This window comes from Mesoplodon densirostris, chromosome X, assembly GCF_025265405.1.
Source record: "Mesoplodon densirostris isolate mMesDen1 chromosome X, mMesDen1 primary haplotype, whole genome shotgun sequence".
NCBI classification, from domain to species: domain Eukaryota; kingdom Metazoa; phylum Chordata; class Mammalia; order Artiodactyla; family Ziphiidae; genus Mesoplodon; species Mesoplodon densirostris.
The window spans coordinates 119,423,425-119,566,241 of NC_082681.1; the positions used below are offsets into that span (position 1 = coordinate 119,423,425).

A 142,817-nucleotide genomic window follows, 5' to 3' on the forward strand; every position below is an offset into this window, starting at 1 on the left:
GCCCCAGTCCGGGAGGATCCCACATGCCGCGGAGCGGCTGGGCCCGTGAGCCATGGCCACTGAGCCTGCGCATCCGGAGCCTGTGCTCCGCAACGGGAGAGGCCACAACAGTGAGAGGCCCGCGTACCGCAAAAAAAAAAAAAAAAAAAAACCACGGACAAAACAGGAACTTGTCCAAAACCACCAAAGTCACCCCATCGTCCCTGGGTCCTGGCTCCTAGGAGTGACTGCTGCTTCTTCACCAATCCCAACCTCTGTCTGGTCTTCCCCGCTTCTCGGGTGAGAACACTAAGACGCCTGATCAGGACTCACCCGTGCTTCCTGACAGCATTCAATCCAGAGCGACGCCCAGCTTCCTTAAACGCTCCCCAAAGCACCAGACACAGGCCCCACTGCTATGAGTGGTCCTTCCTGACCCCCTCTCGCTGTGATGCCCCGCGGGTCCCCATGGCACAAGGCTGTTCCATTGCAGGTGCTCCTCATGGTGGGGGGGGAGTGGCTGGAGGGCGGTGAAAATAAGCTGAAGTCAATACTTAGAGCGGAAAAGTGACCTCTTAGCAAAATCCTACTTGATGTTAGATATTACTCTTATCTAAAACTCACATTCACATGGACCCATCTGCTTATTGGCAGTCAGGCCAACTTGGCACATCTGCAACAGTTTTTAAAAACTCAGAGAAAGCGCCACACTACCCTGCACAGTTAGCAACAATAACTACCTCCTGGGAAGAAGAGAATGGAAAAGAAAAGATTTCTGTTAAAAAGGAGAAGACAGTGGCCGTGGCAGGGAAGTTGGGGTGCTATCTGGAAACTTCCCCAGCTGGAAGAACGCACAGGCCATTCTATTGGGCTGCAGTGCAAACCTCTCTTATGAAGAGAGGTGGGGGGGAGGCAGGGGTGAGCACTACCCAGTAGCCGTTTGTTCTACTGTTTTGTTTTTTGCTTTTTCACCAGTTCACTTGGGACCCTAGGAGACATTCTGCCTCCCTGCCCCCTGTGTGCAGCTGTGGTGAAATCACTTCCTCTCTTAAAAAAAAAAAAAGAAAAAGAACTGGCCTTAGCTGTTTGTTAGGGTTACAATGTCTGACAGATATCTGGATCACTTCCCCACCATTTCTCAGATGAATGTGGGCCTGGCCTAGCTAGTTAAACACGACTTAAATTTCTGATTAAAAAGAGCGTATAACCGAGAGGGGCCTGGAATCTTTGATACAATGATTCTCAACTTTGGCTGCACACTGGAATCACCTAGGGAGCTTTAAAAGCTATTGCTGCTGCCTGGGCCCGGACTCGGGTGCAGCTCAGGCATTGGATTCTTAAAATAAATATATAAAACCCCAGGAGATTCCAGTGCAAAGTGAAGAGTGCCGCTGCCAAACCCCAAAGCAGTGTGAACCCCAATAGATAAAGCCATGAGGCTGGCTCTGATACAAGTAAATAAATACATTTTAAAAGCGAGAAAATAACAAGTGTTGGCGAGGATGTGGAAGAATTTCTGGTGGGAATGTCAAATAGTGCAGCCACTGTGGAAAACAGTTTGGTAGTTCCTCAAAACGTTAAACAGTTACAATGCAACCCAGCAATTCCCCTCTTGGGTGTATACCCAAGAGAATGGAAAACAGGTGTTCAAACAAAAACTTGTACACAAATGTTTATGGCAGCACTATTTACAATGGCCAAAAGGTGGAAACAACCAAATTTCCATCAACAGATGAATGGATAAACAAAATATTTTCAGCCACAAAAAGGAATGAAGTACTGATACATGGCGTAACATAGATGAACCTCGAAAACATTATGCTAAGTGGAAGAAGCTAGTCACAAGAGGACAAATACTGTATGATTCCACTAGAAATGTCCAGAATAGGTAAATACATAGAGACAGAAATCGGGTTAGTGCTTGCCAGGGGCTGGGAGGAGGGAAGTGAAGTGACTGCTTAATGGGTATAGGGTTTCCTATTGTGGGGGATGAAAATGTCTTGGAATTACATAGTTACCCCAAATTGTAAATGTACTAAATGCCGGTGAACTTTTCACTATAAAATGGCTACTTCCATGTTATGTACATTTTACCTCAATTTAAAAAAAAAAAAGACATGTAGCCAAACCAAGTTTGTAAGGTAAAGCTGTATAGAAATTTTTATTAAGTGAACTTCATCACCTATAGCAAATTCCGAGTAAATGCCTGATGGGCTGGACTTGAAGTGAGATGTTTGCAAAAAGGAGCAGAATTGAAGGAGGCTGTGAAACCAGCCTCATGGTTGAGGTTTTCCCAGAAAGAAGCATTCTTCAGCCTCTCAGCCTCGAATGCTAACTTATTTAATCCTTACAATAGCCCTCAGAGGTAGGTGCAATTATCCCCATTTTACAAATGGATTAACTGAGGCACAAAGAGGTTAGGTAGCTAGAAAGTGCTGGGGCCAGGACTCAAACCCAGGCAGGTGGCTCCAGAGTCTGGCTAGTTGCCCCTTCATGGTGCTGCCTCTGATTGCCCTGCCTGTTGCCTCAAAGTGTCCCCACTTTTCTTGTAACTCCCCAACCCTGAGGTGTGTGAGTCTGCCCACCTCCCACCAGCAGGCGCCCCCTCCCCATCACGGAGTGTGTGATTGGAGAGGGTGTCCTGCCCCCCTCCTCTCTGGAGCCATCGCCTATCTCCACCAATTTCTGGGCTGAACCCCTACCCAATCTCTTACTAGCTGTGTGACAGTGAATAGGTTCACCGACCTCTCTGTGCCTCTTTCCCCTCTCTGTAAAATGGAGCTAATAACAGTAGAGATATTGTGAGGATTAAATGAATAACTATATGACAAGCGTAGAGGGCAGTATCTGACACATGACAAGTATTCAATAAATGGCTATGCTGATGAGGATGTTTGATATTATTACTAAGGCACACCCTACCCTGGGCACTGAGCTCCTTCAGGACTCTTGACTTTTCATCCTTGGTTGCCAGTGCTTAGCACTGTGCCTGGCACACAGCAGGCACTCCATATCTGTGTCCTTTGAAATGAACTGAGGAATAGAGCATCATGCTCAACACCCCAAAGGACCCCAGGCAGAGACCCAGTTCTCAGGAGTCCTATGTCGTGAAAGGGAGATGATGGTGACAGCCAACCCACTCTGTTCCCCACTCTGGACTTCCCCACTCTCCTCCCAGTCATTCAACTCGTACAGTTGGCCCTCCGAATCCGTGGGTTCCGCATCTTAGATTCAACCAACCTCAGATTGAAAATATTAAAAAAACAAATTCCAGGGCTTCCCTGGTGGCGCAGTGGTTGAGAGTCCGCCTGCCGATGCAGGGGACACGGGTTCGTGCCCCGGTCCGGGAGGATCCCGCGTGCCGCGGAGCGGCTGAGCCCGTGAGCCATGGCCGCTGAGCCTGCGCGTCCGGAGCCTGTGCTCCGCAACGGGAGAGGCCACAACAGTGAGAGGCCCGCGTACCGCAAAAAAAAAAAAAAAATTCCAGAAAGTCCCTAAAAACAAAACTTAAATTTGCCTCTGTCTGGCAACTATTTACATAGCATATACATTGTATTTATAACTATTTACATAGTATTTACATTATATTAGTCTGGCAACTATTTACATAGCATATACATTGTATTTATAACTATTTACATAGTATTTACATTATATTAGTCTGGCAACTATTTACATAGCATATACATTGTATTTATAACTATTTACATAGTATTTACATTATATTAGTCTGGCAACTATTTACATAGCATATACATTGTATTTATAACGATTTACATAGTATTTACATTATATTGGGTATTATAAGTAAACGAGGGAATTCCCTGGCGGTTAATACTCCGCGCTTTAGATCCCTAGTTGGGGAACTAAGATCCTACAAGCCTTGGGGCACGCCCCCCCCCAAAGTAACCGAGAGACGGTTTTAAGTATACTAGAGGGTATGCCCAGGTTGGTTAAATGGAAATACTAGGCCATTTTATATAAGGGACTTGAGCATCCTCAGATTTTGCTGAGGCGGGGGGCGGGGGGGTGTGTGTCCTGGAACCAATCCTCTACAGATACCGGGGCAAACTGTATTCCTGACCCCCAGGGTGCCAGGCAGTTCACAGCCCATTCAGAACCTCCTTAAGAGTTAGTTGGTAGAACACTCTGGATGATTATTTAAGAAAAGTAAATGACAAAATAGGTTTTCCGCACGACATTTCAAGCCAGCACCCCGAGTGCCAGTCATAATCCTCATTTGTGTCCCCGCTGACCCTTTTAGAATTAGCATGTAGAACACAAAAGGATGAGAAGTCGATTCCTATTATTACCCTGCAGCCACTTTCCTCACCCTTGCAGAATCGCAGTGCCCTGAGATATGTCTGCACACCGCCTGCCCCACCAAAGGGTTCCTCCAGTTTGAGAAAGCCTGACTTAGAGGGAAGATTGGCAGCCTGAGACTCCATCACTCAGCCCAGAGAAGACACACTGGTCCAGCCTTTCTTAGGAGAATCTCCTCTTGAGACTCTTTACAAAGCCCACATTGCTCCAAGTAAAATGCTGTCCAACCCATTCCACTTCCTTCTTTCCTCTCATTTCCAACAAAGAATGGCGCATTAGGGGGAGGGGAGACTGAAGTGTTGTAAGGCATTACCTAAGCGCCTATGTTCAAATAATGACACAATCAAAATTGTTACCAAAGCAAATAATAGAGCATGTTTTGGTCCCAAAAGTAATGCCCTGGCTTCTCATCCGAAGGCAGCATTTCCTACAGCTATACTCAACGATGTGACTAAATTCTCAACTGTTAGTGCTAGTTAAATATATACTTTTCTGTTGTAAAACAACTATACTTCGATTAAAAAATTATGATATATATATATATAAATATTTTTTAAATTTAATTTTATTTTTTTTTCTGTAACATTGATTCCTTACTTCCTCAGTCTCTAGAGAGGCAGCCTGCAGAATGGTTAGGATCAGGGGGGCCTGGATCCTAATTCTGATTCTCCCATTTCCTTGCAGGTGACCTTTGGCAAATGATCTAATTTTTCTAACTTTCTTTATCTGTGAAGGAAGTAACACAACAGCACCTCTTTCACACAATTGTTCTGAGAATTAAATAAATTAATAGAAGTATAGCACTTCAACAGTGCCTGGCACATAGAACACACCATGGAACGATTCGTTATTATTATTAGTGAGTTAAGACTTATGTTTAACTGGTAGTTTCCTTTGCCCCAGTCCAAATGGTGAGTACCTGGGGTTTACAGGGCAACTCCCATTTCAATTAACATTTCCCTAGAGTAGAGCTAAAAGATTTCCAAAGCCCACAGAGGGTCCACTTGTCTTAAATGTATTTGATACAACTCAACAGTCAGAGGTAGTCCCAAAAGCTGATTGCAGTGGGGTTGGATATGAGCCGCCATTTTACAGCCCTTTCACCTGCCCGACACTTGGGTCTTTGTCCTCACCTGAAACACCTCCTTTCTCCAGTGGAAAAGCCCGCACATGAGCACTGAAGGCCCAGCTCAGGTGCCACTCCTGACCCAGGCAGAGCTGATTGCTCATTTCCTTGCTCACCTGTGTTCCCACAGCACAGCAGTCAGCTCCCCAGTGAAGAACTTTCCACCTTACATTAGTGGCAGCATGCTATAGTGCCCCTCCAACTGGACCTAGTTTCTCTCCAGCCAACACTTCTTCCCTAATGGGACAAAAATCCAGAAAGTTTGAGGGACCAGCTCAAGTTTACATGCTTCTTAGTGAAATGAAGGCTCAGGGACCAGGACTGTAAGCAGATAGGATAGGGAGTCCCCAGAGAAAGAGAACCAGGCATGGCTTTCTTGACATAAGAGAAACCATTTTTGGCCTAAGCCACTTTCTGATCTAAGCCTGGCCACAATGCTTGCCCTTGAACAGGTCTCAGTAATTAATGATTTTAAGGGAAGTGAGGGAATGCAGGAACAAAGGAAAAACAGTCAAGAAACAATAGTTCAGAGATAAAACAGAGTCCTAGTTCCTCCTTAAGGGATATACATAACAATCTGATACATATCTTTGAGTTCTTCTGGAACTAAGACCCCCACCCAGATGGAGGATGGAATGAGGATGTTAATCTTTTCTGACCCTTAAGACTTCGATCAACTACAGCTTGGACCCTGTCAACCTTTACCCCAATTCTATGCTATAGTCTCCTCTGCCCAAACCCCTTCACAAATATGCATGTACCCTTAGCTTAAAACTTCCCCAGTTTTGGTGTTTGGGGAGACACTGCTTTGGGAAAGGTCCTCAGTGTTCTCCTTACTTGATGCAAGTAGTTAATCCTTCTTTCTCCCAACCAATCTGTTGTAGGAAAGGGACCCCTTCCAGGGCCTGAGAGTGGGCTCTTGTCTAACACTCGGAAATGAATTGTCCAAGGAGACACACGTGCTGACGAAGCAAGAGACTTTATTGGGAAGGGGCACCGGGGCAGAGAGCAACAGGGTAAGGGAACCCAGGAGAACTGCTCTGCTACGTGGCTCGCAGCCTCAGGTTTTATGGTAATGGGGTTAGTTTCCTGATTGTCTCTGGCCAATCCCTCTGACTCGGGGTCCTTCCTGGTGGCGTGTGCATCACTCAGCAAGATGGATTCCAGCGAGAAGGATTCTGGGAGGTTGGTAGGACATATGGACTGGTGTCTCCTCTCTCCTTTTGACCTTTCCCAAATTCTTCTGGTTGGTGGTAGCTTGTTACTTCCGCATTCCTTACCAGGACCTCCTGTTGTAAGAGAACTCATGCAAGTGGTTACTATGGTGCCTGGCTAGGGCGGGTGGTTTCAGTCAGTGGTTCCCCTAACAATTCCCCCCAAGAGACTTCATACTCAAGATACTTCTTGGGAATTGGGGCAGAGGTCTCTTTCTTCTGTAACTACTTCCTGATGAGAGTGGGCGTAGTCCTGCCTAGTGGAATAGAAGTCTTTCTCCACCTGATTTTTTTTTTTATGGTTCTTTATTTTTTTTAACATTTTTTTTATTAGTTTCTGCTTTATAACAAAGTGAATCAGTCATACATATACATCTGTTCCCACATCCCTTCCCTCATGCATCTCCCTCCCTCCCACCCTCCCCATCCCACCCCTCCAGGCGGTCACAAAGCACCGAGCTGATCTCTCTGTGCTCTGCAGCTGCTTCCCACTATCTATCTACCTTACGTTTGGTAGTGTATATATGTCCATGCCTCTCTTTCGCTTTGTCACAGCTTACCCTTCCCCCTCCCCATATCCTCAAGTCCATTCTCAAGTAGGTCTGTGTCTTTATTCCCGTTTTACCCCTAGGTTCTTCATGACTCTCCACCTGATGGATTGATTGATCTGCATTGGGTCTTCGTTGCTGCATGCGGGCTTTCTCTAGTTGTGGTAAGTGGGGGCTACTGTTTGTTGTGGTGCACAGGCTTCTCACTGCCATGGCTTTTCTTGTTGTGGAACACGGGCTCTAGATGTATGGGCTTCAGTAGTTTCAGGACACAGGCTCAGTAGTTATGGCATGCGGGCTCTAGGGTGCACAGACTTCAGTAGTTGTGGCTCGTGGGCTCTAGAGCACAGGCTCAGTAGTTGTGGCGCATGGGCTTAGCTACTCCGCGGCATGTGGGATCTTCCTGGATCAGGGATCGAACCCGTGTCTCCTGCTTTGGCAGGCGGATTCTTAAGCACTGCGCCACCAGGGAAGTCCCACTCTCTCCACCTGATTTAAATCGAGGTATTCTGTGCCCCAAATCAGCATTCACCCTCGTAGTAACAACAGTTTAGCCTGAAACTGTTGGACCCTATCAGAGATGAACCTTGTTAGCAGTTGAAATAAACAAGGGCCAAACAGGAGGCCGAACAGGATGGTCATTTCCGGGCCCAGAAAAGGAAGGCAAAATTTGGGGTGACGGCTTCAGGGTGTGTGACTTTTTTCTGATCGGTTGGTGGTGAGGTAACAGGGCGGTGCTCCAGGACTCTTGTGTTCAGCCTGAAGTTACCATCCTTCACCTGGGTGGGGGCCTTAGTTCCTGCAGAAGAACTCAGAGAGATTGTTATGCATACTCCTTGAGGAGGAACCAGGACCCTGCCCCAAGGCCATACCATCACTGGCCTGCTCCTCCCCTGTTTCTATATCCCCACCATTCCCTGATTAGCAACTGTTTGAATCTGCTCTTTGGAATTCAGGGAAGGTCAAGGAGGCTGAATGAAGCCTATTCCTACAAACAAGAAATAGGGGGCACAGAAAGGATTTGTATTCCAGAGCCCAACAGAGTCCTGCTCAGTTTCAATTCAGGGAACTGGGGTACGACAGCTCTGGCCACTCCCTGCTAAAAGGGGGACTAGTCCTGCCTCAATTTGGAAAATAGACACCGAGTTGGAAATATTCCTGAGTTCCAAGTCCTGGATCTGAGTCTTGTATGATTAAAATCTCAATCCCCTCGTGCTCTAGGGCCTGCATGCCACAACTACTGAGCCCAAGTACTGCAACTACTGAAGCCCACGCACCTAGAGCCCGAGCTCCACAAGAGAAACCACCGCACTAAGAAGCCTGCGCACCGCAACAAAGAGTAGCCCCTGCTCGTCACAACTAGAGAAAGCCCATGCGCAGCAATAAAGATCCAAAACAGCCAAAAATAAATTTAAAAAAAATTAAAATCTCAATCCCTTGGTCCGCCATTTTGGTGTAACAGACCCAATTAGAAGTAGTTGGGGACTTCCCTGTTGGTGCAGTGGTTAAGAATCTGCCTGCCAGAACACTCTATGACATAAATCACAGCAAGATCCTTTTTGACCCACCTCCTAGAGAAATGGAAATAAAGACAAAAATAAACACATGGGACCTAATGAAACTTAAAAGCTTTTGCACAGCAAAGGAAACCATAAACAAGACCAAAAGACAACCCTCAGAATGGGAGGAAATATTTGCAAATGAAGCAACTGACAAAGGATTAATCTCCTAAATTTATAAGCAGCTCATGCAGCTCAATAACAAAAAAACAAACAACCCAATCCAAAAATGGGCAGAAGACCTAAACAGACATTTCTCCACAGAAGATATACAGACTGCCAACAAACACATGAAAGGATGCTCAACATCTTTACTCATTAGAGAAATGCAAATCAAAACTACAATGAGATATCATCTCACACCAGTCAGAATGGCCATCATCAAAAAATCTAGAAACAATAAATGCTGGAGAGGGTGTGGAAAAAAGGGAACACTCTTGCACTGCTGGTGGGAATGTGAATTGGTACAGCCGCTATGGAGAACGGTATGGAGGTTCCTTAAAAAACTACAAATAGAACTACCATATGACCCAGCAATCCCACTACTGGGCATATACCCTGAGAAAACCATAATTCAAAAAGAGACATGTACCAAAATGTTCATAGCAGCCCTATTTACAATAGCCCGGAGATGGAAACACCCTAAGTGTCCATCATCGGATGAATGGATAAAGAAGATGTGGCACATATATACAATGGAATATTACTCGGCCATAAAAAGAAATGAAATTGAGCTATTTGTAATGAGGTGGATGGACCTAGTGTCTGTCATACAGAGTGAAGTAAGTCAGAAAGAGAAAGACAAATACTGTATGCTCACACATATATATGGAATTTAAGAAAAAAAAATGTCATGAAGAACATAGGGGTAAGACAGGAATAAAGACACAGACCTACTAGAGAATGGACTTGAGGATATGGGGAGGGGGAAGGGTAAGCTGTGACAAAGTGAAAGAGCGGCATGGACATATATACACTACCAAACGTAAGGTAGATAGCTAGTGGGAAGCAGCCGCATAGCACAGAGAGATCAGCTCGGTGCTTTGTGACCGCCTGGAGGGGTGGGATAGGGAGGGTAGGAGGGAGATGCAAAAGGGAGGGGATATGGGAACATATGTATATGTATAACTGATTAAATTTGTTATACAGCAAAAAAAAAAATAAAAAATAAAAAGTAAATTAAAAAAAAAGAGAAATTACAAAAAAAAAAAAAAAAAAAAAAAGAATCTGCCTGCCAGTGCAGGGGATGTGGGTTCAAGCCCTGGTTCAGGAAGGTCCCACATGCCGCAGAGCAACTAAGCCCGTGCGCCACACTACTGAGCCTGTGAGCCACAACTACTGAGCCCACGTTGCACAACTACTGAAGCCCATGCACCTAGAGCCCGTGCTCCACAACAAGAGAAGCCACCGCAATGAGAAGCCCACACGCCGCAACAAAGAGTAGCCCCCACTCGCTGCAACTAGAGAAAGCCCGCACGCAGCAACGAAGACCCAACGCAGACATAAATAAATAAATTAATTTACTTACTAAAAAAATAATATAGCTAGCAGTATTAGTAAGCTCACAAGTAAGAACTTAAGTCAAGAATTTCCATTAGGTGCGGCCCAGTATATCCCAGGTTTTCTTAGTCTGTTCTGTACCAATCCTTATCTTTAAGGGAAATAATATATTGGCACTGTCCATAAGGCACCCAGCCCAGTTTCCTAGTGTTACTAGGCTGGTTATCTCTAGTATAGTTTAATTGTCCCCAAATAAAGTCGCCTTTAAATTTAAATGACCATAGCCTGGTGTTGACCTCCCTGTTGCAGATCATGGAGCATGTGAGCTTCGTCCAAAGACAGATTACTGAGTTAAGCTTCAGAAACAAACTTAAAGTGTCCTTTTAATAATTCAATTAAAACTTTACAAATTAAGTCTGATTAATTGATAAAAGGCTTCCCCGGACCAGGAAAGCAAAGCCAAGGGCTTGTCACAGATTTAGGTGAATTCCTCCCTTTTTAAGGTCCACAAAAATACCTTCAGATTCCTGCACCTGTTAGGAGGTGGCCTTTCTAATTTATCTGATAAAGCTGCTAGGAACCCAAGAGTTTCCAATCTCTGGAGGGGTCAGGTAGAGAGAAAAGAGAAATGTTTCAATTCTGCTTACAAATGTGTAATTTACCAAATTGCTATAAGTCATAATTAGTTTGAGGGGAAGGGTTTCTTTGTATCTGGAAAACACAAATTAACAGCTAGTAATGTTTCAGATAGAAACATAAACATTACAACTATATTCACCAGTCCATTCAGTAACTAATCCTCTTAAACTTTTGATGAAGCATCAGGTTTCCTTAAGATTCTTTAACTTCTTACCCAGTTCCCCAGGATAATTTGAGATTTATCAGAGTACAACAACTGTCTATAAATGACAGAAAGACTTAAAAAGTCACAGTTAAACATCTGATCACAATGTAATTGACAAAAGAAACTTACTGCTGTGACATGCAACATTTTAAAATAACTAGAATTATGACTGGCAACATTTTACTAGGACATACTAGATTTTTAGGAATTCCATGTAATTTCTAGGATAATAACATCCATACAGTATATATATATACTTTTTTCAAAATAAGAAAGACTTTATTTGAAGACAAAACAAATAGCACACACACACACACACACATTCAAATGCAAGTAAGAGAGTTCACTGGGTTTTATAAAAGAGAAAGCTGCACTCAGGCACCAATTAAAATTGGAACCATTGAAGAGATGCCCCCTGCTTGTGGTGACACAGGTACAACATGTGCTTGTGAAGAAGTTGTTCTGCGGTGGCATAAATGTGGGAATGTGGGACAAAGTGATACAAGGCAGAACAGCAGGTGGGCAAAAGCTTGAAGACCCTTTTCTCCACTCTAACGTGCTCTCGTTCTGCCCTGGGGAATTAAAGCAGTCAGCGGGTCACCTTACAAAGAACCTCAATTTCAAAGAACACTTTCAAAAGGTGAAAATAGATTCAGAGTTATTATTAAAGTCATACAGAGAGGTCAGTGGGGGAAAAATAATTTACGTTCTCAAAAACCAGGCTTGGGCTTCCCTGGTGGCGCAGTGGTTGAGAGTCCGCCTGCCGATGCAGGGGACACGGGTTCGTGCCCCGGTCCGGGAAGATCCCACATGCCATGGAGCGGCTGGGCCCGTGAGCCATGGCCGCTGAGCCTGCGCGTCCGGAGCCTGTGCTCCACAACGAGAGAGGCCACAACAGTGAGAGGCCCGCGTACAGCAAAAAAACAAAACAAAACAAAACAAACAAACAAAAACAAACAAACAAAAAAAACACCAGGCTTCACACAACAGCAGGCATGAAATCGAGTTCCATGTGCTTGTGGTATAAAAGATGACACTGATCTTGGTCTTCCCTGGTGGCTCAGTGGTTAAGAATCCACCTGCCAATGCAAGGGACACGGGTTCGAGCCCTGGTCCGGGAAGATCCTACATGCCGCGGAGCAACTAAGCCCGCGCGCCACAACTACTGAGCCTGAGCTCTAGAGCCCGCAAACCACAACTACTGAGCCCGTGTGCCACAACTACTGAAGACTGCACACCTAGAGCCCATGCTCTGCAACAAGAGAAGCCATGACAGTGAGAAGCCTGCACACCACAACAAATAGTAGCCCCCGCTCACTGCAAATAGAGAAAGCCTGCGCACAGCAACGAAGACCCAACACAACCAAAAATAAAAATTAATTAATTAATTTAAAAAAAGATGACACTGATCTTAATAAAGGCTGGTCTTCTTCATGATACACAGGAACTCTTGCTCATTGACTTCTCCATCTCCATTACTATCAGCCTCATCAATCATTTCCTGCCCCTACTCATCAGTGAGGTTTTCACCCAACTCCTTGGCCACACATTTTAGAGTTTTGAACGATATCTTCCCAGTTTCATCATCATTAAGAGCGTCAAAGTTTTCAGGATTTCTTCTTTGGTATCTTTCTCAGACATTTTCTGACTCATCACAGTCAAAAAGTAGCTACAGTTCATTTTTCCTGTCCCTTCCTTATCAATTTCACTTATCATTTTCTTATCTCTTCTTTCTTGGGTTCAAAGCCCAGTGCCCTCACTGCCACCTTAAGTTCCTTAACATCAATTGTCCCAGTTCCGTCAGCATCAAAGAGATCAAAAGCTTCTCGAATTTCCTGTTTCTGCTCTTCAGTAAGCTCCGGTTTAGGACTCATCCTTTTTCACTGAGCAGTTGATGCCATGTTTGTCTTCTTAAGGTTAGAGGTCATCGCAGATGGACTCCACTTCCCGTTCCATACAGTATATTTTTTAAAAAGTTTATCACTCATGTAATAATGCTCTCCATGTATTGTAATTTAACATACTGATGAAATATTTCTCTGTGAGATGCTTCATGGGTCTTCTAAAGCATCTCGAACTTAGCTGGAGGTCAAAAGAACTGTAATTAAAATTTGATATTTGGAAAGTTTGTCAGAAAAATATCAAAAGGGTTTAGAACACTCAGTCAGATAGGATCACAGGTCACTGTGAAACAATAGTTATTCACTTAGCCAAAGTAACAATAAAAGATTTCAAATGCAAATACAGAACAGATCGCTTAAAAGGTAAAGAAACTTAAAATCTGTTATCAAAGGCAGTTCAACATTTTAAGAAAACTTGTTCTCTTAACAGAGAGAAAAGCCAAATTCAAGTTTTGTACCAGCTTACTTTTAAAATTCATTTAATCAATTAAATTTATTCTAAACTTAGCCAGTCCTGACCATGCACAAAACTCCTTCCTCAGGGTCCACTTCCCACAAATCTTCCATCACTTTCTGTATCCATCACTTTTTCTTCCATCCAGAAACAACCAGCTCTCAATCAGACTTACTTTCTTTTCACTAATAAAATGCAATTCTATTCCTCATACCTTTTTTTTTTTTTTGAAAGCAGAGGGAGTTTTATTTTATTTATTTATTTATTTATTTATTTATTTTTGGCTGCGTTGGGTCTTTGTTGCTGTGTGCAGGCTTTCTTTAGTTGCAGCGAGCAGGGGCTACTCTTCATTGCAATTCATGGGTGTCTCATTGCAGTGGCTTCTCTTGTTGCAGAGCACAGGCTCTAGGCACGCAGGCCTCAGTAGTTGTGGCTCATGGGCTCTAGAGTGCAGGCTCAGTAGTTGTGGCACACAGGCTCAGTTGCTCTGTGGCATGTAGGATCTTCCCGGACCAGGGATCGAACCTGTGTCCCCTGCACTGGCAGGCAGATTCTTAACCACTGCGCCACCATGGAAGTCCCACGTTTGCTTTCTTATAGGGAACATCTCAAGGTGGCGCCAAACCTATTCATTAATAGTCCTAAATATCTTTAGTTTCTCTGTTTAGTAATTGATGTCTCAGTATCTTATTTTATTTGGGATTTATTTGGGAATGACACAGCTATTCAACAAACTTCCATCATTTAACTTAACACAACGGTAAAATTTCACATTATCAAATATCTGGAAAGATCATCCTCAAGTAGACATTTCTAAAACATAATTATTCCTAAAAAGTTCATCTAAAAGCTCTTATCTCACTTGCATTTAATACACTTATAAAAATTTCATCATACCAAGTTATTTTTCTTGCTGAAAAATTTGCAACAGATATAATAATGGCTTATTTGACTTCTATTAAACCCAAGTACAATAAAGGTATTATATTTGATGTTGAGGACTCTAAAGACATGTCTATATTAATTAGATCAACAAACTTAAACATTAATACCAGGTATTAATTAAATACTGAATATTTCCCAGTTCACATGAACCTAAAATTAATTCTGGCCAGTTACCTTCTGTGTTTTTTTGAGAATTTATGTAAGTGCTTAATTTCCTTTAATCCAATTAAGTAGAGCTCACTTACAAATTAATTTTGTTAATACCACCCAAAGGTAAAAACAAAGATAATGCACACATAAACATATAGACAGATACAACCAGAGGTCTCATAGCCTCATTTCTAAACTCAGTCATGAATCAGGTATTACAACATAAAACTCACTAGCTTATAAATAACAGTTGGAATAGGTAAAATTTAAAAGTGTTCTTACCTTTTTTTTCCCCTCAGTCTCAGCAATTAGAGATGGTCTAGATAAGATAAGTGATCCTGAGAGCCCTGGTCTCAAGGCACAGGGAGAGAAAGTCAAGTTCTCCTACTAGGACTTGTTCCCTCAGGGTCAGAATTCTGAAAAGACGTTTTATCAAGCTTGCTTTTACTAACTATATATGCAGAAAGAACCAGTTTTGGAATTTTCAAGAGTTTTACCTAGACCAACTTTCCCTGGAGTCTAAATAATATGGTGGCCACACAATGTTGTAGTAAAATATCTCTTTCTTAGTTATAGGTTCATAGCTAAAATCTTTCCAGTCAGACAGAATTTGCCCAAGAGGGCTTCACAGGGGAACAGAACTAGAATTTCCCATTTCACAAGGCAGAATGGCCATCACAAATCACAACACAGAACACAAAGCATAAAACACACACAGGCTCGGCCATCCTAATCAGTCACTCCCTTAAATACAAGATTGCAGTCTCTCAGAAAACTTCCTGCAGAGACACAGAACTTCAGATCCGAGTACTGACAGAGTAAAAGGAAATATCTCGGGTCTTCGGAGATTTCAAAGGGAGAAAAAGAGGTTGAAAGAAGAGGGGAAGGAGGGGGATAAAAGGGAGATGGCCTTACGGATATCTTCTGCCACCTGCAGATGCCCAGGTGTTACCGGACTTCTCCCTGAGCTTCCAGGAAGGGAGGATGGGAACTTGGCCCTACCAGAAACCAGAAACCAGATACCACATACCACATACCAGACCAGAATTTGAGTTCTCTGCCCACTGGAGGTGATCAGGCTCCGACCCTCAGATTAGGCTGAGGCCCTTCAACTAGACCCCTGCGTACAGGACCAGGACAGAAGAAAAAAAGGTAGGATAGGAGGGGTTGAAAAGAGGAAGGGAAGAGGGAAGGGGAAAGAGATCAATAAGGTCTCTTGTTCCTTACCTGGTCAGGGCACTCTGGCCAGTCATCTGTGTCAGAAGGAGACCAGGGACAAAAGGGTCCCGGTTGCGGCCTCTGGGTCTGGTCTGTCGGCAGGCGAGCTGGTCCCTGAGTACCCCGAGTGGCCAGGATGTCAGCCGTAGCGAAGAAGAGGCCCACCAGAGTCACCATTTGCTGCAGGAAGGGGGACCCCTTCCAGGGCCCGAGAGTGGGCTCTTGTCTAACACTTGAAAATGAATTGTCCGAGGAGACACACGTGCTGACGAAGCAAGAGACTTTATTGGGAAGGGGCACCGGGGCAGAGAGCAACAGGGTAAGGGAACCCAGGAGAACTGCTCTGCTTCGTGGCTTGCAGTCTCGGGTTTTATGGTAATGGGGTTAGTTTCCTGATTGTCTCTGGCCAATCACTCTGACTCAGGGTCCTTCCTGGTGGCGTGTGCATCACTCAGCCAAGATGGATTCCAGCGAGAAGGATTCTGGGAGGTTGGTAGGACATATAGACTGGTTTCTCCTCTCTCCTTTTGACCTTTCCCAAATTCTCCCAGTTGGTAGTAGCTTGTCAGTTCCACGTTCCTTAACAGGACCTCCTGTTGTAAGAGAACTTATGCAAGTGGTTACTATCCGGCCTGGCTAGGGTGGGTGGCTTCAGTCAGTGGTTCCCCTAATAGATCTTTGGCTTGGTTGTGTCTTTTGACTTGACACCCACCAAGAGATGAACCCAGTGTTTGGGTAACAGAACCCTGGTGCCCCAGTTCCCAGGCCAGGGCTCTTTTCTTTAAACTACATCATCCTTATGTGCAGCTTCCATTATTGAATGTCCACTATGGGCCACAGTATTTGTAAAGTACTGTGAGTTCTTTACATATGTCATTTCTAATCCTCCCAATCCAGCAAAGCTTCATTCCTTGTATAAAGACATAGACACTGAGGCCAATTGCGGGCGTCAGTCTGACTCCAAAGTCAGGAGACTTCTAGTCTATCATGTGGTCGCTCAGTACTGGAAATGAGAGCAGAAAAGAGCACTGAATGGTTCATTTAAAACACACTCATTCTACATGCAGACAGTTGTTGCTTTAAGGGAAGGGTAGAAGAAAAGGAGAGAATACATTTTGGCATGCAAAGGCAAAACAGTAAATATTCTTTTTTCCTGTTCCTGGATCCTACTGCAGCTTCTTCAAAGCAAGTGAGTGTATGCATGTTGACACAGCTCTTATTTTAAAATCTTCTTTGGCTCAGTTTTCAGCTTCTTCTTTCAACCAGTCCCATGACTCTCCTCTGTCAGGCTCAGGCTCTGAGAATCTGCCTAAAATCATTATGCAGCAGTTACTGTTAAGATCCACTCTGCAAAAATAATTCAATTCTCTCCACTTCTTCTGGTTTTAGAGTATATTACCTGGCATGGCGCCATGTTAATCATAAAGGTCTTGCACTTTCAGTATACTTTAATATTAATATTTAAAAAATAGGTTCATTCTATCAGAAAGTTTATCCTTTTTTCTTAATTATTTACAAGTATATAGTTTTCTCATTTTGTCTGAAATATACATTTTTTTTGCCCCCGCCCCCACCCCTGCCCATGCCTGCCGCGTCTAAGTACATTTTGCTTTAACCTAAGTATACCGAGACTTGCCTGGTGACGCAGTGGTTAAGAATCTGCCTGCCAATGCAGGGGACACGGGTTTGAGCCCTGGTCCGGGAAGATCCCACATGCTGCGGAGCAACTAAGCCCATGAGCCACAACTACTGAGCCTGCGCTCTAGAGCCCGTGAGCCACAACTACTGAAGCCTGTGCGCCTAGAGCCTGTGCTCTGCAACAAGAGAAGCCACCGCAATGAGAAGCCCACGCACCGCAATGAAGAGTAGCCCCCGCTCACCGCAACTAGAGAAAGCCTGCGCACAGCAACAAAGACCCAACACAGCCATAAATAAATAAATAAATAAATAAATAAATCTAAGTATACCTGTTGACGTTAAAACTCCACAAGTATGAATGAATAGATAGGGAATTCCACGGTGGTCCAGTGGTTAGGACTCTGCACTCTCACTGCCACACCCTGGTCCAGGAATTATAAAAATCCCACAAGCCGCAAGACATGGCCAGAAAAAAAATGGATATTATTTTAAACTTGCTTCCTTAAAAAACACCAGGTTATTGTACTTTGGTTATTTGCAAATAATCAAAACTAATTTAGAAACTTCACATTATCATGGCTGTGCAAAAAAGAAAATTATACTGCAATGCAAGAAGCCTGCCAAATGGGAAAAATAAAGCTCAAAGAACATTCTACTGCTGTTATAAAGCAGTGGTAAGATCTCCAATTGGGTCAAACTGACATCATGTGCCTCCTGCTGGGATGTACTGAGAAGGACCAAACATCCCTTCTGTGGTCTTTTTGCCAAAAATGCACAACCTGAATCTAATCATGAAGAAACATCAGATAGACTCAAACTAAAGGACCTTCCACAAGATGAATGACCTATATTCTTCAAAAAATGTCAAGGTCAAGAAATACAAAGTAAAGTTGAGGAATAGTTCCACATGAAAAGAAACTAAGAAGACAAGACAACTAAATCACAATTTGTGAGTCTGGACTGGATCCTAGACCAGGAAAGAAAAATAGTCATGGGAGACATTACTGGAACAATTGACAAAAGTAGAACAAGGACTGTGGATTGAACAATAGCTTTATCACAATGCTAAATTTCCTGACCTTGATCAGTGTACTGGGGTTGCATAAGAGAATGTCCTTGTTCTTAGGAATTACAGCCTGAAGCATTTTGGGTAAAGGACTATAACATCTCCAACTAACTAGTGGTTTGGGGGAAAAAATGCATGTAAACATAAAGAGAGAGAGACTGATAAATAAACAGAGCAAAATATCAACACTAGTTGTATCTGGATAAAGGGTATAAAAGAATTCCTTGTACTCTTTTTACAGCTTTTCTGTGCATGCATTTAAAATTATATCAAAATGAAAAGTTATCAAAAACAGTGAATGTATAGAAAATGTAAGAATATAAGAAAAAGGAAAAAAAGAAAAACAATGCTCCTGAATTATATATGACACAGCAGCATCTAAGACATGTTTAAAGCTCTCGATAACAGGCAAGCTTGACTTAAGGGAAACAAATGGTCTGCCTTTTAAAGTGCAGAGTTGAAGAAAACAGGAAGGTGGCCTTTTTGATACTTTCAGCCCATTGTTCACAGAGTTAATAAAATAACCCCAGGAGGTACATGCCTCATCCAGCCCAGTCACTCTCTACCAGGCCTCCAGGTCTCAGCTCACTTTCACTGACAACTTTTTTTTTTAAACAAATTTACTTATTTATTTATGGCTGCGTTGGGTCTCTGTTGCTGCACGCGGGCTTTCTTTAGTTGTGTCAAGTGGGGGCTACTCTTCGTTGCGGTGCGCGGGCTTCTCACTGCAGTGGCTTCTCTTGTTGCGGAGCATGGGCTCTAGAGTGCAGGCTCAGTAGTTGTGTCACGGGCTTAGTTGCTCCGCGGCATGTGGGATCTTCCCGGGCCAGGGCTCGAACCCGTGTCCCGTGCATTGGCAGGAGGTTTCTTAACCACTGCGCCACTAGGGAAGCCCCAGTGACAACTTTGACACCTGTGTGACCTCAATTCAATGCCTGCCTCATTCTGGGTGGAGTTTCTGCTTCTCTGTGGAAGATTCAGCCAAGGCCCTGTCTCAGCTCCTTAATCTCCTCAACTCCAGTACTTCTGGATACTTGGGGCAGGGCAGGAGGAGGAAGCAGTTTCATGTAAAGGCCATAGGCCACTCAGAATATGTATGCTGTGCCCGTTCCTTGATCATATCAAGACCTTCAGTCCCAAACCACCTTATCTCCCTTCACATTATCACTCACCTCGTTTCCATTCTCTCCCCAGGGTTAATCATCACATCCTCAACCTCTCAAGCCCCTGTCCTTTGTCCCTGCAAACTCCCAACCCTGGACCAATCCAGCCTTTTGCCTCTTCTGGTACTTCCCACTTGTTGTTCAGGATAATGGGAAAAACCTCATGTTGGTGCTGACTGGTATGTGTGTGTATGTGTGTGTGTGTTTCCCCCAACATGATTGGGCTTTCACCTTATTTGGCACTTCTTTCACCTTTTCTCGGTTCTTTTATTCTTTGAACTTATTTCATATTGTTGAAACCTCCTTTTCCTGTGGCTTCCATGACATCACTATCTTTGGGTTCCCACTGCTTCTTTTTTTTTTTTTTTTTTTTTTTGCAGTACACAGGTCTCTCACTGTTGTGGCCTCTCCCATTGCGGAGCACAGGCTCCAGACGCGCAGGCTCAGCGGCCATGGCTCACGGGCCCAGCTGCTCCGCGGCATGTGGGATCTTCCCGGACCGGGGCACGAACCCGTGTCCCCTGCATTGGCAGGCGGACTCTCAACCACTGCGCCACCAGGGAAGCCCCCCACTGCTTCTTTGCCCTGCTCTCTCTTGTCTCTCTAAATGTTGAGTTTCTGCAGGATTCTATCATTGGCATGTCTTTTTTTCTTACCTTGTACCAGTGGTTCTCAAACCTGGCTGCATATTAGAATTGTTACAGCAGGCAGGTAGCTAGATATGAGCAGAAAAAGGAGGGCATGGCCAGATGGCAGGAAACCACGCATCTTGTAAACAGCGGGTGGCCCATGGGCAGACAAAGAAAAGCAGGACCTCCAGACTGACAGGAAACCACACATTTTGGGGTGATAATTGTTCTGAAGGCAGACAAAAAAAGGTGGGAAAAGGCGGGAATCTCCAGTATCTGGATGTAACCTTTTGCTCATTATGCTCTCATTACAATAAAATTAGCCTTGCAGATAAGAAGTACCCATCATGCACCGAAGCCATGACACTTCCAATGAAAGCTAAATAAGGACAAAATCCTTCCTCCCCTTGGGAAGGTGGTGGTGGTGTGAAAATCAGAGAATACGACCTCCAACCCCTCCCTCCCCAATGAATATTCTGCCCCTTCATTTGTACACCCCACATAACCAGCTTGCCAAAGAAACTCAGGGCAGCTATTCACCTGAAACTGCCCGCTCTCATCTCTGGAGCATACAATCGCTTAAATAAATCCTCACTTTACTTATTTTACTGACCTCCCTGTCTCGTTTCTGAATTCTTTCTGTGATGAGACAAGAACCTTTCACTGGGAACAGAATCACCTGGGAAATTTTAAAAATCATCATGCCTGGGTCCCACCCCTGATTTGATTTGTTGGTAGGATGGCCTGGGCATTGGGGTTTTTCAATCCCTCCAAGTGATCATAAGGTGCAGCCAAGGTAGAGAACTTCTTCATCCAGGTGATCTTATCTACTCCCACAATTCTAGCCACCTATATGCAGAAGATTCCTAAATCTCCATTCCTAGCTCCCACCTTTTCCCCTGAGCCTTGGACCTGTCTATTGGTTATGTTCACCCCCTAGGGAGTAGGGAGTCAAAGTCAAATGACCAAACTGAACACTTGACCTTCCTCCCCAGCTTGATCTTTCTCAAGTAATCTCAATCTTGAGATATTTACATGTTAGTAAATAGTGATGGTCTGTGCCTTCGCCGTTCACTGAGCTGACCACATCAAAAACTTCCGACTCATTCTGGACTCTTTACCTGCATTTCCCACACCCCACCAATCCCCAAATCTTTCTTAAATCCATCTCATCTTTTCCCCCACCCCCCTTATTTCCAATTACCTAAACTTGGGTCTTTATTCTTTCTATTCTGTATAGTAATAACTGGCTTCCTGTGATTCATGTCCCACAGGCTTCAATAGTTACCTTTCCAGAATACAAATCTAATGATGAAAAAAAAAACCCTTGCTAAAACTCTTCAATGGCTGTCAATTGCCTGCAGAATAAACATCAAATGCTTAAAGACTTCTCATAGCTTGGCCTTAGACTTCCTTTTCTGACTCAACTGCTATTATTCTTCCAAAGACACAGGCTCAAAACCTGCTGAGTTACTACAAGTCTCAGACATATCATGGTCTTTCATGAGTCAATAATATTAAGAAAAATTATCCAAAATTTGGGAATAAGATTACTTATCAAATAATAAAAAGACTATTCTGTGTTGTACTGGGGAATGTTAAATAAGTACAACTAAGTTACCTGATGCAAAGCAATGCTGTCCAATGGAGCCACATATGCAGTTTTAAATTTTCTAGTAGCCAAATTAAAAAAAGAAGTTAAAAAGTAACTAGAGAAATTGATGTTAATAATGCATATTATCTTACTCAGTATATCTAAAATATTATCCTTTCAATATGTAAGAAAGAAGAGTACCAAAAATCATTTTCCTTTAATATTTGCATCCACACTGATAAAACTAGTTAATTTTTTCGAAGAATTGGTTTGACCTTAAAGTTAAAGCATGTCAATTTCAAAACCACATATGTCCAAGTTAAGCAAATGCACTTATTTGTGTCAACTTAGTATTTTTAACATTAAATCCAAAGGGGTAGTGTGAGATTTGAGAAGCAATTCTACATTTATCAATGTAAATGAGGCAAAAAAAAAAGTAAATGAGGCATACTTCAAATTTTTCTTCCAGTGTTTACAGTCAATTTACATAATACTATTAAAATTAAAATCTTCTACACATTGATTTATGATAGAAAAATGTATAAAATCACTATTATTGCTTTGGATCATTGAAAAATTTCAATTCTAACATAAATTCTTATACCTGTCTAGCTAAATCACAAGCTTCTCCTTGGACTTTCAAATTTATCTTGTTCACATGCAGTGTGAAATCCGTGAGAAAACATGTAAGACACATTGCCTTTTTTTTTTAATTAGTGAATATTTGGCAAGCACTGCTTTTTTGTTTTGTTTTGTTTTTTGGGGTTTTTTTTCGATACGCGGGCCTCTCACTGTTGTGGCCTCTCCCGTTGTGGAGCACAGGCTCCGGACGCGCAGGCTCAGCTTTTGTTTCAAGAAAATCTTGAATTGGAGTTAACAGCACAGTAAAACTCTTTGTGGCTCAACCAAGGAGCATTGGCAATGAATACAAGATCATTAAATTTATTTTCTACTTCTTTCAACATTTCCATAAACTGGTGATGAGTCATAGCATTTGCATGTATATGCTGAACAGTTTTTTTTTTTTTTTTTTTTTTTTTTTTTTTTTTTGCGGTACGCGGGCCTCTCACTGTTGTGGCCTCTCCCGTTGTGGAGCACAGGCTCCGGACGCGCAGGCTCAGCATCCATGGCTCACGGGCCCAGCCGCTCCACGGCATGTGGGATCTTCCTGGACCAAGGCATGAACCCGTGTCCCCTGCATCGGCAGGCGGACTCTCAACCACTGCGCCACCAGGGAAGCCCTATGCTGAACAGTTTTAACAACTGTATCCATGACGCTTTTCATAGAGTCTGTTTCAGAGAACTGGGAACAAATATTTTCAGTGTGTATCATACAGTGATATGAAGTCACCAGAAAAACATCAGTCTCTTGTTTTTAAAATTCCAACAGATCCAGAATTTTGACCTAACAGCTGGAGCACCATCTGTTATGATATATTTTTTCATATCTAACTGAATTTCTTCTTTGACAGATATAGAAGATTCAAAAATATCTATGCCATAGTTTTCTAGGCTATGAATTGGCTTTTTCTTTTTTTTTTGCAAATATGGCAGTACTTTGAGACAAAACATACCAAAAGTATTAATTAGACAGTGTCTTGTACCACATGAATCATCTAAAACTAAAGAAAAGTACTTGCAATTTTTCCAATTTTTAAATCAATTAATCTTGGTTACTGTTAGAAAGGTCTTGTAATCTACATGCAATTATTTTGCAGTTTAACTGAAGATCTTTTTGTTTTCTAAAATATCATTTTTAGTCTTTCCTTTATATTTTTAAAACAGAATTTCCATAACAGAAATAATTTCTTTTACTATCACCATCTAAAACAGTTTTCTATTATGTGCAAGAATGCAACTCATTATAAAGATGGCCAACATTAAAAAAAAAAAAGAAGTTACAAGTTCAGAGGCTGTTATCATTTTTTTAAGCAATTTTCACTGGACATTCATTTTGAATGCTGGCAACTAATTATATTGACTTCTTTTTTTGGACTGTTAAACTCACTCTGTACTTACTGAAAATGTCCCTTAATATTATCCACTTTACTATCTTTAAACAATTTTTACACAACAGCTTTTAAATTTTGCAAATTACATGAAATTTACAACATGCTTTCTTCCAATCTCTCTGGTTTTTTTCCTCTTCTGATAGAGTGCTAATATCCACATCTCCACTCAATTCTGCCTCAGTAGTATGCCTTTGTTTTGTTTTGTTTTGTTTTGCAGTACGCGGGGACTCTCAACCACTGCGCCACCAGCGAAGCCCTGTGCCTTTGTTTTAAATTTAAAAATTAGTCCATACTTATTTTTTATTAAAAAATAGCTTAATTATATTATCATTTAAAGCATAAGAAGTATTTCAATTTAGTCACCAATTATGATTCACAAAGGTATCACTGTAAATGGTGCTGATTGCATAAAATGTTCAAATAAACACATTTCAGTGTTATGTTAATGCATATAAAAAATAATTTGAATTGATTCTACCCATTGACACTTACTAGAGAGATGATGAGTTTACGTGTAATACTGGAGACAACTCTTGAAATACAGTACAGCAATATCCATGAGATGCAACAGTTAAAGTGAAATGTAGTCCTATGGAAACAATAAAGTTGAATTTAATGGAAAAATATTTTACACTGCTTCAGTTTCACATTTAAATTAAAATTCAGTAAAATTTTAAAAAACTAAAACTTCAGTTCCTTAGTCTATCACACTAGCCTGTCAGGTGCTCAGTAGCCATGTGTGGTTAGTGGCTACATTATTGGATAGTGTAGCTCTAGAGAAATGTAACTTTAACTTATTAATTACTATTGATTAGGGTCCAGACTCTATGAAGTTACATATTTACATGTTAACTTGCAGAAGAGATGGATAAGTTGGGAATGAACTATATATATTTTTGGTCCAGTAGAATTGCAAATGATTTCTGCCCGGTAAAAACGATAACACTAACGGTTGCATTTCTACCTAACTTTGTAGCTTAGTCAGTAATTTTATTTCAACATTCTCTCTTTCCATATAGTGCTACCCTCTAATTTGATAGCCTAGGAGAATATTTGATGATGTAGAAAGATAATCACAAAGTATTGTTAAATGAGAAAAAAGTAGGTCACAAAAGAAAACACAGATCAGACCTATTTTCATATATTTTTAAGTATATATGTTCTAGAAAAATAGAAAGGATATAAACAAAGATGTTTACCTATGGGTGGAATTGTACATGATTTTAAAATATTTTTCTTGGACTTCCCTGGCAGTCCAGTGGTTAAGACTGCGCACTTCCACTGCAGGGGGTGCGGTTGGATCCCTGGTGGGGAACTAAGATCTCACATGCCACGTGGTGTGGCCAAAATAATAATAATAATAATAAAAATAAAATATTTTTCTTTCTTTGACTGTCTTCATTGTTAAAACTACAGTTTATACTAACAAAAATCTCATTAAAGTATTTTATAATTTTAACTCAGGTTAACTGCAGGAGGCCTTTTTTCACCCCAGTTTAGCAACACTGGTAATCCTAGGTACTTGTCAGCTAATTCAAGTACTACTTTTAAAAAATGATGATGATAGTGATGACACTGAGACTGTACAGTTCTCTACCTGTCTTTTCTATAACTATGCTAGGTTCTTTCGGCTGCTGAGATGCTGTGCTTTTTTTGCCCTTCCCTCTGAATACCATTTTGATGTGCCTAAATTGTGAATAATTTGACAATGCCTTATAAATACAACAACAACAACAAACCCAGTACACATTTATATCAGTGCCTGCCTCTCCCCCCAGGATTTATAATTCGTTGTTTATGTTTCTCTCTTTCCATCTAGCCTGTGAGCCCTTGAAGCAGGGGCTGTGGTTTATTAACCTCAGTGGCTCAATGCCTAGGAGAATTCGTGGCACATAACAGGAGAGTGGGTATGATATAAATCTGTGAGGAATGAATGAAAGAATGGGAATCCTCATGTATTCATCTATTCATGTGTGTACACACTCAGGCCCTATTTGCTAACCTAGGCATGAGGAATATAGCCATGAACGTCTGTAAGTTTGGAATATAAGAGGACCATGACTTAATTGCTTGAATATGATTAAATAGTATATTTAAAAGCAGAAACTAAGAGATATGGAACCAAGAAGGCAACATAGACCTGACTAGTTTTATATAGTGGGATGTTCATCCTAACTAGGAAACAATTGCATTGCTGTCAAAGAGAGAAGCAGTGTCCTTAATAGACTTCTTTCTCAGCAGACACCCGATCCTAACTCCATTTGAAAAGCTTAAAATAAAAAGACTGCTCTTTGCTTTTTTTCTTTCTCCAAATCTCATGATTTGGGATCAGAATCACCAGTTGGCAAACCTACACACAGTTTGTAGCATTCTGTTTTAAGCACAGACTCTGTTGAACTACAAATAGAATTGAATGTTTTCATCACAGCTGGATTTCCACCTTTTTATGCCAGCTGTGGAGCCCACTCGCTGGGTAATCAGTCACTGGAGCTCACCTTCTGTCTGTATTCCAATGGCATTAAGGCAGGTATTTCCACAGAGACAAATGTAACTCTGAAGTAGGGTCCCTTGACTGCTATTGTTACGGTGGTCTTAAATCCATGTAGCAACAGTTACTAAAGAAAGATGAGAGCCTCCCTGGTGGCGCAGTGGTTGAGAGTCCGCCTGCCGATGCAGGGGACGCGGGTTCGTGCCCCAGTCCGGGAAGATCCCACATACCGCGGAGCGGCTGGGCCCGTGAGCCATGGCCACTGAGCCTGCGCGTCCGGAGCCTGTGCTCCGCAATGGGAGAGGCCACAACAATGAGAGGCCCGCGTACCAAAAAAAAAAAAAAAAAAAGAAGATGAGACAGACACCCCACAGATTACTTATTAATGAAACAATCTGGTAGGCAAGACTTTAGCCAAATGATACAACTTTTCATCACTGTTAATGGGACAAACTGACATCATGTGCCTTGTGATATAATGCCATGGTGTCTGGGCTATCCATTGCTGTCTGATAAACTACCTCAGAAGTTAGTTGCTTAAAATAACAATTGAAGGGGACCTTAAAATTGAATACAGGGGACCTCCCTGGTTGCACAGTGGTTAAGAATCCGCCTGCCAATGCAGGGGACACGGCTTCAAGCCCTGGTCCGGGAAAATCCCACGTGCCGCTGAGCAACTAAGCCCATGAGCCACAACTACTGAAGCCTGCATGCCTAGAGCCCGTGCTCCGCAACAAGAGAAGCCATCGCAATGAGAAGCTCGCGCACCGCAACGAAGAGTAGCCCCGGCTCGCTGCAACTAGAGAAAGCCGGCACGCAGCAACGAAGACCCAATGCAGCCAAAAATAAATTAAATAAATAAATAAATTTATATAAAAAATTGAATACAAACAGAAACAAATGAACTACAGCTTTTTTCAAATAAATAACATAATAACATTGCGGAGGGAGTATTAATCCAAGTAACTTTGATACACAAAATTTGCACCACATGCCCTCAGGCTAAAGAGAAAAAGAACTCTAAACAAATATTGAACTCTCTAGTAAGAAAGCTTTTTTTTGGATAGGCAAAAGTTCACAATTCTGAAACTACTTTCTATGCATTCTAGGATTAGGCCAATAAGTAAATATATTCTGTATAATGGGATCCAGGTTTTCCTGTTTTGGAGAAGGTAGTCACAATTATGGAAAGAGGAAGGAGTAGATTGAACACGGCTGTGTTGGAATGGAACTAGAGGTATCAGTCAGATAGATAGATAGATAGGTACATAGATAGATACATAGATAGCTTGATATGGAAATGGATATAGATATGTGTGACTATGTATATGTATTCACTACATATATACATCTATTTCCCAGCTCTGTCTGAGAGGGTCTAGAAGTAATGACACCCCAGGAACAATGAACATATCCAGGACACAGATCATAGTTCCCTAATAACATTCTCCACTAAAAGGAACCAGGGATCCTTGGGGAAATGACTGGAGCAAGGAAAATACAAACTGAACCTAGATCATCTTGTGCTAAAAAATAAAGGAGAGCTCAAGAAATGATGGGGGCATGTTAAAAGGTCACAGAAGCCAGCTTGAAGAACTCCTTCTGGCTAACTCTGGAAAAATTTGAGCATAAAAGTAAATAATAACATTAAGGGTTATAATTTATTGAATAAAGTAAGAATCCATGAGTCCACACTTAACTGAATGAACAAACAAACAAGTAAATAAATAAGAAGAGAAAGATTTTTCTTACAGTAGAAAGCCAAATAATAAATGTAGAAGGAATATCAATATAAAAATCACCATTTGGCCACTATCGTAATAATAGTCGATTCAGACAAGAATCATCAAGGTGTGCTAAAACCAGTAGGTGAAATTTGAAGTAGTAACAGGATAGTTACAGTCTCAAAGCATCTCTCCAGAAGAAATTTGTTAACTACAAAGAGGAAAGCAGTAACTTTATAGTTACTGGCAGATGCTAGCTTAACCCAACAATCAAGATTAACATTCTCAGTAACAGGTCTAACTGACAGGAAGTGCCTCTTGGTAGGATGCCCTGAGAAGAACTCAGAATCACTTCTGCGGGATTCTTGCCCCAAATGCATGATCTGAATCTAATCATGAGCAACAGCAGACAAACTGCAAGTGAGGGACAATCTACAAAATAACTGACCTGCACTCTTTAAAAAATGTCAGTGTTACGAAATAAAGAGAAGACTCAGGAAATCTTCCAGATTAAAGGAGACTAAACAGACATGATAACTGAAAACAACATGTTATCTTGGAATTTTCTGGGTTTGTTTTGTTTTTTTGCTATAAAAACAAGTCATTGAGGGCTTCCCTGGTGGCTCAGTGGTTAAGAATCCGCCTGCCAATGCAAGGGACACTGGTTCGAGCCCTGGTTCGGGAAGATCCCACATGCCACGGAGCAACTAAGCCCGTGCGCAACTACTGAGCCTGTGCTCTAGAGCCCGTGAGCCACAACCACTGAGCCCGAGTGCCACAACTACTGAAGCCCGTGTGCCTAGAACCCGTGCTCCGTAAGAAGAGAAGCCACCGCGATGAGAAGCCCGTGCACCACAACGAAGAATAGCCCCCACTCGCGGCAACCAGAGAAAGCCTGCGTGCCGCAACAAAGACCCAAAACAGCCAAAAATAAATAAATAAAATAAATAAATTTATTTTAAAAAATCATTGAGACAATTGGTTAAACCTTAATCAGGTATATAGATCAGGCTATAGTATTGTATCAATGTTAATTAACTTTTCTATAATTCTATATGATTACATAAGATAATTTATTTTTAGGAAATACTGATATATTTAAGGGTAAAGGAGCATCATACAGCTACTTACTCTTATATAGTTCAGAAAACAACTAGGGAGAGAAATACAGATAGTGATAGATGACAGATAGACAGAAATTGAGAGAAGAATAAAGCAAATATAGTAAAGCATTTGGGGGCTCAATAGCTGGGAACTCATTGTACTATTCCTGCAACTTTTCTGTAAATCTGATATTATGTCAGTAAATATTTTTTAAATACATTATTATCTCTTGTTGTAAGTTGACTGGGCTCAGCTGAGCAGTTCTTTCTTAGGGTCTCATATGGAAGAGTCATTGCATGATCTTCGATTGGATCCTGGGAGAAAAATAGCTGTAAAAGTGACAGCTGGGGGATAGTTGGGGAAATGTGAATGTGGACTGTACACTAGATAACATTGTTGCATTAATGTTAACTTTCTTGGATGTGATAATATTGTGACTTTGGAGGAGAATATCCTTATTCTCAAGAGGTATCGGCTAAAGTACTATGTTTCAGGATATGGTATCAGAATGTCTGCAACTTATTTTCAAATGGTTCAGCAAAAGTAAGAAGAATAAACTTAGCGGGGAGGGACAAATTAGGAGGATGGGATTAACAGATACATACTGCTATACATAAAATAGATAAGCAACAAGGATCTACTGTATAGTACAGGGAATTATATCCAATATCTTGTAATAACCTATAATGGGATATAATCTGAAAAAAAAAACAAACCCAAATCACTGTGCTGTGCACCTGAGATTAACACAATATTATAAATCAACTATAATTCAATTTAAAAAAGAGTAAACTTAAATATGTGTGTGTGTGTATGTGTTTGGACAGAGAAACAAATGTGGTAAAATAATTGCCAATCTTGGTGAATGGTATAGAGCATTTATTGTACTATTCTTTCAACTTTTCTGTAGTTTCGAAATTTTCCAAAATAAAGAGTATTTTATAAAAATAAAAGAAGAGCATTTCTTGAAAACATCTGCCCCCTCTAATACTATACTTATTTATATGATCCACATGCACATCATAGAATCTCAGAATTTGAGAGTCCTTGGAGTTCATCCAGTCCAATGTTTATCAAACTATGGGTTTCAACTCAATCCTTAGCCACAAATAGCAGATCACTGGCCAGCATTTCTTTGAATGGAATAGAATGGCATAGAAGAAGAAATACCAGTGGGCCCAATCACTTATTAAGAGAAGTCTGTCTGGGGAAACCTATGTTTGAATTGTGCATATGTGTATGCATGCACGCTTGTGATGAATTCCAATGAAAAAAAAATTTGTTTCTTACCATGGGTTGTGCTCAAAAACGTTCAAAAGATTCAGCTGCTCAGGATCTCTGGATGATATTTGGTCAATTCAAGGCTGGGCATTCTGTTCTTTACCAGGCATTTTGAATACTTCTTTTTTTTGTATTATTATTATTATTTTACTGTTATTGCTATTATTGTTCAAATACCCAAAATTTCAGAGATGTAATTAAAAGAGACAGTATAGCACATGAGTGGACTGGCACAAGAATTAAAAAATTATATGCTCAAGAAGTAGATACTAGGGCTTCCCTGGTGGTGCAGTGGTTAAGGATCTGCCTGCCAGTGCAGGGGACACAGGTTCAATCCCTGGTCCGGGAAGATCCCACATGCCGCAGAGCAACTAAGCCCGTGAGCCACAACTACTGAGCCTGCGCTCTAGAGCCCATGAGCCACAACTACTGAAGCCTGCGCGCCTAAAGCCCGTGCTCCGCAACAAGAGAAGCCACTGCAATGAGAAACCCGTGCACCGCAACAAAGAGTAGCCCCTGCTCACCGCAACTAGAGAAAGCTAGTTGAATGAATTCAGTAAAAATTTTGCCATATTTAGTTAACTATTAGGTTTAAAAATATTTTAGGGGGCTTCCCTGGTGGCGCAGTGGTTGAGAGTCCGCCTGCCGATGCAGGGGACACGGGTTCGTGCCCCGGGCCGGGAAGATCCCACATGCCGCGGAGCAGCTGGGCCCGTGAGCCATGGCCACTGAGCCTGCGTGTCCAGAGCCTGTGCTCCGCAACGGGAGAGGCCACAACAGTGAGAGGCCCGCATGCCACAGACACAAAAAAATAATAAATAAATAAATAAATAAATAAACAGTGAGTGCCTACTATGGGAAAAAAATATTTTAGAGCCTTACTCCAGAATGCATATTATTTTAAAAGTCAAATTAGGGAATTCCCTGGCGGTCCAGTGGTTAGGACTATGCACTTTCACTGCTGAGGGCCCTGATCGGGGAACTAAGATCCCAGGAACACCGAGCAGAAGGCAGAGATGGTTTAAAAGCCCAAGCTCCCTGAGGGATATGTGCTGAGTAGAGAGAGGCCAACTGCATAGACTCCATCAATGTTTTCTGTTTTAATTAATTTTATTTGAACTCATCTTACATATTTCACATAAAAGATTCCTCACCTTTAAAATGAAGAGAGTGTATTAACCTAGGCATTCTCAACCTGGGGTTTAGTAGATCAGTGAACTTCAAAGAAAAAAAATTTCCTCTTCACTTTCAGTGATCTCTAACAAAAGTTAAATGTTTCCTTCAACGGCGAATATAAGTATCAAAGCACATTTGTGTTAGAAGGACCTGTGACTTGTCACCAATGGAAATCACAAATATTTTCCTATCACATGACAGTTGTCACAGATGCCTTGAAATATCATTTACACTCATTGCCACTTCAAAATCATGGGTAGTTATTAGACTGCTGCTAGATCTTGTTATTTAATAGATTAAATAAAGAAGTACATCTATCACACATTTATAATATTTAATACTTTGATAATCACATTTTCAATGTAGTTGGCTTCCTTTGTATTCCTATGTATGAAGTTTTATGCATTCAGAAACATTATTCTGAGAAGGCAGGTTGAAAGGGCCCCTGGGTCAAAAAAACATGTAGAGCCCCTGGACTGAATGCTCTCTGGCTTTCAACGTGCACATTGGTACATACCCAAAATCTCTACCTGTTCCTCTTGGAAAGTGACTCACCACTTAGATAATCATCTCTGTGACAAGGTTACAGTGATATTTTGATCATTCCATATATGACTTGAAGTACAACTTCAGGCCGAAACATCTGCAGGCTGAAACTTTTAAACTTAACCTTCCAGACAAACCCTTATATTAAAATTATTCTCTAGGATTTTCACGGCAAAATGTAGGAAAACAGCACCAGAAACTGAACCAGAAAACACACGTCTTACTCCCACTTCTGCTATCTGATCCTGGGAAAGTCATTTAACTTCTCTGAACCTCATCTATAAACACATTTAGATGAGCTTTAAAATCTATAAGTTCCCAGCAGGGGGCGGGGAGAGGTGGAGGGATGAATTAGGAGATTGGAACTGACATATACACACTACTATATATAAAATAGATAACTAATAAGAACCTACTGTGTAGCACAGGGAGTTCTTCTCAATACACTGTAATGACCCATATGGGAAAAGAATCTAAAAAAAGAGTGGATATATGTATACGTATAACTGATTCACTTTGCTGTACATCAGAAACTAACGCAACATTGTAAATCAAGTATACTCCAATAAAAATTAATTAAAAAAAATAAAATCTATAAGTTCCTTTTACTATATGTATAGAATTAGTAAAATTCTATACTTCTGAAATTTTCTGCCTTTCTGCTGGGTATGTTCTTTGGGATTTAGTTATTAGTATTCTATCTTTAATTAGTTCATTCACTTATCAAGTATTGAGGTGGGAATAACTAAGCAACTAAGCTAGAGAATTCTGGGAAAATTTTCTAATAAGTCATATTTAAGCTGGGCTTCAAAGGCTGAGTAGGAGTCTGTGAAGAGAGGACTAGGACATTCCAGGCAGAGAGGACACTGCTAATGCCCAGTGTGCTCAGGGCACAGAGCACACTGAGGGGCTTGATAGGAGTTCAAAGGAGACCAGATTTGTACTGAGTCTGGGCTCCTTGCCTTATAAGAAATGGGAAGAAAGTATATAAACATTAGGTGAAGTGACATGGCCAGGTATGCGTTTTGGAAAACAGCCCTGAGAAGAATGTGAAGCATGGGAGAAACTGAAATCACAGCGATCAGTTAGAAAGGAGGATACTGCAACATTTGAGGTAAGAGTTCATGGAGACCCGAAACACGGCACTGGCACAGAGAAACGAACGCAAAGAAGGAAGTAGCAGATCTTTATGAGAAACTGGGTGTGGTGACGAAAGAATCAAGGGTAACCCTAGTTTCTAGTGAGGACAACCATGTGAAGGGTGATGTTGAAAGGTGCAGTTCTTTTTTTTTTTTTTAATTTATTTCATTTAAGTACAGTTGATTTACAAGTTTGTGTTAATTTCTGCTGTACGGCAAAGTGATTCAGTTATACATATATGTACATTCTTTTTCATATTCTTTTCCATTATGGTTTATCACAGGAGGTATTTTTAAAAATTTTTATTGGAGTATAGTTGATTTAAAATGTTGTGTTAGTTTCAGGTGTACAGCAAAGTGAATCTGTTATACATATACATATATTCACTCTTTTTTAGATTCTTTTCCCATATAGGCCATTACAGAGTACTGAGTAGAGTTCCCCGTGCTATACAATAGGTCCTTATTAGTTATCTATTTTATATATAGTAGTGTGTATATGTCATTCCCAATCTCCCACTTTGTTCCTCCCCCACAAAAGGTGCAGTTCTTAACTAGAATAGGAAACACAAGAGGAAGAAAAGGCTCTCTGGGGAAGAAAGCTTAGCTTTGAAATGTTGAGTTTGAGGAGGCTGTTTGACCTCCAGAGAGAAATTCTGGCCAGCCCTTGGAAGCATGGGCATGGAATTCTTGGGAAAGGTACACCTGGAGATATAGAATTATAAACATCACATGAGGTAGCTGAAGCCCTTTCTTCAGCTTCCCCATCACCACCAGCAGCACCACTATCTGCCTGGTCTTTCTGCAGGGAGAGAGACCTTTCCAAGCCCCTCCAATCCTGACGCCTGAGCTTGCTATTAAGGCTTAAAACAATTGCTTCCTCCTCACTCCTACCTTTCCAATTCACCTTTCTTACTCTATAACACATCTCTCTATTAGTTAGAGTACAGGCAAAGTTGCTGTAGCAAAGGAACCTCAAAGTGCAATAGCTTATATATGATAGGAGTTTCTTTCTTATATAACAGTCCAGGGCCTGCAGGGCAGCTCTGTTCCATGACATACAGGAACCTAAGCTGGTGGGCAGCTCTGCCACTCTCAGCATCCCTCTTAGCACTGAAGCGATTGTTCCAATCATCGCCATTTCCTAACTGGTGGGGAAAAAAATTCATGGCAAGCAGCTTCATCTTTATGGAGGTAATACACATTGCTTCTGCTCATATTCCATTGGCCCAAACTTGGTCACACGACCACACCTACCTTTGAGGGAGATTGGAAATGTAGCATCTTGCTGGGCAGTTGTGTGGTAAGCTCACACTCAGAGAGGCTCCTTTACTGAAGTGCAGAAAGGGAAAATGGACACCGGGAACAATTAGCAAACTGTGACACTTCTAAACCCCTGGCTGTCTAAATATCCATGAACACCCTTATTTCCAAGACTAAACTACATTCATCCCTCCCCTCGGGAGATAATCTACAGTACGATCCATTTACTGAGTACAAAATAAAGTCTAATATCTCTGGGTAATGGGTAATCCTCTCCATCAAGTCTAGCTCCAGCAATCTGTATAATAACAGAACGTTACTCCCCCACCACTACTCAACTTTCAGTATGTAATGTGAAACAGAAACAGGATATCTACAGTGAAAACTCCCATTTGGAAAAGAGAAGAAAGGAAAGCACTTAGCAGTCACTGGTGCATAGCAAAAATGAACCATGTTGGACAAGAAGTGCAGATTCCCTCCTCCCGAGTGAAGGAAGTTCTCGTGTCAGGACTTGGATCTGCTCTCTGGGAGGAATGCTCTGTACCTGGCCCTCTCTGGACTTTGTCTTTGTCTTTGTCCACTATTCTCCATGATCATACCTGAAATGGGATGTAGAGAGATTAATATAGCTATATCAGCTTTCTTTTAGTTAACAATTGTGGGGTAAATGTCATTTCTTTTCTTTCTATCTTTTAAAATTCTCATGTATTTATTTATTTATTTGGCTGTGTCAGGTCTTAGTTGCAGCACGTGGGATCTTCGTTGCAGCATAGCGGGCTCTTCCTTGTGGTGCGCAGGCTCCAGAGCGTGCAGGCTCAGTAGTTGCAGTGCATGGGCTCTCTAGTAGAGGCTCTCTTAGTTCCCCAACCAGGGATCGAACCTGCATCCCCTGCATTGGAAGGCGGATTCTTAACCACTGGACTACCAGGGAAGTCCCACTCTTATGTTTTAAATGTATCTCTTTAAACAACAGATAGTTGGGCTTTGTTTGTTTGTTTTCCATCTCACAATCTTTGTTTTTTCACTGGAAAATTGAATAAATCAAAGACAAATATCATATGATATCACTTATATGTGGAATCTAAAAAAATGATACAAATGAACTTATTTACAAAACAGAATCAGACTCACAAACTTAGAAAACAAAATTATGACTAACAAGGGGGAAAGGTGGGGGAGGGATAAATTAGGGGGTTGGGATTAACATATACACATTACTATACATAAGATACATAATCAACAAGGACCTGCTGTATAGCACAGGGAACTCTACTCAATACTCTGTAATAACCGATATGGGAAAGGAATCTGAAAATGAATAGATATATGTAAAAAAAAAAAGAAAGTTGAGTTCACTTATATTCAATGTAATTACTGATATATTTTTGTTTAAATCTACTGTCTTATTACACACGTCTTTTTTCCCATCTGCTCTGTGTTCCTCTTTCATTTTTCCCTTGCCTTCTTTTGGATTAATCATTTTTATCATTCATTTAAAAAATCTCTTTTAGTTTAGAAATCATGTACTCTTCTTCTATTCTTTTGGTAGTTATCCTAGAATTGCAGCATGTACCTTTATTTATCTAATGTTAATTGATATCTTTCCTCTCCTCTAAATGTAAGAAATTTAGAACATTTACCTCCACTTAACCCCCTCCCAAACCCTTATGGTATTATTGTCGTGCATTTTAAATATCTATCCATCTATCTATCCCCACAGGACATTATAATAATTGTTCCACATAGTCAATGTTCATTTCGATTTACCCAGTGGAATCCCTTTGTGTCTGTTTTGTTGTTTATTTTTCCTAGCGGTTCTTGCTCATGGTTTTCTGTCTCCTATTAAGGCTTAGTTATCTTTGATTGTGTACAAATTAGTTGTAGAAATAATTTGATACCCAGGTTGATGTATCTTCCTCTAGAGAGGATGTTCATTTGCTTTTTCCAGTTTGCCTTAATTCAAGATTTGAGATTCTTTAAGCAAGCCACTTCCAATTCACCCTTACTTCTAGGGGTGTGTGTGTATGATGGGGAACGTTTTACCAGATCTCCACCTTGGCAGGTCCTGATCCAACTTTTGTCCCCCTAGTCCCATGAGATTGTTACAAAGACAGCTCACCCTCTCAATTGTCTCTTCAAAATCAGTTCATGACCCTGAGGGAAAGAAGTTTAAAATTAGGCAGCCTCATCCCTCTGAATTTCTATTCTCTTCTGGATCTCATCCCAGTAATTTATCAGTATTTTCTTAGCTTTCTGATGTTTAAAAAAATATGTTTAATAAATTATGTTCAGCAAGAAGGTTGATCTGAATTAGCTAGTGTGCCATTACTGAAACTGGATGTGTTGCTTCTCTACAGCTCCTAGAACAATGTTTCTCAAGATGGGGGTCCATGGACTATGTGCATCAGAATTACATTACGTTTGTTAAAAACTGAGATTCCAACGCTGCCATCTCTGACGTCATTCAGAACCTATGACACTAAAACCTAGATATCTGCTCTTTTGATAGGTTCTCAGACTATAATTATGAAGACGTAAGTTTAAGAAATTTTGCCCCAGAGCTTAGCCCAACACTCTTAGTAATAGGCATTCAATGAATTGATTTGATTCTTGTTTAAAGGTCAGTTAGGGAGAACAGTTCTCAGAGCTTTCTGAGATGCTCTTCCTAGGTTATAATCCTCAAACAAATTTGGCTCGAATAAAATTTCCCATTTCTTAAATGAATGAATGAATGAATGTCAGGTAAGGCAGAAGAAAGCTGAATACATGTCTCAGTCAGAATTTGGTCAATGTTCAAATCTCCTTTCTACTCACCTTTTGAAAAAATCCGCCTTAAGACAAGAGGATCCTAAAGAAAAATTCTCAAGAACCCAGCCCCTATCTGGAGCTAAAGTCTAATCCTGTCACATTCACCTGTCTCATTTTGATCATTTTGAGTAGGATTCATTTTGATCATTCATGGATGACAGGTACTTCAGTGTGACTCTTAAGTCACTAATGAAAGGTATGAGAAAGAATTTACCTAAAGATATCTTGACCCCAAATCCACTGGTAAATCCAATTAAGAACTAGCCTCAAAAAAATAGTCTGTGAAAAAAAAAAAGTCTGTGAAGCCCCATCTTTTATGAAATGATGGCAATGATAAATAGTAAGTTTTTTCCCCCAGTATTATTATTTGGCAAAATAAGAAGTTAACACCATGTTAGCTTTCAATATTATTTTGAAAGTTTACTGGTCCAAGAAATCTGTAGATTTTGGAATCACTGACTTAGAATTTCTCAAACCACTCCAGGCTCCAGTATTCAAGAAAGCTCTCAGCCTGAATGCTAAAGTCTCTGCAAATAGCAGGCTAATCTGCATTCCACACTGTCAGGAACATGATTGATTATCTGTTTGGGTTAGCCAGCAGAATCTATGTTCCCATGTTTCTGTGACAGTTACTTAAATTTCTTAGTTTTGGTCATACTTCTGGGTTACAATGCTTTCCCAAATGCTTGTTTTTGCTTTCTTGCAGGAAAACAAACAAACAAAAATAAAAAAACACAGCCAAACAGTCAGTGAGCAACACCTTTAGATTTCTCATTTCTGCACCAACATGCGGTGTCTTAGATTTCTTCAACTTTTAAAGGAAAATGTTTATGTGAGTTCTTGTATTTTCCAAAACTGAATAACCCTACTATGGAAATGTGCTCATGTTACATGCCATAGACTTCAATAGAAAGTTTCAGAGAATTTGAGCTTTTTAATCAGATGATCTTACTCTCAGAAAATGAAATTCCATGGGGAAACTGCTACTCAGAGCAGGCTTTGTTCTTTTATAATATTTGTTTTCTTTTATTTCTCTTTAACCAAGAGGATACCTCAAAAACCATCTGAATAAGGAGGATGGTATTACAAATGAGCTGTTATGAGCTTTTTAAAAATCAGAACTGTTTTGGAAACTACTATCAGTTGGAGAGTGGGTTAAATGTGAACTGGGCTAAATTCCTTAAAGTTAAGCCAACTCTGAATATGCCTTATCCATGAAATAATGTTTGTCACTTCAGTAACCTAATAGACTAGCATACATTTCATGGGCTGTGGTGACCTACATAATGCAAGATGACTGAAAATTATCACATGCCCTTATGGTTTCATTTAACCAGATTAATCTGCTTTTAATGGAATCATTTAGGCCTAATGAAATCTATCTAGATATGAATCTAAAAACAGAAAGGGTAATATGTGAGTAATAAAATATTTGTAAAACTGTAAGTTTGGAGCAACATCACAATTCTATGTTTTTAAAGATACCTATTCATTTGTGTCTCTAAAGCAGAAACCCAGACTTGCTTTAAATGTCTACCTTTTATTTCTGTAGGCTCTTTATAAATTCATTCATGGCTCTTTGTTCCAGCAGCTGTCACCAGACTGGGTTCGTGTCTGTTAAGGTGGACGGGATGTATGTAGTGTTTGACTATGTTAAGAAAAAATTACCTAACATTTGGAAACAAGGCAAAAAGATGACTGCTTGTCCTTTCAATGTGGGACTGAAGCTTTATTTAAGGGCCTTTATCTAACAGGCCCACCCAAGGATTCAGTTATCCATGGGAATGCCCTGTGGCTTGATTAAGGCTCAGACAGTTAACTTGTAGATTTTTGTCCAGTAGAGATGCAAAAGATTTCTGTGCAGAAGTGATAGCCCCAAAGATTATGGTTTTATTGCCCTGTTTTGCTTCTAATTTAGCAAACTTATTTCAGCATTCTTTTCCTTTTTGAACATATAAATCTCTCTCCTGAATTCTCTTTTGTACCAGATTTACCATCCTGCTGGCTCCCCCATTAATGTCTAAAACCTGTGACAAGTATTCACGCCATATTTTCATCAGAGTTTTGTTTATGTTTTTTAAATACCTTAAAATTTTTTTTTAAATTACACTTTGTCTCTATGAAGATAAGAGATGGATTTCACAAGACATCCAAGAAAATGAATCTCATCACTTTAGTTCATCTAATCTCACCTCTCTAGGGAACACATTTTATAAGAATTAAACCAATGCATTTTGATTCCCCCCTTTAAATCCTATTCCTTAGTAGCCTTCTGACAGAGTCATCAAGCTTATTGTCCCAGGAAAGAAAGGACAGACAGGTGCTGCCCAGAACAGAGAGGCCATTCATCAGCTTTGAATTTCAAAGCTGATTTTCTTGACCTCTTTTTAGTAAGACAATGTACATAAAACCCAGGCTTTTTGAAGAAAGGGATTTCTAAATAACAAAGCTTCCTTTTTAATGCATAGGCTGTGTGTGCAGAATAGAAGGAAGGCCCCCCCACCCCAGGCTGTAAAGAAGAGAGGGGAAAAGCATCCCCCCAATCCTTCTGGACTCACTTGTAGGGGAAAAACAAGGGGGGAGAGGAGCCTGGGAGGGAGATCACAGGGAACAATTGTCCTGATCTCCTTGTTCCAGGTTGAAGTACTAGGGCAGGAGGTATGTTAGCTGGGTTGCTGGGCAAGCAGAGGACAGGAAGAGGCGCGGGGTCTGGATCCTACTTTTCTTTGGCAGGATTAACATCTGCCCTTTGCTATTTTGAGGTCAAGGAAACCACATCCCTCCCTCACACACCCGGATGCCTTCTATGAGAGGAGCAGAGGGAGGGGCGGAACTCTTACCGGTTGAGCACTTAACTGGGTCATCCAAGTAGAGACTGTTTACCTACAAAGGCATTATAAATTATGGGATTGAATTGAGGTTAACAAATTGGACTTGATCTTATTCCTCCCTCCCTGCTTCTTCTACCTATAGGAAGGGAGTTTGTCGGGTAAATCAGAGCAGACTTAGAGAAATAAGCTACATTTTTTTTTTTTTCCGGTACGCGAGCCTCTCACTGTTGTGGCCTCTCCCGTGGCGGAGCACAGGCTCCGGACGCGCAGGCTCAGCGGCCATGGCTCACGGGCCCAGCCGCTCTGCGGCATGTGGGATCTTCCCGGACCAGGGCACGAACCCGTGTCCCCTGCATCGGCAGGCGGACTCTCAACCACTGCGCCACCAGGGAAGCCCTAAGCTGCATTTTTAACCTAGTTGAGTAATCTTGAGTAAATTTGAAAGGCTGCCACCTATGTATGTATTGCCTGCTCTTCTATCCCCTGTCATACACAATTAACAAATGCATTGGTGGTGGTGTGATGAATTGGGAGATTGGGATTGACATATATACACTAATATGTATAAAATGGGTAACTAATAAGAACTTGCTGTATAAAAATTTAATAAAATAAATTCAAAAATTAAAAAAACAAAACAAAACAAAAACCAAATGCGTTGCTGCTTTTTGATTTCACGAAGAGCATGTCCTATTCTCTTGTGATTTCTGGTCTCCACCTGACACATCTGTGCACTTTCTTCAATGCCTGTATCTAACAAGATCAAGTCGGCCACAGACTCCAGTAGCAGGTGCCAGAAGTACAACCACTGTGATTACAGATTTACTATAGGAATATGAAAAATACATATAAGCAAAATTTTCAAAAAATCACCCTCTAATCCCACCACTCAAAGATAACCAAGCTTCTTTGGGGAGACGATCCTTACAGACTTATATTCATACACATAAACATTTTTATCTCTTCCTATTCTTTTAAGGGATGTTTTAAGGTATGCACTTTTTTTAACCTGCGTTTTTTTCACTTAATATGTTGTGAACATGTTGTCAAGTCAATAGACATGTTTCTACATCATTTTATTGGCTGCTCATTTTTCTATTGTATATTTATACCATAGTTGACTTCACTAATCCTTTATGTTTGGGTTGTTGGACATTTGAGTTGTTTCCAATTTTTTACTAAAAAAAATTGAAGTTGTTTCTACTTTTTTTGCATGGTGATTAATTTCATTATAGCCAATCATTTCCCTAGGATCATCTCTTATTAGTGGAATTTCTGGGCAAGCAGCTATTTTTTTTTTTTTTTGGCTGCGCCACGCAGATTGCAAAATCTTATTTCCCCGACCAGGGATCGAACCCATGCCCCCTGCAGTGGAAGCACGGAGTCCTAACCATGGGTAAGCAGCTTTGATTATACCATTTTATAGGATTTTGCTTAATTTCTTTTCTTATGCTATTATAGTCATGCAATGAACAAAGTTTCATATCCTGTTCTCTCTCTCTCTTTTTTTTAACAGCTTTGGTTTTTTGTTTGTTTGTTTTTAAATTTTTATTGGAGTATAGTTGATTTACAATGTTGTGTTAGTTTCAGGGGTACAGCAAAAGTGAATCAGTTATACATACACATATATCCACTCTTTTTTAGATTCTTTTCCCATATGGGTCATTACAGTGTATTGAGAAGAGTTCCTTGTGCTATTCAGCAGGTTCTTATTAGTTATATATTTTATATATAGTAGTGTGTATATGTCAATCCCAGCCTTCCAATTTATCACTCCCCCGCTCATCCCCTGGTAACCATAAGTTTGTTTTCTACATCCATGACTCTACTTCTGTTTTGTAAATAAGTTCATTTGTACCCTTTTCTTTTAAGATTCCACATATAAGCAATATTATATGATATTTGTCTTTCTGTGCCTGACTTAATTCACTCAGTATGACAACCTCTAGGTCCATCCATGTTGCTGTACCTGTTCTCTTTTTTAATGAAAATATCTCCCAACGTTATCACATGTGTTCTGTAAAACAATTTTTAATAGCTTTGTGGGAATATAACGCTGAGTCATTAATCAATTTAATCTATCCAGTCCACTATTTTGGTTGTTGGGCAATTAGGTAGTTTCCATTTATTCACTGGGGTAAATCACATTTTTAGGAACATCTCTTTGTAGAAAGCCTAGTGTGTACTTAGGATATATTCCCAGAAAAGGAATTATTGCCTGAAAGGCTATAACCGAGCAGGACCCTATGGGGCCTTCCCACAGGCTTTCCCCCATATCCTCTGCTTTAGCTCCTCTCTGAAGTACCTAGATAATAGTAGTTGATGCAAATTTCCTGAGTTGTTTTGCAGATGTGAAAACCCCCCACCAAATGCAAGACATTAACTACTTGATGACCATGAGCACATAGGCCCAGGCCTCCTGGAGCCTAAGGACTGATAATGTGAATCCCTGTGACACCACCTGTTCCCTCACCATCAGCCAGTCAGAGGACTGTGCACGATCTGATCGCGTAACCTATGACGTGCCCCCCCCACAGCTTTTTTTCTTTATTTGGCTGCGCAGTGCGGCTTGTGGGATCTTAGTTCCCTGACCAGGGATCGAACCCAGGCCCTCAGCAGTGAGAGCTCAGAGTTCTAACCTTTGGACCACCAGGGGATTCCCTCACCTGGCTTTTAAAAATGCTTTGCTGAAACTCTTTGAGGAGCTCAGGGCATTTTAGGGCATGAGCCACCTGTCTCCTTGTATGGCTCTGCAACAAACCTTTCTCTGCTCCAAGCTCTGACGTTTCAGTTTGTTTGGCCTCACTGTGTGTCGGGCACACGAACTTGCACTAACAAGGCCATGAACATTTTTGAGGTTAGTTGATAAATATCGTAAATTGCTTTCCAAACTAGTTATATCAATCTACATTGTAATGTGTCATGTCTTACCATGATAAATTATAGGCTAGATGTTAGAACAGCCTGATAGACTGTAGGACAATCTTCCTTAGAGATATTCAAAAAGAAAACAAATTTCCTTTTCTGTGTTCCAGGTCAGACTTTCAAAGACATAAAAAAGGGTTGCCAACTCTCAATTCAAAAAAAAAGACATTTAGGGACTTCCCTGGTGGCGCAGTGGTTAAGACTCCGTGCTCCTGATCCGGGAACTAGATCCCACATGCATGCCACAACTAAGAGTTCTCATGCCACAAGTAGGGAGCCTGCAAGCCACAACTAGGGAGCCCGCCTGCCACAACTAAGACCCAGTACAACCAAATAAATAAATATTAAAAATAAATAAAGACATTTAAATCATAAACACCAGGAAGTTTAACATGCACTTGGTGTTCTTTACCTTCTCTCTTATTTCGGATCTTAGATTTGGATGGTAACTTTCTTTTCAATTGAAATGTTCTCACATTATCTCTAAGAGTAAAGTAGGTACCTATTCTATGGATAGGGAAATACTGAGGCACAAGAGTTTTTTAAGTGACTTTCTTTTTTTTAAGTGACTTTCTTATAGCTATATAATTTACATGGAATTCATATCTATAGTCCATACCTTGGGGAGGACCCTTTTCCATGCTGGTCAAGTTCAGGTTCACCTCCGGAAAGACTAGATAAAAAACAATATTTTTAGAGAGGGGGTTCCAGGAAGAAAGGCTTCATCTAAGTTCTGTTAAAAAACAAAATTCAACTGAGTAAATTTGAAGATCTAATTGACTGTGCTCAATGATTCATGAATCTGGCAGCATCCCATCTAGTAAACAGAAGGGTATTGTGAAGGGTTGTACAAAATGGAAGGGTTTTATAGGTAGAGGCGGGTGGGGCAAGAAGGCATTGGCAAAAGCAAAGAAAGGATTGTTTCAGGCCAGGCCATCTTCTTTTGGGGGGGGAAGGGAACAGCAGGGGTCTTTATCGTGCAGATTACCTACCTCACTAGTGTTGCTCAAGAAATTTCAGATTGTCTACTTAAAGGTCACATTCCTGGAAGTGGTTGAAACTGCAAGTAAGTCTTGGTTTGCTGTTATCTCTGGGGGCAAATGATTCCATTCTGGGCTTGTTATTTCTTTTTAACAATTCCCTTCTGATCAAACTCACCCTAATGGAGAGATGTGATAAAAATTTAAGGCATTAGCACCACTCTCAGCTACTGCTCTGTAGTTCCCACAGCTTTGTTGATCCTTGGTGTGGTATCCATAGGTCATGACTTTTTGTTTAATCCCCATGACAGTCACAGGTCACGGTTCCAGGTTCATAATCCTTAAATCTGTCATTCTCTTCATTCCCTTTTTGACAGTCCTGTCTTAGGGAGATCATTTGCCTGGTGGTTAGTGGCTGTGAACATGCATTTAAAGCTTTTGAGAGGATACAATGCTAGGGAAAACATTATGATAACTATAAGCAGGATAATTTCCTATATTAGGAGTACACTTTGGAGTCCCTATTGACTGAAAAAAAAATGCACAAGCTAAAAGTTGAGACTTATGTTTTATTTGGTGGACTTTCTGAGGACTTCAAGCCCTAGAGGTAGCCTCTTAGATAGCTCTGACGGACTGCTCCGAAGACGTAAGGGGGAGCCAGGAGATATAGGAGTTTTGTGACAAAACCAGGTAGTCAGGACATTAAAAGATGACTGTTAATTAAAGAAAACCACACATTCCAAGTTAATGAATTTAGAGCTTTTCTACATATGGGAAGATGCAAGAGTCTGGGCTCACTGAAATCCTTCCTTTGCTATGCGCCTCAGCTATCTGGGGCCAGTATCCTGTGCTTTCCCATCCTGAGTCCCCTCAGGGTACACTGTTGGGGGTGGCTGCAGTGGCTGAGGGCTTGGCAGCAGGCATCCTGTTGGTCTCCATCCTGAGTTCCCCCAGGCTCACCTTCAGGGGTGGTGGCAGTGGCTGATGGCTTGATGGCCACAACATCCTTTGTTTGCTGAGATGGCGGACAACATTTTTTACCCACATTCTCAAGAACCAAACCAAAGAAAGACCCCATTGAAGGACCCCATTTTAAGCTACATGGCTTGTTCAGTGATCTTACATAACTGAATTTCAACTTCCCCAGAAATATTGATCCAGGTTGTGGACAAAGAATGTCGCCTGCCTTATCAGTAAACAAAAAACGTTGAGGCCATTCAGCCATCAGCCACTGCAGCCACTTGGACTGTGTGCCCTCAGGTAGCATTCCATCTAGTAAACAGAAGGGTATTGTGAAGCTTTGTACAAAATGCAAGGTTTTTATAGGCAGAAGGAGGGTGGAGCAAGAAGGTATTAGCAAAAGAAAAGAAAGGATTGTTTCAGGCAAGACCATACGTTTTTGGGGGAAGGGAACAGCAGGGGTCTGTGTCATGCAGATGACCTCACTAGTGTTGATCAAGAAATTTCAGATTGTCTGCTTAAAGGTCACATTCCTGGGAGAGGTTGAAACTGCAAGTAAGTCTTGGTTTGCTGTTGTGGAGGCAAATGACTCCATTTTGGGCTTGTTTCTTTTTTATCAGTTTTGTCTTTGCATGAAAGAAAATATAACATCAAAAGGAGTTTCTCATACAAAACACACAATACATACAAGCTGGATGTTAACCTAATGTTTTACAGTTTGTAAGAACCCAGCCTTCCCCTGAGAAAATGTTGAGATGATTTTAAAATGATAATAATCTATTCTTTCCTCTATAGGAATTCTAGTGAACAAAGAACTGTTGTTGAACCCAAGTTCATGTGCCCAATGTACAGTGAGGCCAAAGTAAATGAAAAAGTCCGAGTTTGTTTCTTCCTTTTCCTTTGTTTCTGCATTCCCTCACTTCCCTAGTTAGTTTGAATCTACCCTTCGGAACTCAGAAGGTCTAGGAGGCTGAAGCCTTTTTCGTACAAAGAAGAAAGAGGGGACACAGAAAGGCTTTGTACCTGGCAGGGCCTTGCAGGGTCCTGCTTGGTTTTAATCCCCTGTTCTTCGATACTCCTCAATCTTGAGGTGAACAGGTGTCGGACAAGAAAGGGAATAAAGTTTTGGGTAGAAAAGTTAATCATAAACTCGGCAGAGGAACTCAGTTTTAGGTGGACTAGGTTTCAGAACCAGTTTGTGCTGTATTTTAAACATCAGGGTGCTTGGTGTAGACCAAAGTTTCTCAACCCTGGAACTATTGATACTTTGGAGATCATTCTTTGTTTTGGGGGGCTGTTTTGTACATTGTGGGATATTTAGCTGCATCCCTGGCCTCTACCCACTAGATGCCACTGGCACCCTGCTAATTCCCCAGTTGTGACAATCAAAAGTGTCTCCAGACATTGCCAAATCCCCTGGAGGACACAATCATCCCAGTTGAGAATCACTTGTGTGGTACATATGGTATATTAATTGTATTTGATAAGCTCTGATTATGTCCAGATGAGTAACAGATGGCAAAAATGGAGAGCTTGGACACTAATATCCTTTAACAGATATTTTTATATTAATTTCATTTATTCAACTTGATTTGATGCATTTTGAGAAAAATATATGTCTTATCTTAGCAAAATAAATGGAAGAGGAAAATGGATATCAATTGCTAAATATAAAGTGTCCCAAATCTGCAAATCAAATGTGTGGGTTCCATATAAATTACAGTAAATCTAAATGTTAATGAAGGTAGTTTTCTAGCAAACTCAATAAAAACAATGGATTTGTTCGTTACGTAATTACCTGTGACCGACAATACTTTATCAGTCAATGGCTTTTCCTGTTTTATTAAGAAAAATACAAGGTCAGATATCTAGGTTTTCTAAGATATTACAGAAAAAACTTCTAAGCTGTTTTATTTATTAATTCTACTTTCAATCTGGATGATTTATGTGGCATTTCAAACTGGACAATTTAAAAACCTCATTACAATCAGAATAAATGACAGATTTGAATCCATAAGAAAACACCTGACTAATTAAGATTGGCAGTCTTATCTTTGCCCTTAAAATTTAAACCAGTTAATTTTGGATTGTATTCTAATAATTGTGCCAATAAATGTGGCCAAAAATTTTCCTAATACATGTTTTCACTGTTGTAGTATGTCTTCCCTCATATGTTATGAACAACTCTTTCTGACGCTACAATACCTGAGACATTCTAGGGCAATCTTCAGGGCTCTATCTTGGGAGCGTCCATTTATCTTAATGTTATAAAGATTTTCTTATGTACTTGCGTTTAGTAATATGCCCTCCCAATATCTGAGGGAAAATTAGTAAATATTTGGTGTAAAATAGTTTCCTCCTGGACTGTATTTAAAATCTCCTTGCCAACAAACACATGAAAGAATGCTCAACATCATTAATCATTAGAGAAATGCAAATCAAAACTACAATGAGATATCATCTCACACCAGTCAGAATGGCCATCATCAAGAAATCTAGAAACAATAAATGCTGGAGAGGGTGTGGAGAAAAGGGAACACTCTTGCACTGCTGGTGGGAATGTGAATTGGTACAGCCACTATGGAGAACAGTATGGAGGTTCCTTAAAAAACTAAAAATAGAACTACCATATGATCCAGCAATCCCACTACTAGGCATATACCCTGAGAAAACCATAATTCAAAAAGAGACATGTACCAAAATGTTCATTGCAGCTCTATTCACAATAGCCCGGAGCTGGAAACAACCTAAGTGTCCATCATCGGATGAATGGATAAAGAAGATGTGGCACATATATACAATGGAATATTACTCAGCCATAAAAAGAAACGAAACTGAGCTATTTGTAATGAGGTGGATAGACCTAGAGTCTGTCATACAGAGTGAAGTAAGTCAGAAAGAGAAAGACAAATACCGTATGCTAACACATATATATGGAATATAAGAAAAAAAATGTCATGAAGAACCTAGGGGTAAAACGGGAATAAAGACACAGACCTACTTGAGAATGGACTTGAGGATATGGGGAGGGGGAAGGGTAAGCTGTGACAAAGCGAAAGAGAGGCATGGACATATATACACTACCAAACGTAGGGTAGACAGATAGTGGGAAGCAGCCGCAGAGCACAGGGAGATCAGCTCGGTGCTTTGTGACTGCCTGGAGGGGAGGGATGGGGAGGGTGGGAGGGAGGGAGATGCATGAGGGAGGGGATGTGGGAACAGATGTATATGTATGACTGATTCACTTTGTTATAAAGCAGAAACTAATAAAAAAAATAGAAAAAAAAATAAATAAAATCTCCTTGGATCAGTTAAGATGCTTTCAGCTGGGAATAACAATATCCAACTTAAAGTGGCATATGTAACAGGAAGTTTTGTCTTACCTACAAGAAGTTTAGAGGTAGATGGTTGTCCGAGGCTAAACAGTGTCATCAGTGACCCAGACTCTTTCCATCCTTTTTCGTTGCCATCCTCAGCACGTTCACTTTTGTCTATTGCTTAATGGCTGCAGTATGGCCTCCACAGCCTATGAAATGACAGGAAGGAAGAAGTGGGAAAGAAAGTTCTCCTTGAATAAATATCTTGCTTTCATCAGTATGGAAAATCTTTTTAGAAACCTTTAGAGAGAGCGCTGCTGAAATGCTCATTGACCAGACCTGGGCCATATGGCCAGCCCTACCTGCAGTGAGAGTGGGAGAGAGAGTACCTGGCATTTTTAGCCTCTGTTGTGGGAAGCAGACCCTGACAGAAGAGAAAAGTAAGAGAGGATTGGCTTTTGGGCAGGCAACCAAAAGTGTAGCCAACTCGTATTTTTGGCAACGTTCCTCAATTTAAAAACCTGTGGTGTTACCAAGTTCTATGAGCACTCTGAATAGTTAACATCTTATCTATATTTCTTGTTTTGATGTGAAAATTAACAATGTAACCAACTTCACTCTGAGAAATATTTTATACTATGTAACAATCGCAAGTAGATGAAGGTTACTGGTAGGTTACTAAAATAAAAGCCTGCTGATTTCCCTTTAGTCAGGGAGATCCTTTGAAATCCTGTGTGTTGCCTATTTCCACAGAGCTTGCATGTTCAAAAAATGTGCTAATGTTGTTTTTGCCGACATACAAAGGGAAATCATTTAGTATCTTCAACTGCTTTACTTTTCAGGTTGCATCCAGTTACTTCATACCAACCACTCTCCAAAGTGTGCTAGAGGTCCTGGCTCGAAAACACTTGAGTGAATCCCTCAGGTTGTATCTCTTCTGGATGCCCTTGTTTGAAGTAGACTTAGGCTGGTTGAAGCATAGCTTTTCTTTCTGGAAGTAGGTACCTTCTGCTTTTCAGACACACTCCTTCAACATTCTGCTTCAGGAGTGAGACTGGTGGCATGTGGTCCAGCAGCAGCTCCTGCCAGATGAGGCAATGAAGACCTGTGGGCTTCCTGGGGCTGCCCCTGACCTGGCCACATTCCCCACTGGACTCTGAAGCCAGGTTTGCCCTGGAAGCTCTGCTGCTTCATAGAGGTGGAAGCCTGGCGTACTTGTGAGAAGGGTCTTGAAAGTCTTTACCTTCTGACAGTCACTAGTGGGTGGCTGAGCTAAACCTGGACCCCAAATGTTTCTTGTTCCATTTCTCCTTTTTTATTCTTTAATGTTTATTTGAACTATTTAATAATCAAATAGCATGACAAGGCAAATACATCTCCAGTATACTCAGATGACACCAAAGATTAATGACCAATCATCTGAGAAGTTCATTCTTACCATGTGACTAGTCACTTTCATTTTTCTCAGAGGAGGAAAAAAAAATGACCAGACTCTCCCTCACCTCATATTACTAAAAGACAAGATCTTTTCTTTTCTTTAAAGAATATTGCATGTATGTTTTCTTTTTTTACAGTGAGCAGGGAGCTACATGCCTAAAATTCACATGCCTGCCATACTTCCAACCTGGGGAAACATCTTAAGCTCTGTCTGACTCCCACTGCAATGATAGAGAGAACAATTATGCTCATCCATCTCCTTGTCTCCAATACCTGAGAGTCAGAGTGGAAGTGGAATGTACAAGTATAAGAGGGGATCATTTTCTGCTTTAGAGTGGCCTGTATCTATCCACTCAAGAGAGCTTGTTGAATATTATTATAAACTAGGCACTGTGAGTGTGGCCATACCAAGAGTAAGTGCAGGATCACAGCTCTCAAGGAGTTTATAAACCAGGAAGGGAAATAGGATACATGAGAGCATAGGTGAATGTCATGAGCACAAATGTTTTTAAAATCTGAGAAGGACACATCTTACAACATGGACAAACCTTGAAGACATGCCAAGTTAAATAACCCAGTCACAAAAGGACAAGTACTGTATGATTCCACTTGCATGAGGTACCTAGAGTTGTCAAACTCATAGACAGGAAGTAAAATGGTGGTTGCCAGGGGCTGGGGGATACAGTTTCAGTCTTTTAGTATGAAGAGTCCTGGAGAGGATGGTGGTGATGGTTGCACAGTGTGAATGTACTCAATGACACTGAGCTGTACACTTAAAATGATTAGAATGGTAAATTTCATGTTATGCATATGTTACCATAACTAAAAAAAAATAACGATTTCAGAAGGAGAAATATCAAATTATGGTGTAACATAAAGAACACAAGACTTGGGGCTAAAAAAACTGAGTTCTCATCTTTGCATTTCTACTGACTGTGTGATCTTAGCCAAGTCATTTATTTATTTATTTTTCTTTATTATTCATTCTTTTTTTATTGAGATATAGTTGATTTACATTATATAAGTTTCAGGTGTATAACAGTGATTCACAATTTTTAAAGGCTATACTCCATTTATAGTTATTATAAAATATTGGCTATATTCCCTGTGCTATACAATATATCCTTGTAGCTTATCTGTTTTATACATAGTAGTTGGTACCTCTTAATTCCCTACCCTTAACTTGCCCCTTCCCCTTCCCTCTCCCCACTGGTAACCATTAGTTTGTTCTCTATATATGTGAGTCAGTTTCTGTTTTGTTATATACATTCATGTGTTGTCTGTTTCTTTTTTATTATATTCACTAGTTTATTTTTTAGATTCCACATATAAGTGACTTCATACAGTATTTGTCTTTCTCTGACTTATTTCACTTAGCATAAAACCCTCCAAGTCTATCCCTGTTGTAAATGGCAAAATTTTGTTCTTTTTAATGGCTGAGTAGAATTCCAGTGTGTATTTATATAAATATACATTCTTTACCCATTCACCTGTTTTTTTTGTCAGTTATATTTAGCTTTATTCCCATGATGAGCACCATCCAGAAAATTCATTATTCCCTATTTTAACAGTATGATAATAATGCAAATCCTTTAGTATAGATGGCATTTGCCTTTCAAGGAAGATAACTTTGTTTCTTGTTTTGGATGTTTAGGGAACATCTTATTTTTTAATGCTTAAACCCAAAAGGCACAGAATCTCATTTATTGATTTAGCCTTGGTTTATTATTGTGTAAACCATTCAGTAGCCAAAAGTCTGACTTGAAACATCTAAATACACTCAAACTTATGTTTTCTTCTCCATTAACCGGATGTTCAAAACAGTTGGTTTTAAAACTTCAGACCTAATAAATTAATATGATATTAAGAACATGTAACATACCAACCTCAGAATTTTAAGATTCAGTATTAAAAACTGCCAATTCATAGAAGGCAATAGCTTGTAATAATGAATCATATAACTCTTCTACCCTGTATTGTTCAGTAGATGAAAACATCTGTCTGTAGCGGACTATCTTATCTGGTGGGAAGAATACCCGAGGCTCTTCTTTCAGTACAGAGGAGCTGCTTCACTACCTCTTTTCCACTAGTCCGCGTGTCACCAATCATCAGTTCAAAGTGCTTCCCCACTGCATTTCGGTTCATGCTCAGCACCTGATGATGGCCATCCTGGGTAAAAGTTGTATTCAGCAAGGCATACAGCATGGCTTCCATGATATGAAAATGTAATAGTATAGGAAACAGAGATGAGTTCTGAAATGAAGGTCCTGTTTTCTCCAGGACATAGAAGTCGGCTTCAGGCATCTTTGAAATAACTGAAGAAACCTCTTCTAAATAGACAGATGATAGGTATGTTCCTTTCATCAATCGGAAGTATTCAGTTTGCTGCCAGTCCAGCACTGCCAATTTATGATCAAGGTGAGCCCAGGCAATTCTTCGAGTACCAGAAACAATGGATACAATACTATTAATTGCCTTAAGTCTCTCTCTTCCTATTTCTGGTTTGATGAGCTTTCTCAAGAGCCGATTTTCCTGTAACTTCCTTTTTTTCCCTCCAGTCTCTGGATTAAGAATGGAGTTACAAACTTGAATGGTGGTTTTATACTGGAACAAGGGCACGTTCATTAAACTCTCCAAATTCTGAAATGGCCCAAACTTTTCTCTGTGCTCTACAATACTGAGGGACCTTTTTCCAGAAAGCTTCAAGTTCTTTATTAGACACTGTATTCAACACATGCAAGATGGAAGCCTGCTGTTCTGAAGAGAAGAGCTTGTCAAGTGCCTTTCCAGACTCCTTTGCGTTTTCATCAGAAAAAACAACATGGGGAATAATTTTCTTTGGTGCAGTGGATTTTTTCCGACAGCAGGAATTATGTAGGTCCTGGAATAAGGAGGACCCTAATGGAACTGGAAAACATCTCCACCTCCCTCCCGCCAAGAGGATACTAGGGACGTTCATCTTCCACGTTAAAGCAGTAGGCGCCTGTGCCCATCTTCCTCCACTAACTTCCGGTTCCTGCGTGCTTCCCATTCATCTGTTGGTGGACACTTAGGTTGCTTCCATATCTTGGTTCTTGTAAATAATCCTGCTAAGAACATTGGGGTGCATGTATAATATCTCTCTGAATTAGCGTCTTCATTTTCTTCAGATACATACCCAGGAATGGAATTGCTGGATCATATGGTGTTTCTATTTTTAGCTTTTTTGAGGAAACTTCATATTATTTTCAGCAGTGGCTGCACCAATTTACATTTCCACCAACAGTGTATAAGGGTCCCCTTTTCTCCACATCCTCACCAACATTTGTTATTTGTGGTCTTTTTGATGATAGCCATTCTGACAGGTGTGAGGTGGTATTTCATTGTGGTTTGGATTTGCATTTCTCCAACGATTAGCGATGTTGAGCATTTTCTCATGTGCCTGTCGGCCATCTGTATGTCTTCTTTCAAAAAATGTCTATTCAGGTCTTCTGCCCATTTTTTGATTGGGTTGTTTGTTTTCTGAATGTTGAGTTGTATAAACTGTCTATATATTTTGGATTAGCCCCATATCTAGCCAAGTCATTTAGCTTCATTAAATGTCCCAACCTGTAAGGCAGAGAAAATGATAGTAAAGGAGAAATCAAAGAGGTAATGTATGAAATTTAGCCACTTAGCTAAACGTATGGTATGATACAAAATAAGTTGTTATCATGGGGGTGATGAGGGGAGGTTTCATAAGGGCAATGAGATTTGAACTGGTACTGGAAGGGTAGAGAATAACATTTATTGTGTGCCTACTCTGTACCTATCTCAGTTTACATAGTAACATTTTTGAAGGTATTATCCTCAAAAAGAAGGAATTAAAACACAGAGATATAATTTGCCCAAACCTCAAAGTAGCTCCATATTTCAAATTCCTCATTTTTTCCACTCATAGAAAGTTGTGAAATAAAAAGGTGCTGATATTGGAAATAGATAATAGAACATAAAAAGGCAGAGATGATCAATAAATGCAGAAGCTGGTTCTTTTCTAAAAAAACATTTTATTTTGAAATAATTTCATACAGAAGTCTCAAGAAGAGTACAAAGAACTGCCTCATACCCTTCTTCCAGATTCAATAATTGTTAATATTCTGCCATATTTGCTTTATCATCTCCCTCTCTCTCTCTCTCTCAACCATCTGGGAGGATCATGCCCCTTTACTCTGTCAGAGAGAAAACAGTTTTTCCTCTAACCTCTTAGGTTAATGATTTGGGGCCTACAAATTAAACTGACAAAAGACAGATTAGCAAGAGAAAAAAAACACACCAGATTTAATTACATATATAACACAGGGGTTCACCAAGAAATGTGACTCAAGGAGGCAGCTGGAACTTAGGGCTTATCTAACATCTTAATGGGGGATGGGAAGGGGTGGAGGGGCACTTCTAGAAAAACAAATGACTTCTTAGAAGCAGGGGAGAAAGGGCACTTAGGAAAAACAAATGACTTTTTGGAAAGATAAATGGGCCCTTAGGAGTATAGGTAGGAGATAGGGTAGTTTTGTGACAATGTTTGAGAAGATTAGAGGTGCACCTGGGGAGGCACTTTATGATAATTGAGCTCTTCTGGGAGGCTCTGCTTTTAGGCAGATAGAGGGTTTTAGGAACTCAAATGCCTTCCACTCAAAATCATTTTTATGCCACAATGCCTTATTCTGGACCTCTTCAGACTTTTGTACTTCAGCCCTGTATTTCCTGAGAATTTAGGTAAACACAAAACATTCTTGAAATCACGAAATTCAGTGCTGTTATCCCAGAGCTGAGCACTGTGTGCCTGTTCCTCAAGTGCCTCTGCTGGCAGGTCTTACCTAGAAGTGGGATTGGCTAGGCTGCTTCTTGCAGCTATGTGGGGACTATCTTACTCAACAAAGATTTCTAGAGTGCCTACTCCGTGCCAAGCACTGTTCTAGACACTTAAGACTCAGGTGATATTTGATGGAGAACCTCAACTGAGGTTCTCCATCAAACCCACAGATAACCACACCTGAATCCGTGTTTCCTTTCTCCCCTCTTAGAAAGGCATCCCTCTTGCTGCTTTGCTTGTGATCTGGATCCCATCTCCTCCCTTGATGGTCTTTCTTTCTCTAGGGGTCTTCCCATTAGCACCAAAAACATGCCTCATGAACTTCCCATTGCTAAAACAACGACAGGAACACTAAAAACTTTCTCCTACATCCTTCACCAAGTCCCTCACTCTTTCTCCCCACCCCTTCCAAATGGAACTTGATGAGGGCATTTTCTGCACTTGCAGTCTCTGTCTGCACAACCCCCCTTCCCCTGTCCCCATAATTCCTCCATTCACTACAACCTGGCTCAGCTTCCCCTGCTGTACTGGTGCTGCTCTCTTAAGATCATCTATGAACTCCTGCTAATCCCATGGACATTTTGCAGCCTCTCTCAACCACATCTCATATTATTGACGCCTCCTTCTTGACACATGCTCTTCCTTTTGTTTCTCTAATACCAAACTCTCACTTATGATTTTCTTACTAATTTTTCTGAAGCTCCTTCTGTTTCCTCTTCCTTGTACCCTTCTTACCTAAATGCTGGTGTTCCTGAGAGCTCCATTCTAGGACACCTTCTCTTCCCTTTTCCTTTTTCTACATTCTCCCTGGACTATCTATCCACTCCCATGGGTTCAATTACATATTTGGTTTGCATGGTATCTCCAACTAATTTCTTTTGAGTTCCAGACCTGTATATCCAGTGGCCCACTTGAATTCCTCTCAGGCATTCAGACTCAAGAGTTCCAAATTGAACTGTGCATTTTCTGATGTTCCCTAGCTCTGTTAATAGCACTGCCATCATTTAATTATCCAAGCCAGAAATGTGAAGTCCTCTAGACTCCTTCCTGAACCTAAACTATGTGTAACCATCAAATATAGTGGATTCTACTTTTGAGTTGGTCCTCTTCTCTCTTTTGATCTTTACGGCCACCATTCCATTCTTTCTTTTATTTTATATTATTTTTAAATTTTTTGGCCATGCTGTGCAGCATGTGGGATCCTAGTTCTTCAACCAGGGATCGAACCGTGCCCCCTGCAGTAGAAGCACGGAGTCTTAACCACTGGACCGCCAGGGAAGTCCCGTGCCACCATTCTATTCTATATCATCATCATCTCTTGCTGAGATTACTGAAATAGTCTCCTAACCTTTTTTTTTTTTTTTTTTTTTTTTAGCTGTGTTGGGTCTTCGTTTCTGTGCGAGGGCTTTCTCTAGTTGTGGCAAGCAGGGGCCACTCTTCATTGCAGTGCGCGGGCCTCTCACTATCGCGGCCTCTCTTGTTGCGGAGCACAGTCTCCAGATGCGCAGGCTCAGTAGTTGTGGCTCACGGGCCCAGTTGCTCCGCGGCATGTGGGATCTTCCCAGACTAGGGCTCGAACCTGTGTCCCCTGCATTGGTAGGCAGATTCTCAACCCCTGCGCCACCAGGGAAGCCCCTCCTAACCAGTTTTGTTGCCTACAGACTTGCTTCCCTCCAATCCATGCTTTACCCTCAGCCAAGTTGATCCATACAAAATGTAATTCTGATTATGGCACTCTCTTGCTTGAAACTTTCAATGACTTCCCATTTTTGATGAGGTTAAAGTCCACAGTCTCCTTATCATATTTGTAAGACTTGGCCTCTGCTAACCTTCATTTTTTTTTTTTTTTGGCTGCATTGTGTCTTCGTTGCTGTGCACGGGCTTTCTCTCTAATCGTGGCGAGTGGGGGCTACTCTTCGTTGCAGTGCGCAGGCTTCTTATCGCGGTGGCTTCTCTTGTTGCGGCTCACAGGCTCTAGGGCCTGCGGGCTTCAGTAGTTGTGGCTCGCGGGCTTAGTTGCTCCGTGGCATGTGGGATCTTCCCGGACCAGGGCTTGAACCCGTGTCCCCTGCATTGGCAGGCAGGTTCTTAACCACTGCGCCACCAGGGAAGTCCCTCTGCTAACCTTTAATCTCTTGCCACCCCATGCCTACAACATTTAGTAGTAGTCAGCATATACTTACTGTTTTAAAAATAAATGGCATTTTTTCTTTCAAAATACAAAAGAGAAAAATTGTCTTACTTACTGCAGCATCCCCAGCGCCCAGAACACTGCCCAGAACATAGTAGGTATGCAATAAATATTGCTTAAATGAAGGAAAGAATATATGTATCAGTTCTAGTGACAGCAGAATGAGAATGAGCAAGAAAAAATGGGACATTTTTAATCCAATAAGCATCTATTAGAGTAGCATACTTACAAGAGTCATACTCTAAAATTTGGCAAGTTAAAAAACCAACTACAATGATCTCAGAAGCATTTTAAATGGGGGGGGGAGCACACTTAACCAACTTCTTTTAAACTGATCATTTATTATGAATAGAAAAAAGTTAAATTTTTATAAGAAATAAAATACAAGTTCATAGTATCCTAACTTCTTATTTTCCTGATTTTAAACCATGACTAAAATTAACGCATATATTTGAACAAGTAATCAAGAAATGCAGCGCTCCATACTTAATCATTATATAACTAAAACAGATGAAGATAAGATACTTACTTTAAAATCAGGACATCTATTTCAAAGACAGGTTTTTTTTTAAGCTTTAAAGACTAATATTTAAAATTCCACAGAAAGAGAAATTAATGTTTGAAAATCTCAGCAAAAAAAATTTTAATTAAGAAGTTGATGAAAACAGTACCTTTAGATAATGATGTATATTAAGGATAACCTCCAGATTGCTAATCTATATTGTTTAGGAATGAGAAACACTATTTCAAAACCACAAAAAACCCGAGAAACTTACCTTAAGGAAAATAAATTATTTAAGCACTCTATTCAATTAAAACACACGAGATATACTCTCAGTTCATTGTATTAATGAATTGAAAAAGTAAAATAATAAATAGTTGCTTCCTATATAAATAAGAATGATTTATCAAATGAGAGACGATTTCACTTATTATATCTATTATCTCCAAGGGATATAAATTTAGGCCTCTTCCTGGCTGGTATGAAAAATCTCTTAAGACTAAACCCTCTCCTTTGAGACGACTGGTTAATCATTTGGGGCTAATAAAACACAAGGTTACATCCCTACTTTGCACCAACATCAAAATACATTGCACGTAGATTAATGATTTGAATGTTTGAAAAACAAAATAATAAAAATATTATAAGAAAATGTGAATACTTATAAAATCTTGAGGAGACTTTCAAAACATATCATCAAAGGTGGAAAGCATAAGGCAAAGACTGACAGACCATGATATATGAAAACATAAAAATAAGCATTATACTTAAATGATGTTTTAATATATTTGCAAGTAACAAATGATGGAGCTGAGCTTATGAGGAAAAGCAGTAAGAAGATAATAATCACTCCCTTGCAAAATGGGCTAAGGATAAGGATAAACAAAAAGAATACAATGGCCAATAAATACATTTTAGTATTCAACCTCTTTTCTAATCAAAGAAATGTGAATTAAAATGAGACACCATTTTACCTTACCCAATTAACAGAAAAAAATGTAAATGCAACAAGGCAATATGTATATATAAAACTTTGTTCAATTTCAAGATAGCAATTTTTCCTTTTAGTATTAAGTTTCTAGAATTACCCCAAATCATAGATATGCAAAAAGATGTAGTTATAAGGATATTCCTCACAGTTTTGTTTATAATATTGCAAAATTGGAAGTAATAGGGGCTGATTAACTTATGGCATATTTAACACTGCAATATTATACAGCTATTAAAATAACACCAGAATATTAATAACATTGAGAAATGCTTATAATACATTGCCAAGTTTAGAAGGTAGCTTACCAATTACCTATAATATAATGCTATTTTTTCAAGAGATTACAGTTTACTTTCATCTAACATGTTCTCTATAATGAACTTGCCTTTCTTTTCTAGTAAGAAATATTCTATAAAGGCCCCTAAATTACATTATCTGTCTCTTTCTGTTCCAATTCCATATTCCCAAAGTAAACTCCTGATAACTAACCTCTTTTTCCCAGTTATTTCCGTAACAGAAAAGGGGATGGCCTGAACCGGATGAATGAAAATTCTGTAAATTGCTAAGTGCTACCTCCCACTGTAGATTGCTGGTGATACATAAAGCCTAGGAAGAAAATTAGAAGCCATTAAAGGATGGAAACAAAGTGGCTGAAAGGGAAGATAAGAATGCTAGGAATAAAGCATGAAAGTCAAGGGCAGGTAAAAGAAGTTAAGACATGGTCCAATATATTTGCAAACCCTTTGTGAAAATGTGAATCTTGAATGATGACAAGCAGTAAGACTGTGATAATGGCTGCAGGGAAATATGGGCAAAGGATGTGGATAAAAAAGATCCACAAAGCAACAGACATTAAAAACAAAGTTTAACCTCTTTTCTAACTAAAAAAATACAAATTAAAATGAACTTGTTTTTTTAAAAAAAGAGCTTACTTTGAAATGTAATATCCCAGACTGTGTACAGCTTTCTATTGTCTGATTTAGTCCTCAGAGTTCATCCTACCCCAAATTCTCTCCTACATTGGTTCATCACAGTGCCTCCTTCTGAGTTAAGACAGTTTGGGTTAAATGCCCATGTTACTATCAATGAATACACCCATGAACACAGATTATTTTGAAGAGTTTCAGTGAGCAAAATCCTTAGCCAACACCTTAAATACGATTTTAGGTCCATTTTGATTGCAGGAAAAAATATTTAAAAGGGTCAAGGCCTGGGGAGACACTCTGGAAAACCAGAGCTAGCCCGAAGGCACTGGAAGCCAAAAAGGCATACCAAAAGGAGGCAAGATCTAATGCCAGTGTGGACTGAGATATGAAGGCAAATTTATGTTATAATTCTGCATTCTGAAAATATAAAGTACATAATAGTAACTTGAGCGTGTCAGGCGCCATATTAAGAACTTTAGGTAAACTGTTTTATTTAACAATATTATAAAGGAAAATACTATTATGTCTATTTTAAAGATAGTTCATTCTATACAGAAAAATAAACCTGGATTTCCTACCTCACACCATATATTCTAGAAATTAAAGATCACACTGTGCAAGTACAACTCTAAAGCAAACAGAAGAAAGTATAGGATAATATTGTGACTTTAGGACAGAACTTTTTAAGTAAGACTCACAAAATACAAACAATGAATCAAGAAATTAATAGATTCGACTACATCAAACTAAAAATCTTTGTTCAACAAAGGATCTCATAAATAAAAACTTATAGATGGATGATAGACTGGGAAAAATTATTTGCAACATCTAAAATGGACAAGAGTTGATATCTAGAACTTGGGTTATTCTGTAAATAGATAGTAAATATTTTAGGTTTTATGGGACATATGGTCTCTGTTGCAACTGTTCAACTCTGCTGTTGTAGCATAAAAGCAGCCATAGGCAACACATAAATGAATGAATATAGTTGTGTTTCAATAAAAACTTATTTACCATGATAGCTGGTGAGCAGGATTTGGCCTTCAAGCTGTAGTTTGTTGATCCCTAATCTAGAATATACAAGAAATTCCTATGGATCAATAAGAAAAATTTAGGATGCTTGATGGAAAACTGAACAAAGGATGTCAATAAGCAATTGGCAGAATGAAAAATCCAAATGGCTAAACAAATACACAGATGTGCAATATTATTAATAATATGAGAAATGCAAGTTCAAAGGAAATGCCGTTTTGCACCTAAGGGATTTGTCAGGACATGGAGGTCAGATAATTCAGGTGGAGGTAAGGGTGTGGGTAAACATGAAACCCACACGCCTTGCCAATGAATAAATTTCAGTTACAGAGAGCCATTAAGTGCTAAGTGAAATTACTGCATTTCCATACTCCAAATAAAGGAGGGCTCTTTGATAAAGGGCAGCAGGCAACCTTTTAACAACACACATACATTATCTTTATTTTGTAATTAGAGATAATACACATTATCTTTATTTCACTATGGATCCAAAAACACCAACATAGGCTGTCACTAGTCTATAGACCAGCTGTTATATACTTTTTACCAATGTGTTTTATTTTATTTTATTTATTTATTTTTTGGCCACACCGGGTGGCTTGCGGGATCTTAGTTCCCAGGCCAGGGATTGAATCTGGCTCATGGTAGTGAAAGTGCTGAATCCTAACCACTGGACTGCCAGGGAATTCCCTCTACCAATGTGTTTTAGACATGAAGAAAATCTTAATATTCATAGGGTTTAATTCTTTTACAGTTTAGAGTTTCATATCTTTAAGAGGAGGACTGGCTTTATGATGCCTGATTAATGGAATGTAAAATTCACATGAATTTAAGATAAAGTGAGATTCAACTTTATAGGATGGAGAGCCAATTACAGGGTTCTACTCTTAGATACTTCTGGGTTTTCCCTTCTCTACAGTGTCAAGAGCACTTCAGTACAAAAGTCTGAGAAGCATTCAGATAATAAGGGACATTTATTGAATATCCATCAATCTTTAGCTAAATAAAACTAAGATATAAGGGTGTTTTTTTTTTCTTTCTTTAATGGGAAATCAAATTACACAATATAACCTGCTTGGTAATTAGAACTGCAACTTCCTTTAGCCATTTTTTTCTATCTCCACCCTGAATATAACCTATTGTAGCATTAGGTTCTGAAATAGTGGCTTTCCCCTCATTGAATTCATTTGCCATGGTCTGATAAAATATACAATGGATTATTCAAATTAGTATGGCCTAAACAGCAAGAGTAGCTTGCATATGCACTGATTTAAAAAGGCTTACTGTTTCAATAAAGCATATCCACGTGCTTTACCTTAAAGATAAATTTGTTACTTAACTCTATCATTTATCACATGTTCATGCACTTAAAAGGTTAGATTATACTAAAGCATATGTATACTATTGTTTGATAAGTCATTAAAAGAAAACTGGTTTACATTGAATCGTACATTTTAAACAGGTGAATTTTATGGTATTTAATTATATTTCAGCAAAGCTGATAGATAATCAATCATCTAGTCTGGTGGCTCTTAACTGTAGTATAATGGGATCAGAGGCAAAGAGGAGGTGTGAAATGGGGCTAGCCAGTCAGGAATTGCGCTAAATTCCCAGCCTATTTTATCTGGCCCTTAGTAACCAAGAAAAGAGAGGAAGAGGGGGAGGGGGTGAGAAGGAAAGAGAATGTGAGAGAGAGAGAGAGAGAGAGAGAGAGATAGAGAGAGAGAGAGAGAGAGAGAGAGAGAGAGAGAGAGAGAGAGTGTGTGTGTGTGTGTGTGTGTGTAGGAGGGAGGTTGGCTCTGTGGACAAGGGAGGAAGTGCTAGGGCAAAAGGTGAAACACTTTCACGAATTCCTAAAAACATAGACTTAGAGAAGACTTCTATCAGACACTAATGAAACATGATGGTCTTCTTTCTTTATCCATGAACAGGCCATTTCCAAAACAGTAGTGAGAGTACAGGGATTTCATTTAAAAAAGACTTCGTTCTGTGGCCTACCAACAACTTTCATATATGGATTGCTTGAGTGAAAACTGAGGCTGCTTTTAGAATCAAGAATTTTAAAACATCTAAGATGGTACTGTATGTAAAGGGAAAATTTTTGACAGAAAAGAATACAAATTAAAAAAAAAAGACAACACATAGATGATAAAACATAGAGTGCTGGTACACATTTATTCTTTTATTGCTAAACATTAAATGCCAGCAACTATGATATCTTCAAGTTAAAGCCTAAGAATGAATTACAGCTCAGTTGAAAGATTTATAGAAAAAAATACCTGTGTACCATTAGTATGTGGACATTCAATAAATACCACAGGACAAACTGATGACTAAGAGCCACATATCCATGAAGTGCATGGTTACAATTTACTGTTAGAACAGATAGCGACCTGTAAGAGCAACTATCAGAAGGTCAAGTTTAACTGCATGTCTTTTCAAACTGAAATGCTAAAAAGAATGTATACATCCTTTATGGATTTTAAGTGATTAAAAACAACCCTGAAAAATGTAAACAGTGTAGAATAGGAACACTGAAAATAAAGTTTTACTGCTGAACAAGTGCCAACACAACACTTTCTTCAAATCCTCAAAATAATTCATTTTTCTAATTGCTCTACAGAAACCAAAATGGACTATTTTCATAAAGATGATAATATATCAGGGACACAAAGACCTTCCAAGTTATTATTTTATGTTAACATATATTTACAGTATATTCAATAGTACTTTTTACAGCTTACTTAAATAGAAACATGCTTTTCTAATCCATAAATAACACTAATCATCATCTATTCAATCACATTTATTAAGTATTTTTGATGTCTCATGCACTGTGCCAGGGATGCAAAGATGAGTATGACATGGTCCTCGCTCTAGAAGTGCCCACAATCAAGCTGAAGAAACAACACATAACATTTCCTTTCTTACACAATGAGGCCATTTCTGTAAAAATGGGACTGATGTGCTCAATATGCTAATACAGTGCTTGCCAAATCCTGACCCAATGTAGCAGAAGACCAAGATGTTTAAAAGCCATAAGAAAATGACGTGCTTGGGTTTTTTTTCCACCCAGAAAAAGAAGTTTACAGGTAGGATTTCATCTATTAAATTTTTTTCTCAGTTTTAAAAACTGACCTGCACATATATAGCATTTCCATTAATAAACTGCTTAGTTCATGTCATCGAATTAATTATGTAAGTATTTCATGGTATTCCCCAAATTTTACTACCTGAACAGGTCTGCGTATTACTCTGCTAATATACTTTAATCCTGAAAGACTGTCTGCCTAAAAATAGAACAAATGCCTTTTTCCTAGGATAAACCAATAATTTGTACAGTTTTAAGTAGTGGTAATAACTGATGACTTTGAGTCATTAAAAATATTAAAATTATATTCAATATATAATTTCTGTTTAAGAAGGCAGGCAGATTTATAATACAATCTAAAGTTTCCTTAAAAATGGTTAAAAAGTTTTAGTGCCTAAAAAGCAACTCAGTGATCTGAAAGAGGTGAACCCCACAAATATCTCAATTAGTGAAAAAGTTGGATACATGACTACTCATGTTCTTGAGTATATGAGAGAAGTAAATATTTTTCATCAAAGAAACAGCTTGCTCATATACTTCTAATACCAACAGCTTCACACTGGCCTGTTGACTTCCCAGATCTTCCAGGGCTGCATCTCCAGTCCAAAAGATCTCAAACTAGGCAGGGCTCTTTCGGGCTCAAGAGGCAGTTCCCAGGCACTGGCAAATCCACATTTGTACTCACATGCAGCCATACTCACTCTACTACCAAGTCTTTCGTGGACCCACAGAGGTAGCTTAGGGGAAAGATGGAAAGCAAGGACTACATATTTAATTACCCAACACAGAGAAACATCGGAGCCACTGGTGAGGACAGAGTATGGTTCAGGGCTTAAGGTAATTGCTTCTTGAAGACAGGGACCTAGGAGCTAGGCCCCAGATAGCTCCAGCAGCACAAGAGAAAATATCTACCCTGGAAGGATTCCAAGCTTTGAAGCTCTGTAGAGAACAGTAACCCGGACTGCAGAAGGTCCTGTGATCTGTCTTGTGACCTGCCGCAAGACCCACCTGGCTCATTTCTGAGGTTCACCCCTAACTGTCTCAGCTCACATACTGCAGGTGGGAGATACTTCTGCAGCTCACTCTGAATGTCGAGGGTAGTGTTGCTTTATGAGAGTATAGGGACATATTATCAAAGAGGCAACTCTTGTGGGGCAAAACATGTCTCACCCTATTATAGACCCTACTTCCTCTTTGTTCATTTATTTGGCGTCATTTGACAAAGATTTTCCCTTTCATGTCAGCAGATTCTTTTACAGAATTTTATTAATTTAATTGTAATCAGACCTCAGTTGTCAGAGTACAAAATAATACACAATTTAATTTAAAAATACTTTTCAAACAAGACAAGGGACAAGAGATATAGACCAAGAAAATGCTCACCTTTCCACTTGGCCAAAGTCTGGTCTCCTTCAAATCTGGATTAATGATGCTTTTTCAAGAAGTTTTTCCCAATTAATCCTACCCAATTCTGTTTTCCTTTACATTATTTCAACATGATACGTAGCCACACAGAAATGGTTTAATATGAATTTGCACTTGTTTAGAAATTGTTCCACAAGCATCTGAAGGTTGTAGGTTCAGTCTTCAAAACTAGAATGTAATCAGGGACTATGACTTTCATTTCTTCTGTTTATTCCCCATCCCATAGTTTGGATACTCTGGATAAAGAACTTAAAGTTGTTGGCTAAAATGTAACTTTAAGGAAACACTTTATATTTCACACCAAGTAAGGTTTTCAATATTGTATATTGTAACTCAGAGATTCTATCAAATGAGTGCAAATATTACCGTGCTGTAACCATCCAGAGTCCCAGGGTCACATTGGCAGCCAAAAGTATACTGCCACCAAGCAAGATGAAAAATCCTATCAGATCTTTGACATCATTGTCTCCAATCACTGAGGTAAGAGTAGCATCTAGGAAAGAGTTTAAAATCCATTGTCCGTCCAAAGCAAAGCAGGGCACTGCATTAACAATAGCCAGAGCTCCCGAGAGGGAAATCAGGTACCTGGTTAAAATCCGTTAAGGAGCTTACAGCAAGGTCTGAGGGCAAAGCACATTTCTGGGTGTCAGAAGCAGGCATTTTACCAGGACTGGATTTGAGATTACAGGTGACTTCCTTCCTTTCTTTAAATCTCTGCTTACCAGTATACACCATTGCTTCTTAGATCTCTACTATTTAAAACAAATGGCATATTATTTCGAAGTTCAAAAACCTTGACTAGAAAAATAAAGGCCAACCACTTGTAAACCAAGACAATCTGTAATGAACTCCTTCAGAAGACTAACTCTTTCTAATCCTTTAATGATACATCAAGAGAAAGGAATAAGAAATAAGGGAAAATTACTTTTTGATCCTTACGAAGTATACATTATATTAGATATATAAAGATTTTGGCCCCTTGAACTTTATTTTACTATCATCTGTAAGGTCATAGTGTAAATATCTCTGAGAAAAAGCTGCAGTCTACAAGGTACAATTTTGACTGTACACATTTTTTAGTAACTCATTTATTAACTAATTTGCTCATTTGTTTTGTTTCATTTTTTTGCAAATCATTAAGGAAAGAAATTTAAAAGATTTAAAAGTGACAAAAGAACCTTTCCAAACTGTTCAGTTTATTCAAATTCTATATAATAACCAATTAAAATTTTTCTTTATATGCAACTATGCTAAAGAACACATGAGATTTTGTCCTCTCAATGCTATTTTAGTAGTGGAAACCAGTTTGATCTCCCTTACGCATTCCTCCACTTGATCAGAGCCAATAGGCTCAGAAGCGGTGGAATTCATCACCTCATTAGTAGCTGAAGCGTTCATCCTTTATAAACGTACTAAAAGGTTTTATACCTCTAAATTCAACTCTCAATTTGTATTCTAGGTTCCTTCCCTTCGACATCTTAAGCTTTCTCTCTTCCCAATCAACCTTTCTTCTCTGACTTCTTCCTCCCTAGGTACAATCTGAACTTTTTCAACTTTAAAGTCTCTTTTTTTTGGTATTAGCAGTTAATTGATACTTGTAAGGTCTGTTCATGCTCTCTAATCAAGGTAAAACTGATGAAGTTCCAAGTAGCACATTTTAAAAACATCTTTCACGCCAGAAAGGATACTTGACAAATGTCTCCACAACCACAGGCAGATCTATGCTTAGAAAGTTGAAACGTGGGATAAAACTGGTGATGCTCACTAAAAAAGAAAAATAAGAAATAATGAATAGTATTTATACAGATAAGCAACAGCATTATGAATTTTACCATATGACTAAAAATTGGGCTAGCCTATTAAATTGATTGAGAAAGCCCTTCCCAAACATATGCAGGCAGACTCTATGGCCCACATACAAAAGCAACTGGCAATTCTAGAACATCTAATAAAAATAGTGGAATACAGAAATTCATGTCTCAGTGTACTTATATTTTGAGGTGAGAATACGATAAAACTGATTATATACCAACTATGACTACCAAATACAGAGACTGACTTTAAAAATACACAAGAATTTATATCAAAAGAGTCCTTATTCTTTCAAAGAGGTATAACCTTAAAATCACATTCACTCCAACTATCAATATCATGCCACTTAATCTCCTGGTCTCGGTGTTTTTTTCATTGCTAAAACAAGGATTAAGACTAGGGGATTTTTAAGGTCTCCTCCACTTTGTGGATTCCATGATCCTGTTTTTGTTCAAAACATTTAAAAACTCTCTTATAATTAAATAGAACCCATAGCACACATTTCTGAATTACCCTGAAAAGGGACATTTCTACATTTGTTGAGGAGGTATTATACACTCTAGAGTCACTTAGTGTCAAACTAATAAATAAGAAGAATGACCCGACTTTTATCTTAGGATATGACTATGGAGAAATGAGAGAGCTTTTTCAAGAGTAACATAAAACCCACATGTCCATCAACTGATGAACAGATACAGAAAATGTAATATATCCATACAATGGAATATTACTGGGTTGGCCATAAAAAGGAACGATGTACTGACACATACTACAACATGGATGAACCTGGAAAACATTATGCTAAGTGAAAGAAGCCAGTCACAAAATATTCCATTTATATGAAATGTGCAGAAACAGGCAAATTTGCAGAAACAGAAAGTAGATTAGTGGTTGCCAAGGGCTGGGGGTCGGTGGGTGTAGAGAAGTAGAATGACTGCCTAATGGGTATGGGCTTTCTTTTTGGGGTGATGAAAATATTCTGGAAGAAGACTGTGGTGATGGTTCCACAACTCTGAATATATTAAAAACTACTGAACTGTACACTTTATTTTTTATTTAAAAAAATTTTTTAACATCTTTATTGGAGTATAATTACTTTACAATGGTGTGTTAGTTTCTGCTGTATCACAAAGTGAATCAGCTATACTTATACATATATCCCCGTATCTCCTCCCTCTTGCATCTCCCTCCCTCCCACCCTCCCTATCCCACCCCTCTAGGTGGTCACACAGCACCGAGCTGATCTCCCTGTGCTATGTGGCTGCTTCCCACTAGCTATCTATTTTACATTTGGTAGTGTATATATGTCCATGCCACTCTCTCACTTCATCCCAGCTAACTGTATAATTTACAAGGGTGAATTGTATGATATGTGAATTATATTTCAATAAAACTGTTATAAAAAAAGGAACGTAAAAAAATCTACAAAAAAATAAGTTAGACTGTATGATCTTCAGCCATATGGAAAGGCTATATGTTTAATCCAATCATGTTGCCACTGTTAAAACAATTATGCTGGCCCGGTTTTGAAATTATATTCATATAAAATTCATGTGTCATGCACAAATTACTTTATCATCATTATCACTACAATTCCAATCGCTTCTTGGCCTTTTGGCTAAGATCAAGTGTAGTATCACTATGATTCCAGGCATTCTTTGACATATGCTGCTCTTGCTACTGTTTTGGGAGCTTGGATAAATTTAATAAACACTCAGAGAATATCTGAGAGATCATCTATGTGACAGAAACGGTAGTGAAGGAAAGATGCGTCATGTGTCACTCTCCATAGGCAGACATGGGGTTCAGCTCCATCTTGCTTTCTAAATTCAGATTATTTTCCTAATGGTTAAATTTCATTTCGTGCTTAAGAACAAGTTAACAAGACTTTGAAAAGTGATCAAATATAATAAATAAAATTAATGCAAGATGTGTACTGAGTTGCTACCACTGAGAATATATGCCATTGAAGCGATATTCTGAGGGTCTACCACAATAATACCCACCTGTGTAGTGAAGGTGCAGTGGATGTCCTACATACAACATATCGATTTGAGGTGGGTGTTTCACTTTTATTAAGCGAGTATGAGTTTCCAAAGAAGGTATTATACAGAAACTTGAACTTGAGCTTTTTTTACAATCTTTATTGGTTCTACAAACTTGGGTGGCTTCCACTGCTTTCCGGGCAGGTAGACATGTATGCTAGGGATAGAACATTAATTAGTCAATACCAAAAATGACTTGTTAAGAAGAAAAACACCAAATTACATTACTTCAATATGTTTCATGTCACCTAGCATATTAGGAATGAAGTTCATATAAAGGAAATGCCATTTATGTGTATCTACTATAAATTAGATTCAATTGTTCCACTTTGGCCAAGTAAGATATTACCATTATAAAATTTTTAAAGATTCTCAGATGAAATATGACATATGAAATGTAGAGATTTTAATAAAATGATACAAAGCAAAAGGGCAATGGTTTCATAGATTTCATTTTAGTTCTATATGCTTATTTTGTAATAATTATATCAGGCAAGCAAGACTGCTTCAGGGACAACTTACCAAACGCTTATTAAAATTATTTCTATAGGAAAAGCACACATCTGTAAGGCTGTGATTGTTACAGCATTCAGTCGAACCGTCTAGCCGTTTGTATGCTGAAGAGAAATGGTTTATTAAAATCTGTTATTAAAAAAAAGAATCCATTACATGGAAGTACATTTGTAATAAGAGTTTTGCTTTCAAGACAAAAAGAATTAAGTAAAATGCATATGAATTCAGAAACAACTATAACTGACAGTTCAGCTTGTCAGCTACTCACTGCAGAGTTTGATTTTACATTATAAAAAGAGATACATCCAATTTGAAATCAAGAAGCATCAATTACCCTAGGTTAGTTGTCTTCATATAAACTTACCCACTGGTAAAGCTGGAGTTCCAGGGTCTCAGTAGGTTTTGCAATAACTCCAGGTGGTCAAGCACAAATATTTAATGAGCCACTATTAGATGTCCTAATGCTGCTGATCCACTGATCCAATTTCACTACTGAACTCCTGTGCTGGGCTGTTAGCAGAGTGAGCTAGAGCAGGGGGTCCCCAACCCCGGGGCAGCAGACCGGTAGCGGTCCGTGGCCTGTTAGGAACCGGGTCGCATAGCAGGAGGTGAGTGGCGGGCGAGCGAGCGAGCGAAGCTTCATCTGCCGCTCTCCATCGCTCCCCATCGCTCGCATTACCGCCTGAACCATTACTCACATTACCACCTGAACCACCACCCCTGCCCCCTGCCCCGTGGAAAAATGTCTTCCACAAAACCGGTCCCTGGTACCAAAAAGTTGGGGACCACTGAGCTAGAGGATGCCTAAGAGACTCTCACCCCTAAGGACATCCCTATTATATCAAATATCTATTCCACCTCCAGGCTTATCTTGAGGCCTTCCCCACAGAACCAGGGCAGCCCAATTTGACCCCACAGATACGCACATATTTGCCTGCATACTAGTAATCCAGTTACCATTTTTGGAAGATAACAGAAACAGGGCAAGTATCCCCATTATTCATTTATTTTTTCAAGTTCTTTGGTAGACTGCTTCACTTGTGTCTAGGGTCGAATAAGGAAGCTAAGTCACTGATATAGCTGGGACAAAAATTTCTTTCCATATATTTATTTTGGAAGGTTTCCTGCATTCAGCCCATCAAACTTGTAAAGCAAAATTGATGTGTGGGGACTTCCCTGGCAGTCCAGTGGTTAAGACTCCCAGCTTCCACTGCAGGGGGTGCAGGTTCGATCCTTGGTCGGGGAACTAAGATCCCACATGCCACGGGGTGTGGCAAAAAAAAAAAGTAAAAAAAATTGATGTGTGGCAAGGACCAATTAAACTTAGAATCTTATATATCTACTACCATACTCATATGTGCTGAAGAAGAAAGAGTAAAGTTATCCCCAATTTCCAATACTACGAAAAGCATTATTAACAAGTGTCTTTAGGAGTCTGGCATGAAAATGGTTGTTGATATGCAATCTGACTTTATAAGGATTTTATATTTCAGGCAAAAGTTTTTGTTTGTTTTTAAATCTTTTTTTTTCTTCTAGATCATTTGGTTAGACTGGATGTCCTTAAACACGCACTGCTGCCAACACGAAGAACAGAGGTGAAGTAACCTAACAGATGCATCAATTTCTCCTCTGCAATGGCTGGCTGTGTGGGTAGTTTTGCTTTGTTTTCTTACCATAACTGAATGGGTATTTAAGTTCTGGGTGATGAGTAATATTTAAAATATGAAAGCAAACTGTGAACATCTAATGGCACAAACTTGTGCCTATAATCACTCATCAGCCCTAACGGTAAACTATAAGGTAAAAAGGTGTTTAGGATTAAAAAAAAAAAAAAGATCCAGGCAAAAGCCCTCAGTATTTTTTCTCATCAGTTGCAAAGTCGCACCAATTTTTACCTTCTCATTATTTTTATCTTTATTCCCACTAAAGGGTAGACTCCAATTCTTTCTCACTTGACCCATTTGAAGAGAGTCCTAACGCATCTAGTTTACCACCTAGCTCTCATATGCAAACTTGTCCTACATACTGAATGCTTCAGATTAACCTTCCAGTGTAGAACTCTGAGAATGTAGCTCTTCTAATCCAAATATCCAAAGACTCTGTGCTGCTCCCAAACAGTCTAAATGCCATAGCCTAAAACGTAAAGACTTCTACTTTTTTTTTTTTAGTCACCTTAGCTCATACTCTTCTCTTGCTGAACCAAATTATTAGCAGTTCCCTGACCAACTTCTAGTCTGTGGCGCCGAGGTTCATTTATATCCGTCTCCTGAAATTAAACTCACTGTTGAGGCCCAGCTCAAGAGCTGCTGCTATGAAGCCTGTCCTCATCTTTTCAGTCAAGACTGACTGCCATCAACTCTCACAACTCCCAATACTTTTTGTCATTAATTATATTTAACCTTGTACCGTAATGTGGGCATGGACTAATTCTTCGATTAGACTGTGAGGTCTTTGAGGGAAAAGTTTCTCAGTATCTTATATAAGGTGAATAACTCAATATGCACTGAATACATAAATGGTGTTCTATGCCACTTGCCTTTGTATCAGTAATGATTTTTAAAAATTTACATCTGATGCTTGATCCTTATTTTTTCTTGGAGGAATGTATGCAATACAGAATTGAAAGTCACGAATTTGATATCACTGTTGATATAGCATGTCTGATAATACAACAGCTTAAAGGGGCCAAGCAGGTATCAAATAAATGAAGTGGATAGTGTGTGGAAAAAATAGGAAATGGTGGGGGCTGTGATGAATTAGAGAATATATACCTTGTTCTAAGTAGGGTTAGCAGCCAGGCCACTCAACTTGGGGCCGAGAGTCAAGAGATCATCTATTTTATTCCATAAGAAAGAAGTCTGGACCCTCATGTGAAACCTTTTCTTTTTTCTTTTTGGCCGTGCTGTGCAGCATGCGGGATCTTAGTTCCCCGACCAGGGATTGAACCCGTGCCCCCTGCAGTGGAGTTTTAAACACTGGACCACCAGGGAAGTCCCGAAACCTCTTAAATATTAAATACTGGCAGCCAATTAAGAATTTAAAAAATATTGTGCAAGCCAAACCATACACATCTGTCAAGGCTGGCTGGATTTGGCCTCTAGGTTCCCACCAATTTGTGACCTCTAGGTTATGGCTTCTTCCTATGGTGATTAATCCAATTAAAACATAAACTGATGGCTATGGCTACCATGACAAGATGAAGTGCCTACTGACATACAGAATTTCCCATTATTTTGTTATCATGTGAGAAGTATACTTGATATTTCTCTGTTTATCAATTAAAAAAAAGTTGTACGTTTAAAAATGTATTTTATTTTAGAATCTTTTCTACTGGAGCACATTAAAGGACAAGTCACTTAATTTCTGTGACTCAATTCTTAACCTATAAGACAGGTATGCCACAGGTAATTTTCACATTAGTATACTGCTATCAACATGAGAGACCAACCCAATTCTACTTTGGGAGGCACATTCAAGACTGCAATGGGAGGTCCCAGAGGCATTCATGGGTTCAGTTTAACTCTAGGAAATTAGAATTCTCCCTTAAATCTCCCCAGCCTGGGAAAGAATTAGGGAAATTAAGACCAGAACAGTTTCATAATTCCATTACAAGGAGAACCTGCATATTCTGAGTGTATCCTAAGATGGGCCCTAAGATACTTGTAGAAATAGTCTAGTCTTCAAAGGATGGTCTAGACCAGAGGTAATTTTGGAATAAGGCTGGAAGGAAGAGACTTTTTCAATCTATAGTTCACAGTACTCACTACTTTCTACATCACTAAAATGAATTGAACAATTTTCTTACCCTAGCTTAATAAATATATAAATGTAACTAGAGTTCCAATATAGGCATGCAAACCTATTTATTCTATTTATTTATTTATTTATGGCAGTGTTGGGTCTTTGTTGCTGTGCGCGGGCTTTTGTGGCGAGTGGGGGCTACTCTTCGTTGCGGTGCGCGGGCTTCTCACTGCAGTGGCTTCTCTTGTTGTGGAGCACGAGCTCTAGGCACGCGGGCTTCAGTAGTTATGGCTCGCGGGCTCTAGAGCGCAGGCTCAGTAGTTGTGGCGCACGGGCTTAGTTGCTCCGCGGCATGTGGGATCTTCCCGGACCAGGGCTCGAACCCGTGTCCCCTGCATTGGCAGGCAGATTCTTAACCACTGCGCCACCAGGGAAGTCCCTTTATTCTTAGTTCTATGGTAGAATTTATACCAGCACCACCTAGTACCAAGTAGTTAAAAAATTATAAACTCTCTCTCTCTCTTCAACTGATGAGAGCAAAGAAACCTTGGATGATACCTTGATATTCACAATGGGAGAACAGACACTTTTTTCTAAACATTAGAGAAGATTTGAGCATAAAAACAATCTGGGTACTCAAACTACGTGGAAAAGATTTCCAGAGTTTTCCTTTTACTATCTTAAGCTAAGTCAGCAACGGTCTTTTCTCACTTCAGTTAAAGATGCATAAGACAAGACAATACTCTCTGTGCCAGGCAGTTACAGGTATATACCCTCGTCTCCTTTGAACAGGAATATAGGCTATTCAAAGGGGGTGCCTGTGTCTGGACTCAGAGCTTCATTTTAGGGAGCGGTTGCCTTTAGTATTCAATCTCACTCTTTTAAAAATGCCATTCAAATGCTGGACTTAGTAGTCTTTCTTATTCAGGACAATGCTTCCAAGAAAGAAAAAAGGAATTTAGCTTTAGGCATATATGAAGAGTGTCCCCTCAAACTAAAGAAAGAGGATGCAAGCTACTTGTTAGAAAATAATCCCCAAAAAGAAACAAACTAGTTCTTGTCTGTAACTTTTAGTTTCATTCAAATCACTAAGTGGCATATGGACACACAGCGATCTTAAATTAAGCAGAGAGTTGAATATGAAGAGGGGAAGTTTGTTCTGTTCTGATGCAGAATGAAACCAGAGATTTATTCCGGGTACAAAGGGCTCTAAGCCTCACCCAGTGTCCTTTTTGGGGCTTCCTGGAAAGGCCATTCAATCTGCAAGGAGTGTGTGGGACAAGCTCCTTAGGCTTGCCCCATGTACCAAGGGCAGAAGCGTAATTAAACCAGCCTTGGTTTTGTTGGTGCTGCTCATAGCTCAGCAGGTTAATGTTTAAAAATAAAAAATGAAAGGACTGACAGAAGAAAAAAGTAGTTCCCAACAATTTCATAAAATGAATAGTCATTTCATGTAGATTAACCACATTTTTCTAATTTGCCAGAAATATACCTGTTAATATTTTAAGGAGAACATCTAGTCTGCTTAATTAATACCTTAATTAATTAATATCTTAGGGAATATCTTTAAAAATTTAAAATTACACCTGGGAGAGTCAGGGTATGAAATGAGGCCAGAAATGATTGGCTGGGACAGCTTATGAGAACTTTCAGGGTCAGATCTTTCCAAGGTGGCTTTATTGTTTTCAAGTGGTATAAATTTTTAGAATTTCAATTATGTATATTGAATTCTACTCTAACTTGAATATGAATCACTTTTGGATTATGAGCTACTTTGTATTACCACATTTGGTTGTATCTTTGCCCTCTACTCATAATGTAGGATAAGGAAGGTCCCTAGATACATGTAAAATAATATCAATCTGTAGTTTTCTTAAATGTCCATAGCCACAGTGGTCAAGTCTGCCATTAAAATTAACCTAGTATATATTTTAAGTTACATTTACAGTCATTAAGATTCCTACAATCTGGCTAAGCATATGTACTCCATTTAAAAATGCTTAAATGGAGGTATGGGTTTATCAGATACCGTCATCATGTAAAATCAGCAAGTATCCTAATACAGTTGCTCCTAAGGAAATGAAACATATATTGAAGAATTATTATTTTGGGATTGATTTTTTTATTAGTGTGGGAAGAGTAATATCTGCTTTGGGTTTTTAAACAAATACCTCCAAAATATAGCATATGATCCATAATAGTGAAATACTCAAAAAGTTAATAAGGAAAGAGTTTCAGAGTATTTCAAGAAAAATTTCACTTCCATTCTGTCTGCCGGAAAAAAGACAAAACCTTAAACATCTGAAATGCAGATATTCTAAATAAAACAATCCTACTGGAGAGAGCTTTATTTGATTACGATGTCATTTTGGCTTTTGTAATTCAATACAGATTATACCAAGTTTAGAGAAACTTGAGGAAAATGATAAAGGACTTAAGAAGTATGAAATTATGGATTATTTCTCTTACAGAAGAACACACTGTGGATTACACACCCAATTGAAAAGATGCGATACCTGGAAAAACATGAGATGCAATATGAAGTACTGAGTGCCACCTACGAGGTATTTTTGCCCTTGCCAAAAATGGATCCTGAATCTAATCAAGCCTCTGGACATAACTACCATCTATAGGAAATTTGGGGGATACCGAACATGTTAATGATAAATTTGAAAAAACAAATGACTCAGTTTCTTCAATAAATGATATTAAAAATAAAAAGTCAGGGGGAATTGTTACAACTTAAAAGAGACTTAAAAGGCATACCATCCTGGGCTTCCCTGGTGGCGCAGTGGTTGAGAGTCCGCCTGCCGATGCAGGGGGCGTGGGTTCGTGCCCCGGTCTGGGAAGATCCCACATGCCGCGTGAGCGGCTGGGCCCGTGAGCCATGGCCTCTGAGCCTGCGCGTCCGCAGCCTGTGCTCCACAACGGGAGAGGCCACAGCAGTGAGAGGCCCGCGTACCGCAAAAAAAAAAAAAAAAAAAAAAAAAGGCATACCATCCAACTTAAATCAACTATAAAAACAAAACCAGAGAAGAGTGCAGGTATTAGGAATTATTGTTAATTTTGTTAGGTGTGATAACAGTACTGTGGTCATGTCTAAAAGGTCATCATCTATTAAAGATATGCTGAAGTTTATGGATGAAATGACAGGATACCTGGGATGCGCTTTAAAATACTTCCCTCAAAAGTGGACAGGCTGGATTAAAAAAACGGCAAAATGTTGATAATTGCTGAAGCTAGGAGAAGGATACATGAGGTTTCATTTATACTACTCTCTCTTTTTATTTTTTTTTGGGCCGTGCTGTGTGACTTGTGGGATCTTCGTTCCCTGACCAGATATTGAACCCATGACCTCGGCAGTGAAAGCACGGACTCCTAACCAATGGACCACCAGGGAATTCCCTGTACTACTCTCTTGACATTTAGGTATGTTTGAAAAATGTTTACAATAAAAAAAAATTCTTAAAAATGGGTTATACATGGAAGACTACATTTGAAAAAAATTTTTAAATCAGTTCTTACTACTTTGTCACTGTTGCACACAGTACTTTAATACAGTTATTCTTGATAATTAATCATATTTCTTAACCCCAGTAGATGTAGACAAGTATCCAGGCATTTCTTGACTTAAAGACGTAGTCTGTGAGCATAACTTGTGCTTTCCAGCACTTTCAATAATTTGGGTCCCCATAATTTTGTATGAAGAGTTGGCAGACTGATTTTTCAGAGTTGGAAGAGCTAAAAATAAATTTGGAAGCTTCTGAGAATAAACTTGCTTCACCCTGTCGCCTACTACACAGAACAACAGATGTGACTTCAGTGGGTATTTTCGGACACCAAGATGACTTCCTCTGGATGACTGCCACACAAAAAAACCCTACCCCAACTAGCTTTGGACATGCCACCATCCATACAGCACAAGGGTATTTAATTGCTGGAATTTAATTAATTGGTTATGTTTGAGCTTGAATGCTGACTTAACACAAGTGTTTTTTAAATGCTGAAAGAATTAGATACTAGAGTTCTGAAAATCAAATATGAAATTAGTTAGAAATTCAACAACAATATATAATAAACAAAACATACATATTAGTATCTAACTTACCAAGAAGAATGTTTACTAGTTTAGGCTTATTATTACTTTACTGATTTGTTTTAAAGAAGTTAGGACAAAATAAATCTACAGACATGATCTAAGAATTAGCAAATGGCAAGTACTGCTGCTTGAAGCATTATATTATACTGAGGAAATAAACACACCTCTAACTGGGAAGCTTAACTGCTGTAAAGTTGATGCACTTATACAGTAACCAATTTGGGGCTCATAGGCGATGGTATCTAGACATTCATTCCAATCTTGTACATTTGTAACAGGACAATCCTGTAGATGGGTGACAAGGTCTCCCACAAAAAGGCCTCTAGGTCCAATGGCAGGTGAGTCCTTGGGAAGAAGGCAGAAATAAATCAGATAATGTATGAAGACAAGCTATGATTAATCTGAGCAAATAATAAAGACACTGACTTAATTAAGTAGACTATTTTGAATAATGTAGAAAATAATCCAGCTTTGAATCCAAGATGTATAGTCCTAGAAAATTAACAAAATAACACCCAACAATTATAGTTACTTTTCATATTTCACTAAGATTTTGAATTTTTCACAAATGAAAATCAAACAAACCCCACTTGCCAACAATTAAGATTAAAATGATAAACTTTTTCCCAAACTGCTAATTAAAATTTTTTGTGAAAGCAGTCATCAGAATGCCTTCGTTGTCCTATATCATCAATGGATAAAATTATAAGACTTATCTAAACACAGTCCCAAATATGCAGACAATACCATCAGCACAATGAATACATGAGTACATGAGGCAGTTGCTCACAAGGTAATTTTCCTTGTCCCAAAGTGTGAAGAGAAGACTTGATACCATCATAGTAGTCTAAGGGAGTGAAATACAGAGTTGAAGACATTAAACTCCCACGAAATGTTCTGGCTGGCTAGCCTAGGTTCCATCTTTCTTACTTCTTAGGAGTAAAGACATCTGACTCAAAAGCAGAGTTATAAAAATAAACAGTAAAGGTAAATGATGCATTTAATCAAACTACAGGTAGAAAGTCTTGATACTATCCTTGTAACTCAGAACAGAAACAATTTTCAGTATTTTAAAAGAGTCAATGTAGTTCACAAAACTATTTCTTTGATTTGAAAGGATTACAGTAATTTCTTCAGGAGAAACTGAGCATTCTGTATATGAGAAGAGTTTGAATAAAAGTTCCTGACATAAAATGCTAAGTGTTACATCACAAAATCTGGTGAAAGAATACCCCAAGTAATCTATTATTTACCTCAGCAACTTCAGTGATAAGCACCCCAACTCCAGTGTAGTAAAACGGCAAGAGAATTACAGGAAGGAGAACAAGAGCTAAAATACCCAGGAGTGCAAGGACGAAATTATGCCAGATACCTGAAAAGAGGGAAAAAAAGGAATAAGCTCAACCAGGGGCAGGGATGATATCATTCCAGGTAGTTGTACTTCATAATACTTAGGCATTCTGATAAATTAGTAAAGTACCCAGAAGAAGCTGTGAGGCAGATAGATCTACTTATTAGTACAGAAGACAGATGTTCAGTTAGAGGTTTCTTCCATTTCAGATATTAAAATCTAAAATGAGCATGTTAATACAATACTAGGAAGACCACATGCTAATACGATTTAACATTATTAGAATCTATATTCGATTACATATATACCTCTATTATATATGTAAAGGTGTGTGTGTATATAACGAATAGAATATCTTCTACTTACTACTCTTTTCTCAGAAAATGTATACATATTAATTTAAACATAGTTGTGAAAAAAAAACATACTTGTGATCTTTGAAAGGAACTTCAGAGCTATCAAATAAAAGTTATGATGAAGTAAAAAACGTTCTTGCTGAACTGGGGTATGTATCTTACATCAAGACTATAACTATCTCTGCCATCTCTGCAGAGATGGTTAGGTGAACCCAGTGGTGTGCTGGAGCCTGCTCCTACCACCTTGCCACAGCTGACTGGGCCTCTTTAACCAACTCCTCCTTCAGGAACTTCAAGTTGGCGCTTTGAAATTGGCCATGGTGGGAGTGTTTACACCACAGAAACCAGCAAATGCTACGTATCAGAGCTCTCCACCCTCTCCTCCAGGGCTAGATGTTAAACATTCACTAGCATACCTCTAGATAAACCCCCCTCCCATACCGATCCTTGCCCTCTAGTACAGTTTTTCTCATAAGGCAGGGTGGAAGCACTACCCGCTCTCTGAGCAGTGTGATTCTTTTTTTTTTTTTTTTTTTTTTGCGGTACGCGGGCCTCTCACTGTTGTGGCCTCTCCCGTTGCGGAGCACAGGCTCCGGACGCGCAAGTTCAGCGGCCATGGCTCACGGCCTAGCCGCTTCGTGGCATGTGGGATCTTCCCGGACCAGGGCACGAACCCGTGTCCCCTGCATCGGCAGGTGGACTCTCAACCACTGCGCTACCAGGGAAGCCCAGTGTGATTCTTAGTTGTGCAGGTCTTGTCCGTTACAATACAGGATATATAGCATTCCCAACTCCATCCTCTGAATGTCATTAGTGTTCTCCAGTCACTGAGACAAGCAAACAACTGCCCCCACCCCACACATTCCAAATATCCCCAGGAGGGTGATAGCACCAGTGGTTGAGGACCAGTGTTTTGTAATGATAGAAACATAACTTAAAAGACATCTCCCAGACTCTCAGGAGTCTGAGTATGGCCATATGACTGTTTCAGCAAAAGGATGCAAGTGGAAGTGATGGGGATTGCCTTACTGGCTGGAATGTAGCTATGATGGAGCTAAACGTGAGTCCATGACGCAGAAGCTGCATGTTGGGAATAGTAGAGCTAAGACAGAAAGAGTCTGAGTCCCCCAAATCATAGAATTATCGTATCAGCATTGAACTACTTACATTTGCAATGTTTTATGAGAGTTTAAGTCACTGTTATTTTTAGCTTTTACAGCAGCCAGATACCTAGCTAATATGGACCATATTCACATTGTAAAATGTTCCTCTAGTCCAGGACATATTGGGTAAACAATATTTTCTGTTTTGCACACAGAAAGATCTTTTAAAAACACTAATGGTATCAAGCTATTTATCACAAACTCTATTTTGCTTTTTCATTTATATATTTTCGACTTCTTCCTTACCTGCACATTCATATCTAACCCATTTCTTATATCCACTACAGAGTAATCCATTGTTAAAAAAACATACTGACTTATTTATAAGGTTCCCTACTAATGATCACTTAGGCTGTTTTAACTTTTTCATACAATGCTGCAACAAAGAGCTTTGCTCATATTGTTATGCATCTAATTAAGAATGCATCTCTGAGGGTATGGAAAATTGCACAGAAATGGAATTATTGGGTCAAAAAATACGTGCATTAAAATTGACCTCCAACAAGTTTGCATTATATTCTCCTAAGTGGCATATGTTTCCCCACCCTCTAAACAATACTGGATGGGATGTTATCATAACTTTAGACTGCCATCTGCTAGGTGAAAAGTAAAATCTCATCCTGATTTCTATTTCTTTAATGATGAGTGAGCTTGTACATTTTTCATGCTTATTAAATGGTTATTTGTATTTTTGTCTGAGAATTGCTTACTTCTATCCATTGTCAGTTTACATTTTTTGACTGGGTTGTCTTCTTTTTCTTAAACTAATTTATATATATATTATTATTTGTAATACATACACTGAGGAATTTGTTCTTCTGTACGAGGTATTATTATCATTTCTTCCAGTTTGTTTGGCTTGGTTTATAGTTTTGCCTATGCAGACATTTTAAATTTTGGTGAGGTCAAATGTCTCCTTTTGTATTAAGCCTTTCCCAGTTCAAGACTATAGAAGACACTCACCTGTGTTTTCTTGCATTGTTTTCATAGGTTTTTTTTTTTTTTTAATTTTCACTCGAGGCATGCGGGTTCTTAGGTCCCCCACCAGGGATTGAGCCCATGCCCCCTGCAGTGGAAGCACAGTCTTAACCACTGGATGGTCAGGGAAGTCCCTAGCATCATTTAAAAAACAAAATTAAAACAAACAGAAAAAACCTCTAATTCTTTGACCCACTGGAATTTACTCTAGTGAAACTAATTAGGAATACAGCTATACCACCCCACCACCCTGTTGCTAGTCCCAAAACAACCCAGCCCATTGATTAGATTTGCCACCATTACCATGTGCTAAATTCAACTTTCCCCTTAACCCCTCAGGATGGCCTAAATGCTTGCACCCTACCTCTCCCTTATCAGGATGACACCACCATACGACCCTGGCTTTTCTCATCCAAGCAACAGTCAGAGGGGCACACAGCAGCACTGATTCTTTGATTCTCTGGGCAGGACTCTCCTATCTCTTGTCAGGGATGCAGCTGGTACCAGACCACCCTGCTGGATTCCAGATTTGCCCATGATGGCTAAATTGCAATGCAAGTACCTTTATTTCCTTTATTTAAACAATCTCTTGTTCATTAATGATTTGCTTTTTGAGTATACCAAACAAATTTTTGTTACAATTTTTACTTTCTCTAGAGCAGGGTTTCTCAACAGTGCCACTACTGGCACTCTGGGCCAGATAATTTTTTTGTTGTGGGGGACTATCTTGTGCACTGTAAAATGTTTAGCAGCATCCCTGGCCTCTACCCACCAGATACCAGTCGCACCCTCCCTGTTTTCTCTATTTTCTAGGTACAATATTTATATAGGCTAGTTTTTTTTTCTTTAGAACAGGTATTTTATTTTTTGCTTTTTCTATTACAAGGATGTATGTACCAAGTATTAAAAAGTCAATACATACACAACATATTCCACAACTGAGCACCACTCCTTAACTAAACAGGCAAAGAAATGACACTAAAAGACAGCACATGGTAGTATTTGGGGGAAAATAAAGACTAAAACAGGTTTAAATCGACTACTACATCCCATCCAATATTCAATACTACACAATCCAGTGCATCTAAAAGGTAGTTATGCAAAATGTGTTAATGTCAAAGAATACAACCAAAATTAAGATGGCAAACTAAACCTATATAACTTTTTTTAAACAGGAAAATACTTTATATATGCATGTAACTGTCCTTCTTTTAAAGAAAATCTGCAAGCAACGTTATCTACTTCCAGAAAAACCATATATAGAACTACTAAACATATTCTTAAAAGTATAAACATGAACATTTAGAAAATCCATAACTTTAAAAACTTATCAATAGATGAACTTCATATTTAAAAGAATGTGAAAAGAAGTCCCATTTTTAGTTTTAAAGAAAATCTGCAAGCAACGTTATTTACTTCCAGAAAAACCATATATAGTACTAAGCATATTCTTAAAAGTATAAACACAAACATTTAGAAAATCCATAACTTTAAAAACTTATCAATAGATGAACTTCATATTTAAAAGAATGTGAAAAGAAGTCCCATTTTTAGCACAGTTGTATAAACAAGTCTTTTGATGTGAGCTTCATGAATTGTCCTCCTTTGTGACCAAATATTACAAAAACATAACGTTTTTCAAACGGTATTACAGAACAAGACAGAACATCTTAACAATGTTATCTTATATAAAGAATTACTTTTTTTAACCTTTTAAATTTTACTTTTACTAACCTATCAAAACCTGACCCTTAGATGTGTTAGAGTCATTAAAAGAAGTTCTTTTCTAGAAACAGTACACAAAAAACAGGCATATCTATTTCCCATCACATTCCTGGAAGATGCTTTCTGAGCCTGAGAAATTTCTTCTCTCCTTTTTACTGTTCATTTTTATGCTTAGCATGTACTAAGATATGAGATTTCAGGTTAGCTGACTGAGCAAACTTCTTATTACAGTTCTCGAAGGGGCACAGGAAGGGCTTGTCTCCGGTATGGATTCGCATATGGGTACGCAAATTGAAATTCAGGGAAAAGCGTTTTCCGCAGCCTTTGAAGGTGCACTGAAAGGGCTTCTCTCCCGAATGCACCAGTTGATGACGTTTCAGTTTTGAGCTCTCAATAAAAGCTTTGCCACATTCTTCACATGCGTGGACTCTGGGACCATGGGTGTGCAGATGTTTTCTCAAAGCAGACTTATCCTTCAACACCTTCATGCAGCCTTTGTTAGGGCAAGCTATTGATTTCAGGGGATCTCCTTTGGTTTTCTGGGGCTTCTTCATAATAAATTCTGCCACTTGTTTGGGATCTGAGAGATCAACGCCAGGAATTCCTCCAGGAGGCAGCTTCTTCCCCGTAGCGTACTCTGAATAACCAAGAGCTGGCTTCTCATTAGCCTCTCTAGTCTCGTGGCCTCTCTTATTGCACCTGGACCACATGGTGACGGCGAACTCGCCTTCCAGGGTTTTGACGTACACCTGCTTCAGCTCCCACTTGCTCCTGTCCACCTTGGAGCTGCTTCCCGCCCTGGCCTTGCCGTCAGCGTACCTATTCTTATCGCTGGGCTTTCTGCCTTGGCCACTGCACTTCCTGCTGTGGCTGTAGGCCGATGAGGACGTGGAGGGTGGTGACAAGGGAGCCAGGGTCTCCTGGAAGCAGTCGTCTTCGTCGGCCAGGATGACCATCTTGTTCTCCAGGTTGCTGACCCGCAGGTCTTCAGACTGGTAGTAGCCCACCACCTCCTCCTGCATCTGCACCATGCTCATTTCCTCGCTGTAGTCCCCTTGGTTTGGGGTGCTGATAAAGAGAGGCTGCAGCGCGAACAGAGGCGGAAGGTGGTGGCCATCGTGGACACAGTTGCCACTGATGTCTTCGTACTCCTCGGCTGCCTCAACCGCCACGGTCTCCACAGGGCCGGCCTCCACAGGGCCGGCCTCCACAGGGCCGGTCTCCACAGGGCTCTGGTACAGCTCCACAGCATCTCCATACAGCTCCACAGCATCTGCATACATCTCCAGAGCATCTGCATACATCTCCGAGTTTTCTACGGCGGTGTATAAAGTGTTGTTTGAGGCCACTGCCGAGGGCTCTTCTGAGGCTTTGGCTACTGGGCAGCAAACGGACGACCAGAAGGCCGCGGAGAAGAAAGGCTGTGAGAGAAAAGCCCGAGCTCCAGAGGAAAGAGAAGGCACTTCCGGTGCGGGACGCGGAAAACGCAGAAAACGTGGACGCTTTTGGACACGCCTCGCACATGCGCTTTGGGGCACCCCCCCACACGCGCTTTACGTCACCCTGCACTTGCGCTTTGCGTCACCCCCGCACATGTGCTTTGGGCACCCCGCACATGCGCTTTGGGGCACCCCCACCCCCGCACATGCGCTTTGGGGCACCCCCTGCACGTGCGCTTTGGGACATCCCCCCGCACGTGCGCTTTGGGGTACCCCCGCGCGTGCGCTTCGGGGCATCCCCCCCGCACGTGCACTTTGGGGCACCCCCCCTCCCTGCACATGCGCTTTGGGGCACCCCCCCACACGCGCTTTGCGTCACCCCCGCACATGTGCTTTGGGCACCCCGCACATGCGCTTTGGGGCACCCCCACCCCCGCACATGCGCTTTGGGGCACCCCCTGCACGTGCGCTTTGGGACACCCCCCCGCACGTGCGCTTTGGGGTACCCCCGCACGTGCGCTTTGGGGCACCCCCCTCCCTGCACATGCGCTTTGGGGCACCCCCCCACACGCGCTTTACGTCACCCTGCACTTGCGCTTTGCGTCACCCCCGCACATGCGCTTTGGGCACCCCGCACATGCGCTTTGGGGCACCCCCTGCACGTGCGCTTCGGGGCACCCCCCGCATGCGCTTTGGGGCATCCCCTCCGCACGTGCGCTTTGGGGCACCCCCCCTCCCTGCACATGCGCTTTGGGGCACCCCCGCACGTGCGCTTTGGAGCACCCCCCCCCGCACGTGAGCTTTGCGGCACCTCCCCACGTGCACTTTGGGCACCCCGCACATGCGCTTCTAAGCTAGGGCACACCAGCAGAGTGCGCGACCATGCTCATGCCCAGGCTCACGGGCTCGTGCGTACACCAGCCCTCCTGCCACTGCGTGCCTCTTCGCTCAGCGTGCCAAGCTATTGTTTTTTTTGAATATGGCAACCAGGCTCTACAGAATTTTTCTGTATTTCATTTCCATTGACTTTTTTGTCCCTCCCCCTCCCCCCCGCCAGGTATATAATAGTATGGGGGGCGGGGAGAAGGCCTACTCCTTTCTAATAGTTATGCTTCTTTTTTTTCTTATTTGATTGCACTGACCCACATTTACAGGCCATTTTTAATAGTATCGGTGGAATGCTTGTCCTGGCCGTTAATAGGAATGTTTCTAAGTGTTATACCATTAGGAAGTAACCAGCTATTTCTATTCAATACTTCTACTAAAGATTTTTGGCTTTTAGCCATTAATGGATGTTGAATTTTGTTAAATACCGATTTCAATATCTGCTGAGATGAGGATATTTTTCTCTTAAGAGTAATTAATGTTTACCACATTCAAATAAGATTTCCTAATTTTAAGCCATCCTTGCACTGTTCAGATACACCAACTGTCTGTAGAATTTTTGTGCTTTACAAGTATCAGTGTTACACTGACTTTTAAAAAATTCTTAGTTTCCTTCTCTATGCGACCTGGAAAGTTTATACTAAATTGGAATTGAAAAGAAAAATCTTTTCCTTCAAGATTCCTTCAAGATTTGAAAGAATTCTACCTATGCAACTTTCAGGACCACTCTTAAACTTTCTTAATTTCTCCCATGGTAATTAGCCTATTTATAATTTTTTTCTGTCTCTGCTGGGGTTAATTTCGGCTGTTTAAAAAAAAGATAATTATCCGGGTTTGTGAAAATTTTTTGCAGAGATGAACAAAGAACACTTTTATAATTGTTTAAAATTTCTCTATCAGTTGTCATTCCCCAATCTGACTGCTAATTCTGTCTATAAATGCTTTCTCCCATTTAATCTTTTTTTGTTCTTCAAAGAACTCTTTTAACAGTTCTATTTTTTCTAATTTATTATTTTTTGCCTATATGCATGCTAATTACATCATTTCTTACCTATTTTATAGTTCTTTTCTCACTTCTTCAGTTTAACTGATTTACTTTCATTTCTTATTTCATAATAATTGCCCAAGGCAGTGACTTTTCCTTTTAGCAGAACTTTACACATTATTTCATTATCATTTTTAAACATACTGCAATTATGGTTTTGAATTAAATTGGACAATTTTTATAAGTTTCATGGGCACTTGAAAAGAAATTGTCATGGTACAGGGTTTGACATAACTATTGATTTTGCCCTTGCTAATTAGAGCCTCGATGATTAAGCCTTTTTCATACTTACCTGCTATGTGTTGAGAGATGAGATAAGCCTCCTTTATTACATTTCTGTTTTTTCCTTGTACTTTTTCCATTTTTGTTTTGATGATTTGTTACTTTATTCAGTAAGACTCAGGATTACATTTTCATTGTGGATTACACTCCTTATGATTATCAAGTGACCTCCTATGTCTAATTTAATGCTTTAGTCATATTTTCATGATATGTTCTCATTTTTTCAATCTTTTAAAAATAATTCATGTTAAAAAATGAAAAAACTGGAATGTAAATTATTTTGCTCTACCACTTTTGACTGAGAGTTTTTTTAAAATTTATTTATTTATGTATTTATGTATTTATTTTTGGCTGCGTTGGGTCTTTGTTGCTGTGCACGGCGGTTCTCTAGTTGTGGCGAGCGGGGGCTACTCTTCGTTGCGGTGCGTGGGCTTCTCACTGCGGTGGCTTCTCGTTGTGGAGCATGGGCTCTAGGTGCGTGGGCTCCAGTAGTTGTGGCAGACAGGCTCAGTAGTTGTGGCTCACAGGCTCTAGAGTGCAGGCTTAGTAGTTGTGGTGCACGAGCTTAGTTGCTCCGTGGCATGTGGGATCTTCCCGGACCAGGGCTTGAACCCGTGTCCCCTGCACTGGCAGGCGGATTCTTAAGCACTGCGCCACCAGGGAAGCCCTGACTGAGAGTCTTATAAACTGAATTTATCAACCAAAAGGTGAGTTGTTTTCATTTGTGATGTACTTTCCATAAAACCACTAATAACACACAGATGAATAAAGAAATTTAAGTCTTTTACCTGCACAAAATATCCTTAGCTGCTGGACTGGTGATATAAGTTGCAAATGAGTGGTGAACAGATCAACAAATGCTCCAGGATAAATAATGAAGAGAAAAATCCCAAAGCCATTAAATCGAACTTGTTCCCTAAGAAATCACATAAGAAAAAGGAATTTACTACTAGTATTGCATTTTTCAGATTAATAATGCATGTAATCTTAAAACTTCCCACTGTAATTCAAATTCTTGCTTAAAATACAAGTCTCTCTGGACAGTCAAAAAATTATATATGATGTATATCATCATAATTTAATAATAGCATACAGATTTAGTTACCAGTGAAATTGCATTTTGTAAAACAGGGCATTCTGAAATAGACTTAACAACTTCAATAATTTTTAGAAACCAATATGCTGAGCAAATAACTTAAAATTAGTCACTCGTATAAAGAAATAGTTAATATTTCTATGAGAAACTAAATGAAAAACATTTGTATGGTTTATTCTGAATTATTTTCAGGGAAGGAGACAGTAGAAAATAGAATTCAAGTAAATTATCTAAATATTTATATTTCTCTTAGCCATTATAAAGGTGGAGGCTTATCTAAGTGTATTCCTGTTGAATTAATGTTAAAATAAGTACTACATTTAAAAATGCATAATGCTCAGACTGTCCTCAAGAGAACTATTTTTTATCAATTCATTCTCTAAAAATGGAATTACATTTAAAAGCCTCGTAAGACCACACAGCTACTCTAAAAAAAGCATCATCTAAATATATTGTGCTGTCACCTAGCATTAACTATATAAGATGACTGTAAAATTCACTTTTTCTTGGCAGTGGGATTTTATAAAATATTACCCAAACTATTTCACAAACATATTATCAATGATTAAACTGTAATAACAATGCATTTCTATGTAAAACCCTAAAAGCTGCAAAGTTAAGGTGGAAGTAAAGATTTTCGAAAGAGAGAAAAGAAAAAGGAGCCGACCACTTAAACCACTACATGGCACACCTGTGTAACAGTATATGCTCTGTCAAGATGAGGGTTTATTGCCAGTCAATAGACTCTTGTTCATAAGCAACTGGAAAGTAATAAGAAGTGATTAAATCTTCTCCTCTAAAACCTTTTATCTGGTCCACACACCCAAAGGATGAAACACATTGCCATCAGTATGTGTGTTCATTATGTGGGAGTGAAGGGAAGTTGTGACTCAATCTCTCCCCCCATCAGGATTTTACACATTTATGAGTCTTTAAAATGCTCAGGTATAATTACAATGATACATTTGGATAGTCAAGACAAAACATGGCATGATACTTGAAGCAAGTCCCAGGTCTCATCCTCCCTTATCTTCTTCCACTTGGATTTCTAGATAGGCTATGATATTTGTTAACAAACTCAGAGCTTTCAGTGTTCTTGCTGTAGCCAGCAGAGGCCATGAGTAGAAGCAGGAAAGTATTTCAGATGATGAGCCAAAGAAAGTACTAAGAAGGCAGGTGGATGGGCTTTGAGTGCAGTGGTTATCATTCTGATCCAGTGATGAACAGAAAGATTAGGTTTCAGGATTGGATGAAAATAGTGAAGAACCATGAGGATATAACCATGCTGGCAAAGGACAAAGGATAGAAAGACCCAGATTATAGATGTGCACATAGTTAATTGAGCATATTCATCAATATATTAATCTCTACAAAAGGGAAGTTACCTTAAAATAATAATGGTGGATATGCACTGGGCAGTATCCAAAGAAAGAAAAAGTATCAAATGTAGCAGATTTTAGTAATAAATCCTCCTATATGAAAAGCTTCTTTGCATGGAATAGAGAGAGAGAGGTAAATATCATTACCTAATAGCTGCTATCCCATGTCCAATTTCATGTACAACACCACTAATGAGGACTGCAGCGAAGAAATAGGTCAGTTGGTTGACGGGTAAATTTATGCCAGGAACCTGTTCACAGACACAATGATAAAGACACACTTGGGCACCAAGAGACCACAATGTTCACTCTGTACTAAAACTTAAACTTCCAAACTCAGTGTTCGGTAAGCTAAAAGTAATATGAACACTGATGGTCCACTTCTCCATTTCTATCATAATAAATATAAAAACACCAGTCAGTTTTTTTTGAACTAGGCAGTTTTTGAGCTAAGCACACCACCAATCTAAAGAGAATAGGAAACACCAGGTTAAAAAGTTGAAACGTTAGCTTCCTGAAGTCTTCACCACGGGAAAGAATTAGGGAGCCTGGCATAGTGCCAGGGAAGGCAGAGTGGCAGTGAAGGAGTCAGTAGCTGATCCACCCTCGAGGGCTGGCAGCCTGATTTGGGAATTCTTGTTACAGTTCCCATTCCTTCCGCTAAAGTGTTATTGCAAGGCTCCAAGTACTTATGTGAGTAATACAGGATGTCCCCACCCCCCTTCAATGAGTTTCATTTTAGTATTATCAAGTTATATGAGAGTTGATCATTAAAGGCAGTGTAATAAAGTGCCTTATTGGTGTGGGAGCACCAGGCCCTTCATTTCTTCTATCAGTTTGTCTAGTACATTGGTTAGAAAAAAAGTGATACACAAATATTATACTAAAATTGAAATTTAATGCAGAAAGTAAGGCATTTGGAACATACAGACATGTTAAGGGCCCACGTGCTCCCGACTGTTATGCACTTAAGTTTGCTATTTTAAGGGCTGCAGAGTAAAATTTTTTTTAGATACCCAAGAATCTTCTTGTAAGATAAATAATCGTTCCTAAGTTCTATTTCTCACAATCCAGGCAGTGGAATCTAAAGGTATCCTTCTGGAGGAAAGTTCGTCTTTCTTTCATTAGTTAGTATTTTAAATTAATTACAAAATATGTTTAAAGCAGGAAAACTTGAAAACTCAAAGAATAATAGAAACCGTTCCTGTTCCCCAAACACAAAACAAAAAACCATTCTCAGTGTTTCAATGCATGTCTTTCCAATCTTTTCATGTACACATATTTTAAAAAATTATACTCTTTTATTATAAATATGGTTTTGAAATCTACCCTTTTCACTTAATAGTATCACAAACATTTTCCCATGAGTATTTCTGGTTCAACATGATTTTTAATAGCTGCATTGTATTTCATGGAATAGATTGCTGGGCATTTAACTGTTTTAAAGGTTTCTGCTCTTATAAAATACTGTGATAAATATATTTGGACACATATACACAAATATTTGGGGGGAATAAATTGTTAGACAAGCACGGTTGGTTCAGGCTCTGGGGACGTATCATTTGGGTTTGGTGTTCTGGCTCCATCATAACTAGCTAAGGGACCTTGAGGAAGCTTGGATTATTCCTCCAGTACTTCAATTTCCCCATGATTAAAATGGAAATCACCACAGTTACATAAAAGGGTAATTTTGAGGATTACAGGAGATAATCCTTGTCCACTGTTTAACATTACGCCTAACAGAGAGGGTAATTATACACAAAATTTAAAGGACTTTGATACATATCAAACTGCTCTCCAAAAGCAGACACTTCAATAACCTTGGGTAAGCTCACTTTATTCAAATCTGCAATGTGAGAGGAATAAAAAGCATCCCATTGTTTGATTTCTATTTCTTTGATGATTATTAAGCTGAATATTCCCCTTACTTTTTGACCACTGATAGATCTTTTGTGAGTAGCCTACTCCCGACTTGTCAATTTTTTTCTCCTTAAAGTGTTCATGTTTTTCTTATTGTCTGTAAGATCACTTCAAGTATCAATTATCAATTCTCTGTGATACACATCACAGATGCATTCCCAAGTTTTGCCTTTTAATTTTATTTTGCTTTTGGTTTTCTGATATATAAAAAATTTTATGTAGTCAAATCTATCAATATTCATGGTTTCTGCCATTAGTTTTATGCATATGTCTTTCTCATTGTGTTCCTATAAATAGAAACCTGTTTTTTTTCTTTCAAGGTCTTTTATGATTTCACATTTTAATTTTAATTCAATTGCAATTTATTTTTGTGTATAACAAAGGAATTTCACTTTTAAGCCTTTTTTAGTAGCTGAAGAGGAGATTCAAACCATGCTGCTTTCTAAATTCATTGATTCCAAGAGTCCTTTCTCTAGTTATGAAACTAGCTTTCACAGTCATCATTTTTAATGTATTCATAACATTTCACTGAATGACAGTCCCATAATTTAACCATTCCTCAATTACATATTGTGGTTGTTTCCAATTCTTCATAGTAATAAATGTTAGGATAAAGACCTTGATGAATACTAATTTTTCTGTAATTTGGAAGTGTTTCCTTAACCTAGAGTCCCAGATGTAGAAGTAAATGGTCAGAGGATATTTTTATGATGCTCATTATCTGAAGTTCTCTCTACTCAGACCCTACTAAGCAACTCTTTTCAAAAACATCAGTGTACCTTTTTCTACATATCTGCTCCATTCCCATGTTGTCAGGCATCTGTCTGTTCAGACCTGTAGTTTCCTTTTCTCTGATTCCTTTCTAAATTTATGTACTTAAGATTAATACACATACATTCCCTCTATATCACAAAGTATTCAGGTTATCTTACCTTTATTTCAAATAAATCAGTAGCCTTGATCCAATAGGATATTGATTTATTCTCTTTATTATTTCAGTGATGTAATAATGAAATAAGGTAAGGATTTGAACATGTGACTACAACCAACAGATGGTAGGTCTTATTTGCTGGCAACAATACTCGACTGCCCATCTGTCTCGGCCGTGATCACACAGGGTATTAGATGTACCAAAATACTGATCTCTCAAAAACATAGAGTGCCAGGTTTTGGGGAATTAATACTGAATAAGGCTGTAGGGAATTACAGAGTAAACAGAAAGTATGTCCTCTAAGCTACAAGAGCTCATATCAAAGTCAGGAGATACAACAAACTTAAACAAAAATATGCCAGGTAGATATACAGAGGGCAGCTGACTTCTTAATGGTTCCAAAGCATGGCTCTCCTAACTGAATCAATATTTTGTGAGCTCTATGAGTAAGCTGAAAAGCAAACAGAAGAAATAATTTCTTCTGTAGATAACACTTTACCATTCAGGCAATGATTCTTTGGACATGATGCCAAAAGCACAAACAACAAAAGCAAAAATCAACACATGGGATTACATCAAACTCAAAAGCTTCTGCGTAGCAAAAGAAACAACCAATGGCAGCCTAGAGAATGGGAGAAAAGTTTTGTGAACCATATACTGGATAAGCGGTTAATATCCAAAACATATAAAGAACTAACAAAACAAACAACCCCCGCCCAACAATCTGATTAAAAAATGGACAGAACTACTATTTAGTAGTTCCAAAGAAGACAGCAAAATGGTCAAAAGGCACATGAAAAGATGCTCCACATCGCTAATCATCAGGGACATGCCAATCAAAACCACAATGAGATACCACCTCACACCTGTTAGAATGGCCATCATCAAGAAGAAAAGAGACAACACAGGTGCTGGCAAGGACGTGGTAACCCTTACACACTGTTGGTGGAAATATAAATTAGTCCAACCACTATGGAAAACAATATGGAGGTTCCTCAAAGAGTTAAAAATACATCTAAGGTATGATCCATCAATTCCATTTCTGGGTATATGCCCAAAGGAAATGAAAATATTTCAGTGAGATATATGCATATCTCTGTTTATCACAGCATTATTCACAATAGCCAAGATTATGGAGACAACCCAAATGATCACCAACAGATGAATGGATAAAAACAATGTGGTACATGTACATAAACAATGGACTATTACTCAGCTATGAGAAAGGAAGATATCCTCCCATTTGCAACAACATGGATAGACCTTGAGCACATGATGCTAAGTGAGATAAATCAGAGAAATACAAGTACAGTATGATATCACTTATATATGGAATCTAAAAAAGTCAAATCTATTAAAAAACAGAGAGTAAAATGGTGGTTACTGGGGATGGGAGGGATATGAGTGATGGTATTTAAGGGTACAAACTTGTAACAAGTAGTAAATAAGCCACAGAGATCTAATGCACAGGATAAAGAATACAATCAATAAAATTGTACTATAATGTGATAAATATTGCTCCAATGGCAATCATATTACAATAAATGTATGAAAGCAACTCGCTGTACACCTTAAATTTGCAAACTGTAACATGTCAAATTTATCAAATAAAAAAATTAAAAAAACTTGTTAGCTTTCTTTCTGCCCGTGGATGCTGCCGAGTAAGCATCATTAAAGTCTCCCCAGCCCCACTGCTGTCACGTCTAAATCAGAGTCCCCCAAAGAGCCCGAACAGCTGTGGAAGCTCTTCGTTGGTTTGAGCTTTGAACCAACCAATGAGAGTCTGAGGAGCCACCTGAGCAGTGGGGAACGCGCACAGACTGTGTGGTAACGAGGTTCCAAACACCAGGCGCTCCAGAGGCTTCGGGTTTGTCATGTATGCCACTGTGGAGGAGGTGGATGCAACCATGAAGGCGAGGCCACACGAGGTGGATGGAAGAGTTGTGGAGCCAAAGAGGGCCATCTCAAGAGAAGATTCTCAAAGACCTGGTGCCCACTTAACTGTGAAAAAGATTTTTGTTGGTGGCATTAAAGAAGACACTGAAGAACATCACCTAAGAGATTATTTTGAATAGTATGGGGAAAAAAGTGACTGGCTGAGGCAGTGGCAAAAAGAGAGGCTTTGCTTTTGTACCACTTGATGGCCATGACTCCACAGACAAGACTGTCATTCAGAAATGCCACACTGTGAAGTAAGGAAAGCCCCATCTAAGCAAGAGATGGCTAGTGCCTCATCCAGCCAAAGAGATCAAAGTGGTTCTGGAAACTTTGGTGGTGGTCGTGGAGGGGGTTTTGGTGGGAATGACAGCTTTGGTCGTGGAGGAAACTTCAATGGCCAAGGTGGCTCTGGTGGCAGCGGTGGCGGGGGATATGGTGGCAGTGGGGACGGCTATAATGGGTTTGGTAATGACGGAAGCAATTCTGGAGGTGGCGGAAGCTACAATGATTTTGGCAACTACAACAATCAATGTTCAAATTTTGGACCCATGAAAGGAGGAAACTTTGGAGGCAGAAGTTCTGGCCCCTATGGGGGATGAGGCCAATACTTTGCCAAACCACGAAACCAAGGTGGCTATGGCAGTTCCAGCAGCAGAAGTAGCAATGGCAGTGGCAGGAGGTTTTAATTACTGCCAGGAAACAAAGCTTAGCAGGAGAGGAGAGCCAGAGAAGTGACAGGGAAGCTACAGCTTACAACAGATTTGGGAACTCAACCAAACACAGAGGTGGCGGGGCCTAGTTGCTACAAAGACATGTTTTAGACCAGCGGTCCCCAACCTTTTTGGCACCAGGGACTGGTTTCGTGGAAGACAATTTTTCCATGGATTGTGGGGGGGGGGGATGGTTCAGGTGGTAATGCGAGCGATGGGGAGCGGCAGATGAAGCTTCACTCACTCGCCTGCCACTCACCTCCTGCTGTGTGGCCCGGTTCCTAACAGGCCACAGACCAGTAGTGGTCCGCGGCCCAGGGGTTGGGGACCCCTGTTTTAGACAATACTCCTGTGTATGGGCAAAAAAAACCCCAAGGACTATATTTGTGACTAATTGTATAATAGGTTATTTTAGTTTCTATTCTGTGGAAAGTGTAAAGCATTTCAACAAAGGGTTTTAATATAGATTTTTTTTGTACCCACGATGTTGACTGCTAAATGTAATAGTCTGAATAAATGTGACACTGAATACATGTGTCTTAAAAACAAAAACAAAAACAAAAACCAACTTGTTAAACTGAAATAAAACCAAAAACCCCAAAAAAACCTTTTGCCATTCTAATCCTAGCAGGCAGACAGGCCAGTGATCATATTTCCTCCAAGCCTGCTTCTTTCTCTACTATCCTCTTTCTTGGCAAACACTAACCAGTCATGCAGCCTGAGAGTCATCCTTGACTTTCTCCTCCCTCCAGCCTCACATTCAATTAATGACTGAGGTCTGAGAACTCCACTGCAAAAGATGCCTTGAATCCAGCCCCTTCATTCTCCTTACCACTAATTTAGTTTAGATCTTTATAACTTCTAACATGAATTATTCCAAATGCTCTCTTAAATGGTCTCCCCATCTTTGGTGAAACCCTACTCCAATCCATTTTGCACAGACTTGTTATCTACAGATAAAATAAAAGCTTCTTAGAATGGCCCTTCATAACTCAGACCCTACCTATATCTCCCATCTTATCTCCTACACCATATACCTTCCACCTTATACCTCTTAGATACAGGTCAAAGTTACTTTATAGCTCCTTGAGGAATTATTGGTCTTTTTTAAGGGAGTAGAGCATACTGTGCACAGGCTCTGAGGTCAGTGGTGGGTGAGTGATGGACCCACCATTTACTAGCTGTGATCACAGGCAAGTGACTTAACAGCTCTGTGCCTTGGTTTTCTCATCTGTGAATCAGGGATAACAACAATACTTACCTCTAGATTGCTGCAGGAATAAAATAAAATAAGCACAAAAAACCTCACATGGGAAGCATTGCATATTAACTAGGTTTTTTTAAAAAAATAAATCTATTTATTTTATTTGTATTTATTTTTGGCTGCATTGGGTCTTCGTTGCTGCGTGCGGGCTTTCTCTAGTTGCGGCGAGCAGGGGCTACTCTTCGTGGCGGTGCGCGGTCTTCTCATTGCGGTGGCTTCTCTTGGTGTAGAGCACGGGCTCTAGGCGCACGGGCTTCAGTAGTTGCGGCACGCAGGCTCAGTAGTTGTGGTGCATGAGCTTAGTTGCTCCGTGGCATGTGGGATCTTTCCGGACCAGGGCTCGAACCCGTGTCCCCTGCACTGGCAGGCGGATTCTTAACCACTGTGCCACCAGGGAAGCCCCTAACTAGGTTTTATTATTAGTATTATTACTCCCTCTGCCTTTCCATGTTATATGGTTCCCTCTGTTTCTGGCATGCTCAACTGCCATCTTCCTTTCCCAGGCTATGTGGACTCTCCTTCCCTTCTCCTCTACTCTCTTCCCAGTGCCAGGCACACCTCAGCAGGGCTTGTCTTTGTTCCTGCAGCACCTTGTACTCTGTCCAACTGTAGAAAATCATAGCAGCTCTCCCTCTAGACTAAAAGCTCTGTAAATGCTAGGATTGGATTTTGTTCCCTGTATAAGCAGGACTAAGCACAAGGCCAGTAGGCAGACTACACTCAGTAAATGTTTGCTGAAGAAATAAATCATCTCGTCTGAGGCCTCACCCACCTGAATCCTTTTAACCTCTAAGAAAGAGCTATTACCATAGGAGAGATTCTTTATGTTTTGCTACAAATGACTTGTAATCTTCCCATAGTGACCCAGCTAGTAGAGGCCACAAAGAGATGAGTTAAAAAAAATATCTGTCCATCTTGAATAGACATTTTTCCAAAGAAGACATACAGATACCTAACACATGAAAAGATGCTCAACACTGCTAATTATTAGAGAAATGCAAATCAAAATCACAATGAGGTATTACCTCACACCTGTCAGAATGGCTATCATCAAAAAGTCTACAAATAACAAATGTTGGCGAGGATGTGGAGAAAAGGGAACTCTTGTACACTATTGGTGGGAATGTAAATTAGTGCAGCCGCTATGGAAAACAGTATGGAGGTTCCTTAAAAAGCTAAAAACAGGACTACCATATGATCCAGCAATCCCACCCCTGGGTATACATATGAAAAAAACAAAAACACTAGTTTGAAAAGATACATGCACTCTAATGTTCATAGCAGCACTATTTAATATAGCCAAGACATGGAAACAACCCAAGTGCCCATCAGACGAATGGATTAAGAAGATGTACATATATATATATATATATATATATATACACACACACTGGAATATTACTCAGCCACATAAAAGAATGAAATACTGCCATCTGCAGCAATGTAGTTGGACGTACAGAATATTATGCTTAGTGAAACAAGACAGAGATAGACAAATACTGTATAATATCACTTATATGTGGAACCTAAAAAATAATACAAATGAATGTATATGCAGAACAGAAGCAGACTCACAGATATAGAAAACAAACCTGTGGTTACCGAAGGGGAAAAGGAAGAAGGGAGGGACAAATTAGGGGTATTAACAGATACAAACTACTATATAGTTTGTATATTTGGAATGAAGTGAGAGAGTGGCATGGACATATATACACTACCAAATGTAAAATGGATGGCTACTGGGAAGCAGCCGCATAGCACAGGGAGATCAGCTCGGTGCTTTGTGTCCCCCTAGAGGGGTGGGATAGGGAAGGTGGGAGGGAGACCCAAGAGGGAGGAGATATGGGGATATATGTATAGCTGATTCACTTTGTTATACAGCAGAAACTAACACACCATTGTAAAACAATTATACTCCAATAAAGATATAAAAATAAAATAAAGTAAAATAGGTAAGTAACACGGATATACTGTATAGCACAGGGAATTACACCCATTATCTTGTAATAACCTACAATGGAATTTAATCTGCAAAAATACTGACTCACTATGCTGTACACCTGAAACTAACATAATACTGTAAATCAACTATACTTCAATTTAAAAAAAAGTCACTAACTCATATAGTCTATTTCATTAATAAGAACACGATTAAAAACATAACATCCATGACTCACAGAAATGGAAACTATTAACGTAAAAAATTTAAAATTGAAGTTAGTCAGTGGTAAAGCACCCTTTCAAACTCTGGAAACATGAATTGATAAGGTATTGGTGTACATATGTGCTTTAAAGTGGGAATTATTTTAAGTAGCTTACAGTCAAAGGAGTACAACTCAGCACATTATTCTTCATATCAAGAAATCAGTGATCATTCAAAAGGTCTTTTACCTTTAATTAAGAGGATATTATTGCTTAAGAATCTGAAAGCCATGAAGAAGGGGAACATTTTGCATAGGATTAAGATGCAATTTATTTCTACATTATAGAGATCTTAAATCAGTATGCTTGTTCCTTGACAGTAACAATTATTCAACACCTCAAGAAAACAACATGAATTACCAAGTTAGGTATAAAACAAGCTACAAGTTATATATTTTACAACACAGGGAATAGAGCCGATATTTTATAATAACTATAAACGGAGTATAACTTTTAAAAATTGCGAATCACTATATGGTACACCCACAACTTATGTAATATTGTACAGCAACTATACTTCAATTAAAAGAAAAAGCCTTGCACTGAAAAAAAAACATGAATTAAATTGAATACTTGTGTAATTGTTGACAGTCTTAGTGGTGGTCCATTTGTTCTATTATTACTACTACTACTACACATTGCAACAATTCTTTGCTATACTCTTACTAATGATTTTGTTTAAGCAAGTAATTTTTGAGAAATTGTGAGACTTTTCATTTATTTCATATTTATATTATGGATAGGAATTATGCTATCCAGAAGAAATTTCTTATATCTATGTTTCAACAAAGCTACTTAAAGCAATAAGAAGGCACTTACCACAACTTGTAGCACCTGTTCGTTGTGAAGTGAGGAAGAGGAAGAGGATGAAGAGGAGGAGGAAGAAGAGGAAGAGGAGGAAGAAGAGGAAGAAGAGGAGGAAGAATAAGAAGAGGGAGAGTCAGCCATCATTTGGCCTAAAGTCTGCATCAGCGTTTTCCCCAGAAGAAAAAAAGAGCTGAACATGGCAATTACACCAAACACCATTCCAAAATTGAACCTGTCAAGAGGAAAAAAATTACATAAATGTACAATTCCTCACAATTCACGGACTAAAAAATTCATTAACCAGCCACCTTTTATAGCTTCAAAACAATGTCTAAAAATTTCAATAACTCTGCTTCTTTTTCGTACTTGAAGTTCAGATACTTGACTGAAGCATGGGCACTAGTCTCTTTAAGCAGTTATAATTTACAATTCTCTCATAACTGAAGAGGCTGAATGTTGTTCCCAATAAAAAGTTTGTTTCCTCTCATATTTTTTTGCTCATTTACATAGCATTGTTTTGATCTTGTTCTCATGTAGTTATGAAAGCTCTTTCGACATTATAGACATCTGTTCTTTTTCATCTACCAATTCTTTTGTTTGCATTTTATTTTACTTGAATTTTGTAATAAGCTTAAATATTAACATGGTAAAACTTAACAACAGTTTCTTTCTTCTACTGTTTTAATAATTAGAAATCACTCCTCTATAGTTGGGAATAATCTATTACATTTTCTAACTTTTTGATAAGTTGTGTTTTTCAAGGCACTTGTCCATTTCATCTTAATAGTCAAATTTATAGGTATACAACGGTTCACAATAGTTTCTTTTTTCTTTTTTTTTTTTTTTGCGGTACACGGGCCTCTCACTGTTGTGGCCTCTCCCGTTGCGGAGCACAGGCTCCAGACGCGCAGGCTCAGCAGCCATGGCTCACGGGCCCAGCCGCTCTGCGGCATGTGGGATCTTCCCGGACCGGGGCACGAACCCGTGTACCCTGCAACGACAGGTGGACTCTCAACCACTGCGCCACCAGGGAAGCCCTCACAATAGTTTCATTTTTCAAAATGAGTCTCACTCCATTCTCTCACTGCCAAGGGCTTGGGTTCAATCCCTGGTTGGGGAACTAAAATCCCAGAAGCTGCATGGTGTGGCCAAAAAATATATAAATAAATAAATAAAAATAAAATAAAACAAGTCTCAGAATCTATAGTAATGTTTCTCCTTTCAATTCTGATTTTTAGTTATTTTGTTTGCTTTTTTTCTTGATCAGTCATGGTAGGGTTTTATTAATTTTATTAATCTTTTCAAAGTACCAATTTTTGGCTTATCTGATTTTCTCTACTGTATACTTTCTATTTCACTGATTTCTGTTCTTATCTTTATTGTTTCTATTTTGTTTGCTTTGATTTGCTGTTGCATTTTCTGCTTTTTGATGACCTGATTGTTTATATTTAGCTCTACTCTAGTTGGAGCTAAATTTTTAACAAAAAGGAATTTCGACAAAGGCCCCCTACTGCCATATTAGAAATTCTGTCAAGTACAGAAACTGTCAGTCTCTAGGGTGTCCCAGAGATCACTGTAAACCTCCTAACCATAAACACTATAAACCATGATTTTAAAAATATTTTAAATTAAAGGGATATGCCTGGCATAGCCAGAGGGCTCCAGGACCCTGCTGCTGTAACCTGGCTGGCCATTTTCCTGATTGGTTTGTGTGTATGCCTTACTGGATGATAAGTATTTTAAATATCCTTGCCCTGGATGGGTATCACAGAAGAATTATAGAGGAAAGCCTGCAGACTTTTGGGAGCCCTATGACTCCCAGGACCCTTGTTTCTATGTGTCATGATGGGGGAGAGAAATCTCCAGGATTATTTTCCTGGTGGAAAACGCTCCATATGCTTTTTGCCTTTCTATTGGTGCATAACTTACACAAAGTGCCTAAGTCTGAAACGTACAGCTCATTGAATTTTTACATATGTGTACCGATGTATCCATCACCCAGGTCAAGACATAGAACCTTGATTTTGAATGTATGCAAAAGCACAATGATGCAATCTCATGAATCTTTATAAAGCCAGAAAGTTTTTACATTGTCAACATTTTAAAACTCAATAAATTGAAAATGATGGAAACAGTTCATTTAACAAGTATTTCTCATGATCACAAATGACTAATTTAAACCAAAAAGAGAAAATAAAGAATACCACTGGTAAAGCATCCTTGCTTTCCGCCGTCCCCAACTGTAAAATGCACGATTGAAAACAGCAGTCTGCCATCTTATGTGAAAAGGGGAGATGCTCACTCCGTTGTTTTCCAGCCAGTCTTCATAAGAATGCTTAAAATACACAGATGACTAAGAGAGAAAGAAAAGTTCCACATCACTGAATTTTGAAGAATAATTTATAAGGTTTAAGAAAATAAAAGTGTTTTCTACAGGAAAGCAAGATACTGACTAATCAAATGTTTATGATTTTAAAGCTTTATGTTTATTCTTCAGGATATTAAAGTAAGAGTCTTGGATTAGCTGATCTGCTGAAGTCAGGGTCTGGCAAACTATGGCCCATGGGCAAAAAAGTTTGCTGACCTTTGCTTAGAACATCATTGTCCAATAGACATATAATGTGAGCTACAAGTGCAAGCCACATATGTAATTTTTAATTTTCTAGTAGCCGAATTTTAAAAGGCAAACAGAAACAGAGATTAATTTAAATGTATTTTTAACTCAAAATATCAAGATATCATTCAGAATATAATTAATATACTGAAACACCTCACATTCTATTTATTTACTTACGCATTAAGTCTTTGAAATTCAGTGTCAGCTTTACACTTACAGCACATCTCTATTCGGACTAGCCCCATTTCAAATGCTAGATGGCCACATGTAGTTAGTGGCTACCATACTGGACAGCACAGGTCTAGAAGCCTTGTTACCAGAGAAAGAGGTCTTTTGTTGTAATTAAAAAAGACCCCCAGCCAATCCAACAGAGGGGACAGGTTAGTTGGAATTGGTGCTTTCTATCCTCTTCTGAGCAACAACCCTAAGAAATTAGGCTGAATTTGACCATGAAAAAGTACAAAACTTATCTAAAGCCACCTTGGTCTCAGTAACTTCTTACATTCTTCACTGTTGGGGAGACAGCTGCTTATACGCAGCCTAGCAAAGAGTTTAATCTTTAGGGAAGTTTGAAGTCCTTGAGTAATGTAAGATTTTGGATAACATAAGGCTGTTTTACATACACTGCCTCTTACCTCTTACAGTAAGTATGGTTAAGTATTTTGTCATATAGATGCCCATCCATTTGAGAAACTTATCTAGAAGGATATTTCAGCCCTATCACAGTCATAAAATGACCTGAGTCTGAATATAGGTATCTGTTTGCCTTTGGATCCATAATGCTCTCTGCTCTCAATCTTCAGGTGAAGTTATTAAAACTGCTTGTCTTCTAGGACTTGGAAAAGGAGAGTGACACACCCCTCCAGGTGTCTACTGAGGAAATCCTAGACAAACCAAGAGTGGAACAGCAGACCAAGTTAGAAGCAGAGAAGCTGAAGGTGCAGGCTCCTAAAACCTGAGGTCTCTCCATTCCCCAAGCGGACACTCTGAATGAGAGATCGGTCTTTCGCTCAAGGAATAGTGCTCTCTTAGCGAGTTAGGAGCTGTTACTGAAATTAAAGTGACATCCTGATCACCTCACACACTGGACCAGAGACTATAGAGGTTTGAAAAATTCTTTTTATTTTGGATTTTTGTCACACATGCAACATGAAGAAATCATGCGGCTTTGTTTTTTCCAAACAACAAAATCACTGTTTAAACAAGCAGTGGCCTGTACTGCTCATGACATGCTAAGCACTGTGCCAAGTATGTGCAGAGAAAGCACCTGGGGATCTTATGAGGATGCAGATTCGGATTCTGTGGGTCAGGAATGAGGCCTGAGATTCTACATTTCTGACAGGCTCCCAGATGATGCCAAGCGCTGCTGGTCCTTGAATCTCAGGTTGAGTAACAAGGCTCTATGTAGATGAATTAATGAAATCCTCTCTATAATCTCAGGAGAGCTTTACAATTATTATGCCTATTTTAAAGATGAAGAAATGGAGGAACAGAGAGTAATTTGCCCAAGCTCTCAAGGGATAGGAAGTGGCAGAGCAGAGCTCTAAGGACTGCTCTAAGGATTGAAATGTATAATCTCCTCACTTTGCAAGTTTGAATGCAACAAAAGTATCATTTTGCTGTTAAGCCTAAACCACACAATACTAAACTACAGTATTCTATTTAAAACAGTATTCATAGCATGAAGGTTTTACTAGGCATGATTGGAATTTTCATTAAATATTTGAGAACTTACATGATTTTATTCCACGCATACAATACTCCCACCCCCAATATGCAATTCCGAAAGGCTGCCTGAAGCATGTGGTCAGACAACTGTCCATAATATCTGCTACCCAAATAAGAATGGACCGTGCACCCAGGGTGTGTGTGTGGGGAGGGGGTGGGAGTATTAAGGGGGGTTAGTGTGAAGAAACGGCGTCTAAGATACAAATTAGAATTCGAGTAGTCAGAAACTAGTTATCTGAAGCCTTGCTACTTTTAAGTATGGTCTGTAGATTGGCAGTATTGGTAGCACTTGGGAACTGGTTAGAAATGCAGAATCTTAGGCCCCCGCCCCAGACCTGCTGAATCAGAATGTGCATTTTAACTGGAACCCCAGATGGTCATAAGCACTTCAAAGTTTGAGACCACTGATGTAAATCACAACTTGATTTAGATTCATTCCAATACCAGTCTCTGGAGGGTTGTGGCCTTAAAGACAAAGAGGGCAAACAATGTCTTTCCCCGGAGGATATTTTATTTCCTCCCAGGTGAAATGCCGCGGTGTTTGGCAGGGCCCCGGCCCTCCCGAACCCACTACCGGCGCCTCCCGGGCAGGACCCGAAGGCTGCGGGGCCTGCAGAGCCCCGCAATGAGACTGCGGCGGCTGCGCAAGCCGCCACACCCCTCCCGCGGCCAGCCGTGCTTTATTTACTCCATGGGACCGGGCGCCACGCGGAAGCCCGCACGTGGGTTCCGGTCGCACGGCTTTCAGCCCGGGAGGCACAAGGCAGGGGAAGAGAAAAGGCCTAGGACCTTGCGCCCGGGCCCTGGCACCGCGGGCTTGGGCCTTAGGCCCGAGGCCCTCACCTTCAACACCAAGTCGGTCAGGTAGACGGCAGTCCAGCCGCCCACCACCACCACCACCAGCGATACCGGAATCATGGCAACGGCGGGGGCAGCGGAGGAAAGGCGAGCGCCGGCGTCCTCCCTGCGAGCCGCAACCAGCCGGCCGCGCGGCGCCTACAGCCCCAGCATCTGCGCAGGAACCCAGCTGCCACCGGCTCCTTTTTCGTGGTGGCGTCGTTTCCTTCCGGATCCTTCTGGTGGGTCGCACGAAAGGCAGTGTGCGCACCGGAAAAGGGCGTGGGGGCTTATTTTCGCGGGGCACTCGGGCGTCGCTGTCTAGGCTGCGGCTGCCAGCCCTCTAGCGATTTCTTAGGCTATGGCCCTCCCTGCTGTCTGCTCTCCATTCTCCGGTTTTGGTCTGGAGTTTGCGGTTCCTTTTAATCTAGTGGGGGTTAGGATAATCCCAAATAATAATCGTCTCCGCCGCTCAGACTCCGTCATAGGTATCCAGATTTAAGTTAATTATGTTTATTCGTTCTTTTTAGTGAAGCGTAATTTACATATAGCGAAAACATAATACGGATCTCAACTATTTCGATGAGTTTTGATAACTATATATCTGTGTACCCTAATAAAAATAGAGAACATTTCCATCTCAGAAATTTTCTTCGCTCGCTTCCTGGTTAATCCTCTCCTCGCCCTCCCATCACCCCTTTTCTAATTTTTAAATCTTTGTGTAAATAGAATCATACAATAAGTACTCTTTTGTGTTCGGCTTATTTCGTTCAACATGATTTTTTTGAGCTTTAGGATCTTTTCTCAACCTCTTCCATTATAAAATTTGAGATTGGTGCTACATTAAAAAAAAAGTTCTGAACATCTGTACATATTTTTTGTTGACGTGTACCTGATTATATATTGACCTGGAGCAGTGGTTCTCAACATTAGGATCACCAGGGGGCTTTAAAAATTCCTGATGCCCGTTCTGTAGCTTAGACCACTTGAATCAGAATTTCAGAATGAGATCCAAGCATCAGTATTTTTTAAACTCAGGTCATTCCATTGTGCAGCCAAGACTGAGAACCACGGAAGGAAAACTAGTATTTATGGAGTTTTGTTTGTTTGTTGTTTCTTTGTTTTTTGCATTCTCTTAAGGCCCAAGTCTTTAAAAGTTATTTGTTTTTACTTTTCTGGAAAATCATCATTAGCAATAGTAATACTAATACCGAAATATTGAGAACATAATACTAGCTTAAGAACAAGTATCCCAAATAAAACTGCACCCTCAGCCTTCTTCAAAGTAAAAATATAGTGTCATACTAGGAACCTGTATGACAGATACTGTTACTCATTTGCCTCACTCTCCCATACTTTTCCTAAAGTTTTAATAATTTAGCACCATATCTCCCTAGCTTCAAGAAACCTTATGACTCAGTTTTACACCTTCTTGCCTATATGTGTGTATATGTGTTGTTTTAAAATGTTTCAATTTATTCTGGACAAAGCTAGGTATAATTATAAAAGTTTATATTCAAGCACCCTGTGACTCCACAGTTTTCCATGTACAGGTATCCCGAAAGCATTAGTGCAGTTTTAGGTTTTGATACTTTCAGAAGTATAAATGCCAAAAACTTGCAAAAAGCATCACTTGAAAATTTATTGAAATTTCTTTTACACTATTTAATTTGGTGAATTTTGAGTAATTTTAAATTTCAATTTTTTTAGTCCCCCTAACTGAGGATGGCAAACGTTGACTGAAACAAAAAACTGAATTACATTTATTATTCAAAAATTCCCGAGACCTAAGAAGCATGAAAGAAATTTAAATAATTTTATTTTTCAAGTGATGTTTTGTGTAAGTTCATAGAGTTTGTACTTCTGAAGTTATTAAAGCTTAAAACTACACTAAGACTATTGGTATACTATTGTATTTGAACTGACCTTTGTTTGCTCTTGTATAATGACTGTAGCTTTTAACACTGTTCTTTCCTAGGATGAGAAAATTTACTTAAGAATTAAAATGTCTTCTCTTTTGTTAGCCTGAAGCCTTGTCTGGACCACTTGCTGGGACAAAAACCAGTTACTGTGTGGCTGATTAACCAAAATATGTAGGAAATGAGTTGATTGTGTTTTTCTGTTCCCAACCTAAAATTTTACTTGTTCAGCTGACTTGGTGTTCTCATCAGGGACCCAGCAGTCAAAACAAAACACTGAATAGAATCCTGCTGGTTTCTGGAATTTATCGGTAGTGGAAGCCAGCTGGTGGCAGCAGAAGAGACAAGACCTAGGATGCAAGGTGGCAGCAAAAAACACCTGTATTCCATAAGATCAAGGTATTCTTCCTTAGAAGAAATGTGACCTAATTTACAAATAGTTTCAGGTTTCTGTCAAGTAACTATCTTGAAGGACGCACAGCCAGGCTTTTATTCATATGATTTTTATTTAGTATTTTTTTTTAGAGGGGCACCAAAAATACATTTTGGCTGAATGCAAAACAGCTACATGTTAGGGACTTCCCTGGCTGTCCAGTGGTTAAGACTCCGTGCTTCCACTGCAGGGGGCACGGGTTCGATCCCTGGTTAGGGAACTAAGATCCCACATGCCACATGGCACGGCTGAAAACAAACAAACAAAAACCAGCTACATGTTAAAAATCAATATTTGGCTGAAGCGGAATATCACTATTATAAACTTCTGAGATACCAGAATCAACATGAAATATAAAAATTAGATAATATTAATTTTAAAATATTATAATTTTGTTGTTAAAATGTAAGTATTCAGATTTTTAGAGTTTGACATCCCCTTCAGGAGTATTTATTTCTCATCAGTGTAAGCTGATAGTTTGCTTCTGGGGTCATTATACTATATGTTTATGACACTAACTTACACCAGTCAGGATAAGCTAGGTTATGCTTAAGAAATAAGCCCTAAAATCCCACTGGCTTAAAATGAGAAAGATTTATTTTTTGTTTGTGCTGCATATCCAACAGGGGTTGGTAGACTGATGGAGACTCCATTTTATCATGCCCAGTTCTCAAAGTGAGGCTCAGGATTTAATGCAGCAGAGAGAGGACTAGAGTGTTTACCACTGGCTGTGAAATGCTATGGCCCAGACATGCACACGTTCCTTCCACTCCAGCTTCATGAGCCAAAACTAGTTAAATAGCTGTTCCTAATTTAAAGGGCAGAAGGAGTGTAATCCTCCGTATACCTAGAAGTAGAGAAGAATATACCTGGAAGTAAACAGTAGTGCCGTCTACCACATAAATAGATGCTCTCTTTCATCTATGGAGGGCAGTGTAACAGAAAATGTTTGGTTAGTGCTGCCATTATGGGATACTGCTAGTATTGATGTCGCCACAAAATTATTAAGCTTTCCTTTCTCTTTAATAGGAAGTGACTAAGATAAAGGCTCATGTCTGTTTTTTTTTTTTTTTTGGCCGCGCCACACGGCATGTGGGATCTTAGTTCTCCAACCAGGGATCGAACCCGCACCCTCTGCAGTGGAAATGCTGAGTCTTAACCACTGGACGGCCAGGGAAGTCCCTCATCTCTATTTTATATCCTCAGCTTGGTGTGGTTGCTGATGATGGTGCAGTTTGGTTGAAGCAGTCCCACAGACAGAAGCTTCTAGTCCCAGGTTAAGAAAATATTTTTTGAATCTTTTCTGAAAGTATTATCCACGCTTATATTTTTTACTCCAAATACACACACACACACACACACACACACAATATTTGCCTGCAACTGCTACTTTACACGGTCATGTGAATAAAATTTGTCCTTAAACCTTGGTTCTAAAACTGTGGCAAAGGAGCAATACAATTGGCCTTCAGGAAACCAGTCATCTGGGTTTTTCCATTTATATTTCAGTTTCATTTCATGTACACCAGTCTCAGCATCTTCCTGGAGTAGAATGATAAGAGAATCTTTTCAGCCACTGTCATGTAAGAAATACTTGTACTCTGAAATCATCAGTTTGATTACTTCTTCCTCAGGTTCCAGAAAGCAAAGTATTTTTCTCTGCAAGCAGTTTTAATAAGTTAAGATACATTGTTTTCATCTAAAAATCGTGTTATTTTAGTTTTGCTCTAGATGGCTTTTAAACACGTAGTAGCTGCTATTCCATCTTGTTTAAACATCTTATTAAATATATGACAAGGCGATTCAAAAACTTTTGGATGGCCACCGAGGCCAGGAGGCGACTGGAGTGCGTCAGCCCCGTGTGAGGAGCGCCGTGGGGCCAGTGGTACCAGATCTTGGAGGAGGTGTTCATTGAAGTTCAGGTGTCTCCAGGCACTCGCGCTCAGGATATCCAGTGCGGCCTGCAGAGCCGGCATGTGGCGCTGGCCGTGGGTGGCCACGAGATCCTCAAGGGCAAACTCTTTGATTCTACAATAGCTGATGAGGGAACCCGTGGACTCTGGAGGGTAGAAAAATGGTCCGTATTGTTCTTACAAAGAGAGATGCAGCAAATTGTTGGACTTCTATTCTGGAATCTGAGTATGCAGCTGATCCTTGGGTGCAAGACCAAATGCAGAGAAAACTTCCAGAAAGAAAATCCTGGTTTTGACTTCAGCAGAGCAGAAATCTCAGGAAACTACACTAAAGGTGGATCAGATTTCTCAAATCTCGAGAAATATCTGTGAACTTGCTGCATTTTGTGGATCCTAGCAAATGTTGCCAGCTTAATCAAAGGAACAGATTATGTGGTGGAAGAAAAATGTGGATGCCTACAGTTAACAAATTGCAAAATATATTTAAATATGGTTCTGAAAATTGCATTCAAATATGATTTACATAGGAAACAAATACTGTAGGAACTATTCTACTGATATATGGTAGCTTTTTTTTTGGACTTGTTTTTGCTCAGCATGAACTTTCATATGCTGCGGTTTACTAATTTCATATTTAACCTGTATTTTTAATACAAAAAACTTTAGGGTATATAGATCATGTGAAATGACAGGGTGCCTTCAGGGAAAATTAAGTTTTTCTTTCAATAAGTGTGATGCAGGAATAATGTTCAATAAACTTTTCTAAATAGGAAAAAATAAATAAACCTTGGTACATCATGTGTTTTTGTCTTTGACTGAAGTACGAGGCAGTGGCCCACTATCTTTCTGCTTATAGACAGTTATAATTGCTTTCGGATTACAGTACTGAAGGTTATATGAGTAAAACACTGTATGCTTATGATTCCTAAATCACTCTTAGCCTTTACCATGTTTGTTCTATTATCCATAACAACTGACACATTTTGAAACTGATTTTCCATCCTATAAGTAATTCTTCAGTCAGAATGCATTATGTTGATAGCTGTGTGAGGGAGGCCTCAACAATCTCTCAACAATTGAACAGAATCAGAGTTGAATTCATTATTAATCTGTAATACTGTTAGACTTAAATATGACTTATAGTCGTTTTTGCATATCCAAGTGTCTGATGTCCAAGATATAGTGGCGCATTTAATACTATTGCCTTTTTGTTCATAGCAGAATACAATTCAGGAAGTTTTTCAATACCATATTTTCTAGAAGGAACTTAACAACTAGGATTTATAGCTTCAGCAAATATGAAAAATCCATCATCTTCAACTACTGAAAACAGTTCATAGTCTGTAGCAGGAATTGTCAAATTATGGCCTGGGGATCAAATCCAGCCCTCTGCCTGTCTTGTAAATAAAGTTTTATTGGAAAACAGCCATGCTCCTTTGTTTGCATTACCTTTGGCAGCTTTGCATCACAACAACAGATCTGAGTAGTTGTGACAGAGACCTAATGGCCCACAAAGCCTAAAATATTAACTGTCTGGTCCTTAAAGGAAAAAGCATGCTGGTTTGTGGTCTGTAGTGATACTGTCAATAAGATTTTTCTTTAACTTTAGCTTCCCTAGACATGGAACTATAAGGAATTCTCTACTTTTTTTTTTTTGGCCGCACCGCACAGCCCTGACCAGAGATCGAACCCGCGCCCCCTGCACTGGAAGCACTGAGTCTTAACCACTGCACTGCCAGGGAAGTCCCAGGAATTCTCTTCTTAAAGCCTTCTCATAAAGTCTATTATTTTGGACTTCCAAAGGCAAAGTTGAGGGGAAACTAAATCCCAAATCCCAAGGCGTAAACTAAACCTAAGTGCATCCCTGTTATTTAACTCAGCAGGCTCTAAAATTAATCTCTTACTGCTTCTCTGAGCATATTTTGATTTCCCTCTTATTTGTAGATAATAGTTCTATAGAGCATAAAATTCTAGACTGAAAGTTGTTTTCATTCAGTATTTTGAGAATGTGACTTATTTTATGGCTTCCATTGCTGCTGTTGAGAAGTCTATTGTTAGTCCAACTGTCACTTCTTTTAGGCAATCTGTCTTCTTTCTAGCTTCTTTCTACTGATCTGAGTTTGACTTTGGTGTGTCTAGGTGTAGATTTCTTTTGTCTAACTTGCTTGGAATTTGTCATTATATGAATCAGGGTCCAGGCAGGAGAACAAAAGCCCTGCTAGGTACTTCAAAACAGAGAGGATATGGTAAGGGAATCGACTACACATGTATTGGGAGATTGAAAGAGGAACAAAGGTCAGGTAGCCTGGAGGTTAGAAAGCAGAAAGTATTAATAGCTAGCACATCCCTAGGCTTCAAGGCACCAAAAGGAGGAGGTTATGTTACCAGAACCTAGGAGGGTGGAGCAGGTGGCCACCATCTCAGGAACAGCTATGCTATTGGGGATGGATGGGTGGCTGTTGCTAAGGGCTTGGGACCAGAAGGAGTAAAAGGAAGAGAAAAAGAGAGAGAGAGAGAGAGAGAGAGAGAGGAACTCCTGCTGTTACCCTCCTCCTACCTTTTGATCACATACCAGAGCTTCTTATTGGTGGAACCCAGGAGGAAGCCAGCTGCTAAAGGAGCCTGGAAAAGCATTGTGGACACCCAACCCCAGTGCTGCCTTACAGGGAATAGAAGCCTGGGTGTGGAGCTGAAAGACCAGCACAGTTTAGGTTCCTGAATTTTGAGATTTGTCATCTTCATCAAACTTGGCAAATTCTCAGGCATCTTCTCTTTGAATGTTCTCTCCCCCTTGTTCATCTCATTTTGAAAGTCTGATTGGATGTAACAGGTTCTCTATCCTCCGTGTCTATTTTCCTTTAACATTTTCCATGTCTTTACCTTGCTGCATTCTGGGTAATTTCTTTCTTCCTTCCTTCCTTCCTTTCTTTTTTTTTTTTTTTTTGGCTGTGCCACGCAGCATGTGGGATCCTAGTTCCCAGCCAGGGATAGAAACCGCATGCATTGGAAGTGTGGAGTCTTAACCGCTGGACCGCCAGGGAAGTCCCGGTAATTCCTTGAAATCTATCTCTCAGTTCATTATTTCTTACTTCATTCAGTTGTGTCTAATCTGCTGTTTTGACCAGTGTATTGATTTTCTAATTTCAATTATTTTATTTTTTATTTCTAGAAATTATATTTGTTTTTGTTTCAAATCTGATTTACTATTTTTTTTTTCGGTACGTGGGCCTCTCAGTGTTGTGGCCTCTCCCGTTGCGGAGCACAGGCTCCAGACGCGCAGGCTCAGTGGCCATGGCTCACGGGCCCAGCCGCTCCACGGCATGTGGGATCTTCCCAGACCGGGGCACGACCCCGTGTCCCCTGCATCGGCAGGCGGACTCCCAACCACTGCGCCACCAGGGAAGCCCTGATTTACTATTTTTTGCTTTCTCTTGTTCCTTAGCCATATTTTTAATTGTACAGATTAAACATGCTTATTATATACTGTGTATCTGATAATTGCAGTATCTGTAGCATTGGCAGATCTGATTCTTTGTTTCTGCTAATTGTCATTCATGGTGACTTGCATTTTTTTCTTTTTTATTGCAAACTCATGTTTGTTGGAACTCTATCTAGTGGAAGTACTTAATACCTGAGCTTGAGGTAAGTTTCTCCCGAGATAATTGGCATTTACTCTTCCAAGTACCTAAGGACCTCACTAACCTGGGGTCACTTAAATCTAAATCCTTAATGTAGGGTTCTTTTAGGTCACAATTTTAGGTTTCAGATTAGAAGTTGATGTCCAGTTGTAGTAGGCTGCTTCTGAAATGGCTTCCAATGGTCACTGCCTCTTGGTAATCACACCTTGTGTAATCCCCTCCCTTTGTGTGTGGGCTGGACCTAGTGACATGCTTCTAACAAACTGAATATGGTAAAAATGATGGAATGTCACTTCCATGATTAGGTTATAAAAGACTGTGACTTCTGTTTTCCTTTCTCTCTCTCTGGCTCTCCTCACTTTCTCACTCTGATGAAGCAAATTATTATGCTATGAGCTGCTCTGATGAAAGGCCCACGTGGCAAGGAACTGAGGGTGGCCTCCGGCCAACAGACAGCAAGGAACTGAGGCCCCCAGACCAACAGCCTCAAGAAACTAAATCCTATACAAAACCACAAGAGTGAGCTTTGAAGCAGATCCTTCCCTGGTTAAGCTTTGAGATGACTGCTGCCCCAGCCAACAACTTGACTGCTACTTTGTGAGAGACCCTGAGCCAGAGGACCCAGCTAAGCCACATCCAAATTCCTGCCCCACAGAAACAGTGAGATGATAACTGTTGTCATTTCAAGGCACTAAGTTTTAGGCTAATTTGTTATTCAGTGGTAGATAACCAAAACGTCAATCATGAGTGGTAATAGTTCCATTCTAGTCTGTCGGTTGAGCTAAATCTGTTACTATTTTCCATTATGACTATCTCCTTAAGGAGATACTGGAACAAGCCAGAAAATACCCAAAGGGATACTGTTAGGAGGATAAGAGGCCTGAAGAGTATATCATATGAAGAACAGGTGAATGAATTGGGTGTGTTCTACCCCAAAAATTGATCTATGATAATTTTTCAAATTTTAAAAAAGGTGGTAGAAAAGAAGCCTGATCTGGGAGCAATAGGAATGACCAAGACGTATGGGCTTCAAACCTACTAGAGGCCAGTTTGTAATCAGAAAACTACATGGGAGGCTTTTTTTCTCCTCTATTTATAGCCAAGGCCAAGAGAGGCAAGTTTCGTTAAGGTCACATTCTGGGAGTGGTTGGTCTGTTCTAGTTCATTCACCGAGGGTCCAGTTTCCAAGTCTCTGAGCTTTATCTTCTACCCCTACTGAAGGCCCACTCATATAGCTAAGGTCAGCAGATGACAGCAGGGCAGACACCAGCTTTAGATGTCACCTCTCTGGATTTATGTTGTTTCATCTTGCGTTTTAAAAAAAGAAAACAAAAACCTCTGAGGATTTCCCTTACTTTCCACTACCTCTACTACGCACTTATGAAATATTTACAGTACTTTATCCAATGCTTTATGTATTTTTGTCCCAGGAAGGTTTTTTCAGGACGGCTAATATGCTATATTGCTGGAAATGGAAGTCCCTATGGACCAGTTCTTTAAAACAATGGGTAAAATATACATAACATAAAAAGATCCCGCATGCTGCAATTAAAGATCCCACATGCCACAACGAAGATCCCGCATGCTGCAACTAAGACCCGGCACAGCCAAATAAATAAATATTATTAAAAAATAACCATTTTAGCCATTTTAAAGTGTACAATTCAGTGGCATTAAGTACATTCACAATGGTATGTAACCATCACCACTGTCTATTTCCAGAAATTTTCCATCATTGGAAACAGAAACTCTGAACCCATTAAATAATAATTTCCTACTCCCCCCCGCCCCCAGCTCCTGGTTACCTCCTGTGGGCCTGTTCTAAACGGATAAGTTACTACAGACCTTTGAGAATATATTTGCCAAACCCCAGATATTCTCAGATCCCTGGTTGAGAAAAAAATGGTCTAACACTATAAATTTAACATTGGGAACTTACACCAGGGAAGCGCTACTGATTACCTCTGTACTCTGTGCCCATGACCAGTTCCTTTCAAAGTTGACATGTGCTGCCAATATTCATATTTTAGGAAGCTGAAACTTGGCTTTTCTACTATTCTCCAGAAGCCATGCTAATTCCCAATTTTACTTTTACAGTCTCCAGCAAAACAAAAAAACAAACAAACAAACACAAACACACTGCACGGAATTCCTGGTATAGGCTAGTAGATATTGCTAAGAAGAGCAAGACCAAAGTTTACTGCCTTTTCGGTGAGAAGCCAGTTGTTTGTACTGGTGCTCACTATCATTCAAAGGAAATAATTACTCAGTGGTATTTTTGCCCTAGGAAAGTTCAATTAACTTCATAACTGAGGGTGTGAGAGAGGAAAAGATACATTACTGGCTGAGCATCCTCTACTTCTCTCCCTGTAACTATCTAGTAAAGAGAATTTTGTCTTTGCTGTCCTATTTGAGATTTTTCAGGATGTGGAATTGGGAGAACGAGATGGACTTAGAAAGAGATGGTCCTGAGAGATCGACAAGAGAAAAGGATTTAGTGAAAAGCCAAGTCAAACCTGGAGTTAAGGTTAAAAGAAGGGAGAGATAAAGGACAAACTAAGGGCTGGATGTCAGAGTGAGTTTGGGGATTTGGTCAGTCAGAGGGACTGTAGCAAGTATGTGTGTGAGGGAATCGGGGAGGAGAGGAAAGCTGACTCTAGGGCTGTTGCTGTCAGTTATGATCTGGATCCACTTTCATAATCTTTGCTGATTTCACATTTTTCTTTTATTTTGAGATGTTACTCATGTACAGTCATGCGCACAAATCTTAAGGATTGAGCTTGATGAATTTTTACATATGTCTACACCTGTGTAACCACCACCCAGATGAAGGTACAGAACATACCAGCGCCCCACAGCTCTTCCTCATCCCCTTCCCAGTCCACCACCCTGGAAGTGATCACTCTTCTGCTTTCTCTCACCATAGATTAGTTTTTGTCTGTTTACTTAACTTCATAAGGATGGAATCATATGGTAGGTACTCTTTTGTGTCTGCCTTCTTTCACTCAACATTACATCTGTAAGACTGATCAATATTGTTGTAGGTAGCAAAGCAGGTTATTATTTTTTTACCATTGTGAAGTATTTCACAAATTATTTCCCTGGACTATATACTTGATGAACATTTGGGTGTTTCTAGTGTTTGGCTATTACGAATAACAATGCTATGAACATTCTTGTATATATGTAATGGTGGACGTAATCACTCATTTGTGTTGGGTATATGTCCAGGTGTGGAATTACTGGATCCTAGAGTGGACATATCTCTATCTTTAGTATTTGCTGCCAAACAGTTTTTCAAAGCAGATGTACTAATGTACCTTTCCACCAGCAATGCAAGAGAGTTCTGGCTGCTCCCTGTCCTTGTCTAGACTTGATATTTTTAAAATTAAAAAAATTTTCCCCCAGATTTATTGTATATTATTGACATGCAAGGACTTGATATTTTCAGTCCTTAAATCTTAGTCACCTTTAACATTCTTTGAGGGGCACAAGCAGACATCAGAAATCCTTTAAAATTATTTTTGTTGTTAAACTCTGCTTCAGTATAAAAGATTCTATGCATAGACTGGGTACATGAAGCCTTGGAAATTATCAGGGTCAGAGGCCTGAGGTTTTGGATTTGTGCAGATCCACTTCAGCTGTTGCAGGAAGAACATATATGAGAAGAATTCAAGAAGATCACTGTGTACTTGAAGGTGAAACTTTATTCCATAAAGATAGAACACTCTCTCTTAGAAGATGGATCATTCAGTAGAGACTGTCTGAAGTAGGCAAAGCTGTCAGAAGACTGGACGAATGCAACATTCTGTTAAGCCAGTTGTTAAACTTGAGGGTGCATCAAACTCCACTAGAGGGCTTGTTAAAACACAGCTCGCCAGTCCCACCCCCAGACTTTCTGAGTCAGCAGGTCTGGGACTTGGAGGGCAGAGAATCTGCATTTCTAACCAGTTTCCAGGTGATGTCTATACTCCTGATCCCAAGGCCAACACTGTGCCATAAGGGCCACTGAGGTCCCTTACTGCAATGTCCCAGTGAGAAGCAGTGAAGGCAGTGAGAGGTAATTGGATTTGGGATATATTTGGAGGGATAGAGCCTACAAAACTTGATTTAAACACTGTGATCCTAGAATGTTCCTTAAGTAGGTTTCTTGCTTGTGTGTTTTTGCTTTTTAGTTTTTAAATTTAAGAGCCATGCAGTTTTGTTGTTAAGCATATAGGCTATAGAGTTCAATGGCCTGGGTTCAAATTGCAACTCTGCTACCTATTAGTTGTGTGGTCTTGCAAATTCATTTCTCATTTGTAAAATGTGGATAATATGAGCAGGGGGTTCTTGCAGGGAATAAATGAGATATCATATATAAAACACATTGTATATGGAATATAGATTTCTGATTGCTTCAATTTGGGGCAAGAACACATTGCTTAGATATGATAATGAGGATTGTCAACATAAAATAACTGAGAAGAAAATTCTGCATTTATTTTCTAATATTTTTTGATAACTAATAAAATTTACAGAAAGCTAATTTTTAAATTTAGATTTTTATTACTTTTACACAAAGCATAAATTGTGTCAAAATAATTCTGAGAGGTGACTTGAAAAATTTAATTTGTACCTTCTGTACAAATTCTGTACAATATTCACAGTGGACATTTTATCTCTTCAGATTTAATGGGTTTTGGTAAGAACTGCAAATTAGATAGCAGTTGTACTTGGCACTTGAAAATTTTCATCTAATTAGTTATCTTATCAGTGACACAATTAAAAATTGCTGAATTATTATCCATTCAGCTAAAACACTGCCAAAGGTCAAAATCTCTGATACTGGTTTTCAGCATATTGACAGGCCAAAGCAAATGATATAAAAGTTTTAAAATGTTCTCAGAGCCCAGCAAAATTTTGGCCAAGGAGTTTTCAAACAGGAAATATGAGGTAAACATCTATTTTTTCTTACCCTTTTAGAAAATGGAATTGTCCACTATATAATGATACATAATTCCAACAGGGTCTTCGGCATCCAACTGGCTGTAAAAAGAACTAACCATCAAAAGGCAATCCTCTGTAGCAAAAGCATTTTATCTTTGTAGATGCCAATAAATGTTTCATTTCTTTTGAAAAATAGGCAAAGCATGTTCTCCTGCAAAATATAAACAGTCTCCTCACATGATATGATTATCCAAGCTTGTGATTTTGTGTTCTAGTGGTTCTTAAGCCGGTACACACACCAGAATAGCTTGGTGTGGGGCTGTGTCTTCAAAGTACCCCTGACTCTGGCCCCTGGCCGGATGCAAGGCTGGGACTCTCTGAGGATGGAGTGTGGACATGCCCATGTTTACATGCTCCCTCAGCTTTGACACCACCTGCATTTCGGCCATGTGGCAGTTTGGATAATCTGCAAGCCTTTCTGCTCCTTTTATCCTTTTTTATCCCTTTTATCCACCTAGAAGTGGCAGATAAAATAAGGCAAGCATCCTTTTAAATGCATAGTTAGGATAGTAGGGGAAAAACTGAAGGGCCAAAATCAGAGCCAGACCTACAGTTGCCCATGGTGAGTGGCTGCTGACACTTCATTTTTCCTGGAAGAGGAAGAGAGTATGCCCATCTTTGTAACCAAGTACTCGTATCTTTGGATTTGGGTTTTAACAGCTTTTGGGGTACAGAGAAAAGGCTCTGGGCACACACAAGATGGGGAATTGGAATTAAAAACCTTGTACAGACTTGGGACCCTGATTAGGCTACAGTGGAGTAGAAAGCAAAGCCATCCATCAGCTGAGGCAGAAAACAAAGAAGCTTGTCTGCCCTTGTCTGAGCTTTGAGTGGAGAAAAAAAAAATATACACATATGTATAAAAAACCCCCCACACATGTAGAATCTCCATGGGAACTAATAATCACCACCTTTCCTCAGGTGGTTTTCTTTCTGTATTTACACTAGCTGTGTGGTCTGGCAGCCCCGAGCTGAGAAATTAGTATATGAAATGGTCCCAGGCTGGGACACTTTCAGGGCTTCTGGCAGGTGGGAATGTAAATTGGTACAGCCACTATGGAGAACAGTATGGAGGTTCCTTAAAAAACTACAAATAGAACTACCATATGACCCAGCAATCTCACTACTAGGCATATACCCTGAGAAAACTACAATTCAAAAAGAGTCATGTACCAAAATGTTCATTGCGGCTCTATTTACAATAGTCAGGACATGGAAGCAACCTAAGTGTCCATCAACAGATGAATGGATAAAGAAGATGTGGCACATATATACGATGGAATATTATTCAGCCATAAAAAGAAATGAAATTGAGTTATCTGTAGTGAGGTGGATCGACCTAGAGTCTGTCATACAGAGTGAAATAAGTCAGAAAGAGAAAAACAAATACCGTGTGCTAACACATATATATGGAATCTAAGAAAAAAAAAAGGTCATGAAGAACCTAGGGGTAAGACGGCAATAAAGACACAGGCCTACTAGAGAATGAACTTGAGGATATGGGGAGGGGTAAGTTGGGACAAAGTGAGAGAGTGGAATGGACATATATACACTACCAAATGTAAAATAGATAGCTAGTGGGAAGCGGCCTCATAGCACAGGGCGATCAGCTCGATGCTTTGTGACCACCTAGAGGGGTGGGAGGGAGGGAGACGCAAGAGGGAAGAGATTTGGGAACATATGTATAACTGATTCACTTTGTTATAAAGCAGAAACTAACACACCATTGTAAAGCAATTATACTCCAATAAAGATGTTAAAAAAACAAAAAGCAAATGCAGGACTTCTGAGGGACACACACACAGCCGTGCAGCTGTGGTTGCAGTGGGGTCAGGGGAGTAATTCAAGCAGAGCCGAGGCACTTCTGGGGTGCGGAGTGGCTGAGGGCAGGGTGCACTGCCTGACCTTGGGCGATCACCCCACTCCCTGCAGACCCTCATAGCTGATGGAGGCTGCCTTCTCCAAGTGGGTTCAAAGGTGTACCTCTAACCCAAGAATTTGTTTGGTGGGACGAAAGTTAACAGGTGAGTGACTCTATTTCACCATCCTGTCCCCAGCACATAATATATTTAGTGCCTTTCTTGAGGATTTGCTTATAGGGAGCACTTTTTTTTGCTACTTCCCTTGAGCTTTGGAGCTGACCCAGATTAGGGGCTGGCCTTCAGTCATTACCTGTAGATATTACCAGGCCAAGTAGCCAGTACCTCTAAGGGAATGTGCATTCATAGGCCAAAAATAACCAGATATCTGAAGAAGATAGATACCTTAAAAGAAAAACGACAAACTGGAAACCATGTACCAATTTTAGTAGCAACACTAACAAACCAAGGGATTTAAACAAATATGAAAGGACTTCCTTTTCTGGTTAGGGTGTTAAAAGTTGTAAGAGATAGCTGTTCTCACTCTACCAGTTGATTCTGATGTAACCATCCATTGAAAATGGCTACTCTGGGGACTTCCCTGGTGGCACAGTGGTTAAGAATCCGCCTGCCAATGCAGGGGACACAGGTTCGATCCCTGGTCCGGGAAGACCCCACATGCCGTGGAGCAACTAAGCTGGTGTGCCACAACTACTGAGCCTGCGCTCTAGAGCCCGCGAGCCACAACTAATGAAGTGCCCGCGCTCTAGGGCCCGTATGCTGCAACTACTGAAGCCCAGGCGCCTAGAACCTGTGCTCCGCAACAAGAGAAGCCACCACAATGAGAAGCCCGCACACCGCAATGAAGAGTAGCCCCCACTTGCCCCAACTAGAGAGAAAGCCCGCGCACAGCAGCAAAGACCCAACGCAGCGGGGGTGGGGGGGAAGAAAAGTAAACAGCTACTCTGTTCCAATAACCTGTAGAGCAGTAAGTGCCTGGGTTAGCCTGATTTTTGACAAGAAGCGTGATCTATAGTGATATTGTTTACCTTGATTTTGACAAGAATCAAAGCTTATTGTGATAAGCTTAAAATGTAAGCTTGTGCTTACATTTTATTCAGTGCCATGTAATTTTATCTTGAAACTGCTTAATTAGGGGTTAGTTGGGGGAGATGTAAAGGTGAATACAGCACTGACAGAATGATTTCTTACTCTGTGGTTCATTGGAAGACCAAAGATTGTTCAAACAAATACTTGTGAAATTTTCCCTAATCCCTTGTCATGGAGGTGTAACCCCCAATTAAAATCAGTGTGCCATTATTGTAGTACTACAACCAGCTTTGTAAGAAGAGCCAGCCAAATTTTATTTATTTAGCACTACTTCACTCGCTGTTTTTTTTTTGGTTGTTTTTCTTTCTTAACAAATTGTATTTGCCTATTCTACCCTGCTGTATTAAAACATTCCACGTGGGAAGGTCCCATGGCCTTGATGTAGTGAATTCCTTACAGAGGCTTCATGGAGACCCAAGTGTGAATCAGAAACAAGGGTGGCCAGCAATGGAGCCTAGAAAAAAACAGGGTGAGCTAGGTAGACAATGGGCAGTGCCTTTCTATGCACTGTCCTGGGGAGACATTCTCTAAAACCTACTGAATGAAGTGCACTAAACTAAGTCCTAGCTCTTTCTGGGTAGCAGTGTTCAGGATGGGTAGTCCACAGTGCTTTAGGGCCAGCTGTAGCCTGTGTACTCGTTAGTACACCTTAGGTTCTGGGAGTCTCAATAAATACCCCCCAAAATGCCTGACACTTCAAACCATGAAATTAAGTCAGGTAAGAAAAACCTGATTGTATTTTAACATTTAAGCCCTCTTTCTTTGCTCTAATTCCATATACCTCAAGCCACCTTCTGACAAACAGACATCCCATATAGCTTGTTTAAAGGAAAAAGTATACTGGTCAGACAGCTAAGAATAAAAAAAGTCCACACAATAGTCATATTTCTCAATAAAAGTTAATCATGAAGGATATTAGTGCATAATATTTAGTCCCTTGTGGTTAGCATGAATCAGGATCTCTGAGAGAAAGCTCATAGACTGTTAACAACTGAGGGCCAGGCTTAGACCAGGGTGAATGCGTTAAGGTAAATGCCATTAAGGTAGTAGCCATCCTTCTAGCCCTTCTTAGCTGTGTACCTTCCTTCCCACATCTACAGTGCATATGGCGAGTATGCTAATCCCCACTGATGGAGAACTTAAAACCAAAAAAGCAGGATGAGGACGCTTGCGCTTACAGTGTGGTTTCCTACCCCAGCACTCTATCAAAACTCTGCCCTCAGAAGTCAATAGCAGCCTCCTGGTGGCCCAGCGCGATGTCTTCTCAGTTTTCCTCCTACACTCCCTTTGTTACTCAAAACTATTGACCATCACCTCGGTTCCCCGGGGGATGCTATCTGAGGTAGTCCAGACCGGGGAGAGACAGAGGGTGAACCTGAGCCAAAGTTTGGGAAACTAAGCACAAAAACCAAATATTTATTAACCATCTACTAATTATGGGTGCTAGGCATTTTCTTTTAGGTACCTGAGATATATTAGTGAATAAAACAGACAAAACCCCCTGCCCACATGAATGAATATAAATGTCTCCAGGAACATTAATAAAGTAAAGGATCGTACTCTCCTCTATGTTCCTGTAGGTTTTATTCTCACTTTTATTATAGTACTTCCAACATATTATCGCAATTATTTGTTTACGTGTCTGTCTCTGCTTCCTGAACTGTGGGTGCTGGGATGGCAGGGATGTCATATCTTATTATTCACACGGCAGGCATTCAACAAATGGCAGTAGAATGAATACCCGAATGAACAAATCAAGCTGGACTGCTAAACAGGCTGTTGAGCTCTAATGTCTTAGAGAGATTGTACTTATCTTGGTCTTAGAGGAAAATAGGTTTTATGTTAGAAAGAGAAAGCCCCACAAAACAAGAATACTGCACTAAAGGAATACTAAACAGGTATTAGCACTTCTCTCTGTCCCCTCCCACTGACACCCTAGGCAAGGCCACCATCATTTCTCTCTCGATTAACAAAACCATGCCCCAAATGGTCTCTACACTGCTTCCAACTGGTCCTCTCTCCTTTAGTCTGTTCTCCATAATGGAGCCAGGGAGTGTTCTAAATTATAACGATGACCATGTCACTCCCCTCTGGAAAATTTTGCCATGGTTTTGTATTTTAGTCTGTTTTTGCCATATAACAATCCCAAATCTCAGTGGCTTACCAAAAGAAATATTATTTTCATGCTCTCGGGTCTGTGGGTTAGTGGCAGTTCAGCTCACCAAGGCTGGGTTCAGCTGGGTAGGACCTCAGGCTTCTGGCTGGGTTTAGTTCTAGCTCATGAAGTGTCTATTATCCTAGGGCCCAGGCTGAAGGGGCAACAGCTACCCAAAGCATATCCTTTTCATAGCTGATGGCAGGGGCACATGAGGGGGAGTCAAACCAAGTGAGCTCCTTCAAGCTTCCTCTGGCCTTCTCTGTTAACTTTCCTTTGGCCAAAGCAAGTCACATTGCTAAACCCAAAGGTAGGGACATACACTCTGCCCGTTGTGAGGGCATGATCACTTCTGTAACACGAAGGGAGTGAAGAATGGGAATAACAATCAGTCCTACTTTTCCTTGACCTTAGGGTCAAGTCCAAAACCCCTGACAATCTTATTTTTTCTTATTTTCCACCTTCTTCTCTTCCAACCTCTCCACCTCCTTCACTACATTCTTCTCACTCTACTCTCCTGATCATCTTTCAGGTCCAATTATGGGACATACTATTTCTCACTTTCAAGCCTTCATCCATGGTACTGCCTTGTGCTGCTGCACTCTTCCTTCTCCCTTCCCCACCTCTGTCTCCCCGCCCCACTTACTACAGGGTATCTGCCTCTCCCAGCCATCAAAGTAGATGTCACCACCTCCTGTAGGACTGAATTAGTTACTCTTCCTCTGCATTGCCAAAGCTCCAACACTTGATTTTATCAGAGTCTTTAGCGCAAGGCGTTGTTTTTTCTTACTTAATTGACTGTCTTCCCTGATAGGCTATGTGTGACCTTCATGAGGTTGCAAACTGTGATGTATTTCACCATCCTCTCCCCAGCACCTAACATTGTTAGTGCCTTGCATATAGGGAGTGCTCATTTTGTTTTTATTTAACGAATGTATACATGAGTGAGGACGAACAACCAAGAATACAATTTGGTTTGAGGATCTGCTCAAAGTAATTTATTTTGAAAAGTCTAGTATATAGACATGTCCAAAAAACTCATGGCAATGAAATATGTGCATATCCTTTGCCTTTTTCAAAGTCCTCTCTGCTGTTTATTTTCATTACACAAATCTCCCCTTTGTTAGACCTTTGTCATCCACACACTACACTGCAAGACAGCCTACAGGTGACCCTAGTAGTTTGAAGAGAGACTTTACCCTGTGGCTATAATAAAAAAGACAGAACTGGGCTGATAATGTTTGCAACAATTCAAAGGATGCAGCTGGAATAATGATCAGCTCTGGTGGCTGACTGGATGTCAAGGGACGAAGGCATCTCCCCCAGGAGGGAGTGCCTTTGTAAGATACACTGCTCCAAGTTATTGTTGATAGCCAGGAGACTAATTTTAATCGATGCATTTCTGAATGAAGAGACCCAGATGTTACATGCTAATTTTCCTTTTTAGAGTGTGTCAATTTATGCAGTCTGGCTTGAGGGTTGGGAGAGTCTATCAGTCACCCCTGACTAGCTGCTCTGCATGAAAATATGAACAGTAATGTTTTGTCTCTGGAATTTGAGGAAGAAAATTTCGTTAAAGACAGGAGCCATTCCTAGTCGCCAATAAAGAGCAGACAAGAAGGCCGATTAAGGATTTGAAAGTGATTGGCTGGTGCGTGGTGTGGTGTGGGAGGGTAGCAGGGTGCGTAGGGGGGATGGGAAAAGTCATGGAAGAGACCCAAATCTTCCAGGGTCCCAGCATATGGATTTGTTTACTTCGAGAGGTAATTGCCAGCTGAGGCCCATGTTCTTGCAGCTCATTTCAAATTCTGATGATAGAGAAATTATTCCTTTTTCTGATGATGAGAAATCTGATCCAAGTTGCATAGGCTTAGAAATGTCTCTGCTAGTAATTTGCTAGATTAAAGGATATAGGATTTCACAATTAGAGTCTCATTTAAGAAAAACCATCTTGCTTATTTAGAGAATTAGTCTTTTATTAGTCAAAATGGATTTGCTTCTGAGGCCTAAACTACTTGGACTCATTTCAGGCAAATGTTTTTGAAGAGCTGAATTCTTAAATTGAAAGAGAAACATAAGCCAACACAATAACATATTTAATGAACTGCATGAATGCCTTGGAAAATTCCCATCCTGGCCAAACAGTAGAATAGAAATCACAACCGAAGGTGCCAAATAGCTCCCATTTCCCCCAAAGGCCCAAATCATCCTAGGTCACGGTATTGACTCGTGCATTTATTGATTTTTTTATTTTCTGCATTTCGTACATAAAACCTGATCCTTAAAAAACTTGGCCTGATAGTTCTAGGCATGATTGGCAACACTGAATTGTTTATTTCGCAAATGAGATCAGTAATCCCTTTGGGCAGAGTGTGTGCGTTCGTGTTTGTGTTGGGGGGTGGTGGGAGATGGTTATGAAGAGACTTTGAAAACTTCACTTTATACGCAGGAGTAGGGATGTGGAGAACTCTAGACTGTATGATTAGCCTCTTCCGAAATGTATAATACCTCCCATCCTTTGTGTTGTGACCCTTCATCTTCCAATTATTTCAAAAGTTACCGCGAAACTCTCGGCATAGCTACCTAACAATGGCCTTGGGGAACTCTGCCCATTTACTCACCCGCGGGACAGTGAACCCTCAAAGTGGAGGTGGGAATTGTTCTGGTGGCCAGAGAGAGGAGCCCAGCAGGACAGGGCCTGGGTGAGGAGTGGCGGTGAGGGAGAGTGGGCTGAGGGCTGGAGGGAGGGGGAAGTTCTGGGAGGATCATCATCTGTAGGGTGAAGAGATGACTTCTCAACACACACAGTACCTAAGTTCCGGGGAGAAGCCCTGGAAGGAGAATGTCCATGGATGGATGATCTGCTGCCCATGCTGTTCTGACTCAGCCCCCTAAATATGACCTAGTCCTTGGGGTTCTCTCCCCAGCACTCTTAGAGCTCTTGTAAATGAATCTAAGCCAGTGTGGCTGCTCAGACATTGCCAGGTTTTTGCGTTAATATAGGAAAAGACTTAATGATCAGAGACACATGAGAGTCCTGGATCTCCTCCCCTACAACCAGGCGGGATATTACTGTAAAAGCACATCACAGACCAAATTCTGCCAAACATACAAGTAAGTTAGAGCCAACAGTCCCCAAACACGCAACCTGTTCCTATGAGTTCCATGACCTTACTGTCGGTTCCTTAGTCATTCCGACAAGCACCTGGCCTCAAAGGTTTAATCCACGTGGACTCAGCACTATTCTGGAGACAGGTGACCAGGTCTTTTAGTCAGATCAGGCTACATTGTCCTTTCTGAAGGAAGCAGGACACCAGTTCAAATAGAATGCTGTGCCAACATGTTAGGCTGCTGGGTATGCTGGATTCTTATTTTCTCACTACGCAAGAGCTGTGAGCCTCATGCAGTCTTTCTAGCCCAACACATATCTCGAACACCACTCACTTCACCAATGAGAAATTCTTTCTAACACCCCTTAAGTTAATATAAAAGCCCCAGTGCAGATTCACATGGCCATGTTTGCATAGCTACCCCGGAGGGTGGATTATTGATTAGAGCCCTTCAGTGTCCACTGACTGTCCCTGGGGTGCAGATTAAAGTACATTTTCACTCACAGATTTAGCAATTCCTGTGCTCCTCCCCCCGCCCCCCACTAATCCCCATAAGTGATATTATAAACTACATTCATTGAAAGAAGATAACTCAGTAAAACCCCTGCCACTCAGAGGAAAGCAGTGCGCAGGTTATTAAGCCATTGTTTCTCAACTCCGAACTCTTCTTTGTGATGCTAGGGTGGGGACTCTGCAAACATCTCTGCTTTGCCAGCTGTCCCTGTTAGGCTCTGTCTGTAGGGGCACTGGAGAGAGACTGCAAAGCTGGGAGACTGATAAGGGACTGTTCCTTCCGAGTCCAGCATCAGCCGGCGACTATACTTCACTTTATCAGTAGCCGTGGCTTCCAGCACCAACTGGTTCCACTTTCTAGGTTGTTTACAACACTCCTGGAGTCTCTCGTCATGCTCTCCTCAGTTCCACGAGGCTGTCTTCTCACACATCTGAGGCACCAGCACCAGCCAAGCAGCTGCCCACTCAGGGTCTCAGCTCCATGGGGCCCTTCCTCTGAGCTTCGAGGCTCCAGCAACTCTGACTTCTTTCCTTTGTTTCCTCAGCCCCAGGGCTGGTACCTACTTCTTGCAGTTAATGTCTTTGTGTTACCTCAGTGTTCCCCTTTGGCTTTTGCAACCCTCCAACACCTGCTTTATTAAACCCCTATATTAAATTTTCCCTGTTAAAATAAGTGGCCTGGGTTCTATTTTCAGACTGGATGCTGAACAAGACAGTCAGGGTCTAAAAATAAGAACAGAAGCAGAAAAAATATTCTAAGAGCTTTACGAAGAAAATTTCAAACCAAAAGGTTGGTTTACAAGGAAAGGACTAGTAGAATATGATTATCTTTGGATAGCCCAAGATCTAAAATGTCAATATCATAGGCCTGCATGGATAATTAGAAGATTTTCCAACATCTAGTTATCATAATGATCTGACAGCAGATATTGGAGAAGCAGGCACTAAGTGCCTAGGAGTTATAGACAGTGTGCTAGCTAGTCTCCAAAGATGGCCCCAGTAATTCCTTCTCTCTCTCTGTGCACATGCCACTCTTTACATCAAGGGTAGAACTTATTTCCCCTCCCTGTGAATCTGGGCTGGCCTTTCAACTGGCTTTATGCTGACATTCTGGGAATTCTGAGCCCAGTCATTAAGAGGACTGGCAGCTTATGCTTCTTCTGGGGTTGCTCATTCTTTTTTTTTTTAAATACATTTATTGATTTATTATTTTTATTTTTGGCTGCGTTGGGTCTCATTGCTGCATGCAGACTTTCTCTAGTTGCGGCAAGTGGGGGCTACTCTCCGTTGCGGTGCGTGGGCTTCTCGTTGCGGTGCTTCTCTTGTTGTGGAGCACAGGCTCTAGGTGCGCGGACTTCAGGAGTTGTGGCACGCGGGCTTCAGTAGTTGTGGCTCGCGAGCTCTAGAGCGCAGGCTCAGTAGTGGTGGCGCACGGGCTTAGTTGCTCCAGGCATGTGGGATCTTCCCGGACCAGGGCTCGAACCTGTGTCCCCTGCATTGGCAGGCGGATTCTTAACCACTGCACCACCAGGGAAGCCTGACTGCTCATTCTTGAGACACTCCCTCTCATAACCCAGTCACCATGCTATGAGAAGCCCAAGCCACATGGGCAGGCCATGTAAAGGAGAACTGAGGTATGCTGGTCAACAGTCCCAAATGAGATCCCACTGGACAGCCAGCATTTACTGCCAGCCACACGAATGAGCCATCTCAACTGTTTCAGACCACTTGGGCCCCCAAATGACTGCAGTCCCAGATGACACTATGCAGAGCAGGAGAACCACCCAGCTGAGCTCAGTCAACCAAGGGGCTGGTGAAAGAGAAGGAAATGGTTACTTAAGCCCCTAGGTTTTGGACTGTATTGTTCGCAGCAGGAGAGAACCAAAACAGATAGGAAACCCAGCTCCCAGATACTGGGAGGCTAAGATCACTGATAGGAAATTTGCTGTCACGGTTACTAAGGTTGGTCAAACCCATCCTAGCAGGAGTATTTGTACCTCTACCAAATGATTCCTTTTAAGGTAGTACAGCAGGATGAAAATTTGATTATATCAGCTGCTACTAGAGTGTAGGGAAGGGTCTAAGTCCTCTGATAGGCTGTTTGGGAGATGGAAGATGAAGCATGTGGACACTGAGTGAAAGGAGATAACAAAGAAAATTGCCTACACAGAAATGGATAGGAATTCCCGGAGTGAGTGAAGACAGGAAAGAGGAGAAGGGGAAGTAGAGAGTGAGAGAGCAAGTGAGCAAGTAAGCAAGGACTAGGGTGAGAGTGAGGCTGAGAATGAGGGGCAGGGTGAACAGGTAATGACGCAGCAGGCTGGATGCTTGAGAAATTCCTGGTGGTGGAAGGGGGGACGACTTTTAGAACAAGGTCATCCAGTACTTGGTATTTGCTGTAAACTTAGGCCTTTGGGGAATGTTTTATTTTGAAATTGATGTGGCAATGAGACCACAGACTCAGAAATTTTTGAAAGAGAAACATTTGACATTTACTAAAACATATTCATGTGAGAAGAAAGGAGAGCAGCTCCAAGACAGAGCCAAAGATCAATTTGCCTTTCTTTTTTTTTATAATTAATTTTTACTGGAGTATAGTTGCTTTACAATGTTGTGCTAGTTTCTACGGTACAGCAAAGTGAATCAGCTATATGTATACATATATTCCCTCTTTTTTAGATTTCCTTCCCATTTAGGTCACACAGAGCACTGAGTAGAGTTCCCTGAGCTATACAGTAGGTCCTCATTAGTTATGTATTTTATACATAGAATCAATAGTGTATATATGTCAATCCCCGTCTCCCAATTCATCCCACTCCCCACCTTTCCTGCCTTGGTATCTATAAGTTTGTTCTCTACGTCTGTGTCTCTGTTTCTCTTTTGCAAATAAGATCATCTATACCATTTTTCTAGATTCCGCATATATGCGTTAATATACAATATTTGTTTTTCTCTTTCTGACTTACTTCACTGTGTGTGACAGTCTCTAGGTCCATCCACGTCTCTACAAATGACCCAATTTTGCTCCTTTTTATGGCTAATATTCCATTGTATATATGTACCACATCTTCTTTATCCATTCCTCTGTTGATGGACATTTAGGTTGCTTCCATGACCTAGCTATTGTAAACAGTGCTGCAATGAACATCGGGGTGCATGTGTCTTTTTGAACGATGGTTTTCTCTGGGCATATGCCCAGTAGTGGGATTGCTGGGTCGTATGATAGTTCTATTTGTAGTTTTTTTAAGGAAACTCCATACTGTTCTCCATAGTGGTGCCTCACTTCTTAACAGTTTTACCATTTCTCTTATTCATGAGTATAATTCAAGATGCCCACCCCACCCCTCCCAACCCTTTCCAGAAATTGTGTTGGGATCCACAGGGAATGGAGACTCTTGTATTCATAAACAAATATATATGACTTTGAAAAGCAATTCAAGTGTACATTTTGAAAACAAAGAGAGTCACAGCAAATAGAATGATTGTTCACCTGGAAAAATATTCAGGTGACTCTTGAAATAGAAAGAATTACAGTATTCACTCAGAAGAACAGAGGCATTAAATGTTGAGGAACAGGACTTCCCTGGTGGTCCAGTGGTTAAGAATCTGCCTTCCAATGCAGGGGACGCTGGTTCGATCCCTGGTCGGGGAACTAAGATCCCACATGCCGCGGGGCAACTAAGCCCACACACTCTGGAGCCTGCGCACCACAACGAGAGAGCCTGTGTGCCGCAACTAGAAAGCCCACGTGACACTAGAGAGAAGAGAGAATCTCGTGTGCCACAATGAAGAGCCCACACGTCGTAACTAAGACCCAACGCAGCCACATAAATAAATAAATAAATAAATAAATATTTTAAAAAATGTTGAGGGAACAAAGCATTAAGGATCTGTTTTGTTACTTGGGTTTTTAACTTTTGGGACACATGACATAGAGTTCTTTTCTTTTTTTTTTTTTTTTTTTTTTTTGCGGTACGCGGTACTCTCACTGTTGTGGCCCCTCCGGTTGCGGAGCACAGGCTCCAGACGCGCAGGCTCAGCGGCCATGGCCCACAGGCCCAGCCGCTCCGCGGCATGTGGGATCCTCCCGGACCGGGGCACGAACCCGTGTCCCCTGCATCGGCAGGCGGACTCTCAACCACTGCGGCACCAGGGAAGCCCGACATAAGAGTTCTTTTGCTTTTGCATAGTTGATTTCCCTCAACTGAATGAAGGATAAGGGGTTGTATTTCCCTCTTGGACCGAGAGGAGAAAACAGAATAGGAAGAAATGTGTGAGTGAGACTCAGGAAGAGCTGGAAATCTTACCAAGAAGTGGTCAGGAAATCATGAGCTCCAAGGAATTTGCAGACATTTGGGGACAGCACTGAATTTGTCACAACGTTTGGGGAGACCTGAGCTCCTTCAAAGCCAAATAACGGACCCAGGTGACAATTATAAGAGAGTTTCAAGAGAGAATTAGACCCATGTGTGCTATGGGCATTCATTCTATGTAATGAATTATCTTTCCTGTGCATCTAGAATGATTCTTATCAACTCTCCTTGGGAGAAATGAGAACAGAGTCACTTGCATCATCTTCTGTGTTCTGGGGTTCAGATATGGAAACCCAGTTGAGATATCAGGCTTTTTATAGCCAAATAAGGTGCCTTCTGATAGAGTCCGAAGAGTTTTAGAGCCTTTATTTATTGATTGATTTTTATAAATTTATCTTAGTTATTTATTTTTGGCTGTGTTGGGTCTCCGTTGCTGCACGCAGGCTTTCTCTAGTGGCGAGCGGGGGCTACTCTTCGTTGCAGTGCTCGGGCTTCTCATTGCGGTGGCTTGTCTCATTGTGGAGCACAGGCTCTAGGCGCACAGGCTTCAGTAGTTGTGGCACGTGGGCTTCAGTAGTTGTGGCTCGCAGGCTCTAGAGTGCAGACTCAGTAGTTGTGGTGCACGGGCTAAGTTGCTCCGCAGCATGTGGGATCTTTCCGGACCAGGGCTCGCACCCGTATCCCCTGCATTGGCAGGCGGATTCTTAACCACTGCACCACCGGGGAAGTCCCTAGAGCCTTTAGAGAAAAATTCTGGCGATGCGCTCTAGGCCCTGGCTGGTGAGAGGGTCCCTATTACAGCCATCAGGAACCTCTGGTCTCTAAGCTGGAAGGCACTTTGAGAGTCATGGAATTCAGTCCCTTATTTTCCTGATTGTAAAAGTGAAGCTCAGAGAGGTGAAGTGACTTGGCCGAGGTCAAGAGTTGGTTAGGCAGCAAAGCTGGAAAGGGAATCCTGCTTTTTGACTCTAAGTCTAGGGCTTTTCTGAGAAATAATTCCATGTACTTGTGGTAGATTGTATTACTGTTCCCCCAATACTCCCTTTTTTTCTCTCCCTTCAGTATCCCTCCCCTGTGGTTCGTGATCTCTCTTTCCCTTTTGCCTCAACAGCCTGAGTGAATATGATGTGGAGCAGAGCTGTGCTCGACATATAGTGTGAGTACACATACCCTTTGCTGGCTGTCAGCCACTGAAGTTTTGGAGTTGTTTGTTACCACAGTGTAGCAGGGTAACTGAGGACATGGGAAAAGACGTGACCCAAGAATCGGCTCACCTAACAAGCTGGGTGCATGAGAATGTTTCAGGACTGCAAGCAGTACTGATTGCTCTGGGCACTGATCCACGCACGTCCTTGGTATAATTGGGAACATAAGAAAATAAGGAGGTGCATTGCTTAGGTGTTCAAGGACGACACAGCCTGTGCTAAAAAGAACCTTTTTGTATTAGATAAAGCTTAAATAAATACGCCATAGTGGACTGAGGGCTTTGCTGTTTTGCCTGAGCGAACAACAGCCCTCTACCACTGTGCTTTAACGCATACATCTCGTGTGTTGGACTCATTTTCGTCCCTGACTGAACAACTACAACACCACAGGCTAACTTAGCTGATCCTGACTATTGCAACTTTCTTCTGCCTTGTAAGCAGGCTGTCTTGCAAGTGAGGGAATGTCTTATCCATTGGTCTGTTTGGAAACTACATTTCCACTTTAAGCTATTAATCTGGAATGCTGCTACAAATTCACTTCCTAAGAGTCTCGGTTAGATCTGAATGGATCTAATCAACTTGGTTAACTGAAACATCAGAGCCAGGAGTTTAGATAAGAGACAGTGACCTTGAGGCCTTCCCTGACCATCCCTTCCTCCACTAGAGAGAAAGCAAGGGAGAGAGGAAGGAGGGTGAGGAGAAGGGGACCAGGCCAAGAAAGGGATTTGGGGGACTGCAGATAGGCAAAATTTCCTGACTTCATACTTTTGCGGAGGGCCAACCTTGAGAGTTAGCTCTGTACCTGAGCCTTAGAAGGTTCTTCCTTACCTGGTACCATTCCATGTACCCTACCCTCTCAGAGGAGGCCATTCCTTATCCCTAATTGGGGGCAGAAGGAAATTTTAAGATGGTGGCTATTGGACTGTATCCTAAATGTTAAATTTCGATTTCCATCTCAGCAGTGCCAAACAGTCTTTATCCTATATTGCTCATTTTTTCATAATCAAATTTAAAATTATCAAAGAGGTTGACTTAGGGTATTCACTGGTTATTATTTATTGCATTATATCATTAATGTCACCCTCTGTGTGTCATTAAAGTGAATCAGCTTAAGGTGAGGTAATGGCAGCCCCAGAATTGGATTATGTCATTAAAGAGTCACCCTTTGGCTGAAAATATTGTATACCTGCCCTGTGATTCACACATCATCCAGAGGCAAATCCCAAACACTAGACTTAGGTGAAATACTATTTCTGAGCTTTTAGAATTTTGGCATTTCCCTCGTCAGAGGCTGAGTTACCTAAAGGTGTTGCCAATAAACAGTCCTCATATTTTAACCCAAATTTTATATATTTTATGAAGTCATGAGTAACCTTTAAAAGGAGCCCTGAAGGAAATCTATATGTATAAAAAGCCTCCTTAAAATGAATTTTGTATTTAGTACTTCATGGACAAGAAAGGCACAAAGTAATTAAAACAGATAGGAGCAAGCTTTGTGTTTCAAATACTGTTACGTCATGACTCTGGCAGTTGAGACAAAAGTTTTTCATGTCAGCATTCAGTAGGCAGCCATAAGATCTCTCTGAAGTAACTGTGTGAGAAACAAGATGCTTTGTTTATGTATTGTCAAAAGTTCACAGAGACTCCATTATGTGGGAATGTTAAGTATAACCCAAGTGGCAACTCCACCCTAACATATGCCATGTCTGATCTTGCCTGGCCAAGAGCAGCCCAGCCACAGGGACTGCTCTTTTCACAAATATTTGGATGAGATACTGTCTATTTAGGCTTCTTATGAACACAGCGTGTCACTGTCCAGATGGAGTAGTCCTCACTGCCCGATGGGTGCCACCACAGCCTACCACCGCAGCACTAGGGAAAGGCACCAGACCCTGGGGGCCAATGACTGAATGACTGACAGTGCCTGGCATTCCTTCTTCATCCACGTGCTTCCTACTGCCTCCATGAGCTGCATTTTTCAATGTTTAGTTCAAAGGACTACAAAGTTTACATGGGTAAGAGGCAGTGTGGTAGTTAAGAGAATGGATTCTGGGACCAGGCTGCCCTGCTTCAAATCCTGGCTCTGCCATTTATTAGCTGTGTGACCTTAAGCAAGTTCCTTAACCTCTCTGTGTCCCATTCCCTCGTGTGTAAAATGGGCATCATGATAACAGTATCTACTCACAGGGTTGTTATGAGGATTAAATGTGTTTGGGCATATAAAGGACATAGAAAATGCTGTTCCTCTGGCTCATAGTAAATGCTACCTAAGTGTCAGCTGTCACTGGGTAGCTGTCATTGCCTCTGGTTACAGTTCCTGTGATTTGGAATTGCATCTGTCAGGAGAGGGTCTACCTGCTTTATCAGGACATTAGTTGCCAAGACACCTAGAAAGCCTATCACAGGAACTAATTTGAGGCCCTGGCCTCCCCAGGGATGCCTGAGGAGACCAGTATCTTAGGGGACAGTTTTACAAAACTTTGTCACTGGATAGAGCTTGGCAGCCCCTGCATGGTAAAGCCTCCCTTCACCTGAGTGGAGCCAGGGCAGGAGTTCCTGACATCGATGCAAAGACGGACAGTGAACTGGTGGCGGCAGCTAAGCTCCCGGAAGGGCGTGATGATGGACTTCACCATTATTTCTTACACGAAGGGAGTATTTCATGCACATAGTTTTAGGTGAAGAGGATTGTTCCAAAAACATCTGTCTATGCTAAAGACCTTCAGCCAAAGGTTTAGTCCCATACAAGCCCTGAGCCATCTGAACAAGAGTGTTAGAAGCCCCATCCTTATTGGAAATGGGGATCTGGACTTGGTCTGGCTGCCCGTGCCTGGTGTCTGGGATGCTGCTGAGTGGGGAGACCACGGGCCCCGGCAGATTCCATCAAACTGCAGCCTCCTTGGCATGCTGTGACAGATGCTGCTGGCTGGTTATCCTATAACCATTCCCCTTCTTCCTTTGCCTACCTCACACTGTAGAAGTGCAAACTCAAATACCACGTGTTCTCGTGGGTAGTCATGTGACACAGCTCTGGCCAAGGAGACACAAGGAGAACTCTTTGGAGAAATATTTTCCCCTGTTTTCGGCCTTTGGGGACAGTTACGTGAGGATATGATGCTTATAGCTGTGGTGACCATTTTGTGACCATTAGATAGCAAGTCCAAAGGCAAGAAAGTCAATATTCCGAGGAATGGTAGAGGGGAAGGATAGAAAAAACCTGAAATCTCTATGTCCTTGTTGAGCTGCTGAACGAATCCTGGGACTGCTTATCTCTGGACTCTTTATTTTTTATTTTAAACAACAGATGCTCTTAAGGTTTAAGCCACTGTTAGCTGTTTTTCTGTCACTTATAGCCAGAAGCATTTCCAAGTGATCCCTTAACTCTCACCCTGTATGTCTAGTTTGTGTACATGAACTGCTGTCTTTTCTCCTGATTGCACACCCTTTGGCCCCGAGTCAGGCCCTTGTGTGATCAGGTATTGGTAGCCTTACCAGCTCTTGCATTTCCCTCTCTCCAAGGTGCTGGAGTTGACTATCCTGAGCCGCTGGCCAAGACCCAAGGATGCCCCACTTTCCGGCACTCAGATGGAGAATCTGGCCAGAGATTCTTGCCATGGTGTCCCATTCACTGAATTGCACCCCTTCTGTGTTTTCCTTCCAGACCCAAGGCTTCCCTATTATTTGGAACATTGTGATTTGAACTAGAGGCCACCCAAGGCAAGGTCAGCTCCCTTGGTCTCAGGCTCGCCCAGTTCTGCCTTATGCATGTCCCCCTGATAGACCTTCAGTTGAGGTGACATCGCAGCACGGCTGACAGGTGGGCCCACGCTGGCTGGGACTCGCACAGCCTGGAAGCTTAAAGCCCAGAAACAGCTCCTCTCAGTGCTGAAAATTTGAGTTCTAAGTGCCTCGCTACTTCGATTTTCTCATGCTGCTGACGTCATTTTGACCTTGGCCAATAAACCTGATCTTAATCCCTGCATTGCATCTGTTCAACATGGTATTTTGGAAAAGAGGCCTGGATTTTAAGGTTGAGGAGGTTTTGGCTCTAGTCCTGTCTCTCCCACAAACAAACCGAAGTAGGCCGCTACTGTTCCCTTCTGGGCTTCTATTTTTTGTGTACAAAATGGAGTGGTGAACCTTTGCCTGACACTGCTATTTACGTATTTTAGGAAGTGAATTTTAAACTTGGAGATACAATAAAAATTACAGAGTACACCTTAAAGAAATTATTTAGACCACTGAGGGACATTTTCATAAGTACTCACGGTGTCTTTCTAGATTTGAGGTTCGGGGAGTATAATGAAAATTTCACTGGAGCCCATCTTAATTTTTTTAAAAAGCGCATTATTTCCCCCCCCCCACCCCCGGCTTTTCTAACACACCAGAAATAAATTACAGAAAGGAGAGGTTAAAAAAAGCACTAAAGAGTAATTCTTCCCAGCTGTAAACCTTGCTTTTCATGTGAATTAAGTCTTTGATCCCTAAAAATCCAGTTTGCTCTTGGACAAATTCCAGAGACACTGCCTTCTTGGGGAAGCACCAGTGCCAGGGACAGAAAGGCTGTTTACGGATGAAGCTTCTCCTACGATTGTGCGGATCCAAGAAAGAAGCTTGAGGAATGGGGATGGAGGAATGAGCTCTGTGTTCCCACTTTTTGGCATATACAAGGTGTCTTATCCCTTTTTCAATGCATTCTGCTGTTTCTCTCCGCTGTCTTAAGAAACGCAGGCCCTTATGAGTATATTTCTCTTTGTAAGTCTGCAAGGCCGTGGCAATCCAGCTGAATGCACTCTGCTGGAAATGGCAAGGCCTTTAGTGTATAGTCAATTCTATCCTTATGTAAGCTCATCTGTTTCTTAACATCTGAGCATTTCTATGTGCCAGCTACTGTCCACGGATGTACTGAGAGGCAAAGTGGGTGCAGGGCACCAAAAGGAGAAAAAGCCCATTTGGGATAACTCATGCTGGGATGGGGACTGCTTTTATTAAAAAACAGTTTTAAAAATTGTGGTTAAATATATATAACATAATATTTGTCATGTTAACCATTTGTAAGTGTACAATTCAGTGGCATTAATTATATTCACAATGCTCTGTACCCATCACCATTATCTATACTCCCAAATTTTTCATCATCCCCAATATAAACTCTGTACCCATTAAACAAGTGCTCCTCATTTCTTCCTCCCCTCAGCCCCTGGTAACCTCTGTTCTGCTTTCTATCTATGAATTTGCCTATTCTAGATATTTCATATAAGTGGAATCATATAATATTCATCCTTTTGTGCCTGACTTCTTTCACTTAGCATAATGTTTTCAAGGTTCATCCATGCTATAGTATGTATCAGAACTTCATTCCTTTTTATGGCTGAATAATGTTCCACTGTATGGACAGACCACATTTTGTTTATTCATTTATCTGTCGACAGACACATGGGTTGTTCCTACCTTTTGGCTATTACAAATAGTGCTGCTATGAACATTTGTGTACAGAGATCTGTTTGAGTCCCTGCTTTCAGTTCTTTTGGATATATACCTAGGAGTGGGACTGCTGAGTTATACGGTTTTTACATGTGGATATGGTGTCAGTAGTACCAACACAGGCAGTAAGTGTTTGCTAAGACAGGACACGTAGCCACATCCAGAGGGCTAGGGCAAGGATCAGAGCCAAGTGCAAGGAGAAGAAAGGGTCAGAAGACAGACCACGTGGCTCTGCTGTAAGGTGCTGAGATTCATTCAGGCCCACAGTGAAGCCAGAAGTAGGGGCCAGGAGCCAGGGGAACTGTCCCTTTGTAGAAAGACTGCAGGAGCTCCAGGGAGGGTGGAGCAGAGCAGACAGATGGGGAGACTGAGCTGCCAGAAAGGAGAAAGAAAGGCAGAGGCTCAAAGGGTGGCCATGTAGTAAAGAGCCAGAGAATCCACAGGAACCAAGTGGCAGGGAGAGTAGTGGTCAGGGGCCAAACTACCCATCCAGGAAGCAATATAGGTCCTAGAAACCAACAAGCCTTGATCCTGTGGGCATTCCCCCCCAAGCTAGAAAGCCTCTTATGACTCTCCTGCTGATATAGAGAGAAAACCGTGATGGCTCTTGGTTTGAGAGGGAGGGTATCTAGATAAGGGCTGATCTTGAGCCAAGCCTACTAGTGGGAAAGGATCTTGAATCACTTCCCTTTTGGAGACCAAAGTGAGCAGCTAAAGGCTCAGGGTGATCCATCACCCTGGACTATGACATGAGCAACTATTACAAAACAGTACAGTTTTATTATATGTTGCACCCAAGGGTAAATATGTACTGGGCAAAGTTTTCTGCTAGGAGGCCAAGAAACACACATATTATATTCTAGGTGATGACTAGTTCTCAACTACTTGGCTTAAAAATAACTGCAGAGGCCATTCCAGGCCACTACAATCAGTAATTCCATGAGGGCACAAAGCAGGTGGCATCCTAATCCCCTGTCCTACGGCCTGCTGGGAAGGGAGTTTACACGTCATCTCCAGGTTTATCCCTTGAGCAGGGGCAACAATAGAAAACGTCATCTAGTGAAGACAGCCAGGAGAACAGCTGCCTGGGACAAATCCCAGGTAGGTGAGAGCTCTCAGCCCAGAACTGTACAGCTATCCACGTTCAGCAGCACCAAACAAGGCTACACAAATCTTGGATGGTACAAAACCTGGTGGCTGGAAACCCCAGGTGGTTTTTGAAGCGGCCTTCTAGACCAAATTATTTCTGGGGTCAGAAGTTGCAAAGCCCAATCAGGCCTAATCTGAGAGTCTTCTTTGGGACTAACTTATACTATCATTAATAGCACCCAGCTATGATTAGGAAAGGTTCCTCTGCCGCATCTCTGCTACAGAAAATCGCACCAGTGCTTCCAGAAAGCATACAAACACCGCTTTGAATTTGCACAATGTGTAACCCAAGCAGAGAACCTACGTTATGAGAGAATTGAGTTCATGTTCCTTCCCTCAAGCATTTAACATAGGCCTCAGTAGTAATAGGCTCAGCTGCTGTCATTCTGACACTTGGAGAAAAGTTCTGTGTTTCTGGCTTCTGATGTGTTTATTTATGCCAGCCCCTTTCTCTGGTGGGGTCTCACACCTTCCCCATTTGTGCAAATCTGAACTCCTCTAGGCTCAGAGATGCCCTTGCTTACTGCTCCCATGGTCCTCCCCCTCTTCTGAAAACCTAAAGTCACTTTTCATATTGTTTTAGTTGTGTACCTTAAAATCTCCTCTACTCTGGGAATTCCCTGGGGGTCCAGTGGTTAGGACTCGGCACTTTCACCGCCATGGGCCCACATTCAATCCCAGGTCAGGGAACTAAGATCCCACAAGCCACACAGTATGGCCAAAACAAACTAACAAACAAACAAACAGTCTCCTCTACTCTATGGCAAACTTCTTCAGGTCACATATTTTTTCTTCAGTTTTCCATTTCCCCAGTGTGTCTTGTAGCTAAGACACATGCAATGGATATTTATAGAAATATTTCATGAATAAACTCATGAATATAGAAGGAAATTATATTTAGCACAACTTTTTGGAATCTCTACTGTGTCAGTATATTTTGGGAAAGTGTTCCTAAGTATCTGATTTCGATTCACAGTGTTTCAAGATGTCTATTTTTCCCTGTCTTTTTCTTAGTAGAAAAAGCACCATCTGCTGCATAGTATTACTTAACTAATTAATTAAATGATTAATTTGGTCCTAAACGCCTCTGCAGCTCCTCCTTCTTCCAGCTGGCCGACTCCTATTCTTTTTGTCCTCTATTTTCTACCCCGTGCCTTAATTTTCTCGGCAGTGAACTAGGTCTGTATGTCACCTCACCGGGTTGGTGTTGTGAAGGCCAAGTAAAACAGTGCCAGGAGAAATGAGACTGGACCAGGAACTTTTCAAACCAATGTGTAGAACGACACATTTGATCGTATGGGAGAGGACAGCGCCATAGGACAAGTTATCGGTCATAATGAGCTCTGGGGAGACTGTGCACTACGAGAGTCTAGGGAGGGGCAGACAGAGCGCAGGACTAAGGACATTTTCTCTATTAACCATGGGGCCGAGAGCAGAGCTCTCCTGTGTACCCACTTAATCAAAACAGCACACCTCCCCTCCAAAGCAGCCAATAGCTAAGCCACACAAACGAGTTATTTCAAAGTCACAGGAGTTGCGTTACAGAACAAGCCAGCCTATTAAAAAATGAATAATGGGGCTTCCCTGGTGGTGCAGTGGTTGAGAGTCTGCCTGCTGATGCAGGGGATGCGGGTTCGTGCCCCGGTCTGGGAAGATCCCACATGCCGCGGAGTGGCTGGGCCCGTGAGCCATGGCCAGTGAGCCTGCGCGTCCGGAGCCTGTGCTCCGCAACGGGAGAGGCCACAACAGTGAGAGGCCCGCGTACCGCAAAAAAAAAAAAAAAAGAGTAATGTGCATTTCTTCCTGGAAAGAGCAAATCAATATCCCTCAGTAGGCCCAGTGCCACCCACCAGCCTCCACAGAGTAGTTAGCCTTTATCCAGAAGACACGGATGCAAAGGACAGCCTTTCCTTCCCCTCCCTCTGGCTCACCAGTGAAAGCAGCTCACATCTCTCCCCTCAGAGGCTGAGTCTGAAGTAAAAGAAGTTTACCTTCCCCCAACAGTACATTATACACTTCAACTATGATGGATACTCTGGGGGCAAATATTTTATCCTAAACTCCATGTAGACTTTAGGCTCAGATTACTCAGAGAAGTACAATTGTTCATTTTGTAGATTCAGCTATAACTCCTTTACAGCTCAATTCAGTTAAACAGATATTTATTTTTAGGCTAAATACTTTTGAGTTTCTACTATGCATCAGACACTGTGCTAAGCATTTTCGATGAATTGTCACTTAATTCTCTCTTTGTATAAATAAGGGGATTGACATCAGAGAGGTTAAGTTGTATGCCCAAAGCCACACAGCTGGTAAGCAGGAGAGCTGGGTTTTGAACACCTGAGTCTCTGTGGCTCCAGAGTCCTTTCTTTTAATCATTAGGCTATACTTTCATTTGCTGTGTGGCAAGTACTGTATTAAGTACTTAGGACACAGGAATGAATCAGATTTGCCTCCTGCCCTCAAGTGTGAGACACTGGCATATTATCTTGCATATTTTACCTCAATTTAATTTAGAGTTTACTGGTTATCATAACCCTGTGAAGTGGAAACTGAAGAGCCACAGAGCTGAAGGTCTTGCCCAAAGTAGGGTTATTAAGTGACAGAATAGGGACTCAAACACAGGCAATGTAATCTGACTCCACAGCCCACATGCCTAGGCACTGTGCCACATTTCTCCCTGCAAATATTTGTAAATAGATATTCACCCAAGGTGTGCTAACTTCTTTAACTGAGGTAAGTAAATGTATAGTATAACATAACCCCAGCTTGGACTGAGGAGTTAGGGACACCAGATTTGTAGAGTAAATGCTGCCACCAAGGGCAGGAAGGTGTATCGGTGTCCATCACACACCACTCCTCACTTCAGTGCTGCATTCAAAATGACTCGATAGCCCAGACATTGCAGAGCAGTCTCCCAATACCAGAGGTTCGGTTTGTCATTTTTTGGTTTTGTTTTGTTTTTTACTTTTTGTTGAGGTTTTCCTTACATGTGGTAAAGTGCTCTAATCTTACATGTAGAGCTTGATGAATTTTCACATAGGTATACACCCACATAGACACCACCCAGAGTAAGACATAGATCATATCCATAGCCCCAGAAGGCGCCTTCCTGCCCTTTCCCAGTCAAGACCCATACTAATCTCCTGAGATGATCAGTATTCTGACCTCTATCACCTCTATTGGTTAGTTTTGTCAGTTCTTGCATTTTACGCAAACAGAATCATATAATATATATGTGTTCTTCTTTTGTGTCCGGCTTCTTTTGCTCAGCAAAATGTCTCTAAGATTCCTCTGTGTGGTTGTGTGTAGCAGTAGTCAGTTCTTTTCATGGCTGTGTCGTTTCCATTGTATGAATACACCTCAATTTACTCATCCATTTTAATAGTCATGGATATCTGAGTTGTTTCTAGGTTTTGAATATTATGAATAAAAGTACTATGAGTGTTCCTTTACAGGTCTTTTGGTGGACACATGCTCTCATTTCACTTGAGTATATACCAAGGAGTGGAGCTGTCAAATCAAAAGGGGTGTGTGTGTGTGTACCTTTTGGCTACACACACACACACACACACACACACACAAACACATTTAGATTCAGTAGGTATGGCCAAAGTGTTTTCCAAAGTGATTGTATCAGTTTATACTCTAACCTTCTTACTGACATTTGATATGGTTCAGTCTGACCATTAAAAAAAAACCTTTTTATCTTGAAATAATGATCGATTGAACGAACTACAGTCAAGATACAGAACTGTTCCATCACCACAAAGATTTCCCTCATGTTTTTCCTTTATAGGTCTACCCACACCAGCCCTAACCTTTGGCAATCACTAATTTGCTGTGTCTCTAGACTTTTGTCATATTGAGAATGTTACATAAATGGAATCATACAGTCTTGAGGCCTTTTGAGATTGCCTTTTTCACTCAGCATGGTGTCCTTGAGATTCATCCAAATTGTTGTGTGTATCAATAGTTTGCTCCTTTTCATTGCTGAGTGGGATTCCATTGTATGGATGTAGCACGGTTTGTTTAATCATTCACTTATCATAGAACATCTTGGTTGATTCCAGTTTTCGACTATTACAAATAAAGTTGCTATGAAAAATCACGTACAGGTTTTTGTGTGGTAATAAGTTTTCATTTCTCTATGATAGATGCCCAGGAGTAAGACTGTTGGGTCATAAGTTAAGCATGTGTTTAGCTTTTTAAGAAACCGTGAAACTATTTTGCAGGGTGGCTGTACCATTTTACATTCCCACCAGCAATGTAAGAGAGAGCCAGTTACTCTACATTCTTGAAAGAAGTTGCTGTCACTTTTTTTGTCATTTTCTGTTTGTGCTCTCTGTGTTTTTTTTTTTTTCCTGTCTTCCTATGAGTTACTTGAACATTGTTTAGGATTCCATTTTGAATGGAATTATTTGTGTTTTTGTGATTAATTTGTATTTATTTGATTTATTGTTTCTGCGTGTATCTCTCCAAATAACTTTTTAAATGGTTGCTCTAATTACTATATTACGTGTATATAACTTATCACACTCTACTAGTTTCAGCGTTTTACCAGTCTGAGTGAAGTGTAGAAATCTCACTTCCCTTTATGTTCCTTTATCCTCTCCCATTGATAATATAATCATGTTAAGTATCTCCCATACATACACTGAGAACTCCAGGCAGTATTATAATTTTTGCTTCAACTGTAAAACGTAATTTAGAAAACTCGAGAAGAAAAGGAAGGTGTATTGTATTTATCCATATTTTTATTCTTTCCATTATTCTTCCTTCCTCTCTGATGTTCCAAGATTTCCTTCTTTTATAATTTCCTTTCTGTTTATAGAATGTCCTTTAGCTATTATTTTAGCATAGGTCTGCTAGTGACAGATTCCCTTATTTTTCCTTCACCTGAGAATGTCTTTATTACCTTTTCTAATTTTTTTTTTTTGGTTGCGTTGGGTCTTTGTTGTTGCGTGCAGGCTTTTCTCTGGTTGCGGTGAGCGGGGGCCGCTCTTCGTTGCGGTGCGTGGGCTTCTCATTGTGGTGGCTTCTCTTGTTGCGGAGCATGGGGCCCAGGTGTGCGGGCTTCAGTAGTTGTGGCACACGGGCTCAGCAGTTGTGGCTCACGGGCTCTAGAGTGCAGGCTCAGTAGCTGTGGTGCACGGGCTTAGGTGCCCTGCAGCATGTGGGATCTTCCTGGACCAGGGCTCGAACCCATGTCCCTTGCATTGGCAGGCTGATTCTTAACCACTGCGCTACCAGGGAAGCCCACCTTTTTTTATTCTTGAAGGTTATTTTCACTGGCTGTAGAATTCTGGCAGTTTCTTTTTTTTTTCTCTAGGACT

The 142,817-nt window shown here is 40.4% G+C and overlaps 1 protein-coding gene and 5 pseudogenes across 2 annotated transcripts; 3 read left to right on the forward strand and 3 right to left on the reverse strand.

Annotated features, from left to right (window-relative positions):
- Positions 1-12,493: 12,493 nt before the first annotated feature.
- On the reverse strand, positions 12,494-13,084 carry LOC132482467 (centrin-2-like; annotated as a pseudogene).
- Positions 13,085-51,734: 38,650 nt separating this feature from the next.
- LOC132482355 (transcription elongation factor, mitochondrial-like) lies at positions 51,735-52,885 on the reverse strand (annotated as a pseudogene).
- An 11,766-nt stretch (positions 52,886-64,651) lies between these two features.
- LOC132482328 (membrane-bound transcription factor site-2 protease) lies at positions 64,652-103,907 on the reverse strand. Of its 2 annotated transcripts, XM_060087575.1 has the most exons (11): positions 103,698-103,907; positions 100,714-100,862; positions 98,522-98,741; positions 88,885-88,988; positions 87,051-87,178; positions 78,292-78,410; positions 77,203-77,383; positions 69,208-69,302; positions 68,647-68,842; positions 66,517-66,592; positions 64,652-65,413 (listed from the first exon to the last, which is right to left on the reverse strand). In XM_060087575.1, exons 1-11 carry the CDS (start codon positions 103,770-103,772, stop codon positions 65,191-65,193), a joined length of 1,566 nt encoding a protein of 521 aa, XP_059943558.1. In that variant the 5' UTR covers positions 103,773-103,907; the 3' UTR covers positions 64,652-65,190. The 2 variants fall into 2 exon arrangements, with proteins under 2 accessions (XP_059943558.1, XP_059943557.1); XM_060087574.1 differs by lacking the exons at positions 64,652-65,413; positions 66,517-66,592; positions 68,647-68,842; ... (1 more) ...; positions 77,203-77,383; positions 78,292-78,410 and adding an exon at positions 82,279-83,986.
- On the forward strand, positions 68,239-68,348 carry LOC132482834 (U2 spliceosomal RNA; annotated as a pseudogene).
- On the forward strand, positions 91,994-94,269 carry LOC132482589 (heterogeneous nuclear ribonucleoprotein A1-like; annotated as a pseudogene).
- A 145-nt stretch (positions 103,908-104,052) lies between the features above and the next one.
- On the forward strand, positions 104,053-108,328 carry LOC132481767 (nudC domain-containing protein 2-like; annotated as a pseudogene).
- The last annotated feature ends 34,489 nt before the right edge of the window (positions 108,329-142,817 follow it).

Excerpts from the sequence above, each read along its gene's own strand:
- LOC132482328 (XM_060087574.1), bottom strand. The coding sequence starts at position 103,772 with ATGATTCCGGTATCGCTGGTGGTGGTGGTGGTGGGCGGCTGGACTGCC. Across the intron at positions 87,179-88,884 it reads CATGGGATAGCAGCTATTAG|GGAACAAGTTCGATTTAATG; the intron begins GTAATGATATTT and ends GTGATTTCTTAG. Across the intron at positions 83,987-87,050 it reads GCTAAGGATATTTTGTGCAG|CCAAAGCCTCAGAAGAGCCC; the intron begins GTAAAAGACTTA and ends GCTGCCCAGTAG.